Below are 129,124 nucleotides of genomic sequence, written 5' to 3' on the forward strand. Positions count from 1 at the left end.
TTAAGGCTGAAAAATATTGTATGTAGTTACCACATTTTAAAATTATTTATTTATTTGTTTGTTTATTTATTTTTAGAGAGAGGGGAAAGGAGAAAGAGAGGGAGAGAAACATCACTGTGTGGTTGCGTCTCACTTGCGCCCCCTACTGGGGACCTGATGTGCAACCTAGTCATGTGCCCTGACTGGGAATCGAACCAGCGATACTTGGTTCACAGACCGATGCTCAATCCACTGAGCCACAACAGCCAGTTGTTGTATTTACCACATTTTGTGTATTGATTCATCTATCACTGCACATGTGGGTTGCTTACAGCTTTTGGCTATTTTGAAAAATGCTGCAATGAATGGCATGTTTTTTTTTTTTTTTTTTAGTTTTTAAAAAACTTTTATTTATTTTTAGAAAGAGAGGAAGGGAGGAAGAGAAGTAGAAAAACATCAATGTGTGGTTGCCTCTTGCATGCCCCCCAGTTGGAAACCTGACCCGCAATCCATGCATGAGCCCTGACAGGGAATCGAACCAGTGACCCTTTGGTTCATAGGCCAGCACTCAGTTCGGGATTTTGACTGCGTTTATATTGAATCTAGAGATTAATTTGAAGAAATTAGATCTTTTTATCAAATTTGAGTCTTCCGACCTGTGAACATGGTATATTTCTCCCTTTTGGTATGTTTTCTTTAATTTTTCTTGGCAGTCCTTTAAGTTTTCACTGGACATAAGTTCCACATGCTATGTTAAATTTACCCTTAAGTATGTCATGTTTTCATGCTGCTTTGAATTGGTATTGTTTTTTAAATTTTATTTTCCAATTGTTTGTTGCCATCAAAGATTTTAATGCAAGCCCCAAACAGATGACCATCTCTCTCTTCATTCAACTAGAACAGGTGGCACAACTGTGGGAATATGATTTTCTTTCTTTGGCATTTTTGCTGAATTGTCATTTATCCAGAGAGGAGTTTGGAACTCTACTACTGAGCCACCCAACATTTTGTTTCCCTTTGGAGCCTGGCATGGAGCAAAGCAAAGCCATTTCTAAACTGGCATCTTGGTTTCAGTTCCAAACCCTGGCACAAAGTTTCCTAACTACCTAGATTTATTTCAAGACATTAGAGTTCATTTTCTTACGTGAAAAGTTTGGAAACATTGTATGTTGCTTTTTCTCCATAGAGTTTCACAGGATGTCTAAATTTGTTTCTCTTATAATCACCAATTTATGCAGATGCATTATCCACAGTCAGGAATATTTGGAGGTGGAGAAGTTCTTAGAAATCCTTTAACTTGTGGAGCCTCCCACAAAAGTAACTTCTTCAAGATTCACAGCTGAAGGTAAAGACTCCCTTTTTTGCCTTGGTTGGTGAAAGAATGGACAAGAGGAAAGGGAGAAGAAAGAACAACAAACCATGTTCTCTGGTAAAGCACAAAAATTTTACATCATGAAAGGGCTTCTGGAAAACAGCATAAAGCCATGGGAAAGATGTAGTGAAAATTACAAAATATATCATAAGCCCTGGCTGGGTAGCTCAGGTTACAGATTCAATCCCCAGTCAGGGCACATATAAGGATCAACCAATGAATGCATAAATATGTGAAACAACAAAGTGATGTTTTGCTCTCTCTCTCTCCCTTCCTCTCTCTCTAAATATCAATAACTAAATAACATTTAAAATGTATATATAAATAATGTTCCATTTTTCTCCAAGTCAGTTATACATCTGGTAAAATGTCAGTTTTTCTGTTAGGGAGAAAAAGAGTCTGCAAAACCCTAGCAACCCATTAAGATAATTGTTATGGGATGAGGAAAAGAAAACAGTTTCTGGATTACTTGACTTATCACCATAATGTCTCAGAGAAGTTTAGTTAATGGCCCAATGGATGAATAAATGTATGTCTTTGCTTGGAGCTTGGTTCTTTCCGCATGTTTCTGCAAATTAAAACTCCTGTGTGCCTAAAAAGAAAGCTAATAAATTTCAATGGTCCTTGTTCCCTACAGTTTCTCAATGTATTTATTTTTCTTTGACACCAGCTATTCTCCAGCTCCAAACTCCATCCTCAACATTACTTATCTGCCCCCAGACCTTTCAGGACTACCTCCGGCTGTCAAATCAGATTGCTTTGTTTTCTGCTGTTCTCCTATCCATTTAAAGCCAAATTAAACACGAAGAAAATCATGCAATTTTGACACCAAATTTTTTATTTAACAAAATGTTTATTGAGCACTTAGTATGTGCCAGGCCCTCTTCTAAGCACTAGGGATATCAGCAGTGAAGCCCTTTCATTCTCCTGAGAGATATAGATAATAAACCAATAAACATGATATGAGCCTGGGAGATAGGTGTGAAGCACAGGCAGGGGGAGTAGAGGATAAGTTGGAGGGGGTAAAATAGATTGTTAAAGACAGGGAAATAGTCAACTTAATAACACCTCATATAATGATTTGTAAGTCCATGAAGGCTGGCACTGCTGTTATTGTCTTTTTTTTTTTTTTCACCTGGTTAAGGGCTTGACACAAAGTGGATGCTCAGTAAATCCATTGGCAACGGTAATATGCAGAAGACCTAAACTCCACACTTGAATTTGAACGTGGCCCTGGAAGCAGGCTGAGGACATATGGGCAGAAAATTCCAGAGTGTTCTAGAATGGGGAGGTGAGGAAATCCAGGAGTGCATTTGGGGGTCCCCATGGCCACGTGGAGTCCTCAGAAGATGAGAGCCTAAACGGGGCCTTCTTAAATGTGGCAGCCACATCAATGGTATACCCTGTCCATTAGTGAGGTGCTAGGAAGGTCAGCAGAATACTGCTGAGGAATTTGTGCAAAAGGAGGGTGGTTTTACCAGCCCTGGAGCTGAGACCTAGTTGACCATCCACGCCTCCCAATGTAGAACACTTCCTGGGCCCACAAACTCCTGTGATGGGACTGACACAGTTTGCTTCCCCAGCAATGCTTTTTTCTCTGAGGGTCAGGGGCTGCAAAGGTTCGCCACACACTTGGAGAATAGGGGCTGACATCCAGCCCTCCCTCTGCTCGGGGCTGCTTTGGCTCAAACGAGCACCTTTTTCAAATTCACATGTGGTGCCATAAAGGGTAGCTGAGATCTGCTGCGGATCTATTTCTAACTCTGTGGGCCTGTGTGACTAGGCTCCACCACTGACAACTCTCAGAGTTCCAGAGCGCCCCTTATGGTCAGAGGGATCCCCTGAGACCATTTTCATTCCTGAGACACAAAAGAAGACCCCGGAAAACCACCGTTAAGTGTTCAGATAATAGACACCTTCATAATCCAAGGGTAAACGGCTTAATTTATTGACCTGACTAGGTCTGTGATAAGAATACAGTGTGTAATTGTATTGGTGGCCCTGTATCAGTTCTATTTACTTGACTGTCAGAATTAATCAAAACCTATTCTCTCAACTTTCTTGTGCTCATGACAAATAATCGCCCACTCTAAGCAGGAATTAAATGAGGAAATAGATTGGTAGTGGTTCTTCTTTTGAATGTGAGACAGAAGGTTGGAAATATAATCTAATGCACTGTTATTCTAAGAAATGACAACAAGAGGCAATTTCAAAACAAGCCTCTTGTGAACCATTGGGCCTTGATGATACAAGAGTGATTTCCCCATTACTGAGAAGAGCAAACCAGTGCAAATACAGGTGGATGATGTCTTCCTGACAGCCGAGCCAGGCTTCAGTTTAGTTTCAGAGAAACCTGCCATTTGAGTTGATCTGTGCTGCGTCAAGTTAAGGCATCATTTCAATGGATCCAGTGAATGACTCTGGAAGCAATCAAGTGACCAGGACTTGGTTTTTTTCCTCTTATAGTTTACTCTCTGGAACCCACTCCTAGGGTGTGGCTTACCTCTGATGGCCCATCTCAGTCTCTTTGTGGGGATGACCCATAGGGGATAAGAATGAAGATGAGAGAGGTTGTATGTAGGTTCAATCCCCGGCCAGGACACATGCAAGAATCAACCATCAACCAATAAATGCATAAATGAGTGGAACAACAAATCAATGTTCCTCTCTCTCTCTCTCTCTCTCTCTCTCTCTCTCTCTCTCTCTAATCAATAAATTTTAAAAATGTTTTAAAGAATGAGGATGAGTGGAAAGCATAGGAATGAAGAAGGAAGAGGTACCTGCAAAAATGCTTGGATCTGAAAAGAAGTATTGCAGGATGAGAGCTATAAGGAACTGTGGGGAGAGGTCTGATACAAATATAGCATCTATTTTGGGTAGGGGGGGTTCTCTGTCACTTCTAGATACAAGTTGCATGGGATTTTCTTTCTTTTGTCCTCCAAATGCCTCCCATGCTGTGAATCCTCTCCTAACAGTCCTGGTATGGTTTGGAAAAACAAGTGTATGAGTCCTAGTTCAGTCAGGGAAGCAGAACCACTTTGAGCTGTGGAGGGAGGGATTTACTATAGGAAATAGACCTGGCCCATTGTGGGAGGCACTGGGGGAGTGCAGATCTAGAGGGGCATTGGAAGGCAGGCGAAACCACCCACCCGACAGTCAGAAGCCCGGCTGTAGAAGTAGAAGCCTATGGGGGAAGCTGCTCCTACCTCTGTGGGGCTGCACAAATGTCCGATGCTGGGCCTGGGGCTGTTGTCGGTCAACAGAGTCAGCAGTTGGTAAGAAGATCGGGGCACAGAGTGAGGAAAAGTGAGGGCCAGCTGGGACCCTCTGCTCATCACCACACTCAAACCATGACAACGTCAGGAAAGTAATGACTGCTGATTCACTCTCCCCTTTCAAATCTCATGAAAATTCCTCTTTTGGCCAACCCTTGCCCAGAGTCCTAAGGGAAGACAATCATGGGAAATATGGTTCCAGCTCCCCAAGTTGGCATACTACACACTGCCACGCTAGGGAACTGGCAGCAAGCTCACTCACAGGGCTCCCCCAGCAACTGGGACAGCACCCATACAGAGACAGTGCTGGATGGATGGATGGACAGGAAGGCTGAAGGGATCCTTCCACTGATGAGAGAGCAAGTTTTACCACCCTGGAGATTGGAATATGTGAGAAAGCAATGGAGAGTTTCCCTGCTAGCATGGGACACAGGAAATCTTTACATGGCTACGGTGAATTTAGATGGATAGCAGTCTTCCTTCTGAACGGAAGCATGGTACTCACATTAATAGCAGCCAAAGTTCCCATAGCACTTTGCTGCAGCCAGATTTTTTTTTTTTGTTTTGTTTGTTTATTTATTTATTTATTTTTAGAGAGAGGGGAAAGGAGAAAGAGAGGGAGAGAAACATCACTGTGTGGTTGCGTCTCCCTTGCGCCCCCTAGTGGGGACCTGACATGCAACCTAGTCATGTGCCCTGACTGGGAATCGAACCAGTGACACTTGATTCGCAGGCCGATGCAGCCAGATTTTTAATAAATCTTTTTCTTGGAAAGGACCAAGCACATGCATATTTAAAGAGTTCTTTTACCATGCAGCATTATCTGAGGAGAAATGACCTCAACACAAATTGTGAAGATTCTACATGGTTAAAATGTACGAATTCCTTATCAATGGTGCTAAGAGTAGTTCCTTGGAAGAGAAAATGTTTATTAGACTCTAAATATGTGTCAGAGATTTTTTTCCTCTCTTTATTCTCTTATTTAAGTAAAATGCTGAGTTGTGTATTTAATACTTCAAAGTCTTAACCACTTCTTATCTTGAAAAAAAAAAAAGAGAGAGAGAGAGAGAGAAAATGTTTGTTATTCCAGCAGCATAATCAGTTGAGCCGGCACACAATGACATAGCTAATTCGCCAACGGAATTTGTTGCCATAGCTCCAGTGAGAGACAGGGTACATTAATCAATAGCCTTTTTCACAAATCCAGCCTTCACCACAATCTGCCTGTCCCCGCACAACAGGCCATCCTAGCGCCAGTTCAGAGCACGGCGATTGTCAATGAACAACAGCCCAGAGGGGACAAGAGGAGGCTTGTGGTAAATAAAGCAAGGAGCTCCAGCAACCTGGAACTTTGCTTATTCAGTCACTGGGACACAACCAGCTTCTCTGAGCTCATCTTTGAGCTTAACCTTTGGTCAAGTGCTCCAGTAAGTCCAGAGAAAGAAAAAATTCACCCTGTGACTCCCAAGAACTCCAAAGAGAGGACACTAGAAAAGAGAGAAAGCAGGCCAAGAACAGACATGGTGGGCCACCAGGGAAGCACCATGGAAGAGGACATCAGGGACAATTGCGCTCCCAAATTCTGGCACAAGGTACCGTACAAGCTTGCTTCTTGATTTTTGCCTCTGAATATCAACGTGAACCCCTGTGTATCTATGAATGTAACGGACCTGTGCTAATTGACAGAGTCATACTCAAAATGGAAAATGAAAAATGGAAAGAGTACCCTCCCCATCTTAAGGTGATACAAAAGAAAAATTACAGCTAATATTTCTTTATCCCCCTTACTGAGTATGCAAGTTCCCTAATAGACTTAGATGACAGGAGCAAATTCTCTTTCTGAAAAACAACAACAACAACAACAACAACAAAAAAAAAAAACAAGTCAAATAAGGGTGAGGTAATGTAGGTAGTTCAAGGAGAAGAATGATGCTGTGGCAGCCTGGGGGCAGTGGAGAATGTTTTAGCAAAATATTCATTATCCTATACAATTAGAAATTCTCCTATTAGAAAGGTCACAAACTCCTGATTACAGCACCTACTTCTGAATTCTTTGCAATGCAACTAGCACAAAAGTGAGACCAACTTGTGTGGTCTTTTATTTATTTGGGGGGAAGTGTGCATAGGGGAATGCGCATTTTAGTGGAGCCTTGTTAAACCAAATGAGTTCTGGATGAAAACGTTTAGGCAGTGGGCAAAACAGGAAGAAGGATTCCAGGTGATGTGAAGAGATCAGGACCAGAGGAGGCTTCCTAGCAATGATGTAATTTTTCTGCTTCATGGTGAAGCTGGTTTCGTGCCACTTCCTTGAGAAGTGGTTTCTTGGGCTTCGGGACACAGATCCTGTTCTTTTCTGTCCCAGCACTCTTTCAGAACCTTCCCACACCCCTTGGAGTGGCTGTAGATGCATCAAAGAAGTAGTTTGGTCCATATCCACTGGCACTTGAGCTACGATTGGTAGACCATTTACCCCAATCGGTCCCTTTCCTGTTCACCTCCATATTATCTCAGATTGGAGAAGTTTGTGTGTTGAAGGCTCATGAATTTTACCAGCCCCTTTTATTGAGTTAATGGGGGAATCAGTAGGCATTTTAGTCATTCATTCATTCATTCATTCACTCAGGCCTCATTCTAAAAATAGATTTGAAGTGGTATCAAAACAACTAAATTCAGTTTTTGACTGGTGCAGATATATAAAACTGAAATGATCTTTCTAGGTCCAGTCATGTACAATGAAATCTGTGCAAATATCACTCTGTACTCCCATACCTTTTGTGAATTGAAAAATAGCCAATGGCTTCTAATCTCCTGGGTCTCCCAATACCATCACTTGTCACTTATTATCATAATAATGGCTGACATTTTTAGTCCTTAGTAGGTGGCATGCCCTGTACTAAGTACTTTACTGTCTTATTTCATGTGATTACATTCAACGAAAGTGCTCAAGGCTCCTAACCACTAGCCTATTCTGCTAATTCATACCTCAGTTTCTCCCAGTTTAATAGAATGGGTTCATTTAACCCCCTTGGGCAATCAAGATGAATTACATTACTAAATGTAACAATAATAAAGAAGAGATTGCATTAACATTTTAATGATGACTTTCAGTTCTCGGTACACTTTTCATACACACACTGACCGCAACTTCTATAAATTGAACTTTCTGACTGCCAGCCCTTATGTGCATTATTCACTGATACCCCCAAGCTAACACATGACCATTTCTGGCTATTGCTAATGCTGCTGTTTACCAGCCAATGGTTATAAGCATTGTCATTAAATATTGTATCTGAACGCTAAGGATAATTATGAATTTAATCATATTTCTTATCTCTTGAGGAATGCAAACCCCCTTTAAATGAGAGAGCTGGTTATTCACTTCCTACATATTTAGCTTTGGTACTTGGTTGACACTTATTTGGTAATAGGAGAATGCTTGAACATATCTTCATTCCTCTTGCCCCAGTTCCCATGAAGAAGATATTATGTATATTCTCATTTTCAAGTAAGAAAATTAAAGTTCACAGAGGTTAAGTAAACTGTCCAAGGTAGTAAGGGTAGAGTTCAAATTCAGGTAAGGTAGCCACTGACCACTTATGGCTATTTACATTTTAATCAATTAAAATTTAATTTAATTTAAAATTTAGTTCCTCCATTGCACTAGCCATATCTCACACGCTCAGTGGTCACATGGCTACCTTATTTGGACATCGAGACAGCACAGATATAGAAGATTCCATTATCGCTGAAACTTCTATCACATAACAATGCTTTACACTATAGTGTCTCTTTTAGATATATTGACACGTGTTCTCAAAATATATTGCAGTTCTGTTACAAGTAATATGGACTTAAATTTTTACAGTAAAATCACATTCATCTGAAGTCTCATTTGCATAGCACCAAGTTAACTTTGATCTGCAAATTAATAATATATATAAGAGTCAAGGAGACATTAAATGCACTTCAGAGACCAAAGATTTTTAAGCACCATCAAATAATTTCAGAAGCACTCACTTAGATGCAAGCAATTGATATGATAATTACACATCATTTTTATTTATTCATTAAAACAGGGATCCCCTATGGTGCCTTGGTAGAAAATAATGTGGTTAGCCTAGTTCTTTCTAGAAACACTTCTGCTATTTTAAATTATATGTAAGATTATTTTGTACCACTGATTTACCTTCCTCTGTTCCTTTGGATTGTAAATTGGCAGCATAAGATACTTTCACACTGAAATTTTTACTAGCTCAAGATCTAATTCCAAAGCCTTTGCTTCTTTCACTGTCTCCCAGGAAGGAATGTTTCTGTGGGCACCCCAGAGAGCTTGGCTCATAGTAGGGGTTTGATAGTTAACTATTGATTGAATGACAGAGATAGTTCTTTCAAGATGCCGCTTAGTGGAGTGAATTCCAATTTTCTATAGATAATTCATGGATCAAAATGAAAACTCTTCCATTTCTTCTTCTCCCTTTACCAGCCTTTGCTACAAAATGATGAGATAAGGCTTTTATGCCCCTTCAACACCTCCAGTACCAGGCAACCACTAATCTATTTTCTATTATATGGATTTGCCTATTCTGGACATTTCATATAAATGGAATGGTACAATATATAGTCTTTTAGACCTGGCTTCTTTCACTTAGCATATGTTTTCAAAGTTCATTCACACTATAGCATGTATCAGTGCTTCGTTCCTCTTTATGGCCAAATAATATTCCATTGTAGGGATATACTACAATTTGTATCTCCATTCTTCAGTCAATGGATGTTCAGGTTGTTTTCACTTGTTGGTTATCGTGAATAATGCTGCTATGACATTCGTGTACAAGTTGTTTTTTGTGGGGTTTTTTTGACATATGTTTTCAAGTCTCTCAGTTATATACCTAGGAGTGGAGTTGCTAGGTCAAATAGTATCTATTTTTAAATTTTGAGAAACTGCCGAACTGTCTTCCAAAGAGGCTACACCATTTTACATTCTCACCAGCAATGTGTGGTGGTTCCAAATTCTCCATATCTTCACCAACACTTGTTATTTTCCATTTTTAAAAATTACAGCTATTCTAGTGGGTATAAAGTTGTATCTCATTGTGGTTTTGATTTGCATTTCCCTAATGGCTAATGATGTTGAGAATTTTTCATGTGTTTAGTGGCCATTTGTATGTCTTCTTTGGAGAAATGTCCACTCAAATCCTTTGCCCCTTTTAAATTGTGTTATTTGTCTCAAAGATCCATCTTTGCCCTAAAGCAAGTTTTCTCAATGTTGGTTTTATTGACATTTGGGGCCAGGTAATTCTTTGCTGTGGGGTACTTTCCCATGCATTGTTGAATGTTTAACAGCATCCCTTGTCTCTATCTACCAGATGCCAGTAGGAACCCCCTCCCAAATTGTGACAATCAAAACTGTGTCCAGACACTAAAAAATCACCTTTGGGAGTGGGGCACAAAATCTCCCCTTGTCAAGAACCACTGCTCTGGGTTTAGCAGGATGAGCTCAGCCAGCACTGGGTATGACCTGTCAGCCTCTATATTCTCTCCTGGTGGAAAAATTGTCAAGTTGAATATGCTATGAAAGCTGTGGAAAACAGTAGTACAGCTATTGGAATCAGATGTAAAGATCGTGTTGTCTTTGGGGTAGAAAAATTAGTCCTTTCTAAACTTTATGAAGAAGATTCCAACAAATGGCTTTTTAGTGTTGATTGGCATGTTGGAATGGCAGTAGCAGGTTTGTTGGCAGATCCTCATTCTTTAGCAGACATTGCAAGAGAAGAAGCTTCCAACTTTAGATCTAACTATGGCTATAACATCCCACCGAAACATCTTGCAGACAGAGTGGCCATGTCTGTACATGCATACACACCCTACAGTGCCATTAGACCTTTTGGCTTCAGTTTCATGTTAGGGTTTTCCTGTATGAATGATGGTGCACATCTCTACATCACTGACCCATCGGGTGTTTCATATGGTTACCGGGGCTGTGCTATTGGCAAGCCAGGCAAGCTACAAAGACAGAAATAGAAAAGCTTCAAGTGAAAAAGAAAATGACCTGCTGTGATGTTGTTAAAGAAGTTCCAAAAATAATTTATATAGTACACAATGAAGTAAAGGATAAAGCTTTTGAACTGGAGCTCAGCTGGGTTGGTGAAATTAAAGGAAGACATGAAATTGTTCCAAAAGATATAAGGGAAGAGGCAGAGAAATATGCTTGGGAATCTTTGAAGGAAGAAGACGAATCAGATGATGATAATATGTAATACTTCAGCATTTATTTAAAATTTGTAATGCAATCCCCATGTAACTACTTAGCCCCTTGGATTATTACATACCCACTGACAATTTTTCATTACATTTTTGTCTTGTAATCACTGAAATTCGGTTAATATCTGTTCGACAGAATTGGTGGGAGTAATTGAACACATATTTACTTAGCATTAAAATGTAGATTTATGTCTATTTAAAAATTCCTTAGTTAAAATACTGCAAATACAGGCTTTGGAATCAGATTACTTCAAAGTTCCATTCTATCCCTCAACTGGGATCTAAAGATCATGTCCTGCTGGGATGTTGTTTAAAAAGTACCTACCACCCTGGCTGCTGTAGCTCAGTGGATTGAACATCGGCCTTCGAGCCAAGTGTCGCTGGTTCGATTCCCAGTCAGGGCACATGACTAGGTTGCATGCTAGGTCCCCAGTTGGGGGCGTGAGTTAGAGGCAACCACACAGTGATATTTCTCTCCCTCTCTTTCTCCTTTCCCCTCTCTCTAAAAATAAAATAAATAAACAAACAAATTAATTTAAAACATAAATAAATAAAAAGTACCTACCAATGTAGTAAGTAGGCAATTAATTGACACCATTGCCCAGTTTTGTATTGAGTGAAATGATTGCTTGTCATCAGACACTGTTAACCTCTAGGTGTACACATACAAGAAAGTTGTTTCAGGAGAGTCAAGAATGTATTTTTTTTTCTTTTATTGTGGTGAGGGGTGGATTTAAGTATCCACAAAATTGCTACCATGTCACTTAAGAAATTTCTCAAGCTATAAAGTTCAAATAAAAATACCCATAGTCTATGCTAAAGAAAAGAACCACTGCTCTAAAATATCCTCCTGCGTAGCTACGAAATGTTTACATGGAAACATAAGTCAGTTTTAGTGGAGTGTTGGAGGCAGAAGCTGATCTGAGTGGGTTGAGGATGATGTAAGAAAGTGGATGGACCCTGGAGGTGTCAACTACTCTTTCCAGTATTTATTTTATAAGAGATAAATATCAAGTTACAAATGAGACTTCAGTAACATTATGACATAAACAATAATTTGATACAATAACACAAAAGGAGCTGTAAGACTGTATATGAAAGTACTAGAAGTGTGGTATAGTGTATCTAGAACTATATGATTTCTGAGAAGGGGAATTTACTGTGAGCTGGTCTCTTGGGCGGAGTGTCAGCCCTTGACCCTCTTCAGCATGAAGCCCACATGACTGTTAAGTGGTCTTGCCTTGATGTGGTAGGCAGCTCTCAGCCTCACTTCTTAGGCTAGTCTTGTTTCTTGGTGTGGGTGTGTATACATCTGTCTCAGAGATAGACTGTTCGGTTGCAAGGGACAGTACCCACCAAGTTAGCTTTTTCATTAGGGAGGAATGCAAAGGACTGACTATTAGAATCTGGAGAAACCTGAAAAGCAGGCCTCAGCAAGAACAAGACCCAGAGCAGCTTGAGAAGCCCATGGAAGGAGCCATTTCTGGACATATTTACTCTAATGCTCTGCTCACAGCTCAGCTCCCAACCGACCCGGAGTCTATCTCTTCATTCTAATTCCTGAAAGAGGGAAGCTGAGGATCTGAGAAACCACTGCACAGGCTGCTGTGGCCCTCTTAATCAGGTGTCCCAGCCCACCTCCCTGGCTGTAGGCGGTGCAGTTTTAATAGAAGGGCTGGGAAGGGGGAAGGGAGAAATAAAAAATGGTAACACATCATAGATCCTTAAGCCATTCCACCACCCATACAGATTTTCCCCCACTTTTTATCTTCTCATCCATTTTTACTTCACTGCTCCCCAAAATACACATCACATCTCACAGAAATGGCCTTGCTATTGTTTGCCAGTTGAATACACACTTACCACCATTTACCTCACTCTTTTCTTCAGTGCCTATGGTATTGTGGTCTTGACCTCAAGTATCCTGCCTTTAGAAAGGGAGTAGGATGGGTAAGTTCCCCATACTGTTTTCTATTTAATAATGACATGGTAGGCAAATATCATCTAAAGCGAGATGGGCTACTGTAACAGGAGAAATGTATCTGTTTGGGGAGTCCTGTCTGAATTCCCTTCATCCCAGTCCTCCCCATTGGCATAACAGGAATAAAGACGACTGAGATGTTGGGAGATGGTACACCCTTCCCACTAGTTAGTAAAGTGATGCCCCTAGCCTTCACCATGTGTTATAGTTAAGAAGGTAATCAGTGCATGCTTTGAGTTTGCTATTTAAAACTCAAAGGCAATGAAATCAGAACACTACTCAGATATTTTTTTTCTCATAAAGAAGTGAATAACAAAATAGGGCCACAGAGCTAGAGTAATCACATTTTGAATGATTTCTCCTGAGCATTCCTTTAATAACCTGTATGTGTTGGGTAAAAAGAACAGAAAAAGGCAAACTTAATTATTTAGGAAAAGCTTCATCAAGGAGTTTTGGTTACATTAGCCCAGGTTTCTCCACCTTGGTACTACTGATATTTGGAGCCAGATAGTTCTTTGTGGCGGGGAGCAATCCTGTGCATATAGCAGGTTGGTTAGCAGCATCCATGGACTCTAACCAGGAGATGCCAGTAGCACCCCCCCACCCACGTTGTGACAAACAAAAATGTTTCCAGACATTATTAAATGTCCCCTGTGGGGCAAAATCACACTGGATTGAGAACTACTGAATTAACCACATATATTCCTTCTTATTACTTATCACCACCCCACCCACCCCAGGTCTCTCCAGGGTTTGTTGTTTTAAACCCTCAAAACTGAACATTTAATACCAGGACCATCTACATTTTCCAGGGGATTATTTGAAAAGAAATTGACTGGTCAAAGTTACTTGTCCAGATAACAAGAAGAGCTCTTCCTATCTCTGTATTGAAAACTAGCAGACAAAAAGAACAAAGGAAGAGGGTCTAATAAAGGTATTTACTTAAGGCACTCAGCTAAACTGTTTACTTATATTTAAATCCTACACAACCCTCAGGGGCATTATTAGCCTTATTTTGTTGGTGAGGACACTGAGGCTTAAAAAGTCTAAGTCATTTGCTAAAGAAGACACCAGTCATGCCCTGGCTGAATAGCTCAGTTGGTTTAAATGTCATCCCAATACACCAAGGTTGTGGGTTTGATCCCCAGTCAGGGCCCATACAAGAATCAACCAATGGCCCTGGCTGGTGTGGCTCAGTGGATTGAGTGCCGGCCTGTGAACTAAAGGGTCAGTGGTTCGATTCCCAGTCACGGCACATGCCTGGGTTGTGGGCCACATCCCCAGTTGGGGGTGTGTGAGAGGCAACCAAACATTGATGTTTCTCTTCCTCTCTTTCTCTCTCCCTTAACCCTCTCTCTAAAAAATAAATTTAAGAAAGAAGAATCAACAAAGGAATGCATAAGTAAGTGGATCAATAAATCCCTCTCTCTCTCTCTCTCATCAATAAATAAAAAAGAAGAACACAGCCATAGTTCGGCAGTAGAGCTAGAAAGAAGTCTAACTGCAAAGTTTGGGCATTTATTCATGTTGCCTCCATATATGCACTTAAAGTACTTGATATTTAATAAAGCAAGGTGACCGATTTTTCATGGATATCCACATTTAATAGTTAATAACATGATAACCAATTTTTTAAAATAAAACTTTTATTAAGGGAAATTGTAACCATATGCAAAATTAGACAAAACAGTGTCTTCCCGTTTGTGCTGTTCATGTACTCCTCACCTAGCTCAACAGCGACCAATCATGACCAATATCATTTCATCTAAAGTTTCTCCACCTCAGCATTATTGACATTTACGTCTGGATAATTGTGTGTTATGTGTGTCCAGTACACACGCAAGACAAGGCAAGACCAAAGGCAAGGTCAGATGAATTTGCCTGGTACAAATACCTTGTGTCACTTTGGTTTGGGGCAGTTTACTACTTATGTGAACAGTGAAAGAAAAGTAGCCAATGGTGCCAACTTCCTGTAGTCCTTGTCCCACACACCAGAAAGGATAGTATGGAAATAAAGGATGCTGGATGACTTCATCTCTGGTTGCTGAGCAGCCCGTTGTAGATCGCGACTAACTGGTTCCCTATTCTGCAGCTCTATACTGAGGAGGCCAAGGCAGGAAGCCCCGTACCTCCACAGAAGTTAGGAGGCAAAGAGAAACTGCCTCTCCTGTGGCAACTATGAGCATGTCTTAGATTCATCATGAATAGTAGCTATTGCTATTGTATTATTGGCACTACTAATAATATTTCTTTCTCTCCCAGACTGTTAACTCCACTTAAGTAGAAGAATCATATGTTCCATTCTGGCATATAACAGGAGCTCAATAATATTTAATTAACTAATTGGTTGGTTGAGATTTGACACAAAAATTCTTGCCCTCCCACCTGTTTCCCCAATATGTCCCCTTCACCACACCAAATATTTTCATTTCCTCCCAATATATTTGAGTATACTGGACAAAGCCTCTCACTATCACAATAGGTGCCCTGAGGCCCAGTAAAGTCATAACAAAAATGTCCTCATAATGGAGACTTCCCACTTGCTTTCTTTTTCATTTGAAAAACACAGTTGAGGGTGGAAAATCTAAGTACAGGGAAAAAAAAGAAAAAGAAAGAAATACATGAAATGTCGACAGAGGTAGTGATCATTGATTATAAGGACTTTTTGTTCTTTTTACAATTTTGTATTCTCCTAATCTTTTAAAATAATAAAGCAAAGGTAAACTTTTAAAGCCTTCCTGGTGACAGCTTCTCAGGGGACATAGGGAGGTGAGCAGGACGAGATGGCCTTGCATCAGCTCCTAACAGGCCTCCCACCTCTCACATTCCCCGAAGCTCACAGACATTCTGCCAACACACGGATGAGCTGTAGTGCAAGTCTTTGCTGGTATGATCTACGTGGACATGTTCAAGGTCATCAGTGGGCCAGGGAAGAGCCATTCCCTCATACTGGAGGGCTGTTCCTGTGCATTTTAGGATATTTAGCAGCATCCATGGCCTCCACCCATTAGATGCCAGAGCACCATCCCCCAAGACGTGACAACCAAAAATGTCTCCAGACATGCTAAATGTGCCTTGGGGGGCAAAATTTCACCTTGTTGAGAACCACTCATCTAGAGCCCTCTCCATTTCCCACACCGACACAATATATTTCATTTGCAAATACTTCAGTGTATATTTCTAAAGTAAAGTTTTTAAAAACACAACATCATATCTAAAACAAATTAATAATTATTATTTTATATCATCCAGAAATTATTCAAATTTCTATGTCTTTAAGGTCCTGTTTAATCCATAAGTTTCTTGCAATTTTTTGATTGCAGAAACTAGGTTTGTCCTATACAGTTTCTCACAGTCTGAATTTTGCTAATTTCATCCCTGTGACATTAATATATTGTTTTATCCCTGCTGTATTTTCTGTAAATAATACAGAAAATTAAGAGGTGTGATCGTAGCCAGATTCTATTGATATTTACTTGGGATTAAGAGGTGTGATCGTAGCCAGGTTCTATTGATATTTACTTGGCAAACTACTTTATTGATGGTCCAGGTACTTCTAACAGGTGCATGTAACATTTAGGGTTGTCTGTCTTTTTGTCATGTTAGCAATTGTTGATACTCAATGCCTAGATCTAATCATTCATTAGGGGTTATAAAATAGGGATAATTTAAGTTATTACCTTCCTCATTACCTTTACTGTCAGTGCCAGTATTAAGCTAATTGTTGATGGGAAAGGGGAGGAAAGGGACTTAGACGTTGAGCTTAATAAAATGGGGAGCATGAGCCTGCTTACTTAGCTAGGAAGGTAGAGCTTCACACCGCAGGGAATTATGGCATTGCTCCATCAAGGGGCTTAACACTCCTCCCTTCCCCACTCTGGTACTGGGTTGTTGGGGGGCACAGGAGAAGGTGGTTACCGAAGCAGCCTGTCAGTCTAACTAAGGGATATAAACCTATCAAAAGCCTATGAACACTTGGGAAGTTCACTGGCCAATTTGAAAAAGCACCTGGTCTCTCTCAAGCCCAAGCTAATAGAATCCCACAGGAACAAAGAAGCCTTCTTTCTCTCTCTCTCACCCACCCGGTAATATATTTGCCCCATGTACTCGCATATCCTCACTCCATAGCCATGTGACCTTAGCAGCCACGTGGCCAATGGCTACATAGACTGTACATGCAGGTTCCAGGCAGAAGCCTGAGTACCTCAGCACAGCAACAGAGTGTAGCTGGGAACACACGCTAAACTAGCCTGGTGCTAGACTGGACTGGACTTTAACAACGGAGCCCTATTGAAGACAAAATTGGACCTTTTCCATGGCAAGACAGATGGAGGTGGCACATTGGGAAGTCAGGAGAGGAACCTCCTTAATTTTACATCATCAACAAAGTTTACAGTGGGACTCCATCTTCCCGTGCAGGTCTCAGGAAATTCTTTTCCTCATCATACAACAAGAACTCCACTTCCACCAATAACAATACTTTCTTCATTACTCATTCTAAGATAATACACTTCTTACCTACAGTTTGTACGAGAATGGTAAGATAAATGCTTGGTTCTTTTCCTCTAGTTCCCAGTTTTCAAGATAATGCATCTGTTCCCTTGCATTCTCCAATGCAGACAACCTAAGTTTCTAGTTTGTCTGGAATTTCTTTGTAGTATTATGAATTAATGGATTTAAACGTACTTGGTGGATTTCAATCCATTGCAGTCCTTTATGCTTATTGATGCTTAAGCTTTCCATCTTTGGCTGGCAGGACTCTCTCCAAGTTGGCTCCTGAGTCCTTTTGACAGTATCCTTTGCAGAGAAAAGATAAAAGAGCTCTATATTCTCTTGAGTATTTTTACCATCACAGTTTTGCTCTGCAACAGTGTTACTCAACCTGTGGGACTCAGGCAATACCTGTGAGCTTGATAAAACGTCAAGTTGTCCAATCAAAGGGCTCTTCGCTGGCCTAGTTCTCCAGGTGATTTTTATGCAAATTGGAGTTTGAGAATTGTCCTACAAGAAGAATTGACTTCAGAGGATTGCCTTCCTCACTTAAGATATCCCCTTCAGGAATTTCTCACCAGAGTAGGCCACCCCTCTGTTCTCATCAGATGTCCTCAGAGGGCACAGTCATTGTTGATAGTTATTTCTGATATTTTTGAAACAACCAAAAGTCAGTTGATAGTCTAATAAGCGAATGATAAATATGGTTAATACCTCTTTGGATCCAAAAATTCCTATTTGATTGTATAATACCTGATTTCTTAAGCGGCCTTATAAAGTTGCCATGATGAAAATTTCAAAGGATTATGCCAAAATGTTTTGAGCAATATGTGCCAGGGACTGCCATGGTTTAATGCTAACGGTTTTGCTCCTTTTGCCTTCCTACGCTTGAATGGTATGGTGATGTTATCCAGACTATTTTGCAGAAATAAAGAATTATTTCTCTTTGAAAGTGTGCTTTCCCATGCTTGCTTACTTGCTTACTCAAAAGAACTTCTCTCAGCAAGCAGGGGCTTCTGTCGAAGCGCATTCACTGTATATAGTTATTCTTAAGCACCCTTAGTCAGTCATTCAACATAGCCCCTTACCTGACACTTAAGTAAACTAGGTGTTTAAAGTGATTGCTTTTGGACATATTGAAGTTTTTACATAGCTTCTTGGAACACATACACTAATAGGGTGTATTTCTTTCAATGCAAACAAAATAGAGATCCTTGAAAAAAAAAGAGAGTGTAATAGTCTAAGGGTCAAATTGATGTCTTAATAAAGTCTCTCATCATCTCTGCTTTACCATAGTGGTTTGCAACATTTTTTGTTCACCATTTTTAAAAGTCCTGATACTGTGTCCAGGCCAATGAAGCCAGAATCTTTAGGAAGTGAAAACCAGGCCTCAGTTGTTTTGAAAGCTCCCCATGTGATTCTAATGTACAGTGAAGGTTGAGAAACTTGTGAAGATATGCAAACAATGGGAGACTTTAATACATGAACTTAGACCCCTAAAGTGTTGGACTCTATTGTTTTCAAGAATAAGATATTTGATAGACTTGTGGGCCTTTGGAAAGATCATTTCTCACTGGCACCACCTGATATTATTCAGAGAATTACTTTTCACTCACAGTGAACATGACCTAGAGAATCCACTTCTGCTTGTGTTAGGGCGGAAGAACCCATTGGATGCTACTTTGTGGAAGATTTATTAGAGGACGTGGAGACATCATCTTGAATGAGTGTTTCATGATATTGTCCACTGGCACCTATGAGTGAGTCAAATATGGGATTTATAGAGGCTTAATAAAAGGTTTTTATCTAGCTAAGTTGTATCATTAAACATCAAATTAAATGAAAAGCTTTCAACGTGAATGCTATCCAAAGAGAGCAAACGGACCAGAGCACGGGAAATGTTGAGCTTCAGGGGCAGCATACAATGAGCAGGAGCAGGAGCTTTGAGTTGAAACAGACCTGAATTGAAACTCAGCTCTGCCACTGACCGTGAGCAAATTATTTAACCTCTCTAAGCACTGATTCTTCTATGCAAACCTGATGCAGTGCCTGTGCCTGACACAGAATAGGGTTTCATAAATTACTAAGTATTAAAATTATAGACAGTGTGTTGTTCAAATATCTGGAGATGAGATACCAGGTCCAGCTCATGCTAAGGAAAGGATGGTAGGCAAAATAATGCCCCCCCCCAAAGATTTCTACATTCTAATTCTCAGAATCTGGGAGTATGCAATTTTACGTGGTAAAAGAGATTTTACAGATGGGATTAAGTTAAAGAGTTTGAAAAGAGAAAGATTATCTTGGATTATCCAGGTGGACCCAATGTGATCACAAGGGTCCTTTCAAATGAAGAGAGGCAAGGAGGATAGTGAGAGGAAATGTGACTACTGAAGCAGACAGAGGTTGGAGTGATACAATTGCTGGCTTTGAAGATGGAAGGAAGAGGGTCATGAGCCCAGTGATGTGGGTAGCCCTAGAAGCTGGAAAAGGCAAGGAAATGGATTTTCTCCTAGAACCGCCAGAAGAAATGCAGTCTTGCCGATATATTGATTTTAGCCCACTGAGACCCATTTCAGACTTCTGACCCCAGAACTTTAAGATAATAAAATTGTGTTGTTTTAAACCACTACTTTTGTGGTGAATTGTCACAGCAGCAATAGGAAACTAATACAGAAGGTTAAACCAAATCTCTCTTTGAGCATCAGAAGATTCTGAGTACAGATTTTGCAAGATGAAGATTTCACTTTGGACTCCATGCCATTCATAGTCGATTAGTATAAAATCCAAGCATCATAATAATAGTTTACTTGTTAATAAATTTATCCATCCTGGCCCTGGCCATGTAGAGCGTCATCCCGATAAACCAAGGTTGTGGGTTTGACCCCTGGTCAGGGCACATCCAATAAACAAGCAATACATGCATAAATAAGTGGGATAACAAATCCATGTCTCTCTTTCTCCCCCCACTTCCCCACTCTCTATAAAAATCAATTAAAAATTATCCATCCTGGCATCAGGCTCTTGATTACTCACTTGCCAGTCAAGCCCATTTGTATCACATCAAGAAGGTCTCAGGTACACTCCTCAGGACTGTGCAGTATTTGCTGCAGTACCAGGAAACCTCCTGGTGGGAAAGTAACAAGGAAGAGAACTAGTTATAGCAGATCAATAACCAAGAAAGACAACTCTTTAGTATTATCAGATGTGTAAAGGTGTTCAACTCTTCTGAGGACAACTTGATCACAGTATCAGAAAACTGTATATAAAACCCAAAAATTTCAAGTACACTGACTCAGGAATTCTACTTGTAGGAAAATTTGTCCTGGGCGGGGGGGGCGGGGGGGCGGACGGGGGGTGAGGGGATCAGGAAATCTGGATTAGTATGCATATCAGTCACCTGCTTTAAAAAATCCTTTCACGGTTCCCATAATTGCTTATAGAATAACAGTTGGGGAGGCTGAAGGGCGAGAGCAGTTCATCCACTTACATTGGATAATTAAGACTGGCAGGTGTTTGTCCTGGCCATAGCTTGGTCTAGACTTGAACCTCATTATATTAACCTTGAAGGTCCCTGAGCCACCTTTGCTATATTCGATCTTTTTCATGAAAATCACTGAAATGGTGATTGTGACTAACAGTTCCAATGTTAAGTTGGTGCCTGCCCTTGAACATTTATTATAAACTATTATCCAATTTTGTGGCTTAAATAAATTAAAAATATTATATGTCTGTGTAATTGAGCCATTAAGTGTTGAAAATTACCTATATTCTTACCCACTGACATTCAGATAATATATTTGGCATGCAAAAGTTTTGAATCCAAATTATGCTCAAATCCAAGTGAGGGATCTTTATTCATTTTTTTCTCTTGTATTATCTGTTTCAGCTGTATGTCTGGACCGAAACCCCATCAAGGAGGGACCAAAATTTACACAACATTCTTGAGTACGATGATGGCTGCATTTGGAGTTTTGATTATATTGCACTACATGTGTGATTATTACTTGTAAACAGATGATTAGATATTAATTAGACAATAAGTGATTGTAAAGCACTTAGAAAATAAAAGTGTTTATAAATACCAGCAAGTAATGGCAACAATAATTCTTTACTGACTACACAGCTGCTAATGTCAATAAGAATGATTTATTCCAGCTAAGGGCAATTTTAATTTATGCAAACTAAAAAGCTGTTATCATATCTGTTTTGCTACAGCAAAACAAAATATATCATATTTACAACGTATTTTACAATCAGCCTTTAGATAATACATCTGATTTTGATGAAAACCGACTTACCTCTTTTAGGACCTTCTCAAACACAGGCATAACCACTATGGGATGGTGCCTTTGAGTGCTAAGAACTGGAGCTCTCTGCTGCTCATCTCTCTGACTCATGTCAAATATTCGTTTCTTTTCAACGTAAGACGTAAGATGACATTTCATTAGTGGCATTTTCATTCATGTAGTAGGTCTGTCATGTTGGCTCTGTGAAGTTGTTCCCTAGCACCTTACAATTATCCTTAAACTCAGTAAATTTTGGTCAAATAAATGAGTGAAAGTCAGTTCTTTTTTGGTTATTATAGAAGCTGGAAAAAGAAGAAAAATCCATGTGAAGGATAAACTAAAGTACTTTCGTTCTATCTTCTTGATTTTGTTTTTCAAAAAATAAGTTTTGAAACTCTGAGTACTTTTTATGTCTGATGCTATGTTTTCCCCTAAAGGCCCTTACAGGTCATAATGTATCAAGTCTGCCTTTTGATCTACCCGTGAATCTGGTAATGCATCTGTGCTTATTTTTCTGTCATAAGTAAACTCAACCACCAATAATGAGTCCAGGTCCATGAACTGGATAAATACAAGTGAAGAGAACTTCGTGTTACATGAATTCAGTAGAAGAGGAGTCGATGTCGGCAGCCGTCCGTCTCGAGAGACGATGGTGTAGCTTCTTAAGAGTCTATCTGCACCGCCGAGAATGGCTGTGCAGTCCGACTCGGGAGTGACACGGTATCTGTCTCCTCCCGTGTTGAATCGACATCTTGCGATGACGCTGGAGTGTCCTCTCCAGTGAAGCTGAAGCTACAGAGCCTGGGCAGGGTGATATGGAGGGTCTGCTGTTGCCCATGCAGCAGACCCCCCCTCTCTTCGCAGCCGAAGGGTCCAAGGGAAAGACAGACTCAATACAGCTTGGCTTCAGGTGCGCCGCAGGAGTTGCCGGTGTTGACTACAACGTCAAACCGCCTTAGGGACTCCGGCTCCGGATTTTCTGTCGGGGTTTACTCCCTTAGCCTTTCTCCTGAAGAGGTATGCCGCAAGGCAGCGGAGGTTTTTTGGAGTCAGAGTTTTCCTTCTCTGATGTGCCCTGACTGGAAGATCGAACCGGCGACACTCAGCTCGCAGGCTGACGCTCAATCCACTGAGCCAAACCAGCCAGGGAAAGAAGAGGAGTAAAAGGGGTTATTTTGGATGATGAGACACGCATGAGTTAGCAACCTTGTTAACAGAGTAAATCCAGTGTAGTTTGGTGGAAAATAGAGTGAACTTTGATTCAAGAGACCTGGATTCAAGTGACACTTCTGCCATTTACTGTGTGGCCTTGCTCGTGTCACTTAACCTCTCATTTGAAAATTTTCACTAATAGTTGTCAGTCTCAGAGTGCTATTATGATATAATTCAATATGTAAAAGTACCAAGTGAGGGGTGAAAGGCTTGACAATTAAAAAATGTATTAACATAATTTTCCTGGAGTGGGTGAAAAGGATTCATGCATGGGTTTCACTACTTAGTATAGTGAAAACATGTTTTAGACTATGTCAGGTTTTTATATATTTTTTTATTTTTAAAGATTTCATTTGTTTATTTTTATTAATTATTATTATTATTTTTGCTAATGTCCCAATCCTTAAAGCCTCACTATTCTTTTTTTTTTTTAAGATTTTATTTATTCATTTTTAGAGATAGGGGAAGGGAGAAAGACAAAGAGGGGGAGAAACAGCAATGTGTAGTTGCCTCTCGTGTAACCCGAATTGGGGACCTGGCCCACAACCCAGTAATGTGCCCTGACTGGGAATCAAACTGGTGACCCCTCAGTTTGAAGGCTGGTGTTCAATCCACTGAGCCACACCAGTCAGGGCTGGAGTACATCAGTTTTTAGGCCCAAAACATAAGCCACATGTGGCTCACAACAGAACCTTGAAAATAACAAAATTGCATAGAAAGTAATAATGGTTTCCAGGTAACCTGAAATTGTTGAGTCACTTTCACCTTGCTTAAATTTCCTATGCGATGAATCTGAGGCACTGAGGAAAACGAGTAAAGAAGGAAAGGGAGACTTGATCAAAAAGTGGTGCCTGCAGTGATGGTAAGGAGGATGGACTTGCAAGGGAGGAGGTTTTATATATGGCCTTGATAAATATTAAGAGCAGTGTAACATATGTATGGGCATACAAGCTGTAGCTAAATGATCTAAAATTTTCAGTATGATTGACCTAATACTTTTATACAATGGATATACAATTTCTAGTAACGTGACTAGATTAAAGATTGAACAATTAGAGATAAAGGTTGAAGGGTATTTTTAAAGAAAAAGCTTAAATGTGATACCTACTTAAAAACAGGCTTTTATGTACCATGTTATGACTCATTTTTATTCACATGTGATGATATGAAAGGCATTTCACTATAAGAAACAGATCATATTAAAACTTTATGATGGGGCACTGAAATAGTGCCTTAGTTGGAGATCCCCCAGAAGCAGATGCTGAGACAAGGATTCAAGTTCAAGTAGCTTATTTGGGAGGTGAGCCCAGAAAACAGCCACCGGAGGGTGGGTAAGACAAGGAAAGGAAGGCAGCCAATTCAGGGTTCACTGTCAAGGCAGCTACCACAGTGCCGATTAGAAATTAATGCCACTGGGGAACTCTAGAGTCATGTAGAGGACTTGGGTATTTGTACATTTACTCCTCAGTCATTGGTTGAGAGCTCTTGGGGGCTGAGGCTGCTTATTTTCTCACTCCTCAGCCCTGCCTTGGTGGTGGTGCAGGGTGGGGTGGGGTGGGGGTGGCAAAGACTTCCCAGGGCCAGAGAAAGCCTTCAGGCTGAGAGATGAAGGTGCTGGCCAGGTGTTCAGCACAATAAGGCCTGAGGGGATCAAGCAGGGCTCAGACAACCTCTGCTCTGAAGAGGTCCTTTTAGTTCTTCCCTGCAGATCTCTGGGGGTGGTGTTTTCAATAATTTGATGTGGCTGAAATTAATATGGTTTGTGGGAAGCATGATGTCATTTGTAGGTCTCTCTTCTATGCTGAGGGGAAGGGCTCTATGGTTTGATTTCCTCATCTGCAAAGTGGGGCAACTCTATCTGATCAGGTGTTGCGGGCATTACCGGTGCCCGTGGTAAGTCCCTGGCACGGTGCTGAGAAGGTAGGCAGTACTGGGTAAATGATGAGAAAGAGATGGCAGGGCCTGTAAGGGGCAGCAGAGCTAACACGTTCCCACCCCAGCCACGCCCTACTTGCAAAGGTTACAAGGCTCAGGAGCCTTGGCCCCAAGCAGTCTCTGGGGATTATCTGAACAGCTTGCCTCCAATGGGTTTTCTCTGCTTCTGTTAACTGGAGACAGGACACCCCCCCCCACCAAGAGCTTTGTTCCTCGGTTTCAGCTTTCTTGTTCCCTCTCACAGTGTCCTTGCACCTTTCTATTTGCTCTTGTGCAAACTTCTGCGTGCCTCATCCCCACCCCATAGCCAGCCCTCAATGCATTTGGGAGGAGGGGTAATGTTCTTTTTTCCCCAACTATAAGGGCAATATATGCTCTTATTTTTAAATACTTGTTATAGACAGGACGCTGTAAAAAAGAAAACAAAAATCTGCCATAATCCCACAGTTTAAAGATGTCACTGTTAGCATCTTGGTGTATTTACCTCCAGTACTTTTTTTCTAGGCATGTACATAACCATAATTGGCGTCATTTTGGGGCTCACTTTTCTCAGCCTGACATAATGTTAACATCTTTCCATAACATTAGAATTTCTTCAAAAGCATGACTCTTAATGCATGTATAAACTATATTATATGAACATATTTTATTTTTATTTTAACCACTCCTCCTATTGCTGTAAATTATCTTTTTTGACTTTTATAAGGAATTATACATTAAGCATCTTTGTACACAACCCCTAAAGGGTTATGGAATATTTAATTGCATAGTGTGAAAATAACTGGCCATTCTCAGCTAATTATCTCAATATCATTACGAAGCCCCCAAATTAAGATAAGCCATTCAGGTATTATTAAGATGTTCCTGAATTGGGTTGCAATAGCAGCCAAGACTCTGTCCCCGGAGTGACTGGATCTGGTAAGGACCCCTCTTATGACTAGTGCTAGAAGGAGTCTATTTCTACCCAATAGCACCGTGGGACATACTGAGATTCAACCTCTGGGCTGTGGGGTGAGGGGCATGAGGAATCCAAGAGAAGATTGGAATAGGATTAGTGGGACTGGAATTGCTAGTAGTTATAGAGTTGACCTTCAAGACAAGTCTAAATTGCGAGGTTCAAGTGTGACTTGGATTTAACATAGTGGCACTGATAGGTAAAGGTTTGACTTGGGTGACACAATGAATATACTCATCTTAGGCAGAGGCAGAATCCTGGTTTGATGGGACTGGGGAGGATGAGGAAGGGAGAAAGGGATATCTTCCCACTTTGAGACAGAAAAGGCTGGTGGGGTGATAAAGGGATGGTGTATGTTCTTGGGCAAGAGGGGTTCACAAGGACTCCACTAGACATCAAGACTCTGCTAAATAAGCAGGTGAACAAGTGAGCTTCTCATTCTAGAGAGGGAATTAGAGGAACAATTAAGAATCAAGCTGGCAGCTCAGCGGTCCAGAACATAGTGGGGATTAGGTACTTTCCAATGAAATTATGTGGCTCTAGGCAGTGGTTCTCAAATTTAAGGAATTGGCAGAATGCCTCCAAAACCTGGAGGCTTCATTAAAGTACAGATTCCTGGTCTCTACCGCCTAAATTTCTGATTTGGTAGGCCTGAGGTGGGTTGTAAGAATTTCTGACAAGCTTTCAGGGGTGCTGCTGCTGCTCCTTTGAGGACCACACATTAAGCCACTGCTGTATCACTCTGAATGGGTGGGAAAGGGGCTCCTAAATGTATTGAAGGGCTTGCTAGAGCTAAACTCAATGTGTTTTGTGCTTCCAGGAAGGCATACGGGATAGAGAGGAAAGGGTAGGAAGCAGGTAGGAAGACCTTTTTTCAGGTGACCCAAGTGTCACTGAAATTCTTCCATCACTGGACTTCTCTCAAGTATTGGTATAACTGATGTCAAGTGACATCATTCTGATTTAATGTGGCAGGATCTACAACTGTCACCCTCTGCTACAGAACCCATCTTGTTCCTATTTTAAGGCTCTCTTTGCTTATATGAGGAGTAATAAAAATAATGCCCCCTTATATTAGTATAGCACATTCTAATTTATAATGTGCTTTTGCACGTATCTTATTTGATCTCCCAAATTCTGTGAGGGAGGCAGGGCAGTTGTTTTTAATCCCATTGTTTGGACTGCTGGTTCTCAAAGTATGGTCCCTGGACTGGCAGCATCAGTGTCATCTAGGAAGTTATTAGAAATGTGAATCCCAGCTCCTCCCCAGACCTACTGAATCAAGTCTTGGGGAGCCAAATGTTTGCATTTCCAACAAGTGTCCACATGATGCTGATGTTGCTGCTATTGGTACTGGACCACACTTGGGTGAAAACCACTGCTATGGATTAAAATGAAAGATCTAGAAGCCCAGGGACTTTTAATAGTAAGAGGACTCTTACCTAGGTTTTCTTTGTACACCTGCTGCATTCCTGGCTCACACTCAGTCCTTCCAATCCCAGCCCTATTGCTTGAATTAGAGGCCCTGAGCAATGACTCTAAATTGCAATTTCCTCACCTGTAAAATGGGGATGATAAGATCCACTTCTTTGGGTTCTTACGAAGATTAAACAAGATCTAGGTACAGTACGTAGCACTGTGCCTGTGCTGAATACTAGCAACCACCATGCTTTTATTAATGTTATTAAAAGTGTGATATTTCATTAGAATGAATACCTTTGCAAGTTCTTATGAGAGTGTGTCCCTCTTAAAATGGGGAATATTCCTGGCCGACTTAGGTATTAAGTCACTTCCTTTTTAACACCCCATCTGGGATGTTTCTGTGATTGCTATGAGCCTTTGCTGATTGCTGGGTGCTTAGGAAATGAAGCAGAGGAAACCAGCATGGAAGCGCAAACAACAGCAATTTCACCAAGAAAACATAATAGGGGGCCAGGGGGAGTTTGGCTGAGGGAGAAAGCAGTGGGGGGTGAGAGGCAACTTTCCTCAAAGTTTCTTGCAGGGCAGCGTCTCAAGACAAGCACAGGGCTAGACCCCAGGAGGCCAAGCCTCAGGGGGATCTGCCCTGCTCTTGTTGCAGTCAAGGGGGTGAACATTCAGCTGCCCACAATGAATGTCCTGAGAGGTCCTCAGAGGCCAGCTGACAATTGTGGGCACAGGGAATTTGGGCTGAAAAGTGGCTTTGTCTTCAGAGTGACTAGAGCACGTCAAACGCTCAGGCCAGGGACATGGTACTTGTTTTCAGTGGAGGTCTGCAACGTTCTTTCTCGAGGCGGCCTGTGCCGCCTCCGGAAGCGCTTTTATCTTATTTGGGTAGTGCAGCCCCGTCACTTACCCCAAGTGGACGGAAACCTTTCCAACAGAATTACAGACAAGACACAAAAGCAGCAAGTTCGGGCCCCGTGGGCACTGCCGGCCGCCAATGGGGCCCGGCCGCTCCCAGGCGGAGTGGTACTATGATGACAGTAGCCAACCAGCGCGCTCCATGCAAATGAGGTACTGTATCCCGCACCGCGGCTCCAGTGCCGTCCGCTTGTTCTAGTGATAAACTGAGGCCTTGCCGCTCGGCTTCTTCCAGAACGAAAGGGACGGGTCACCCCTTTACCTTCCCCAGGGAAGACAGAAAGAAGGGACGAAGAAGGGGGATGGGTAAGGAAGAGAAAAATACGTGACAAAGAAACGATTCTCTGCCTGGGAGGAGACTGACAGAGGGTGTAGAGCTGGAGGGAGCATTCGCTGGCCATGCCAGTACTTACCACTGATGCTGAGTCAGAAACAGGTATCCCAAAATCCCTTTCCAATGAGCCTCCCTCAGAAACCATGGAGGAAATAGAGCACACATGCCCACAGCCTCGAATGGTAAGTAAAGACAAAGGATGCAAATGTATGCGTGGCTATGGCACAAAAGAGTTCCTTATGCGCCCACAGCCAGCCAGGAAAAAAGATGCTAGAGGATTTTCATGTAAATGAGAATGGAGCTGCCGCCTAATCCTTCTCAGCTGTTTATATTTAGCTTCTCTACCCGGCGCCGCTCTCAGCTTACAAAGCATTATTGTAAGGGCTGGGTAGGAAACGGGCTGCTTGGACTCTGCTGTGTTTTTGTGGCTGGGGAGGAGGGGATGGCCTTTTTCCTTTTAAGTGTGTTCTTGTCTGAAGATGGAAAAAAAAATCCTACAGTGCAATTTAAAAATGGTATTCTCTTTGCAAAGCTTTGGATGAGTCCGTTTAGTTCTCAATTCTAGCTAAGGAATGATTCGGTTCTCAACTAATTTGGGTGCCTGATGCCAGTTTTGGAAAAATGAAACCGGCATTGAAGCAAAACTTCCCCATTCGTTTGAACATTTGGAAATAACTAAGTAAGAGGGTCCCAAAATGATGTATTTTAAAATATTGTGTATCATCTTAAATGAAGCGTAAGCATTTCCGGGTATGCTGTGAGGTTCTCTCTTTAGAGAGAGGCTTAGGGGCTGCGTGCCTTTAATAAAGAGTGCAAATGGGGCGCTCAGAGCTTCCTTCCTTCTCAGTAAGTGGTTCTCAACCATCTCAGCGTGTATCCTCAAGGAGTCAAAATACCAAGTGGGTGGTGGGTTTTCCGTGGTCTGAAGTCTTGTGGAACTTGGGGAGACCTCTTTGAACCCTCAGATCCCAGCGATATACTAGGTAGACCATACACTAGTTAGAGCTGTCCTTTCTGGCGATTTCCCTTAAGTTAAAAGGTGCAATATTTTGATTGGCCGTGGAGTTTGACCCTGGGAAGAGGGTTTGTTTGTTTGTTTGCTTGTTTGTTTATTTTAAGGGTTTTATGATGTAACATTTTCTGTGAACTCCCAAAATGAGGGCTCACAGATTCCGAAGCCAGCCCATCATGGAACTGTTAATTCTTCAAAAGGGTTAATAAGGGTTTAAAGCCAGCCTTAGGACAACTTTCTAATACATGAAAACAAAGGAAGTTATATTAGAGCAATGTGGGCTTTTGTTCACTGTGCTTGTTTTTTAAAATATATTTTCTTAGGGCAATTTGATATCGACTTCTCCCCAGCACTTTAAGCCACTTACTACTGAATGACACACAATGTAGTACCTATGTTCTCATGGGATATAAACCATCCCAATAAGTTTGTTACCAAGGGAATCCTTTGAGCCACTAGATAGCTCATGGTTTAGCACAGAAAAAAAATTGACTACTAAAAACTTGTTACCAGATCACCCAAAAATACTTTTGAAAGTTAAACCCAATGTTCCTGACAGGTAGGTCAAGGGTAGGGGAGAGAAAGGCAGCATCCAGTTCTAGTTTGTGTATCGCTTCAGTGTCTTGTGCCAACTTCCTTTCCTTCCCCTTTTTGCCTTTTAGCTATCCTGCTCCTTGTTTGCTTCTGCCTGAGAGGGTGGGCAGAGGAAATCAAGGGAAGAAAGAAAGTTCAAGTACTTTTCACTTTCACTTGTCACAGCTCATCCTGGGATTAATTCACAAGAACCAGGCAGACAAAGCTGACAATGTTACACTTCCATCTCCCCACCACTTTAGAAATGAGGAAACTGAGGTTCAGAGAGGGTAAGCCAACTTTCCCAAAGTCACTTTGCTTCGAAGGGGTAGATCTGGGATTCGAACCCAGAGCTCTGTTCCTGCAAAGTGGAAGTTCTTTCCCCTACAACACACTCTTAGGTAAGATACATTCCCTTCCCATCTTTTTGGCAGTTCTGGCTTAAAGTGTGTGTGTGTGAAGGATGTACAGAAGTTCCACCGTTAAAGTGATTGTTTTGATCTACTTTTGATAAAAATGTTCCATATTGTCCATCTACTGAAAACTGGCTGTTTAAATAGAGGCCGTGACCAATTTATAAACCGCTACACTAAATTTTCTGAAGCACCTTTTCTCTTATCAAACTTTGATCATTGTAGGGGTATATTCTAAATTTTGATTTACACTTCAGAACCCAACTTTCCTTTGCTAAGTAAGAACTTTAATAGTTAAGGCATATGTTAACTACTTAATAACAAACTTTGTACATGAAAAGACTATCAAGTGAAAATGCTTAAATTCACATTTCTTTTTAAGTTTTTAAATACTTTCTGTTGATTTTTAGCTTTGCTAATATCTTCATATTTCAAATTATATAACTTCGGTGTTTCTCCCAGCACCCAAGCATATTGCCCAAAAATTACACGTGGGTCACTGGTGCCACAACTGTCAGCAGGGTGTGGCTTCTGAGTTGCTTAACTAACGTCGGAAAGTTCATGAAAGGCTTGAGAGGTTCTCCCACAGAGGACAGGTTTCTTCTCCCACTTTTCACCAAACTTGAATTCATACAGTTTAGAGAAAACGGGACTCAATAATAAAACATCTTATATTTTATCTTTTAAAGTATTTTATTTATTTTTAGAAAGAGGGGAAGGGAGGGAGAAAGAGAGGGAGAGAAACATTGATGTGTGGTTGCCCCTCACGCTTCCCCAACTGGGGACCTGGCTCACAACCCAGGCCTGTGCCCTGACTGGGAATCGAACCGGCGACCCTTTGGTTCACAGGCTGGCACTCAATCCACTGAGCCACACCAGCTAGAGCAACATTTTTTTTAAGTAGCAATTGCTAAAGTGGTTCTCATTATTTATCTGAGACACACATTGGCTCCCCAAATTCTAACTTTACCTAGAGATGACGGAAAAGGAAATTTCTGAGCATAAAAGACCTATAAACCTTTACTACAAGCCCCAGAATATTAACTTATGTCACTGGATATTATTGTCTATAAATACAAATTTTATTTAAATGTCAGCAATTGGGTAAAATGCCCTTTTTGTAGTGAACCAGGCTGTTTAGCATGGCACTCGGGAAGGTGTGTACAGTATTCCTGTGTCTACATGTGTGTCTCTGTATTGTTTACAGTGAAGGTTATCTAGTGTGATCCAGTTTAACTCAGCCCTCATTGATTGAGTACGTACTACGTACTTTGTGATCTAGAGATTGGAGAGGAGACTGAAACGTAAACAGATAGTTTCCATACAGGTTGATAAGGGCACAGTGTGCTAAGAATTGTGTTACCAGGTGCAGTGGGGACAGAAAGGAGCATGGTGAACTTCCCGAGAGTGAGTCAAAGTTTGCCACAGGGATGTTGAATAGGAACCTGTCTTGTCATCACTGTATCGCTGGTCTCTAAAACAGAGCTTGGCATAGCTCTTTAAGGGAATGAAGTGGGAAGCTGGCATACCTATGTAAAGAGGACTTTAAAGTAATCTATATTTTAGGTCCTTATAGGTAGTAAATTGATAAGGATATTGAGGATTCAGTGGAATCGTGTTCAAGGGGATTTTTTTCCTGAAAGGTATGCCGGTAGTTTTTTCACCTGCCTTATTTTTTGTTGGAAGAAAATATAAGAAAGGAGAGAAGTTAAGTAGAATAAAATAACACAAATAAAGAAATTAGAAAAGAACAGATTACCTAGGTTTTATGATAGAGCTGATATTTTAGGAATGCTCTCTTATTGCTCTAGCTACTTTACCATGCTGCATGGGTTTGAGATGTCTCTTATTTCCATTGTTACAGTGTTTATTCTTGATCCTTGATTTGTTTTCTGTTATTTTCTTGCTTGAACATGATGCAAGGTGACTCATAACCTTGACTGTCAAGAAGAGAAAATGAGTAGCCTTGGGCAATATGATGTAACAGCCCTTTCTGGAGACCCAACTCCTGAGGGATGAGGACTCTCTGTGGGCAAGGACTGTGTCCTCTTATCTTCCCAACCCACAGATTTTGCCTAGACAAATCCTGTGGGCCCAGCAGGTGTTCCAAAAACCCTTCCTAACAAGGCCCAGCCTCCCTGAAAGCTGTCTGCGTAAGGATTTGGTTAACAACCTTGGTCAAGTTCTTCTAGGAGTACATTCTGCTGTCAGGAAGAAATTGTAATTCTAGACTGCAATAGTCACTTCCATGAAGGTGAATGTGCCATGGATCAACTGAAAAGGCCTTGGAAATAAAAATGGGCTGGTTCAGTATGCTACTTTAGCGGGAGTTCATTTCAGGCTTTCCTTCAAAGGGGAGCACTGCCAAGAGACTGCTGTCTTGCAGAAGGTACATTATGTCAGTTGTGAGGTAGGATGCTCACTGGCTGGTGCTCCAAAAAATGATGGATTTCCAGAGACATTAATGACTTCCTTTACTAGTACCACCATCTATTTAGCCACTCAGAGCAGCATACATTTTAAAAGTGAGACACTTAATGTGCTGTGTTAGTGAAAGTAAACAAACATGGGTTTCCTTGGGCATTTACTGTGGTCAACTGGAATTCTGTCCAACGTTATTATTAGACATTTTCCTGCTGGTCTCTGTCCAAATGCAGCATTCCTTTCTTGCAAATTGATCATAGTCAGGCATATTGAGCATGGAATCAACAAATTTGTTTCTTCTTATTTTATTTCTTAATTTAATCTTTATTGTATTTTTTGCTTTACCTTTTAGTCCCCTTATATCCCCCTTCCCCAGAATCACCACACTATAGTCCATGAGTCCTTTTTCCTTTCTTCCATTCTTTTAATTTTGTTCTTTCACTGCCCCTCCAACCCACCATTTGGTTAATGCTAAACTCCTTATGGAAGAAATGAATCTAAATCAAATATAAGAAGACAGGTAGGCTCTTTGTTTTATTATGGTGTCTGAGCATATAGAAATGAACAAGGTGCATGTGTCCTCATTCAGGCAGCGAGGGGGACTTAAAGTATTTGGTGACAGCAGGGCTTTAGAACATAACTGAGAGAAAACTCAGTCCCCTATCAACAGGATCCACAGTTAGCCAGCTGGTTATCAATTTCCATGCATAAAAATACACCAGGTGCTGTGGGGAGAAATGAAAGAAGTCATCCACAGCCCCTGCCCTCGATGATCGTTTCCACTTAACAGAAGGCAGTAGTTTGGTATGTGAAAGTGTCTGGCATGTGGCAGTGTACTAGGATGCTGAAATCCCATAAGAGAGCTTTTTTTGTAAGTCTGACTATTTAACCTGATATATCCAAAATATTTCAACATGTAATCAATATAAAAATGATTAATTTTATTAGTTAATGTAGAGGTATTTTATATTCTTTTCTTCATACTAAGTTTGAAGTCCGGTGTGTACATTACACTTTCACATTTCAATTCAGGCTAGCCAATTTCAAGTGTGCAGTAGCCACATGTGGCTTTAGAGGGAGCTCAGACACCTGCCCAGGCCTGTGGAGGATGAACTCTGAAAAGCCACAATGATAAATACATTTCATGTTGCATAGTATACACATATATTTACTCATAAATAAAGAATATTACTTTTATCCCTGAGTGGCGTGGCTCAGTTGGTTGGAGCATCATCCTGTCACCGAAAGGTTGCAGGTTTGATCCCTGGTCTGGGTATATGCAGTCCCTGGTCCAGGCGTATATGGGAGGCAACCAATTGATGTTTCTCTCTCACACAGATGTTTCTCTGTCTCCCTTCCTCTCGCTCTCTAAAAAGCAATGAAAAAAATGTCCTTGGGTGAAGTTCTTTTTTTTAAATCACTTTTACTTCGTATTTTTCACTCATTTTCTGTGCAATCCCATTCTGTTTTAGTTAGGAGGCTGTTGCAGTAATCTAGGTGAGAATATTTGAAGTTATTGGATGGGACAGTGGAGGAGAGAACCAGATGGATATGGGACACGTTAGGAAGTAAATGCCCCAGGATTTGATAACTGAGTCTGAGGGTAGGGCAGTATCAAGGAAGGAAGACTCAATTTTCTGGCTCTGGTGAGTGGGTGTCTTCACTGAGATGGGAGTGTCAGGTGACAGCAGTTTGTGAGAGGTATGTTAGGGACATCATGGGAACTTCCCTTTGGAGGTGTATAGTTAATGTTTGGTTTTGGAACTCAGGAGAGAGTTCTGAGCTGGAGATGTAAGTCTGGAAGGCATCAGCATGGAGGAAAGGAAAGGAAAATTGATGTAGTGAAATTGATGGGAGTGAAATTGAGTCAAGATAGTTCCTGGACTTAGAGCAAGTGAATAGAAATGGTTAGCAAGAGTGCCTCAGGGTAATCCTACTACAGGGTAATTCTGGAAAATAACTGACCCTGAGCCATCCTATCAGGGGGAAAATAGAAGAGCTGTAATTAAAGCTATAAGAAGGCTCCTTATATTTGCCTGTCTGTACATGAAATCTAATTAATCTACTTTATCCCAGAATATTTTCAGGATGGAACCCTGAGAAACACCATTTAAAGGGCCAATAGAGAAAGAATCATGAAAAGAAGACAGATATTTCTCAAATATTTGAGGGATTGGGTGGGTGGGGGCAAGGGCAGGATAAACTAAAAAGATTAACAAACAAAATAGAAATAGACTCATGGGTACAGAGAACAGACTGACAGCTGTCAGAGAGGAGGGTTGTTGGAAGGCTGGGTGAAAAAGGTAAAAGGATTAGCAAAGAAAAAAAAAAAAAAGACACAGACAACAGTATGGTGATTACCAGAGAGAAAGGAGGTGGTAAATGGTGATGGAAGGAAACTTGACTTGGTGTGGTGAACACACAATAAAATATATAGATTATGTATTATATGAGGGGGGACCAAAAAAAAAAACCAAAACAAAACGGGATTATCTTCTGGAAGGTGGGTGTAGTACAGGCTTCCCCTGCTAGGTGAGTGTTCTAGGAACCCATCTGTATCAGTGTACCAGCTGGCGTTGTTGTGAGAGGCTGCATTCAGCTTCAGTGAATTTTTTGGAAGACTCAACCCATTTGCCCACTTCAGGATGGGTGATTTACAAGCACACCTGCTCACACCATGCTGAGTGTTCAGCAGTTTGTGACCAAAAACAGCATGACCCCCATGCCCCACCCGCCCTATTCACCTGATCTCACTCTGAGTGACTTTTGTTGTTGTTTCTCTGGATGAAAAAAGTCCTCAAAGGGAAACGTTTTGCCAATGTGGAAGAGGTGAAATAAAAAACGGCAGAAACACTAAAAGGCATCAAAATCAACCAGTTCAAAAACTGTTTTGAGCATTGGAAAAAGGGGTCTTGATAGGTGTCGTGCATCAGATGGAGAGTACTTTGAAGGTAACTGAAGTTTAAACATGTAAGAATAAGTATACAATTTTTATAAATAAATTCCCTTTGGGGCCCCCCCTCATAGAATTGTACACCTGAAGCCTATATAATTTTATTAACCAATGTCACCCCAATACATTCCATAAAATTTAAAAAATAACCAAATGCGGCAGGCAAATCAAATTAGATAATAAAGAAAAGCCTCCTTTGGGTTTAGAAAAAAGTCAATGGTGATGTTTCATTGAAGCAGTGGGAGCAGAAGCCAGAAGGCAATAGGCTGAGGAGCCTTTAGGAGGCAGGCAAGTAGGAGCTGACTGAGAGGGGAATCAGATAGAATGTATAGACCCCAAAGGTAGATATAAATCAGGGTTTAGACTTGAAAGGGGCTAGCTTTTCTCCTTTCTAACTCATTTTCTTCTATTTTTCCCTCCATCTTTCTTTCCTTCCATTAATCCAATATGCCAAAGCTTTTGGTTGGCTCATTCTTTTAAGACGATAGCATCTTGAAGTTAAATATAAATGGGAAAGGGCCAGTGGGAGAGGGTGAAATTGATGGGAAAGGCTGTTGAAGGGGATGACTTTTAAGAGCTGGAGACGCTGGGCTCCAGCACACAAGTGGAAGACTTGGCTTCAGATAGGAAAAAAGACACCTCTCCCACTGTGGTGATGAGAAAGCTGGCAAGGATGTTTTGGGTAAGAAGTAACTTATAAGTAGAAAGGTATTGAAAGTTGAAAGCCTCTCTTATCTGATAAGTCTGTTTTCTCTGTGAAGGTGGAAGGAAAGTCATGGTGGTTTGCCTCTGGCAGGTGCAGAAGTGTAATTATGGGATAGCCTGGGAAGTTGGGTCCAGCCCCAGAGTTATTTCCTCTGTAGAGGCCTTCAGGCTCAGGGGGAGGTAGTGGTTCCTGATGAGAGCAAATGATTCTGTTCCCTTATGGTGTCTGGGGCTCCACACCAATCCCCAAGGTCAAGGCAAATCCAGATCTGCAGTTCCAGGTGACCTGGACTGGCCCACAGTGAAAGGCTTGGGACCTGGCAAGACAACTATGATGTAGCTTGGTCTCTGCTTCCTGGAGCCCACAGTCTCACTTCAACCCCAGTTTTGCCATTGAATTATTGTGTGGGCTTAAGCAACTCACTTCTCTCTGAACCTCAATTCTGTCACCCACAGTCAGTTGAACAGGTGATTTTTTTCTAATTCCAAGACTGTGAATCTAGTTTCCTTAGCCACGGAACATTGTCTACTATAGTGTACTCTGACCTGACTCTCCTATCAAAAAGCATGGCTGGCCCTAGCCAGGTAGATAGTTAGTTGGAGTGTCAACCCAATGCTCCATGGTTGCAGGTTCAGTCCCTCATTGGGTTACATGCAGGAATCAACTATTTAATGCATGGATGGGTAGAGCAACAGATAGATGTGTGTGTGTCTGTCTGTCTCTTTCTAAAAAAAATCAATAAACTTTTCAAAAGGAGAGAAAAAGCAGGGCTACCCCACTCCTCACCTCTTTTTGGTTTTGTCCCTTTGGGGTGAAAACAGGTTGAATGAACTTATGGTAAGACATATTGGCTAAATATGAATAACAAATCATCACAAAATACTTTGGAACTTCACATTATGTTGTATAAACCAGTTCTGGTGTCTTCTGCTTTACTCTTCAGATGCTTCCTCAGCAAGGTTAAAATGTACGTATTCTGAATCATATGTTGACTGTACTAGTTACTGTCTGAAGAAACCTAGGTCAAATCTCTTTTTTATTTTTTAATTAATTTTTAATATGCTTTATTGATTATGCTATTACAGTTGTCCCAATTTCTTTTCCCTTTGTTCCTCTCCACCCAGTGACCCCCCCTCCCTCAAATTGTCCCCCCCTTAGTCCATGCCCATTGGTTGTGCATATAGTTCTTCTCAACCTCTTCCTGTCTACTCCACTCCTTCCTACTATGCTTCTCGATTCCTGTACCATCGCCCTCCCTTTCCCCCGTTTGCCCTCCCAGCTGGCTTCCCCCCAATATGTTCCCCATACCTATAATTCCTTTCCCACTCTCGTTACCTACTTAGTTTGCCTTTGTTTCGGTTGCCTGGCTTCTGTTGTTGGTTCTTGTGATGCAGCTTTCATTTTAATGTTCATAGTTTTGATCCTCTTTCTCCTAAACCAGTCCCTTTAACGTCTCATATAACAGTGGTTTGGATCTGATGAACTCCTTCAGTTTTACTGTGTCCTGGAAGCGCTTTCTCTGCCCTTCTATTCTGAATGACAGCTTTGCTGGATAGAGTAATCGTGGTTGTAGGTTTTTGCTTTTCATTCCTTTGAATATTTCTTGCCAGTCCCTTTTTTCCTGAAGAATTTCTTTGGAGAAATCAGCTGACAGTCTTATTGGGACCCCTTTGTAAGTAATTCTCTTCTCTCTTGCTGTTTTTAAGATTCTCTCTTTATCCTTAATTTTTGACTATAATGTGTCTTGGTGTGGTTCTCCCTGGGTCCAGTTTATTTGGAACTCTCTGTACTTCCTGGACCTGTAAGTCTATTTCCTTCCCCAAGTTAGGGAAGTTCTGCTTCATTATTTTTTCACATAATTTTTCAATTTCTAGTTCTTCTTCTTCACCTTCTGACAACCCTATAATTCAGATGTTCGCTCTCTTATAGTTGTTCCAGAGGTTTCTGAGTTTCTCTTCATTTCCTCACGTCTCATTTCCTCTTTCTGCACTGGTTGACTGTTTGTTCCTTCCCTATGTTCTGATTTGTTAATTTGATCCCTGGTTTTCCTTCCCTCACCACTAGTTTCATATGTGTTTTCATTCATTTCAGCAGGACTAGCCTTCATTCCTTGCCCGTCTTGATTAAGATCTGCTGTTAGGTCTGTAAGCATTCGTATAACCAAAGTTCTGAACTGAGCCTCAGAAAGATTTCCTATCTGCTGATCCGTTACATCAGGTATTTGCTGGCTGGTCAGCTGTGTCACTGGGATCTCTATCATGATCTGTGCCATCCTGACAGTTTTGTGTTTACCTTTGCTTCCTGGGTGAGGCTGTCACACCTCCTACGCTATAGGGGGCAGAACCCCGTGCACTCATCACTACCGAGTGACCCTTCTCACCACACTGTGGCGTTTTGTGTGGGGGCAGGGATCCAAGATGGATTCTTGCCGTTTACTCTCCGCTGAGAGACCGGGAGCTTATTCCTCCGTCCCCACCCCCTCTGGCCTTCACTGTCCGAGGCAATGGGGGTCTGCCTTCCCTGGCATTGGAATTGCGAGCTGACAGGTCTGGTCTGCAGCCAGGGCTGCTCCGCAGGTGTTTCTCACCTGTTTTTAAATACGGGTGTCTGTGCTTACCGCCGTCCCGCCGTTGTCACCACAGCTGCCGCTGCCAGCACAGCTTGACCTCTCCTCCCCAGCTTCACCCTTCCTACCCATCTGGACGAGCACCACTTCTTTTTAACTTCATACGTTGGACTTCCATGTACCTTTATTTTCCGGAACTTCTGGTTATTTCTGGTTTTGCAGTAAATGTATTCCTTCTTAGTTGTGGAGGGAGACGGAGCATGTCCGTCTAGGCCTCCATCTTGGTCAGAAGTCCCAAATCTCTGTTTTAATATGAATAATAGCCTCCTAATTTATCTATTTCCTAATGCTGGAGTTCAAAATACAGGCATACCTTGGAGATATGGCAGGTTTGATTCCAGACCACTGCAATAGAGTACTATATTGCAATAAAGCAATTTATAATCTTTTTGCTGGTGGGGGGGTCTTGCCTTCAATTTGTAAAAAATACAACATCTGTGAAGTGCAATAAAGCAGAGCGCAATAAAACGAGGGACACCTGTATTGGGCTTTCTTTGAGGCATGGCAGTATGGCATTGAACTATAGAGGCCTTGTCTAACTGATGCTATCCATCTAAGCTTGGGGTTCAAGTCCAGCAGTGAGTCAGGCGATAGTCCTGAACTCTGGCATCTTTCACTGGTGCTCACACAAAGCTTCTCAGTGAAAATAAATGTAGAAAAAGATTTATTTCGTCTGATCACTGGGGGCAGGATGAAAAAGAGAAAGCAAGGAAGGTGGGAACAAACTAAGTCATTGCAACCTAGGCCTATTTTCTTCCAATAATCTCCCAGGTAACAGCCTCTACCTTGCTAGGATCTGATTACCCGTTGCTGGCCTCAGACCATAGCATTATTGTTTTAACATTCTTACCTTCCTCTTTATCTCAGCATGAACAAGGTTGTATGGGAGGCTGGGGAAGCGGACCCTGCTTGGGGATAAAGAGACAGTTTAGCTCTCAACAATCTTGAATGCACACTTGAAAATACAGTGATTAGAAAATAAAGCAGTGAGCTCTGGTAGCGTGAGCCTATGTTATAACGTTCAGGGCCACATGGGGCCAGCCCATTGAGCAGGATTCATTTTCATACAACCTCCTCCCTCCCGCCAAAGTCTTTGACTTGGTATTTTTGTTTTCCATTCGGTAATTCATGCCAATTGAACCTGACATCAATGTAAAAGGATGCTGACGGTTATTTAAATTGACATTTAAAGAAAAGTAACAACAATAATAATAGGTTAATAGAAGCATTATGAGTGATGTGTATAGCCTATTGCCAACTAAAAGATGTAGAAAGCCTGTTTCTGGTACACACAGGCTTCTGTGCTTCGTTTCCAGTGTGCCTAATATTGATTAGAGGCACAGTCACATAATACTAAAATCTATTTTATGTACAAGTTTTTTAGTGATAAGGTTAATTGTTCTATACTGGGTTCAAGGCTACAGGTCTCATGCATGTTTTCCCTCTGTGGGCAAATGGAAGCCTGGAACAACTATTTATAGTGCAAACTGTGTTGGGCACTGTGCTGAATACCTTATGTGTGTTATCTCATTAAACCAGGCTACAGACCTGTGAAATAGAAATTATTATTCCCCGTGTTCTCAGTGAGGAAGCTAAGAATTAAGTAATTCCCCAAAGATCAAATATGAATTGATAAAGCCGGAATTTAAAATTAGGTTTGTCTGACTCTAAAGCCCTCTTGTTTCCATTACGCACAGTTCTCCAACATCAATAAACAAAGAATCACCTCAAGCTCCCAGGTGGTTCAGGAGCCAGATGCTCTTTGAGAAATGTATTTAGCTCTCCAACATCACATTTTCTGCTTTCAGGACCAGGGGCGTAAACAAATCAGATGTCTAGGCTCCTTGTAGTGAATTTAGAAATTCAAAATAAATATTTTTGACCTAGCACTTCTACTCCTAGGAAATTTGTATATATAGCAAACAAAAACCAGTGTTAGGATGTTCTAAGCAATTCATAAACCCAAACTGGAAACTACCCAAATGGCTAGCAGAAATAGAATGGATAAATAAATTGTGGTATATTCATCCAAATGTAATGCTACATAGCAACGAGAATGAAGAATCTACAACCAGCTGCAAAAAATATGGATGACTCTCACAACCATAATATTGAATGAAAGAAGACAGATACAAACGAATATACAATACATGATACCATTTGTCAAATATTTTTAAAATAGGTAAAGCTAATCTATGATGTTAGGAGTGAGGGTAGTGGAAGGAGCACAAGATAGAGGCTGGCAGTGGTCTGGCTACTGTATGTGTTTAGCTTTTGCAAGTTCATTGAGCCACATACTTAGAATATGTGCATGTTTCTGTATGTGTATTATGCTTTGTATAAACCTTAAAGATATTCTGACCACAGTAATGGAGAAAGAGTGCACTCTACAATAGATTTCCCATTTCCAAACAATTCTGGTAGGCTGATAGGTAACACTCTGAGGAATGGTGTCAGATCCTACCTGAAATTACAGCTGTTGACCACTAACAGAGCTTTAATGTGCTCAGGCCTTCAGGATTCAGTATATCCAGCCCCAAAGAGAGCATATGTCAGCCCCTGAACTAACCTTTCCTTATTTCTAGGACCAGTCAAGCCCTAGTCAGGCCATCTGGGAATTAAAATCAATGATTCCCAATCTATGTGCTTTTTAAAAAACAATGGCCTAAGGCCCTGGCTGCTGTGGCTCAGTGGATTGAGCATCGGCCTGTGAACCAAGTGTTGCTGGTTCGATTCCCAGTCAGGGCACATGACTAGGTTGCATGTCAGGTCCCCAGTTGGGGGTGCGAGTGAGAGGCAACCACACAGTGATGTTTCTCTCCCTCTCTTTCTCCTTTCCCCTCTCTCTAAAAATAAATAAACAAACAAATAAATTATTTAAGAAGAAAACAATGGCCTAGTCTGCAAGTCAGTTTCTAGACTCAGAAGGAAGTGGATGGAATTGGTCAGCTCGCAAGAGTGCCTCAGGATAATACTGTAGGGCAAAATCTAGAAAACAGCTGGTCCCAACCCATCTTATTGGGTCTTTAAAGGGAAGAAATACAGAAGCTGTAATTAAAGCTATTTATTAGAACTCTCCCTATATTTGCCTATCTCTTTATGAGATCTGGTTAACTTAATTTACAGTCTTCCACAGTCTTCCAGAATGGAAACCCAAGGAACTACACTTAGTCAACAGAGGAAGCGTCATGGAAAAAAGACAGGTATTTCTCAAATAGGTGGGAGATCCAGGTCCAAGAGCAAAGCAATCACCTCATTGGCAGTTAGACTTACAGAGTGTTTCTGTAAAATAGTGTTTTTATTAGAGAAGTCGTCCATTTTGCAGAATCAATCTTTGGACCATCTTTCTTTGGAAAATCTTTTTTCTTTGGAAAATCTTTTCTTTAGTGGCTCAGAAAAAAATGTTTGATTGAAATAGAATCTAGCAAATACCTCAAGCTAATACATGTTTGAAATATCTGTACTTCCATCCAACTCTATAGCAAACCTCCCACACTGCATAATTTATCCTAATGCTTGTTTCTTCCCATCTTCAGCAATGTTTTCTATATATCATATAAATATATTTGCTGACAAAGGAATGCATTTTATTTTGACATCAATTTTTTTCTTCCCATTAGTGCAACCAGTTTTACTGTGGCGTGAAGAGCAGGTTTTTCTCTGTTGAATCATGGAAACTTGAAAAAGGCTTCTAAACATTTATCATTACATGTAACAACAGAATTTTTGCGAACTACGGGACTGAGTATCAGAAGTCTTGAAACCTTGTTGAAAAGGTCATAGAGGCTTGTCTTCATGTTCTGGATGCTTTCTTTTTAAGTATCACAGTAATTACAGTCACTTCATGCCATTATTAGCCAGTATTTCAAGGTCCAATATATGCTCCAGGTGAGGTTTAATGCTAATGGTAGCAGATATTTCAGATAGTCCTCTTTGTGATCATTTTCAACTCAGCTGTCTTCTTGTGAGCCCTGATTAGGTCACCACCTAGTAATGTGGCTGATGTGGAACTCATGCAGGGTGTCAAAGGGTCAGCTCTGCCACTTTCCTGCTGTTTGCTTGTTCCTGGGTTATCTTTCCTTTCTTATTTCATTGCAGGAAATGTTTTAGGCCACCTGCTGATCTTGTGAGTGCTGATTTGGTAGATAATGTAAGTAGATAATATAATCTACAAATTGACTTATTCAGGCCCAGGTGAGCTGCATTATATTGCAATGAGCTAAAAATAAATGAAAATGTCAGGGAGCCAGGCCCTTCTTCTCTATTGTACATCCTGCCTTCTTCCTTGAGGACACCCTGTAGACTTTATGTTGACAGAGATGGGGCACCAATGTGAATCTGTACGTTAGAATTAGATAGTAGTAATGCTGCTTTTCTTGTTTTGTAACATGAAAAATATATCTAAGCATTGCTCTCTAACAGATTGTCTTGATATCCCACATTAGAAAACCCTGGTCTTGGTATTCTAGTCTTGCCCTTGGATCCAACTATGAGGGAGACAATTTCATTTTCAGGCTACATGTCTGGCCCCTTGTGGAAATGTTTTTCTGAACTGCTTTTTTGGTTCTGGGGTCCAGTCTTGCATGGAGGGTGCTATAGAAACGAACATAAAAAACGGGATTGTCTGTATCAAGGGCTGTTCTGGAGATATCATGTCACTACACATCACTCGGTCTGCCCCTTATGGAGGCATCATGGGAAGAATTTCTATAAAATTCAGCATCAGGAAATGCTGTGCTTCTCCTTAATAGCAGTTTTGTTTTTGTCCTCAAGGACAATATTAACTTTGTCTTCCTCTTTGCTTTGACTGCTGGGAGCCTAAAGCCATTCTGTGGCCCACCTTTCTGAATGTTATAGGACTGTGGTAGGTGTTCTGTGTGCTTATTTCCCCCCTGTTCCCCATATCTTGTAACTATTATTTGAAACTTTCAAGTTGTATTTTTGAAAGTCACCTCAAGTATTTTACATAAAGAGATAGGATCTGAATAAGATAGAACATTGTTATTGATACTCATTTTAAATTCCTTATGTTCAATTGCTGAAGAAAAATTTATTTAGGGTATGGAATTTTTATCTCTAGGTAAAGATGATTATTTTCTATTGTTAGTAGCATCTGTTCATTTCATTAATCTAAGATGCCATTAATTAAAAGATGAACTTTCATTTTAGAGGTGTTAAAATGTCAGAAAATTGCCAGCACTGACTTTAAGACATTTCTTTAAGACCCCCCTCCTAATCTCACATATTTTAAAGTGTGGGGGGAGAATGTACCTTTTAGAATCAATGAATTGTGGGGTATTATCTATAGTACTGAGAATCTTCCTGCTACTTGAAATCCACTGCTATGGTATTTTGAAGTTGGCCACATTGTGGGGATTATGGATTATGGGGGGTGGTCACTGTTTTAAGAAGGCTTGTACTTCTAAGATCTAATAAAAAATCTGATCCCTGATCACTGGAAGGGCAGTACTTACTAGTCTGACCTAGATATGGGTGTTCACACATTGGTTTTAAAAAATGAACTTCTTATGAAGGGACTCCAGGTAAAGTTGGAAAATGCACTTTAAAACAGCTACTTAAGATCATTTTCATTGTTTTGCTTTTAATGAACTTCAAAATACTTGTTCTCAACAGTAGAAAAATGAACAAAAGACAGCTTAATCTCAGAAGAAAACACAAATGACTAATAAACATTTGGAACATGTTCAATCTTTCTTGTAATCAAAATAATGCAAATTGAAACAGCATGATACCATTTTTTGGTCTATACAATTGACAACAACAGTACTCAGTGAGATGGCAGCCAGAAAGGTGCTTTTATACTTTGTAATGTTAGCAAAAATGATGCAGCTTTTGTAGAAGGTACTTTCCCAATATATGGTGAATGTTCTTCAAATAACTTATATTTAAAATGTTCACACTCCTAATCTAAGTAATTCAGCTCCTGGGCATCTATCCTAAGGAACTAATCAGGTTTAGAATTATATTTAGAATGTTAGTTATATTAGTAAAATACAAACAAATTAATATTCAACAACAGAGATGTTTAAATAAATTAAGGTTTTCCATTCAGTGGACTGTTTACAGCTATCAAAATTAGTGGGAGTTATATGGAACTATTCGGACCTTCTGCTCATTTTGCTGTGAGCCTAAAAGTGCTCCAAAAAAATAGTCTGTCCATTAGAAAAAGTAGTGAGGCTGAAGAGACTATTTAAATGACATGATAAAATAATCATGATATAGTGAGTAAACAGAAAAAAAAAAAGAAACACCCTGTCTATGCAGTAGTAAGATTCCAAAGTTGTTAATATGTATATATAACATATTAGAAAGCCTGAAAAAATACAGAAAGTGTTAATAATGGTTGTGTTTGGGAAGTAGAATTCTTGATTAATTTTGCTATATTTTCTTTATTTTCCCTAGTTTTTATAATATGTATTATGATGATAAGAAAAATTAATAGGTGTATTTATTTGAGTTCAATTTTTATCAACAATCATTCTCCCTCCATTGACTTTGGCCAGAGAGAAGGGGGGGGTGAGGGCTGGGTGGAGGTGGGCAAAAGGGGGGGAAATGGGCACATCTGTAATAGTGTCAACAATAAAAATAAACAAAAAGCTCTGTCAGGAAAAAATAAGTAAAATAAAGAAATCCCCCCCTATTCAACAAATGCTTATTGAGGAACTTCTATATGCCAGGCACTGCCCTAGGAAGTGGGGACATAGCAATGAATAGGACAGATCAAGTACCTGTTTCCTTGGTGCTTCTCTAGTCATTGGGGGAGACTGTAATATAAATATTACAATGTCCAAGGATCCAGTAATTCACTGTTGGGCCTGTGGTCAACTATAAGACCTGCTTTTTCTTTCCTCTCTCTTCAAAAGAGTAATATTCTAATCTCAAATAAAATCAGGCTTTAAAAAATATTTTTGGAGGTGGGTAAATACAAACATAACAGCACAAGATTGATAGATGAGATTTTGTAATGTCGTTTTGTAATTTCTGAATTTGCCGTTCTGAAGCTGGTGAGTACTAAGACAAAGGGCCTACCTGGGAGAAGTAAGGTCTTTCTGAGGTCCTGCTCATGTCTCTTTTGCATCTCCTGATTAAAATCTTTTGTCATTGTAAAATTCTGTTCTACTGGAAGGCGTTCTTGAGATGGTTATGACTATGAACTATGGGTAATTCACTTTTCAGTTATCTCTGCACTTCTAACATGCCTTGTCAACATTTGCTAGTTAACATTTATTGAGCTTGGCATCATACTGTTACTTACGTACACCGTGTAAGTCAAGGCTCTGTCAAGACACAGACAACTCGCTGTAAAGAGGAAATTTGAAGAAAGGCTAATAAAGGGACTATTTACAAAGGCGTGGGCAGGGTTTAAGGGAACCTCAGGGGATAGGATGTACCCTTGGCCTAGAAACATTGAGGATTTACCACTCTTAGGTGTGAAAAGGCAAGGGGAAACTGTGATTACCCGAACTTCACAGAGTGCTCTAGGAGGACGGCCTCCTCACAGAAGCTGTGGATTTCAGTAAAAGGACAGAACCAACATACCTCCTGGCAGCAGGTAGGAAGCCAAGGAGTCAATACCCTGAGCTCACTCTTGTCTGCCCTCCAACGTTTTGCATGCTTCTCACGGACCCAGTCAAGCTGGAAGCAGGAAGGCAAATGGAGCGCATTGGTGAATTCCATGCAGGAAGCCATACAGAGAAGAGTAGAGAAGGGTAGGAAGAGAGTGGATTCTAGAGAGGCAAAAGGAAGATATTAATCACACATACATCATTTAATTTACTTGTCACAGCAGCTTTATTAGATAGCTCATGTTATTATCCCCCTTTTATAGATGAGGATATTGAAGATTACAGGGGCTGAGAACCAGCAATTTTCTAAAAATCCAGTTTAAAATATCAAATGGGTATTAAATAGTGAAGCTAGGATTTGAACTCGGTCCTGTCTGACTGGGTTGCCTCACTGTAGTTAAGAATAGCTTAGCTTAAAAAAGCAATTCTGTGGTTGGCCATCACTATCAGCAGTACTCTGCTAAGTTCTGATTGGATGATTAGCTTGCTGTCTGATTGGTCCAGTTGTCAGTCAGTGATGCATATTGCATAAGTACAGATTCTACTGACCATTTTTTGTGCTTAAGTAACATTTGCATTGTACATTTTATATAGTGCCTAATAGCTTTTGTTCTAATATTTGACGATGTCCAGTTAAACACATTCTGCCAATGAAATGCCCAATATTTAATATCTTCACCTTTAAAAAGCCTAATGGGAATATGGCTTTGGTATGTTACCATGGTACAGTTAACATAACCAGAACTTGCATGACAAATAGGCAACATATTCACATGCAGTGATTGGGTATCCATCCCAGCTGTGGCGAATGGTGAGGAACAGATTGGGGCCTGGGTCCCCTGCAGGATGATGTAGAGCCTGTAGGCCAGGATGGACCAGTCCCTGCCCCTCTCTGAAGCCCATGGTTGTCTTAACCCCATTCTCCTGAGGTTGGTCTGCCTCTTGTAGGTGGAGGAGATAGAGCCTGAGTAGTATAGAATTCCTTGTAAATCAAATTATTTGTTCTGGCTCAGAGGACTAGTTCTAGGGTGTTCAGACTAAAAAAAAATACTTCCTCAGCTCACAGGGCTGGTTGGTGGTAGCTGGGCATTAACCAAGGCCTTCCTGAATGCAGAGTTTGACTTTCAGCCCAGGGAGTATTCTGCCTCATTTTGGAAGGCAATGTTCTGGAGAACAAGGCTGTGGCTCATTTATTTTTGCATTCTCCCCATTCCAACTATGGTGCCTTGTACATAACAAGAAATACCCCTTGTCCATGTCAGCTGCTGTTAAACACATTCAGGTGCTCATAAGCACACACGACTATGTGCACACATGCACATACAAGCACACTTATGAACTCTTTCTGCCTTCCATCTCTTTGCTTCTCCCTTTTTCCTACTTCTAGATCACAATAATTAAGAACAAAATGCACAAAAAAGGGACAAAATGCACAGCACATATAAACCTTTTCTTCATCTTTGAGTAACTATTGTTGCATTACGACTTTCTCTATCTCTGCTTTAATTACCATATCTCACACCCTCTGGAGTACACCTTTCTTGGAAAATGACAACACCCTATCTTTAAATAAGCTTTGTGACTAGCACATAAAGTATCCCCAAATAATAATTTATTTTAGATCATGTGAAAAAGATTCACTGTTCACATATATTAAAGGTTAATGATTGTGCACTGAAACCTGTATAAATTTGTCAACCGATATCACCCTACTAATTCAATAAAAAGGAAAAAAGTGTTAATGAATCATTAATATAAGAACTCCATTGGCTAATTCATTTATCTGTTTGGGCTGTGTCCTAGAAGTTCATTCAGAATCAATTTGCTTGTTTTTATGGGGAATTACATGATCTATTATGTCATATTATAAGGTATTATGTATAATAATGAATACTAATAACAGTAGTAATAATTGCTACAATTTATTGAGTACCAGGTAGTTGACATCATTATCTCTCTTTTTCATATCAACACTGGAAGATTGGTGTCCATTTTACAGGTGAAACTGAGATTCAACTAAATTAAGGAGCATCCTTTTAAGAGTACACAAAGTCAAATACATTTCTTGCCCCAATAACAGTGCCTGCTAAAGGGGCAATGACAGGCCACCCATGACCTCCCTTAACATTCCTCCTCCACTCACCAGCCACAGCTGGTGGGCACCTGATTCCATGCAGGCCATGTGGTTGTGGCCTGGTTTGAACAGATGAGCTTGGCTAATTTGATTCTCCCTTAAGAATTTGAATTGGGAAACATGGAAAGAAGCAGTAAATTGGTAAGAGCAGGAGCTGGGCTGAAAGGCTCAATCTGAAACTGATGAATGAGTCTTAGGAAGGGAGGCCAAGGAAGTCATGGTGGGTCCCATTCAAATCGAAGTTAATGGGGGAGTAGAAGGCAAGCAGAGACTTTGACAAGGTGGAAGGATATAGGATAAATGGGTGGGACAGAAAGAATCACAGGCCGAGAGCAGCCAGGTCAGTGCAGAGCTCTCTGGGGCCTGGCGCTGTAGCCCCTCACACACAGTTTCTGTGCCAGGGTAGCTCTAAAAGAACCCGTCATCTCTTGCGCTAACTTTAGTGTGTGTCAGGTCCTTTCAGTCAGGAGAGCCAAATGAGAATACACAGCCTGTAAGTGCTAGAAAGGGGATTGGAATCCCAGTTTTGTAGCCATGGAGCCTCTGTTCTTGTCTCTTGTATTAGAAATGCTGCCTTGGACCACCATAGCCCTCAAGGTCACCTTAATGTATCTGAAAAAGAACCAATAATGGACTCAAGTTTCCTAAACCCATGTCCCAAGTCTTGGTCTGCTTTCAGAGGCCTGAATGGGATGGTGGATGGTGGGGGTTAAGAATCTCAGGCAATTGGGAGGTCTTCAAACAACTCGGGGGCAGGACTCTGGCTTCCAGGGAGGAAGGCGCTACAATGGGGGTGGGTAGGTAGGAGAACAGGATGGGTTCTTGGCAGTAAAGAGGAGATAGACTCCTGCAGGATGGGGACTGGTCTTATCGCTATTTGCATCCCCAGTTCTAAGATTTGGCCTGATATATATTTGAATGAGCATGTGAATTTTAAGTGAATGAATGAGTGAATAAATAAATGAATGGCTGAAGTGGGTCATAGCCCTTCTTCAAATGTATGGATCATTCTTCAGTTGAGTTTTACCAGGTTGAGGAACACCTGTGTCTATGTCTAAGACTCAATCTATGCAACAATGAGTAATGTTTACAGTGACTTCGGCTTAAAAAAATACCAAAGCAGATGTAGTGATCATCATGGTAATGACATAGTTCAAAGACTACACATGGACAACTCTGGATTGCATTTGCCCTGTTTACAAAAACACTGCTCGCTTTGTCTTCCTCTGTCTGGAGACAGTGAGGTTTTCATTTTAAGAAGCTGACTAAAAAATGCAGAGCCACTTCCTGGGCATGCTTCCAAGTGACTACATCTCTCTCACAGCGCTCCCCGGAGCCTCAGCCCCAGCTGCCTGGGGCGGGGCCTCCAGCCGTTGGTGGCTGTTGGAGCTACCACAGGAGCAGTTATCTGCAGCCCGCCAGAAATACTGTGCTTTCAGGCCCTCCCAGGGAACAGATAATGTCTTTGGCCTTCGCACTGAAGAGACATCAGGGCTTGTGATTGGCCAGGCTGATGTGTGTTAAATACAGATGTCTGCCACATTGCTGAGTATGGCATTCCTTCCAGCTGAGTACCCCAGGGTGTGGGTAAGTCTTACTGCTTGAAGCCTGCCCTTGCTGGGTGTGAAATATTCAAAACTGAGCACTGTGACTTTCCAAGAGCATGACTTAGCATACTTCTTAATACTGCTCAGCCTCAGTTTCCTTTTCTATGAAATAGAGATATTATGCTACACGATAGAAGGATCTTGCCATTACAGGGTGTTGTGAGGCCTAAAAAAATTAACATATCCAGAGTACCTCATCTGGTACCTGGCATATAGTAGACACAAGAGAACTCTTTATTATTTCTGAAGCAGCAGTTTAAGAAAAAGGTTTTAGTGCCAATGTCCCTGTTTTTATTTCTAACAGTACAAAATTCGCCTAAAAGACTCAGCTGATATATTATACTTCTTGATCAGACCTGTGGTGTAGCCATCAGAAATAAAACTTCAGGGGAAGTTAGAGCCTAAGGCAAGTCTGTCAGACTATATTCCCTTTCTCTTTTTCCCTTCTAGACGCTGACTGCTCCTGCTCCATTTGCAGATGAAGTCAGCTGCCAGTGCCGAGCACCCCATGAAAAACTGACCATTGCTCAAGCCCGCCTAGGAACGCCAGGTGAGGCTGGACTTCTCCTCCAAATGGGCCCTGTCTTGACATCCAAAGTAGCAGAAAGGCCCATGATTATTTGAGTAGCACTCACTTTCCATCAGAGTTAAATTTAGAGATTATAGCACAGTGCAAGGATAACACCAACGGTGATAAACTTGACAAACCAAAGTAGTGAGATATCGGTGTCGGAGCCCCAGCTCTGCCATTTACTAGTTCTACAGCCATGGGCAAGTCACAAGACCGATCGACATCTGTTTCGTCCCGTGTGAACAGGGACAACGATACCTGCTTCACATTCACAAGGTTTTTGTGACAACTAGGCTCGGTTAAAAATTCCCAAGCATTTTGTAAATTGTGAAGGCTTATACAAACCTAAGTTGCATAATTATTACCATTCTTAAAAGTGTGTGTTTTAAAAAAGTTTTTTTGAGTGTGCCTTAAATTAAAGAGCCTTGGCTCAGCTCTAGGAGTTGGTTCATTCATTCACTCCTTTAGCGTACACCAGAGCTGAATAGGGAAGAGATTTAAAAAGAACTATAAGGTACTGTCTCTATTTCCCAAGAGCTTCATTATAAAGAGACAAGACAACTAGATACGAAGTAAAACCCACCAGTAGCGTGCATGAATGTGTTAAGGGCAGCGATTTTCAACCGGTGTGCTGCAAGAATGTTTAAAACATGCAATACCTGACTATTTAATCACGGCACTGACCTCTTTTCCCTTAGATCGTCAAATTTAAAATGACAACAGGCAACACAACGATAGCCGGCAAAACATTTATTTTTGTGTCAGGTCGGCAAAAATATATATAATCGTATATTTTGGTGTGCTGCAGAATTTTAGTAATTAGTTTATGTGCACCACGAGATGAAAAAGGTTGAAAATTGCTGGCTTAGGGGTTAAATCCTGCAACACAGATGAAAACTGACGGTTTTAAGGAAGGCAGATTCACTTGGCCTGGAGCAATCAGGCAAGACCTGGGAGCCCACCTCAGCTGATCTTTTTGGGAGAAGTAAGATTTGGACAATGTAGGCAGAAAATGGAAGGGTATTCTGGGCAACTGGAACAAGAATAGTGAAGGAATGGAGGGTAGAGAGCTGCGTAGCAGTAAATGAATGGCATTCCATTGGGTTGGGATGGAGTAGAAAATCAGACTAGCTAGCCATGTAACATGGCTCAGGAAACAAATATCCCAAGTTTAATAGAATCCATGGGACAAAGGACAGTTTTCTTAATAACAATGGCTATTTTTTAACTGTTTACTATGAAGTTCTTTATGTGTATCATGTCATTTCACTGTCACAACTCTTATGTGGTTAGTACTTTTAGCATGTCACAGATAAGGAAATGAAGGCTTTAGAGAAGCTGTGAATATGTACAGGGTTATTCAGCTAGTTACTGGCAGTGGTTCTTACACTTGAGCGTGCATCAGAATCACTTGGAGGGCTTGTGAAAACACACAGGATGGCTGTGCTTCACCCCCAGTGTTTCTGATTCAGTCCAACTCGGGTGGGGCCTAAGAACTTGCCTCTGTAGCAAGTTCCCAGGTGATGCTGCTGCTGAGGGACCACACTTTGAGTACCGCTGATGAGTAGTGAAGCTGACATTTGATCTCAAACCTCTTTGTGTCTGAGCTTGATCTCTCAACCACAACACTGTCTCCTCTCTAAGAGTAAAGCAGGTCCTCTAATAAAGTCATTTTGCTCAATGTCGTTTCGTTATAATATTAGTAGGATGCCATAGGAACCTAACTCTTGTTTATATCAATTAGCCCATGGTAAAACTGGTTTCATTGTGCACTGTTTCATTTAAAGTTGCAGAACCTTCTCAACTACCCAAGATTGGGATCTGCCCAGACAGAACACTAGCTGACTGCCATCTGGGTTTAGGAGCAATGGGAGCAGGTTGGGGATAGGGGAGGAGGTATTTGTGGAACTGTTAAATCAGCACCCCAACAGAAATACTTCTAAGTTTTCTAAAAATGGCATGGTTGTAGTCATCTTGAAAGTGGCTTTCCTTCCAAGTCCAGTCAGGCATCCTTTGGCCCTTTTCTTCGTGACTCTGCCCAGAGTCCCACTCTGCTCTGAAGGCCTCAGTGCTAACCGTGGACCTTCACTCTCTTGAGAAGCCATTCCGAGCAGGGTGACACGTCCCGCCAGCCTCCCTGGCCTTCTCCCCTGGATAATCCAGCTAGAGTCCCCGAGGTACACATGGGCTGTCCTCGACAGCCAGCTCGCATTGTACGTTCCCTCTTTGGAAAACAATGTGTGGGTGTTCAGTTCCATGTCTGGTGACTGTGGACAGACAGTGACTCTCCTGTGACCTGTGGTAGCTGTGAGGCAGCTCTGCAATGTGGCAAGCTGTTTGCTTTGAACTGTGAAGAAAATTGTGTTTTGAGTTTAGCTGAGATTTAAAAAAAATTCATCACGTGACTGTTCATGTAAACCTGGTTATTAAAATAACTATAAAATCACAAATGTCGTTCAGTCTTTCTCTGTGTGTGACATGCCATTTTACCTAATTATCAATATTGGACAATAAAACTGAAATGGTTAGAAAGGGGGGCAGATCTGATGAAAACAGACATCTGGAGAAAATGTTGGGGTGTTCCTATCTTTTTAGTTGAGGTTGAGATTTTGGTCAGCTACAGAGTTTGAAAACGAGTATTGAAACTTTGGGGAAAGACTGAAGTATTTTTTTCTCCTATAGATCATCCAGTTAAATATTAGTGTAAAAAGCATTGCCTTTTGGGGTAAATCTGAGTCCAGAACAGAGCTAGAAAGGTTTGGTTTAATTGTTTTTTGTTTTTTCCTCCCTTTAGAGCATTGCTTCTTCATAAAAACCTGGACTTTTAGAAAAAAAATTGAGAATGTTTCAAAGAATTGTATATTCTTTAGCAAACTGGCCCCAAGGAGTCTCATGAGTGTTGGGAAGGATTATTTGCTATGTCTGCTTCTCAGAGAGATTTTACATGCGTATCATCAAAGCGCTAAGAAAAATAAAAAATAAAAAAATAAAGTTGAAGAACCTATTGACACTGTTAAGTGAGGGCTTACTATAGCTTGGAGAAAGTGAAGTGAGGAAGAGAGGGACCAAATTAGTAAGCTTTTTTTTACTTCTTTTGAGAAAGGCAACAGGTGGCTTGGGGCAATAGTTCAAGCAGCTAAACCAGTTCCCCAGTCTTCAGTGTGCAAGGAATCTCCTGGTAAGTTTGTTAAGAAAATTTCCTGCTCTCTCTTCACCACCCCTAAATCTGGGATGAGGCCTGGGCATCCGCATTTTTAACAAACAGCCCATGTAAATCCAAACGATGAAATAAAAGTCCAGGTAGTTGTGAAGAGAACAGATCTGACCTAAAGTTAAAGGATGAGCTTTGGGCCAACAGAGAAAAGGACCCTGCTTTTCCAGGGCAAGGGAAGGGAAGTCTAACTTACTCTAAATCTGCCAGGTGCTCCTTCCTGTACTCTTGTCTCATTTAGTCTTTGCAAAAACTGTGTGATGAGTATTAGTGCGTCCTTTCTACAGATGAGGCTAATGAGATTTGGAGAATGGAAAAGTTATTTGTCACATTTCCTAGCTGAATGGGTAGAGCTTCACATTTCCTAGCTGAATGGGTAGAGCTAGGACTTGATCCCAAGTATCTTTTACCTCAAAACCCTGCTTTGTCCTCCACATCAGGCTGCCCTGTGAGACATGGGCCACATCAGACCACGGAGCTCAGAGAAAACATGCTCAGGCATTGAACTGGAGGTTGGAAGGTGTATTAACAAGGCAGACAAGACAGTCGTGGTGATCTTCTGCAATGGCTGAGCTGTCTGTCATGCTCACTGCTGTCTCACCAGTACCTGGAGGTGCACTTGTCAAGTACTGTGTGCTCAGTAAATATTTCATGAGTGAATGAATGGAGGGAAGTTTGGGACAAGAGAAGGAGCTTGTTTTCTAGAAACAGAATTAGAGAGAGCTGGTTTGATGCTTTGAGCCAGCATCAAGCTAACTGGGTGAGATCCAGTGCCTGCACATTGCCTAACTGCCAAGCAGTTTAAACCCAGAGAATAAAGCTAACATAGAAGATGGTGGTACATTTTGAAAAAGCTGTGTGGTGATCTCTGTTGAACATGGGTCACTACAGGAGGAGTGAGATGGAGGAAAGCCGAACTCCTAGTCTTAAAACAGAAATTCTCCCCTCTTATCTCAGGCAATGACCATGGGAAGTTATCCAAGAGAATCTGTGGTGTTGATGGGCATCCGGCTGGGAAACTTCGAAATTCCTTTATTTAGAACTTGTAACATCAGTGGTAAAATGTGACAAAACATTAGTTGTTCGATTACCTGGAATGCTCTGATAACCATTGTTTTATTAGAGCAGTGGTCCTCAAATTTCAGCGTACTTAGAATCCCCTGGAGGGCTTGTTAAAACAGACCCTGGGATCCATCCTCAGAGTTTCTGATGAGGTAGGTCTGGGGTGGGGCTCAAGAATTTGCATCTCTAACAAGCTCCCAGATGATGCTGATGCTGCCTGTCCTGGGACCACACTGCAAGAACCTCTGCTTAACTCTGCACTGGTCGCGCTTTCGAATTGAGCGTGAGCGGTTGCATAAATGATGTATGTCATCCAACTTTCTATGTCGCAGAATTCTGGGTAAACTGCACAGTTTAGGTTCTTGGCCAGAACTGAGGTGATGCAACACCTTTCGGAGATTATTAATCTGAGCACATGCGGCGTTGCCATGTCGACACTGGGCTAAAACTGAGTATTATTTTGCATGGATGACTACTGTCATCCATGCAACTACTCAGAGGGTTAAGAGTAACTGTTGATAGTGGTTGGAGGGAGTGACAGGGAGATTATCCTAAATAATTGTTGAAGCATTGTACTGTTACTAGAAAAGCTCAGAGTGTTTTTTAAAAATCTTTCTATTGTGCTGCTTTTTAAAGAAAACAAGAAAAACGTTACTTTTTGAAGTGTTTGGTAATTTTCAAGAATAGTAAGCAATTACCTTTTTGTAGCACTGTCATCAAAAAAGACAAAAGAGACCCACACTAGGAGTTTGTAAAGTGCTTCAAGAGTATAGTTATAACTGAAATCTTTCACTATCTTTTTCACTAGCCCTATTTTATGACTTAATACAATTGCCTACAAATATGTTTCACAATCTTAGGTCTGCCCAAACAGGGGCTAGCATATAAATTCTAAAAGAGGTAATAACAAACTCTGGTCATAGCTCTTAACTTCTGGGGCTCATCAGTGAGGTCACAAGAATGATGAAACATCATGAAAAATAGTAGGGCAGACAGAGTCAGCACCTTTGGCCTTAGCTTAACTAGTCCAGCTGTGGATCTATGAATCTACAGGGTTTAGTATGTGTCCTGAGACAGAATCAGTCCTCTGTCTTGTGGTAAAGGAAAAGTCCAGGTGATCATTTCATAGGTTCCTTTTCATCAAAGGGAAACTCAGTTCCAATTTCCTATTTTTCTTCTCAGAAAGAGGATTTATATTATTCTGTTTCCAAAGTGTGTAGAGTTTCCAAATTCCTTTTTCAAAAGTTACCTTAATGAATTTTGTTTCATTTGTGTGCCATCTGTATTATTATTTTATTTTTCTTTAGTGTTCTTTTTTTTTTAACTTTAATGTATTTAAAAAGCAAACATCAGTCATTATCATTTATTGAAAATAACATTGCTGGCTTTAGAGGGAAAGAATAAAGTTTATATAAAACTATGTAAACTTCATAAAATATGTAACTATTAGATTTTAAAAGGTTAATTTCTGTGCCACTTTTTTGCACATCAATTATACACAGAAACAATACTAGTTACCATAATTACTGGGTGTTGGGAAGTCATAGTTTGGTTGTATGACATTGAGTAAGCTGCTTAACTTTGCTTAACTTTTGCCTCTCTGAAATGAGAATAGTAGGCCCACTCTTCCCTACCTACCTCACAGAGTTGATATGAAGATCAAGTAAAATATATTGGCTTTGTAAATCATATATACTTTTAAGGCATTATTTAAATGTAGGTTGCTAATACCATAATAAAAAATGAATAACCACACTTTTTTGTTGCTGCCTGAATCTGAAGTAATACCAAGAAACACCATAAGCTGTAGGTGTAGGCTTAACTTTTTAACCAACTGCCAAACTGATTTCCAAAAACAGTTGTACCATTTTACATTTCCACCAGCAATGTATAAGAATTCCATTACTCTGTATCCTCACCAATACTTGGTAGGTCTGGTCAATATATATTTTTTTAATTTTAGCTATTCTAGGGGTATGAAGTGGTATAACATTCTGCCTTTAATTTGTATCTCCCTGATGACTAATGATAGTAAGCATCTTTTCATGAGCTTTGCTATCCATATATTTATTTTCTTCAGTGGAGTGTCTGTTCATTTTTTGCCCTTTTTAAAATGAGTTATTGATATTAAGTTTTAGGAGTTCTTTATATATTCTAGATACAAATCATATATCTCACATATTTTGCAAATATTTTCTCCCTATGACTTGCCTTTTCATTTTTGAAGAGCATAAGTTTTAAATGAGGTCCAATTTATTTACTTATTTTTAGTTATATAGTGTACCATTTTTGGGTCGTATTTAATAAATTTTTGCCAAATTCACTGAGATTTTTTTCCTGTTTCCTCCTAGAGATTTTATAGTGAATAGCTCTTACGTTTAGGTCTGTAACCCATTTTGAATTATTTTTTGTATATGGTGTGAGATGTGAGGTAAGCATAGCCCCTTTCATCATTTCATTTACCTCAAAGTGGTGAATAACTTAGAAAAATTTGGAATGTAAGATCCAGCAAGTTAAAATAGATTTTCCCAATAGTACTGTACCGTGGTCATTATTTGTACCCATGATCCTCAAGCAAATATTCAGCATCATTTTGGTGTTATGCTTAGTTTCATTATATTTAAGTTATTTAAAATATGGCTATCAGTATGTGGTATGTACACATGCATTTTACCAGAACATCACATTTATCTAATATATTTATTGTAACCATCCAGGATAAAGAGGAATTTACTTGAGATGCTTTAGAAATTTTGTAATCTGTGGGCAGACAGTATATAATGCCATTGCATTCATTTTCTATGATTTATAACATTGCCACTGACCTAGTATCGTAAAACAACGCACATTCGAGCCACAGACCTAGTGGTGTAAAATAGCGCACATTTGAGCCACAGACGTAGTGGCGTATAATAATAGTGCCCGTTGGAGCCACAGATCTAGTGGCGTATAATAATGCACGTTTGAGCCACAGACGTAGTGGCGTATAATAGTGCCCGTTTGAGCGACAGACGTAGTGGCGTATAATAGTGCACGTTTGATCCACAGACGTAGTGGCGTATAATAGTGCACGTTTGATCCACAGACGTAGTGGCGTATAATAGTGCACGTTTGAGCCACAGACCTAGTGGCGTATAATAGTGCACGTTTGAGCCACAGACGTAATGGCGTATAATAGTGCACGTTTGAGCGACAGACGTAGTGGCGTATAATAGCGCACGTTTGAGCCACAGATGTAGTGGCGTATAATAGTGCACGTTTGAGCCACAGACGTAGTGGCGTATAATAGCGCACGTTTGAGCCACAGATGTAGTGGCGTATAATAGTGCACGTTTGAGCCACAGACCTAGTGGCGTAACGCACGTTTGGTCCGCCCCCGATCCCATGAGCGGGACCCGACGTGTGAAGTCTGCCCCCTGTCTAGAGAGCTGACTGCTCTTGCGTGAGCTGGCCCCGGTCCCGTGGCTTTGCACACTTGGCACCAAGGCAACGTAAGGTTTCCCGTGCAGACTGTGCGTTGTCGCTGAGGTGGTAGCATCGGCAAAGGCAGCTGTGTTGTACAATGGCGGCTGTGAGTTTTCGGCTCGGCGATTTGGTGTGGGGGAAACTCGGCCCGTACCCTCCTTGGCCAGCAAAGATTATTAATCCGCCCAACGATTTGCCGAAACCGTGTGGAAAGGAATGCTTCTTTGTGAAGTTTTTCAGAGTGGAAGACCATGCCTGGTTGGAAGCGGAAGAGCTAAAGCCATATCATGAGCATAAGGAGGAAATAATGAAGAGTTACAAAGGAAAACTGTTCCGGCAAGCTGTGCGTGAGGTAGAGGAGTTCCTCAGAACAACCACAGAGGAAGACCAGACATTGTTCCACAATTCTGCTGATGACAAGAATCCGGGTAATTCCCTTGAGGAGAAAAACAGACCAGATTCATGTGGTAAAAAGCGCAAGCTTAGTCTGTCTGAGGGAACGCCGAAGAAGAACACGGGCGAAGGAGAGAAGACGGGGTCTTCCGGCTCTTTAGAGACAGGCTCCAAGTCCCCTCAGAAAAGGTCCCGAAAGCTGAGTCCCCCGAAGCACGGTTGGCCTCCAAAGGATAACAAGGACTTCCCCACTCCTGAGTCTAGTGCCATGAAGGAGACCATGGCTAGACCCATGGCCGCATTTAAAGGGCAGCAGACTGTGAGCTGGTCTGTTAAAGACGCAGACCTTCATTTATGTCCCTTCCTGCCCAGCCAAACCAAGAATCCAGCTACGTTGAAAATATGCAAAGAGAACACTGGGTTCATCTACATCCTGGCAGCAGACAGCGGGACCGTGAGGGGCAGCAAAACAAGCAGAGACAAAACGATAGGATTTTTGGACCTGAGCCTCATGGGAAGTGGCATGGTCTCCAACTTGCTAAAAACAGGCCATGTAATAACTGTTTGGAACCCGACTACAGAGGAAGAGGGGGCCCGCCTAGGAAGAACCCCTGCTGAAGTTGTTTCAGCTTGTGACATCACTTTTGCCTGCACATCGGATCCAAAGGCTGCCAAGAATCTGGTGCTGCGCCCTGATGGTGTGCTGCAAGGGATGCGCCCTGGGAAGTGCTACGTGGTCATGTCAACAGAAAATGCTGACACAGCCACTGAGCTGGCCCAGGTGATCGTCTCTAGAGGGGGGCGCTTTCTGGAAGCCCTCATCTCAGGGAACCAGCAGCTGTCTAATGATGGGATGTTGGTGATCTTAGCAGCTGGAGACAGGGGCTTATATGAGGACTGCAGCAGCTGCTTCCAGGCAATGGGTAAGGCCTCCTTCTTTCTAGGCGAGGCTTGCAGTGCAGCCAAGATGATGCAGATTGTGAACATGGTCCAGGGGGGCCTCATGGCCACCATCACTGAGGGGCCATTCTTGAACATCCTCATTCTGGACCAGAAGTGGCAAAATATTCTTCAAGGAAACTTTAAGCCTGGTTTATCCCTGAAATACATTCAAAAGGGTCTTCGCTTAGCCGTTGCACTGGGCAATGCAGTCAACCACCCAACTCCAATGGCAGCTGCAGCCAATGAGGTGTATAAAACAACCAAGGCATGGGACCAGTTTGTCAACGGTATGTATGCCGTGGGCCAGGCCTGCACACACTAAGCCCCTACTCCCCCAATCTTCCCTCTGACCCCTCTTCCTCGCAAGGGGTTGGGGTACTGGTACTTTACTCTGGACCAGTGTGGGTCCCTCCCCCTCATAACCACCAGAACCCAGGTTATGGGATCTCAGAAGACATGGGGGCGCGTTGGCAGGGAAGATGCCTGTGGTTTTTTGGCACAGGCGATTTCACTTGGATTTTGGATTCTTTTGTCTCAACACAAAGCCTGTTATAGTACTAACTAGACGCTAGGGGGTAGGAGTGGGAGCAGATGCTGTAATGAAAGTGGTTACTCAATGTTGTCTTTTTTAAGTGTTTTTCTTTTTTAAGAAACTCTTACTGATTGACTTTAGAGAGAGAGGAAGAGGGAGAGAGAGAAACATTGATTTGTTGTTCCACTCAGTGATGCATTCATTGGTTGATTCTTGTATGTGCCCTGACCGGGGATCAAACCCACAACCTTGTTATATCGGGATGATGCTCTACCTGGCCAGGGCTCAATGTTGTCTTAATATTGTTGACAAGTCTGTAAAGTTTCTTTTTGTGAATATTTCTGTTTAAGCTATTTCACCTTTGTTTTGAAGTCCTTACCTTTTGATTTGAGAGTCCTTAAGAGTAGATGAGATTTCTAAACATTTATTTTATTATTTCCACTCTGAGTTTTCTGATGTATGGGGTTTTTAGAAGTGTACTATTTCTAAACCCCTGGCTGGTTTAGCTCAGTGGATTGAGCGTCGGCCTGCGAGCTGAGTGTCGCTGGTTCGATCTTCCAGTCAGGGTACATCAGAGAAGGAAAACTCTGACTCCAAAAAACCTCCGCTGCCTTGCGGCATACCTCTTCAGGGGAAAGGCTAAGGGAGTAAACCCCGACAGAAAATCCGGAGCCGGAGTCCCTAAGGCGGTTTGACGTTGTAGTCAACACCGGCAACTCCTGCGGCGCACCTGAACCCAAGCTGTATCGACTCCGTCTTTCCCTTGGACCCTTCAGCTGCGAAGAGAGGGGGGGTCTGCTGCATGGGCAACAGCAGACCCTCCATATTACCCTGCCCAGGCTCTGTAGCTTCAGCGTCATCGCAAGATGTCGATTCAACACGGGAGGAGACAGATACCATGTCACTCCCGAGTCGGACTGCACAGCCATCCTCGGCGGTGCAGATAGACTCTTGAGAAGCTACACCATTGTCTCTCGAGACGGACGGCTGCCGACGACTATTTCTAAACATCTGGAAATTCATTATCTTTCTGTTGTTGATTTCTATTTTAATTTCCTTGAATTAGAGCATATACTCCATAATTTCAGTTGTTTGAAATATTAAAAATTGTTTATGGCTACTTTACAGTATTTTGATAACTATTCCGTGTGCATTTGTAAAGACTGTATTCTGTAGCATGTGCTTGCAGTGTTTTATAAATGTAGCCTAGATCAAGTTGTCAAGTTGGTTAATCATGCTTTTTCAATCTTCTGTGTTCTTCTTCTTATTTATCTGCTTATTCTATTAGTTGTTGAGGAGGGTATTACATTTCCAGCTATGTTTCATTACTATTAAAAAGGTTATACATATTAAAATATGAAAATTGCAAGAAAAAGAAATCCTTCCCTTTTAAGAAGAAAATGTGACACTTGTGAAAAAGCTTGTGAGAACGCCCCTCATCTTTTCCCCCTTTTAAATGACACTCTTTTTCTTTTAAATGACAAATCTTCTAGGTAACTAAGGTGGTGAATTTTTATTTTTGCTTTGTTTTTAATGAACATGTCTTTTAGAATAGGATTGTGTGATAATGTTTAAATGGCAAAAGCAAAACATGATTTTGTGCAATTAACAAACGGCTAATGCAAGCAGGATAAAATGTTCCTTGGTAAAAAAAAAACTTTTTAACTGCACATTTGTTACATCATAATTTTTATGGCTCAGGGGTCCATTGGGCCTGGCGTAGCTGAGGCCTCTTCTCAGGGTTTTACAAGGCTGCATTCAAGAGCTCAGTTCTTATCTGGAGGCTGAACTGGTGATAGGTCTACTTTCAAGCTCACTCGGGTTGTTGAAAGAATTTATTTTCTCACAACTGTGGGACCAAGTACCTAGCTTTTTGCTTGTTGTTAGGCAGAGGTCACCCTCAGCTCCTAGAGGAACCTGCAGTTCCTTGCCATATGGCCTTCTCTATAGGCCCTTTCACAACATGGCAGCTTGCTTCTTCAAAGCCACCAAGGGAGAGTGAGTCTGCTAGCAATATGGAGTTTTATATATTTACTGTAACGTAATCATGGGAGTGCCATCTATCATCTTTGCCAGATTCTACTCATTAGATACAAGTCACAGGTCCCACACTTCAAAGGGAGAGGGTCACACAAAGGTGTGAACACCAGGGGGTGAAGATCATTGGGAGCCACCTTAAGGTCTCTAAACCATCGCCCTGGAATAGCCATGCTCCTACTTGTGATAATTGTCAAACCCCAGCTTCACAAGCCAGTGCTTCCCAATATAGATGCTCTGGGGAGCTCAAAGGTTTAAAACAAATAAACATACAAACTAACTTTAAAAAGCCACATTCTATTAAAAATTTTACCATGGAGAATTTCAAACATACACAAAAATAAAACATGATAAGCCCTCATGAATCTATGTCATCCATACCTAACAGCCAGCCACCACACCATGGTCAGTCTTGCCCTATGCACAAGCCCAAGCCCATCTATTCTTCCCTCTTGAATTATTTGAATAATAGGGATTCCTATTATTTCATCTATATATTTGTGTGTCTGTATATAAAATACAGTGGTACCTTGGTACTCATCATTAATTCGTTCCAGAACTCATGATTAGGGCCGAAACTGATGAGTTCCAAGCAAGCACCACATACTGAAACATTTTTTTGTACAGAGTTTGATGACTTCTGAAGCCAGTGATGACTGAGGTATGACTGCAACTGTTTTTAAAGCATTATCACTAAACCATTATCTCCCCTAAAAAATTACCAGTAATTCTTTAATATCATCAAATATTCGGTGTTACAATTTCTAGTTGTCTTGTGTCATCGTTTACTTACAGTTTGTTTGAACCCAAATCCAAATAATGTTTATACATTACAATATGTTTATATGCCTTTTAAATCTCTTTTATTTAATCTGCAGGTCCCCCTTCTATCTCTCTTCCTCTTTTCTTTTTTCTTGAAGTTTATTTGTTGAAGAGGCAGAGTTTCTTCCCTTTTTTCCTTTCTTTTGGTCCTGTAGTTTCCCAATCTGGAAATTGCTGACACATTACAGTTGTAAAAGTGAGCTTATTGCAAAATCAGCTCCACAAATACTCTTAAAAGATTTACTAAATGGCCTTTTTCTCAATAATTATGTCATCTTTCTTTACTTACCTTTCCTCTATGCTTTTTGAACCCATTTATTTATCTTGATCACCTTCTGAATCAATAAGAAAAAGTTATATAAAACTGCCACCTGGTTTTCCCTGGGCTTTATAATTTAAAACAAATTTTCCTCAATTGAATTCAAATTGAATAAGAGCATTGAAACCAAGGATCTCTCATTAGGCAGTTTGTTATTTCAAAGCATTTTCTATTTACTGTGCTTTATTTGGAATACAGGATAATCCTGTGAAGGCAATTCTGTTTGTTCGAAATGGTGTATAATTGGAAATAAGTGCAATCCCCTGCCTGACATAAAGGCTCAAGTTTCTTTATCTGAGAAATTTAATTTGTTAGAAACATTTTACCATCTGAATCTATTAATGTAATATTTCTTTTAATTTATATTCCAAATTAATGAGGTTGTACTACATCAAGAAATAATCACAGTTTTAAATCTAAGTCTTAAAGATCACTCAACTGGTTTGTATTGATTTATTTTCTAAAATTTTACTTTATAGCATCAACATAATATATGCATTTAGTTTTAAAAATCAGCAAGACTCTTAGGTTTATAAAAAATAAACCAGCGATCCCTTTCCCTCCCTGCCCCATCTCGGAGTCTTGCTCCCTGTAGACAGTCAGCACTTGACAATCAGCTTTCCAAAATGTTGTGGATATCTCTCTTCCATTGTCATTGCCATTTTCCTTTCTTATACTTTTTTAATATTTTTCTCTGTAATTCTTGTGGTATTTGGGAGTAAGTGGAGGTGTGTGTATATATGTTCGGTTCATCATATTTAGCTTGTAGTTTGCCATATTTTCACTTCGTTGTTCCTTCGGCGAGAGTCCAGAATGCTGTAAAACTTGCCACCCAACCCCTGTGTCCCTCAATGTCTCCCTCTGATTTGAGGGGGGATAGGTCTTTGGGCTGGCTCAGCAAAAGTGTTATCCTGTATTTTCTAGCACAGTCTCTCCTAGCTTCCGGAGGGCTGTGGTGAAGTGTGTCCCTCTTCCTCATCGAAAGGCACTTCCCAGAGCTCCATGTGCCATTGTGAGAGTGTCTGCCCTGGCCTCTTCACTCTTGAACTTTTTCCTTAGGAAGAACTGTAGTATTGGTTGCTTGCCTCCAACCCTGAGCTCCATCCACCTCACCATATGTGACTTTTGTACTCTGATTTTCCTCTCTTTGGGGACATGTGTTTCCCCTCCCCCATCTCTCATGATACCAAAAAGGTTAGGGAATGATCCTTGTGCAGTAGTATGCTGGGTAAATATTTAATAATTGGCTCTCTGGGAGGACATAAGCCCTGATTTGTAGCATTCACCAATTTTTGTGGTGTAAATATTCCTACCAAGACTGATTTCAGGCTACCAGTGTGACTTAAGAGTTGGGAATAAAGGCGTATATAACTGTCTCTTTGAGCGGTATGAGCATCTCCTGCACAACACTGCCTTTGGGAACAGGACTCGGGGTCTTCATTCAGGACTTCCAGACTCCAGGATAGTCATTTTTCCTTTTCATTGAGCTCCTCAGTTACTCCTGCCTTGATATTCCCTGGCTGACTCTGCCAACCCTTTGGTTATGCCTACTCTGACATGTAAGACTCCACTCTGAGTCAAGAGAACTCCCCAGTGCTCTGTATTTCTCTTTCCTATAAGCTAAAAACATGTGTTCTTAATGTGGGTGAGTCTAATTTTGTCACGTTTTTACTCTGTTTTGATGTCCTCAGAAGAACCTCTTTGTAAAATTAATTTCCTGCACTAATATGAAATTGATGGTCCATAGACCTTGTGTTTTATCCAGGTAAGCTTTCCTATGATGCTATACTGATGGAAGAATCAGGTAACTGGGATTTCTTATTCTGCAGTTCTGTTGACGATGTTTTCTTTCTCCTACAGTTGACAGGCCCGTCAGAGTGTATGCAGATGGAATATTCGACCTCTTCCACTCAGGCCATGCAAGGGCCCTTATGCAAGCAAAAACACTGTTCCCCAACACCTACTTGTTGGTAGGAGGTAAGAAGTACATTTCCTCTTTGTCTAGAAAACTCCTTTATGATCTGCTTCCTAAAAAGAATCCTTTACAGAATCTCATCATTAAAATCTTACATGGTTAACACTCCCAATTTATCCCATATCGACTCACATGTATTCTGCTTGAAATTTAAAACGGTAAAAAAAAAAAAACGTAGGGGAAATTACGTCATGTGGTTTATACATCACTGACCTCCAGAGACAGATAGGGTAACTGCTTCATGATTTCCATTAATGCCTTTCTTTTTGTGTTTGAGGCATGATCCAATTTATGTTTTTAACGTTTTCTAGAGGGTTAGGAGAAAAGCAATATTATTTGGATGTCAAATCTTGGAGAGTTGAAAGGGGTTCAGAATGATTAAGGGTAAACAAGGTCATTGTTTATTTCCTTGGTGTGACCCACAGCACTTAGGATGATGTTGTGCTAACATTAGTGGCTTACAACAGCCCTAATTAGTTGAATTTATGCACAGTGTGTCAAAGAAATGTAGATTTATATACCCAAGTAATCTTAGTTCACAGTGAAGAGACTGACTGACTTCATAAACATGTGAAGAGAGAAGGGAAATTATATGTGGAATGAGATGTTGCCTCCCCAGCAGGCCTACATATTTCAACTTGGGTAAAAGGGATAGTACCTGACTAGGGAGACCTGTATCTCACCTCTGTCACTTCTGAAAGCAGTATATCCTTTCACTGTGACCAGTTTTTGTGGCATTACATGAACCAGATACCATCAACTCTTAGGTTCACTACTGTGCAAATAAAGATGCTGATATGAGACGGTGTATCTGGGTTTCTTTTTGAGCATTTCATTATCTCCTGAAAGTTATAGCTACTTTTTGAATGTTTAAGAGGAACCCATCTGCAGATTTTGCTGAAAATGGTGACCATGTGCTTATTGAATGGAATTCTTTCCTGCAGGAAGAGATGGTAAAAGGAAATGGTTACTGGACAAGTCATGCAGAGAGAACCTAGGGCAGGCAGAGAACCCATCCCTAGTTCATTTCCCTTTATCTTGAACGCAAGACCATTTCTTGAGTGAGCACTGCCACCTGGAGTCTGGTCCTAAGCTGCTGGGACTCTAGGGAGACCCTTGCAGTATTTGTGCTTTGGTCATTTTGGTGACTCAGATTTGGAGGTGGTTAGGTGTTGGTCACACTTAACAGGAACACTAGCCATTGGGCCCTGAGTTATCACACCAAAGGTAAGGGCAAAGGAAACATGCAGCTTCTAGTACACTCTTGTAAGCTGGAGAAAGCAGTGAATTATTAGCAGTTTGCTAGGTCATTAGGCAACAGTGATTTCACTGATTCATTGATCCCTTCATTTAACAACTATTTACTGAGATCCTATTATGTGCCAAGCATCTTCTGTACACTGAGGATGGAGCCATGAACAACAACACAGACTGTGTCCTCAGAGAACTCAGAGTTTGAGGACATATTATAGAATTGTACACCTGAAACCTATATAATTTTATTAACCAATGTTACCCCAATAAATTCAACTTTAAAAAAGATTCATTATGAGTATTGAGATGAGCTGGAAAAATGCTTACCCTTAACTACATTAAGAAGTAATTTTTAGTATTCATTATTTCTTTCCAAGCTCCTTTTGCTTTGAATTCCTGAGTTGTATCCCTCGAGATCCTTTGACAGTAGTTAGGAGAAGGAAGAGGCAAAGTTGTTAGGCAAAAATTTGCCTATTCTGCATGCTACCATATTCAGTTTCTAAGACCCAGCTTCACCTGTTTCAGAAATGTGTTCAAGACAGGAAGCTTTTATAGGTTCAAGGTTTCCATTTGGTTTGGACTGAAGTCTTAACTCCCCTCCCCTTGTAATGCAACACAGTAAGGTTTGCATGATGCCTTTCTTTTGTAAAGTGAATAAATGTGATTTTGGACATAGAGGCTTTTTTGGGGCCCATTAACTTTAGGAAAGCGTACCCTTGGAAGTTCATCTGGAAATTAATTCCTTTAAAGCTACCTATGCTTTAAAAGTCTTTGTGTATCCTCGGGGCGGGGGGGGGGGTCGTGCCCTAGTTTGAAGACCATTCATTGCCTTAGGCTGTGTTTCTTGATTATCACAAACTAACTTAATGGCAGACAATTCTATATCGAGTAAAGTTAGGGAGCCCTTTACGAATAGCTATTCTGTGTTGTTGGTTGAAAGGCTGGCTATTGATCATATGTGTGTAGTTAGCAAATAAAACACTATGGTGAGTTGAAAGAACCTGCTGTATTAATTGTGGACCCCCTTACACCTGCAGGTAGGTTTGTTGTAGGAATTCCCCTGAGTGGAGCAAGGACTTAGCCAATGAAACCACTTGGGTCTGAGCAAGGGCATGGACAAACACTTACTTGAAATACTTGGTATTTGGCAGAAATAATTGATTCAGTGACCAGAAAGTGTGATCACTGGAAGTACTACAACCTACTTCTCAACCTTAGGCAGTAACATACACCACAAGCTGCTATGATTTTGCACTGATTATAATACCTGCCTTTCTAATTTCAAAATTTTTAATTGATTTCAGAGAGAGAGGAAGGGAGAGAGAAATATCAGTTTGTTGTTCTACTTATTTATGCATTCATTGGTTATTAACTTATATGTGCCCTGAGTGGGGATTGAACCCACAACCTTGATGTATCAGGATGATGGTCTAAAAACTGAGCTACCCTACCAGGGTGCATTTCTAATTTTTAAGCATGTAACCAGTAATAATTTGAAAATGCTTTTATGCAAGCTTACCTTGTTGGTATTATTTTAGTGAATTAAAACTATCCAGTTGTAAAGCTTTTTTTCTCCATTTTAATTTAAAAGTTCAGTCATTTAAAAACAAGTTAAGAAATTAAAATTAATATTAGAGGGTTTTTTTCCTTTAAAAAATTGTTTAAGTACTTAAGTCACCTAATACCCATTTCTGCCTCACAGGGGAAATAAAAAAATTAATAATAAACCTAATACTACTCTTACTAAAGTAGACATAAATATTACTCCATAAATGAGGGTTTATGCTCTACTGTATTTTAATTGAAATTGTCTTCCTCTAAGACTCCATTTTGCCTGACTAGTAGGAAATCCAGTTTCAGTCCTTGTTTGACTTCAGCTCCTCAGAGTTGAACAAAATGTCAACATATTTACTGAAACAGGAGAGGGCCCTCCAGTCTTTAGCTCAGCACTATTTTTGCACTGCCCTCATCATCTGAGCCCACAAAATTACTAGAAGGGAGCAGGCCCACTGTGCAAGGTGAGGTACCTGTGGTCTGTGCCCCAGTGCTCAGGGTAGCATGTCTCTTATCCCCAGAGGCTCTGCTGCTGGCACCTGCTACTTGTGGGCTCCTCAGACCTTTGGTCTCTTCCTCATTTGGAGGAGTCTTTTCTCTGTGTCTTCCTCCTACAGAATTTCCCCAAGGATCTCTGGCTTAGGGGAAACAGTAGCCAGAACCGCAGGCTGTCTGCCAGCAACTTGAACTTCACAGCTTCTGTGGGGGAGTTTGTAGTAAGAGGCTGGGCACCTGCTTGGAGTGGGGGCAGGGAAAAGACATAGCCGCAAACACAAATGAGTATTGCCATCAATGGGCCTATATTTCTACTACTATTAATAAATGATAAACATTACTGAGCATTGCTCTCTGCTTGAACTGATGATCAGATTTAATTCTGAAAACTTTGCCATGTTTTAAAGACCGACAACTGAGGCTTAGAGCGTTTGAGTGCTTTTCCAGTAATAAATAGCAGAACTGGGATTAGAACCCAAACCAAATCCAAGTACCCCAGATAAGTCTAGGGGTACTGATAACATTTTATTTTGAATGCAGTGAGCTGCCAGGATAGGTTAGCTGCAGCATGAGCTCCCAGATAGCTCAGTGAATTCATCCATGGAACACCATTGCTTAGAGTTCTCCATCTGGTTGTCAGAGTGCATTTGCCAAGACTCAAGAACAACAGTGCTGCTCTGGGTGTAATTAATGTTTAGACAATACCCTGTCAGCATGTTCAGCTGCTTTTTGAGGTCACTCCTGGGATATGAAAATAGGACCCTGTATTGACATAAACAGGATGTTTGTTTTCTCTGTGCTGTGAAGAGGCCATTATCTTGGTCATCAAGAAGTTAAACCAAATTGCTAAGGTGCAGGTTCCAAATTGGGGGGGACACAAATATAATCTGGCCTAGTTCTGTGTTGTTTAAAATAGAAAATTGATGGATCTGAAATTCATTTGTGCTCAGTATGATTCTTGAGGTGGTATTTTAGTAAAGTCCTAAAAGAACATTTAAAGTCTTAGATCAATTTTTAAATTGTATAGCTTAGCCCATAAATGATTCCTGTTTATGGAGTCAAAAGCTGACACAGCCAGTAAATCAATACATAACATAGTCATTATGGCCTTACTCCCTGCCTCCTGCCACCTCCTGACAGCTGGCATGGTGGCTGATTCAACACAGGCTGGGCTCTTTACTCAAGATATTCATAATATGCTTCGGGGCTTTCAAATGCTGCATGCATCAGAATCTTCCCTGAAGCCTGTCAAAAACAGAGCTGCCTGGGTCCCACTCCAGACCCACTCTCTTAGTCCACTGGGGCTGCTATAACAACACACCATAGACTGGGTAGCTTAAAAACAACAGTTTATTTCTCACACTTCTGCTGAGGGCCCTCTTCCCGATTCATAGCTGGTGCCTTCTTGCTGTTTTCTTCTATGGTGGAAGGTTCTAGGGAGCCCTCTGGAGCCTCTTTTATAAGCTTCTAATCCACCCTCATGAACTATGTACCTTTGAAGGATCCATCTCCAATCTCACTACCTTTGGAAGTTAACATTTCAACATATGAATTTGGAGGGGACACGTTCAGACCATAGCACTCACTGAGTCAAAATCTTGGGGGGCGGGGTGGATCCCAGTCATCTTTATATTTAACAACACCATAGGTGGCTCTGATACTCATCATGGTTTTCAAGCTAGCCATGTGGCTGATGGTATTTCAGTAATGTACACCACCACTATACTATTTTCTCTATTGTACTGTATTCTATATATGACTATATAGCATCTCAGGAAGTATTTATAGGAGATATACAGGCATACATATGTGTATCTAGAGACATAGTAGCCTCTTATTTACATTTATGGTATTGAAATGTGCCGGATGATAAATGCATATCTATTATTATAAATCATACTAAACATTTACTGAGCATCTATATGTATCAGGCAGTGTTAATTCATTTAACAAATATTTGTTAAGAGCCTACTATGGGCCATCAGAATGGGAAGCAGACAAAAGCCCCTGTCCTCAGAGACCTTATAAAATTTCAGTAGAGGAACACCAATCATAAAATTAAGTAAGGCAATTATATGATGGCAAGAGCCATGGCATGGAGTCCAGTGCCAGGGGATGGGGACTGCCAGTAGTGGTGGCAGGATTACAATTTAGAATAGGGTGGTCAGGGAAGACTTGAGGGAGGACAGGGCATGAACCCTGTGGGTATTTGGAACACAACTGTTCCAGGTTTGGGGAACAGAAAATGCGAAGCTCTGACCTATGGAAGAGTATTTCTGGTGGCTTCAGGAAACAAGAAGGAAGTCGGGCTGGGACAAAATAAAACATGCAGTCAAGGAGGCAAGGAGTTGGTGGAGGCGTGGATTTTGTAGGAGGAGCCAGGAGGCATCTGGAGGAGTTCAGCTTTTACTCTGGGGTAGATGGGAATAGCACAGCCTGGGGATGACATAGTCTGACAGGTCTGAAGGGGGGTCATTCTGGCTGATGAGAACAGGAGGTACGTTAAGGCCAGAATCAGGAGACCGGTTAGGAGGCCACTGCGGTAATCCATGGGAGAGACAATGGATGGACCTGGAAGGGAGCAGTGAGTGTGGCAAGAAGAACATGGCTTCTAGCTGCACTGTGAAGGCACAGCCAGCAGTTTTGCTGATGGTTTGGTTGTGGAGTGTGTGAGGGCTGCAACAGGAGCTTTTCCAAGGATCCTGGGCATGAACATGGGCTGCACTAGCTCTGAGGTCAGATTTGGTACCGGATGTGGGTCATGATTTGATTCTAAGAAAATGATCACATTTTTGTTTTAAAATCCTATCTTATACACTTAAAAATTTGTAAATGTATTGTCTGGACATAATACCTTAAAGAAAGCAACTCATCTGAAGAAGCAGTCAGGGTAGTCTGACCCTTCCTGGGATACTGGTAAATAGGGACTGCACCCACACTGACATGTTTTCCTGACGTAGTAAAACTCCGAAAAGCTGCCTTTGCCAACAAAAAATATATATTCTGGATAGGGTAATAAATAGCATTTATTGTTGCATTTGCTTCAAAGCACTTTTATGTAAATCCTCAAAAACTCTGTTCTAAGGCTGACAGTGGACATTATTACTGTCCCCATTTGAGGGTTCAGAATCAACCAGAGATCTAGAGAGGATAAAAGATGTGGGAAGGATGAATTCTGCTGAGCAGACTTTGTATTTCATGGCCTTCTTCTCTTGATTCTGTGCCTGGATGCATAGTGACTGGTCCTTGGTCCAGGGAACAGAAGTATGCTTGTGCACATGCGCACGTGTATGTGCACATGAGTCACACTTGGGTTACTAAGTACAATGATCTAGTAAAGAAATTGGAACTGATTGTTCAAACCTTCTGTTATTCAAGCCTCTTGGCTCCTCTCCTTCTCTTTCTCCCTTCTCTATCTCTTTGATCATTTTATTTCTACATAGTCACTTTCACTGAAAGGTGGGACAGGGAAATAAAAAGATAATGAAAGTCGTATTAGTACTGTGGAGAATAATTTTAATAAAAGCCACATTGGAGAATGCAATTGTAATTAGCACTAAAATGAAATTCTGATTGCTAGTGGATTTCAGCTTGCTTCACTTTTCCTGATCCTTTGTTCCTGTTAAAAACTGAGTTTGATTATGCAAAGCACCTAGTGAGAATGAACTCCTTTTGTCTTGCTAAAGAAGCCATGTCTGTACGGGATGGCTGGGAGCAGGGCCTGGGTTAGCTAACAGCATTTAATGTGCTTGCTTGTTTCAGTTTGCAGCGACGACCTTACTCACAAATACAAAGGTTTCACCGTGATGAACGAAGCAGAGCGCTATGAAGCTCTAAGACACTGCCGCTATGTAGATGAGGTTATTAAAGATGCTCCGTGGACACTCACACCTGAGTTTTTGAAAAAACACAAGGTACTTATTCTTTCTTGCTAAGTAACAGAATTGGGAGTCTGGCTCTGCAGCCAATATCCTGAAAGCCCAAAGACACTTCCAATTTCTAAAAAAGGAACTGTCATTTGGTGTCACTTGATGTAGCACCTCTCTCCTGCCCAATACTGGGAACTGACATCCTCTCACTTCTTCAGTGTGGTCTCTGAAGGTAGACCCCACCACCACCACCAGGTCCAACTGCGGCCTCTATTTATCTCTAACCTTGAGCAAAATATTGAACTCACTTACCTAAACTGTAAAATGGGGCAATACTGATGCTTTACTCATGTGCTGTTTTGAGGATCTAATGAGTTCATAAGTGAAACCCTTGGAACACTGGCTGGCTCATAGCAAGAGCTCCAAAAACATCATCATCATCACCACCACCATCACCACTGTCATTATTCGTGCTTATAGATTCATAGGCATCATTTTTCATGGAATAAATGAACACATGTCTTATCCACAAGGGCAGGGGTCAGCCTTTAAGGAAAGAACTTTATATCTATGATTTTGTGACCCTGAGGCTCCTACTTATATAAGATTTATATTAGCTGAAAACACGAGAAATTCTTTTGATTTGCATCAAATTATGTGCTTTGTATCTCCCTACCAGCCCCACATTAGGAGCTATTCTTTCCTTTTATAAGCAGCACAAAAAAATAAGATTAAGCTGTTCTAAGAGTTTTCTTGTCTATTTTTAAATTCACGATGCAGAAGAGAATAGAGAACACTGATAAATGTGCATCGGTAATAGCAGAGGAGACAATTTCCCAGCGAGAATAAAAAGAAAAAGGAAGAACTACAATATGATTTACTTCCAGCAATCACTAACACATTTTTACTAAGCATCTATTGTATATTCAACTTGTGCTAGGCATTCTGGGGAGACTCATGATGGTGATGATGGCTGCCACTTACTGAGTATTCACCATGGGCCCAGCTCTGTGCTAAGTACTTTGCTCTTGCACAAATCATATTCAATTTCACAGCTACCCTGAAAAGTTGTTGTTATTGTTATTATTATAGATTGAACAGGAGGAGGAACTAAGTTTGAGTATTAAAAATAGAATAACAACAACATTTATTGAGTACTTACTGTCTACCAGTTATTATTTTTAAATACTTTTACATAATTACTGGTATATCGTTTAATCCAGTGATTCTCAAGTTGGGGCAAGTTTTCCCCTAAGGGACATTGGGCAATGTATAGAAACATTTTTGGCTGTCAGAACTAGAGGGGTGATACTGGCATCTAGTGGGTAAATGCCAGGGGTGCTACTAAGCATCCTGTAGTGCTCAGGACAGAACGCCTCAATGAATTATCAGCTCAACATGTCACTAGTGCTGAGGTTGGGAAATCCTGATTTAATCGTTACCACCAATTTATAAGCTATATAGCTAGTAGGTGGTAGGGCAGGAATCCTATCCAGGCAAATTAAACTGCTACTCCAAACCACCTCTCAAGGTGGAGTGTAGCTGTGTTATAAAGAGCTTTGAAAGCTAGGCAGGGATGTTTTCACTTGATGTAGTAGGAAGCAGGGAACTAGTGGAGATCAGCAGGCATAAGGATGACAAAGAAAATTCTGTTTAAGGATGATCCTGCATGTGACAGAGGAATGGCTTGGAGAGGAGCCTGCAGTGAGGAAGCTCAGCTACAAGTAGGTATCAATAATCTTGGATTAGTGTAGTAGCAATAAATGGGAAATGAGGCCAGTTCCGAGGTGTTTGGGGCATAGGTGAACTGGGAAAATGGAGGTGTCACTGGAAGGGGACACCAGCTTTTAGGATGAATTAAATTCCAGACAGGTGGATTTTAAAGTGACAGTGAGGGGTAGCAAAGAAGAAAAGGGTGACTTGGGGCAAAGCCGACAAGTTTTCCAGATTCAGCAGCCTTATGTCCCAGCTGAAATAATAATATGCACCCTGCCTACATCACAAAGTGGTTATGAAAATCAAATGAGAAGAGAGACTTCATTCATCAGATTAAGCTCATTTCCATAAGATATGACTTAAGTGTGAGGGCCTGTTGTCATCAGTGGGACAGGAAATGGAGACTTGGGTTCCTCATCATAGCAGGGGTGACTAAAATCTGAAGAATGAGTGAATTCTCTTAAAGATAAAGTTTACAGGCGGAAAAATGGAAGGCCAAGAAAACCTGTCAGGGGTAGGAGAACGAGGGACCAGCAAAGGAGAGAAACCAGTCTAGTTCCCATTATCTCACGGAAATGGCAATAGTTGGAAATACCCTTTAGTCAAGGATTCAAATCTCCATTATAAACTGGTTATTTCAACTGCTTTATCACAAAAAGGCATTTTTCAAATTGCAGACATGTACATCCCTCCCCAGTGGTGATATCACTCTTCTGTCTTCCCAACAGATTGACTTTGTGGCCCATGATGACATTCCGTACTCTTCTGCTGGTTCTGATGATATTTACAAGCACATAAAGGAAGCAGGTGAGGAGTTCTGGGCTCCCCTGTCCACTGCGGCACAATAAGCAGGTTTAATGAGACATCTGCCCTAGGCCTGCAGTCTAGACATATAAGGTATTGGAATTTCAGAGGTCTCCCTAGTAGCCTTTACAAGACTCTGTTCAGGTGGGCTAAATGGTGCAGATACATACCAGTTCATTTATACAGGAATTAACCTGAGCCCCAGAGTACTCAAGTTCTGGTTTGAGGCTCGACTTTAGAGTTCATCAGACTAAAATCACAGGACCCTATGGAAGGGCAGTCATTTCCCTTATTCACAATGAAGTACTCACAATGAAATTATTTTATACTCCCAAGAAAGTTCCTTCTAGATGAAGACAGATAACTGGCTAATCAATGACCTGGACTCGTTATCTGCAAAGTAGTCCTGCCATATGCCATCTTGCCACTTGATAATAATAACCTCAGGTACCACGTGCAGAGGCCAAAAACAAAGGAATAAGTATTTGTAGGTTTAGGTAATGTATTTTCTTCCTGTAACTGTTAAGTGTTTCATGGAGGGCAGATATGGTGCCTGAGCTTTGGAAGTTGTCCCATTTGTCACTAAGCATTTCTGTTAAGGTCTGAGGCTGGTCAATTCGAGGGAGTTATTTGGGCAGGGGGCGGGGGCGTGGGGACAGAGAGGTGTGCTTCCTCCTGTTGCAGACTCCCTGGAGTTAATTTCTTCATCAAGTTCTCTGTTCCTGTTCCTGTGCTGCTGGGTCACTGCTGGAGCTTTGTAACAGCTCTGTGCTTTCTAGTGTCAGTGGGATCCTTGGGGCTCTTTGGTGCCATTTACCCCTTCCGCTCCCCCACCCCTCTCACCAGTTTATTTGTAACTCACGCATTCTTGCTTCCTCTCCTGCATCCCAAGGAAGAGGGGTATGCTTTCTGTTCCAGGCTGACCCTTCTCCCTTCCCTAGAGCCTGTTTTCTCTCATTCTTCTTCCTCTCTTTGCTACCCAAGATTCTCACGTTCTAGTAGTGTATTCTCAGCTTGCAATCATGTGGAGGTCTACAAAACAAATGAACAAACCCAAGTCCTTCCTCTACTCTCCCTCTTCCCTCCTTCTCCAGCCACATCCTTGCTCAGGGCTCCTCTTCTAGGCAAGTTGCGGGTACACGTCCCTGTCATTCCTCGGCCACCTGCACTCTGACTTCTGTCCATCTTTCCGCAGTGACCATCAAACCACCAAATCCAGCGGCTTCATTTCAGTCCCCCTCCAGGCATAATGACCATGCTAGCCGTTCTCCTTTCTTAGATGCTCTTGTCCACCACTTCTGGGACCTTCTAATCTCCCTTTGGCCTTTGACTGCTCCTGAGTTTTGTTACCAGTTTCTCTCCCTCAGCCCAGTGCAGCCTCTCCATCTCACCAGTCTGGGCTCTGTGCACCGCCTTCCACAGGCGCTGTGGTCCAGGCACACCCTATTGAGCTGCTTTGCTCTGCTGTTCTCTGGGCTAGGAACACCCTTCCTCTGAGCGTCTATGCCTGTTCCAGGCCCAACTGAGGAGCCAGCGTAGGCATACCTGCGCCCCCCCATCTTCCTTAGACACTCATTGCACTTGGACCTCCCTTTCAGCTCCCTTGTCATGTCATCGTCATGGTTTCTTGGTATGTGCCCCTAGCTGGACTGAAGTACTACAGGCCATGGCCATATCTCCTCCATTTTTGTATGCCCAGCACAGTGCCTACTACATGTGTAGGGTGCATTAATGCTGGTGGGACAAGAGTACTTTTATGGAGTATGATGGGGAGTTAGCTTAAGATGGAAGCCTGCTATCTGCAAGAGCTCTTACCAACACATGGAGAATGGAGCCATTTAGGTAATTTGCCACAGTTCTATTGTGCGGGATTGTTCATATTATTTATATATAAGGGTGATATTTTGACCTGAATTATATAGACCTTTGCATCCAATTTGTTTGCTTCTCTTTGGTGTCTTGGCTCTGAGTCCCTCACACACCCCTTTACGGAAGGAGATGCCGATGACAAAGTTACAGGCATGCCTCGGAGATATTTCAGGTTTGGTCCCAGACCACTGCAGTAGAGCGAGTACAGTACTCCAACCTGCTAGAGCCTCATAGCCCAGCAGAGTCTCAGTGAGGGATGTGAGGGTTTGCCATTTGGTTTGTTTCAAAAGTGACTATGATGTGAATGAAAGATCTTTGAAATCATATCTATAAATTTGAATTTTTCTTGCTCTAATTATAACAGGCAAGAGAATATAAATCACAACTTGTAGGTGCCTTTGGGGGGCAAATGTATAATGGAAAAATAGTCTCCACTGTAACACTAACTATCCAATACTTGTCGTTTTCTGAGCTGAGGTTTTTAGTCAATGTCACAGTTTAAAATAATCACCTAAGAATTAAAATAGTCATGCTGGGATTTTTAAAACATTGTGTCTCCCCAGATCATATCCATTTGGATTACTTAAAAAGACAGATGGGGAAAAGGTAATTACTTTTATCCTCTCCTAGGGTCAGATGGCTTTTCTGACCTTAAAAATGGAGATGTCCGAGATGGAGTTCACAGCATAGTAACCTGAACTACTCAGCTTCCCCATCCCCTTTCCATTATCAGACCGCCTTCCATAAACCTCTCATCAGCCTACTGCTGTATGAGAGTCTTGGAGAAGGGAAGAATAAGGAAGAGGCAGGCTGGAACTAGTATTTTAGCTAGAGGTAGGTGCAGAAGGAGATCTTTAATGCCTTGGTTTATTTTTTGCTATTTTGCTTAATCATACATCTCATCTATAGATAGGCACTGTAGGTGCATCCACGTGTGCCTTCCTACATACATTAAACCACGATCTGGCATGATACAGACACTCTAGTGAATTACCATATGCTTTACTTAGGGATTTCAAGAAGTCTAATACAGCCTACATTATACTTGAATGACCCCCATTGCTCACATTTGCCATCAGAGCCACCTTCCCTGTTAATGGGGACCATTGGAACCCAACCCATGTTGGTCCCCCCACCCCTGCACCCTCAGCTTCCTGTCACTCCTGCCTTTTCCTGGTACTCATAGACCTTCAGATTCTTGAGGTAGGATGGGCTCCTCAGAGTCACTAGTGTAGCCTCCTGTCCCTTCCTTGGCATCACTGTCAGCTCCTGGTAGACCTGCGGCTTGTCCCTCTCCTGTGATGGGGCAGGGAGCTCCCTGCCTCCACAGCCTGTTTCACCTGTGGATGGTTCTGACTCTCACTGGTTAACCCATGAATCCCAAGTGCATCGCTAAGCCAGGAGTTGTTGGAGGGGAAATGGAATGCAAATAGGAGTAAAACATATCCTAACCCTTTAGAGCAGAAACAGATATAAATAATTCATTATACCAAAGTATTATAAGCCTATAATGGCATATAGATAGCAGGCTGGGAAGGCATGCCCAATAGTGGAGGTATATGAAGAAATGCAGCATATTTGGAGAAAATCAACAGTGTTTATGTAGTATAGGGTGTGTTGAGGCAAGAGCAGAGACGGAGACTGGTGGGACAGCTGGTTTAGGCTTAATTCTGTATGTCACATGAAGCTAGCTGCCACTGTGACATGAGGGAGTACCATGAGCAAGTCTCTTGTGAGGAAGTGACCAACCAGCTAAGAAAACAAAAGTAATTTCTGTAACTGAACTTACTTAGAAGCCCCCATTTCCAGGAAAAACAAAACAAAACTGCCTAACATGTGAAGTAACTCAGACTTTTCTAGGTTTCTGCTTACATTGTGTGGAATCAACTTTGAGACTTTTTCTTCTGGTGTGTTTTGGGTCACAGGGTGGGGACCTGGTTCTGGCTGACATTATATTTTGGGGTGTCAAGTCCTGCTCAGCCATCACCTGTGGCTGCCAAAACCCCATTGCAATCCTCTGACACTCAGTCACCCCCATCTGTTCCCCGGCTGCCTTCATTCCCTGTGCTACTAGTGTGCCACCCAGCACTCATGCTGATCTTAAATCTCAGCTACCTTTAGTGTTCCTAGAGCGGGTCACTGGGAACTGGGAAAATATCCTCCATAATCTCCTGGAGGGTAAGGGAAACACAGGTAGTGGGAGGGAGCCATGTCAGGCCCTGTCTGACATGCCCGTCAGGCAGAATGCTCTACTGAGGCCTCACCTCCCCACATTAGTGCAGGGCCTCCCAAAAGTTCCTGGAGGTAAACAGCATGCTAGCTCCTGTGCCCTGGGCTTTCTCAAGGGGTCCCTTCCCTACTCCTGCGATTTAAATCTGAGTGGGCAGGCCCTGCTCACGTTCTCTGGCTTCAATGCTTGTCTCCTGATCCCTCTCTGGCTCTTTCCTACAACCCCAGAAGGGGCTTTTCTTCTTCCTGGAGGCAGGAAACTGCCCCCTTGTCAATTTCATGTCTCCCCAACTCCAGGGCTTATGGTAAAACATTCTGTACCCTGATTCCACTCAGTCTTTGGTTCTTAACAATTAGGGGGACACTTGTGGGGTTTAGAAAATGCTTTTTGTACTCCTCAAAGCCTGGCTCTTTCAGGTAAAGGCCTTACCTTTCATAACTATTCTTTATGAAATGAATCTTCACAAGAGCCTATTTAAGAAGTCAAAAGCTGAACACAATCTCTTGGATTCTTAGTTCCATCTACCTTCCCTTGACATGGGGAAGCTCCATGCAGCCCCCATGTCAGTTCTGTCCCCATGCTCTTAGAAAGGTCTGCCTCAGTGGTCTTGAGCATTGGGTAAGAATGGGAGGCCTGACATTCTCAAACCCCGATCTTGTTTGAAAAGACTTCCAAGAAAGTAACCCCATACAATTCAGACTTGCAAGGTGGCTGAGGAACATGTCCAGAAGGGGGAGGAACTGGCTGATACATCAGTTACATCAGTTTAAGTCTTTGTAAGATCTGAGTTGTGAGCCAGCTGCTGCTTCTCTAAAACTGTCATGGCGACATGGTAGAGACCAGTGCTTGTCAAAGGGAAATGTACCTACAGGTCCCTGCAGGATCTTTTTAAATTGCAGATTTGGATTCAGTGGGCCTGGTGGGACCCAAGATCCCCATTTCTGACGCGTTCCCAGGTTGTTAGAAACTGCGAGTCTATAGATCTCACCTAGAGTAGCGAGAATCTAGACCAGGGATTCTGGTTCACCCAGGGTTACCCCCAGGGTTAACTGAATCAGCATTTCCTGGGGTGACCGTTCCTGCGCTACTATGTAGAATAGGAACAAGCATTTGGTGGTGGTTTTACTTCTGGGTGAACGGTCTCTAGTGAGCTAAGAGAAAGTTACTTTCCTGATTTTGGAGAGTCAGACCTCAAGTCTGGTTGTTCAAATGTAGGAACAGGTCCAACATTTTTCTAACTCTAAGCAATCTAGCACCCTATTTTTGCATAAGAAATTACTGCCACAGCTCGTGACTTAAAAGAGCCACTTTATTTTGCTCATGATTTTGTGGGACTGGGTTTTACCAAGAGTTTGGCTGGGTGGTTCTTGCCTGGTGTGTCTCAAATGGTTGTTGTCAGCTGTTGGCTGGGGCTGCAGTCATCTGAAGGCCCAACTGGACTGGACTGGAGGCCCCAAATGGGGGCACTTAGGTGGTTGGCAACAGATGCTGGCTGCCCACAGGGAGCTCAGTTGGGCTTGACACTGGAGCACCTGCACATGGCTGCTCCGTGTTGTGTGGGCTTCTCACAGCATGGTGGCTGGGTTCCAAGGGTATGCGTCCTAAGAGGAGGCATCTGGAGGGCTGGAAATCTCAAGAGAAGGCACAAACTTCTTCTGACCTAGCCTTGGAAGTCACCCAGTGTCACTTATACCACATTTGATTTGTTGCAAGCAAGTCACTAAGGCCAGCCCAGATTCCAGGGGGTGGGAATTGTGCCCATGTAAATTAACCACAATTCCCATCTCCACATTGAATAGTCAGGTGGTATTTCACTTGCCCTGGGAGCACAGGCATAAGACTATGTGTGACTTTTCATATGCACAGGGACCCTTTCTTGTGGTCCATTGAGCTGCTCTGCTGAGTCCTCACCAAGGGAGAGCCCCAGCAGAGATCTGTTTGGGGTCCAAGTAGAGGAGGCCAAAGTATTATTCATTTTGGGAGAAAGATGCTCAGAAATGGCCTAAGCATCCACATTTGGCTTTTATACTCAAGGTGTGTTTTGAAAGTCAGAAATCACTTTAAATGAAGCCAGAGATATCAAGGACATGAATTAAACTGTATAGCACTCGGCTCTGCTTGTCAGAGCTACATGTCAAAATCCTGCAGCAAATGTGGATGAAAAGATGGAGCTTAAATGAAGTAGACTGTAAGGTCCACATTACTCATCATCATTCTAATATTGCCTACTACTGTTGAAAGTTACCTTCATTAACATGTGCTTTGCTGCTGCTTAAAATAGCTCCATAACCAAATGCTGCAATTCTGAAAAGCACGATAAGAAAGGTTCTCTGATCATGCTCATTACCGAATATTTTTAGCAGAGCAATAATTAGGATGTGGAGGAAGCTGGGTGCCTCATTATATCAGCAGAGGGCTTGGCTTCTTTCAGAGACCCACCTCCCAACCAGCCAAAGCAAATCTCTCCCCAACACCAACTTTCAGTTCCTCAGCTACAGAGACCTCACCGTGGGGTTTCAAAGCAAGGGTGAGCTCACATCACCAGTGTCTAAGTGATTTGCTAAAGTCCATTAACAGCTAGAGAATCTTCTTAACATTTCGGCAGGCAGGGGTGCGGTGAAATATCTGCTAAAAGATGGGACCTACTTTTCACCAGAAAGCTCCCTGCTGCTCCTACCATGGTGAGGCTGTTATCTGACTGTCCGCCCACCCTAGCAGGCTTGGGACCACTCAAGAGTTCCCCACCCACCAAAGCACCCTGTACAGCTGGGTCACTTGGGTGCTATTTATATCCATGCATTTGGACGTTTGCATCCTCTGCCTTCCCTTTGGTTTTCTGGAGTACACCTTTTTAGAAGATGATAAAAGAGGTTTTTGGTCTAGTGGCAACCTCAGCTATGTCCTCTGAGCCACAGAATATTACAAACTGGATGCTTTCTAACATCAGCAGTGCCACCCTGCTGCTGATACTGTGATATCAAAAGAAAGCTCCAAAGAGGCACCCTAGGAGGGTCCAGAAGACTAAAAATGTCACCCATGTTGATAGAATCAGAGAAAACTGGATTTGGAAAGGCACTTAGAGATCAACATTCATCTAGTCATTCATTCAACAGATGTTCCTTTAGTGCCTACTTGTCTGTCACCTGCTGCTGAGAATGAGACATGAGCAGTTCCTTCCCTCGTGTTAAGTGTATAGTCAAATGGGGAAGGCAGTTATTGTACAAGTTGTTTTATAAATACCTTGAAATATTTGAAGGGCAAGGGCAGTTGGACCTTGGTAGGGAAACAGCAACAGGAATACCCAGTCAGAGGTTGAGAGATTTCCTTGAGGAAGTGACACTACAGGTGCAACCCAATGGATGACCAAGAGTTAACCAAGTAGAGTGTGTTTGTGGCAGAGTAACGGATGGGTCTCAGTCTGTTACCCAGTGCCATAGAATACAATGAGAATGGGGCTCCCTGAAGCTGTGTAGCACGGGGACTTGGCTTAGGGAGTGAGGCAGGTGGAGAGGGTTTGAGATGAGACTGGAGAGAAGCATAGGAGAGAGATAATACAAGCTGCTGCAGAGCCAGGTTAAGGATTTGAATATAAATACAGAGGACAGTGGAAAGCCAACGAAGGATGTTAGGCAGATATATGGCTTGCATTTTGAAAGACTGCTCTGTGATCTTGCTATGTGGAGAGAAAACTGAGGAGACAAAAATCGTGGCGTCTCTGGAGACTGGTGTTGAGGCTCTTTGCAAAAGATGATGTTAGATTGGTTTAGATGAGGAATGGAGAAAAGTGGGTCAATGGAGAGACATTTACAAAGTAGATTGCTGATTGGAAGGAAATTGGGTGTAAAGACAGAGAAAGGGAAGTGACATGGATGAGGTCGAGGTCATCTTGTCTATCCATCTCATTTCTGAGCTTTGGAGACTGAGATTAAGTAACTTGTCTTCTGAAGCTTGAGAAACTGCCCAGCTCTACAAACCAAAAACCCAGCGCCCTCGTCTCCAGGCTCCATCTATCATGCCATCCCATGCCTGATGTCTCTCACTGAGTAGCCATAATCAAACTGGGCAGAAATATTTCAGTTGCCAACACATCATTTCAATTCACTGTAAGGAAGTTCTAGTGGAATTTGACATCCTCTGCTTTTTGTTTTTTCACTCAGTCCCATGTATTCCAGATGAAAGGGCCTTTGAGTGGCAAAATCGCTATCCAGAGTAGAACAATCTTAGGGAAATAAAATTGTCTAACACCCCACGAGCATGTCTTTAGATCAAAGACAACAAAACTAGTACACTCTTTCTTTTTCTTCAGTATAATGTGACACAGGCCTCCTTGGGGAAGAAGGGAGGTTGCCGTGATCTAGTCATTGACTCAATTGTTAGTCTCCATTCATTTCCTTAGTTTGCATTTACTGAGCACCTTCCATGTGCTGAGTATAGGGGCACTGAGCCTGGTGCTAGGCAAAGCAAAGACAGTCAAGGCATAATCTGTGCTTTCAGAATATTCTCTTTCTACAAGGAGACAGACATTTAAAATACTTTTGTTAATGGAAGATGTGCTACCTAGCTACATGGGGCATCATTGTCACTGTATGTCCTAAATATTGTGGATTCTGCCTGGTGGTGTCAGGAAAGACTTTCCAGAGGCTTAACCTCAGAGCTGGATGCTGCTGGATGAGGAGACATGATGTGGCTGATGTGAGCAGGGAAGGAGGATTCAAGGCAGAAAGGAAGGGCTGGGTCTGAGCAAATGCCAGGAGCTGGGTGAGTGCGTGGTGCATCCAGGGAACAGGTCCAGAATAATGAACAGTATTTACGACAGAAAAGGAGCACACAGAACTGAGCCTGGAAAGAGTCAGCTGGGGCCACATGTGAAAGCCTTACTGACACTCCCAGCATCTGCAACTTTGCCCTGGAAAGGATTAAAGAAGATGGGTCAACCAAGTCCATCATAATTTTTTCTCTTTATCTCCTCTTTCCTATTTGAGTAGGAATGTTCATTCCAACTCAGAGAACGGAAGGGATCTCCACATCGGACCTCATCACCAGAATTGTCCGGGACTATGATGTTTACGCTCGTCGTAACCTCCAGAGAGGGTACACAGCCAAGGAACTGAATGTCAGCTTTATAAATGTAAGTGTGCCACCTTGTGCCCTCTGAGGACCACATCACACCACTGCTACCATTTATTGAGCACTTACTATATGCCACGCAATGTTCTTGGTGTTTTACATGTATTGTCTCATTCAAGCCATGTAGCAACCCAACAGTTTACTATTATCCCCATTTTATAGATGGAGAAACCACTGTCAAAAGGGGGAACATAAGTCAACCAAGGCACACAGGTAGTGAGTTTCACATTTTACAAAGGAGCTTCCCTCCCCTTACCCCAATGTCCCTCTTTAGAGCTCTCAGGCTTGGATCAAGGGTTTCTGGGAGATCTGCCCTCATGAAAGGCAAGAGTTCTCTTCTGCTCAAAGGGATGGAAGGAGGCTCAGAGAGAAGATGGGAAGCTAAACCCAGAGAAAATGCTTCCTTGTTCTAACACTTTTAAATGTTCATTTTATTAAGGCCTTACAGATGCTCACTAGACACCTTAACAACTATTTTTTATTGTCCAGAGAAATTACAGCTGTTTAAATAAAGCCTAAAGTCTTTGGTTTCCTCGGATATATCTGCCATATTGTTCCCACAGAGCTGCTCTTAGTTTAATAATAGAGCAACTGTTAAAACAACCTTTAAAGCAAGCAAAAGATGCTATTAAAAAGCAAAGAGAGCAGCCCAGTTACTGGAGGTGATGTTAGCGAGTCTGGACAACTGTGTTTGCCTAGACTCTGAGGAGCCCATGTCATTGATTAAAAATGAGAACTCTCCATCCCTATATAAGTTCAACTACCCAAAATAGATACAGTATTTTTTGAACAGGATTTTTCTACAAAACTAGATACTTATAATTATGCACAGCCATAATTATCCAGCAGTTTACACAAATCAATCACTAGTCCCTTCACAAGGAGGAGGGGCTCATTAATTGTAAATCAGGAATTATTAGTTGTCACTCATGAGGTGGGAGGGGTGTTGGAAGTCTAGGCTCTGTGGTTTCATGCAAGTCAGACAACAAAGTGGAAAATGTGGGGTTCAACTGGCACCTGAATAAGTGGCTGAAAAGAATTCAGTCAAAGTGATTATTCAGTATTCTCATAGAGAATAAATCCCTGCTTATTTCAATAAATTAAACTGTTCTTTTAAACTAAATTCTTCAGTCAGCCATTCAAGGATCTCGAGCCATTTCCAAAAGTTCTTGCTCATTCTCTTTAAGAGGCTTTGGACAAGCCACTTAGCTCAGGGAACCGTGTAGACAGCATGGACACTCTCATGGCCTTTCTGTGACAATAAACCTGGCTACAGCCCAGAGATGGGAGTCAAATATGTGTTAGATGGACATGTGGACCAATCACAGAACCTCACAGGTAACAGGAACCTGCCAAGAGTCAGTCACCCAGTCCAAGCCCCTGTATTTAGATATGAGGAAAGCTGAGCTCAGAAGGGCTGTAATCAACTCCCGCAAGCAAAGTAGAGCTGGAGGCTGCAGCAGCCTCCCCGCCTCATGACTCCCAGTACAGTGCTCATTCTACTACTCCGTGCTGCCTCTGAGAGCTGTGTCTAATAACCATATATTAAAAATAGCTGAGTGGCAGCACATACAGCTCATACCCACCCTAAGGCTGCAGTGAAGTTTGGAAAGTCTAATTAAGGGAATCCTGACCCAGTTTTGAAATATTCCAGTTGCCTCGAAAACTTCTGAAATAGGACATGAACTTCAGTCCTATGTAGAGAAGAAAAACTATAAACCTTATTACCTATTTAGGAGAAAATGTATCATGATTTCATGGAGAAGAAGACCTTCTATCTCATGTTATTTTCATGGTTTTGATACCACTCTCATCAGGTAACAGGATTAAATGCATATGCTGCTTACAGTATTCCCTCACTTATCGTGGGGATTACGTTCTAGACCCCTCCGCGATAGGTGAAAATCCGCGAAGTAGGCACCTTACATTTATTTTAGTATTTATATATATATTTAAGGCTTTATAAACCCTTCCCACACACTTATAAACCATTCCTAGTCCCTTAGTAACCTTTCCCACTCCCTTATTAACCTTTTCCACTTTTATAAACACTACTTATGTCCTTAAACATATTCTACACTCTTTTTTTTTTTTTATTTTGGTTTTTCAATTACAGTTGTCCCCTTTTCCCCTAATTTCTCTCCCCCACCCAACCCACCCCCTCTCCCACAATCATATCCCTCCCCGTTGTCCATGTCTATGAGTCCTTCACGCAGGTTCTTTGACTAAACCCTTCCCTTACTTATCCCCCTTCTCTCCCTCTCCCCTCCCCCCTATTGACTGCTATTCTGCTCTTTGTTCTATTTAGTTCCTTTGTTTGTGTTGTTCTTTAGTTTCCTGTATTAGGTGATATCATATGGTATTTTTCTTTCTTTGCCTGGCTTATTTCACTAAGCATAATTCTCTCTAGTTACATCCATGTTGTCGCAAATGGCAGGAGTTCCTTCTTTCTTTCTGCTGCATAGTATTCCATTGTGTAAATGTACCACAGTTTTTTGATCCACTCATCTACAGAGGGGCACTTAGGTTGTTTCCAGCACTTAGCTATTGTAAACAGGGCTGCTATGAACATAGGGGTGCATAAGTTCTTTTGAATTGGTGTTTCAAGATTCTTCGGGTATAATCCTAGTAGTGGAGTCGCTGGTTCAAAAGGCAGTTCCATTTTTAATCTTTTGAGGTAATTCCATACTGTTCTCCATAGTGGCTGCACCAGTCTGCATTCCCACCAACAGTGCAGTAAGGTTCCCGTTTCTCCACATCCTCGCCAGCACTTGTTGCTTGTTGATTTGTTGATGATGGCCATTCTGACTGGTGTAAAGTGGTATCTCATTGTGGTTTTTACTTGCATCTCTCTGATGGCTAATGATGTTGAGCATTTTTTCATATGCCTATGGACCTTCTGTATGTCCTCTTTGGAGAAGTGTTTGTTCAGGTCCTTTGCCCATTTTTTAATTGGGTTGTTTGTTTTCTTGATGTTGAGTCGTATCAGCTCTTTATATATTTTGGAAATCAGTCCCCTGTCTGTGATGTCATTGGCAAATATGTTTTCCCATATGGTTGGTTTCCTTTTCATCTTGCTGATATTTTCTTTTGCTGAGCAGAAACTCTTTAGTTTGATGTAATCCCATTTATTTATTTTTTCCTTTATTTCTCTTGCTTTAGGAGATGTATCCGTGAAGAGATTGTTACGTGAGATATCTGATATTTTCTTGCCTATGTTTTCCTCTAGGACTTTTATGGTGTCACGGCTTACATTTAAGTCGTTGATCCATCTTGAGTTTATTCTTGTGTGTGGTGTAAGTTGGTGGTCTAGTTTCATTTTTTTGCAGGTCCCCATCCAGTTCTTCCAGCACCATTTGTTAAAGAGGCTCTTCTCACTCCATTTTATGTTCCTTCCTCCTTTATCAAAGATTAGTTGACCATAGAGGCCTGGGTTTATTTCTGGGCTCTCTATTCTGTTCCACTGATCTATATGTCTGTTCTTATGCCAGTACCAGACTGTTTTGATTACAGTGGCTTTGTAGTATTGTTTGATGTCTGGTATTGTGATTCCTCCTGCTGTGTTCTTCTGTCTCAAGATTGCTTTTGCTATTCGGGGTCTTTTTTGGTTCCATATGAATTTATGGAGTATTTGTTCTAGGTCTGTGAAATATGTCATTGGTATTTTAATAGGGATTGCATTGAATCTGTAAATTGCTTTGGGTAGTATGGCCATTTTGATGATGTTGATTCTTCCCATCCAAGAACATGGTATTTGCTTCCATTTATTTGTATCTTCCTTAATTTCTTTCTTCAATGTTATGTAATTTTCAGAGTACAGGTCTTTTATCTCTTTGGTTAAGTTTACTCCTAGGTACTTTATTTTTCTTGTTGCTATAGTAAATGGTATTTTTTTTGTCTCTGTCTCTGCTATTTTATTGTTGGTGTACAGAAATGCCTTAGATTTCTGTATATTTATTTTGTACCCTGCGATTTTGCCAAATTCACTTATTATATCGAGTAGTCTTTTAGTGGAGTTTATAGGATTTTCTAGGTATACTATCATGTCATCTGCATATAATGAAAGTTTTACTTCCTCTTTCCCAATTTGGATGCCTTTTATTTCTTTTTCTTGTCTGATTGCTGTGGCTAGGACTTCCAACACTATGTTGAAAAGGAGTGGAGAGAGTGGACAACCTTGTCTAGTTCCTGAGTTCAGGGGGAATGCTTTCAGTTTTTGTCCATTGAGTATGATGTTGGCCTCAGGCTTCTCATATATAGCCTTAATTATGTTAAGGTATGCTCCCTCTATTCCCATTTTGCTGAGTGTTTTCATCATAAATGGGTGTTGTACTTTATCAAATGCTTTTTCTGCATCTATTGATATGATCATGTGATTTTTGTCTTTCATTCTGTTTAGGTGATGTATTATATTTATTGATTTGCGAATATTAAGCCATCCTTGCATCCCTGGAATGAAGCCCACTTGATCATGATGTATGATCTTTTTGATGTATTGCTGGATCCTGTTTGCCAATATTTTATTGAGGATTTTAGCATCGATGTTCATCAGTGATATTGGCCTGTAGTTTTCTTTCTTTGTTGTGTCTTGACCTGGTTTGGGGATTAGGATAATACTGGCTTCAGAGAAAGAGTTTGGGATTTTCCCCTCTTCTTGGAATTTTCGGAACAGTTTGAGGAGGATAGGAGTTAGTTCTTCCCTGAATGTTTTGTAGAATTCGCCTGTGAAATCATCTGGTCCAGGGCTTTTGTGTGCAGGGAGATTTTGGATTACTGTTTCAATTTCCTTTTTTTGTTACTGGTCTGTTGAGACTTTCCACTTCTTCTTGATTCAGTTTTGGAAGGTTGTATGTTTCTAGAAATTTGTCCATTTGTTCTAGATTGTCAAATTTCTTGTCATACAGTTGTCTGTACTAATTTCTAACTATCATTTGTATTTCTGAGGTATCAGTTGTGATTTCTCCTCTTTCATTTCTGATTTTGTTTATTTGGGACTTCTCTCTTTTTTTCTTGATTAGACTCGCTAGAGGCTTGTCGATTTTGTTTATTTTTTTGAAGAACCAGCTCCTAGTTTTGTTGATCTTTTGGATTGTTTGTTTAGTCTCTATGCCATTTAGTTCTGCTCTGATCTTGATGATTTCGTTCCTTCTTCTTGCCCTAGGCTTTGTTTGTTGTTGTTGTTCTAGTTCTTGTAGTTTTATGGTTAGGTTTTTTATTTGAGATTCTTCTATCCTTTTCAGATATGCCTGTATTGCTATGAATTTCCCTCTCAGGACTGCTTTTGCTGTGTCCCACAGGTTTTGGGCTGTTGTGTGCTCATTATCATTAGTTTCTAGAAATTTCTTGATTTCTTCTTTGATGTCATTGTTAACCCATTCATTATTTAATAGCATGTTATTCAATCTCCATGAGTTTGGGTGTCTTTGATTTTTTTCTCTGAGGTTAATTTCTAGTTTCAAGGCATTGTGATCTGAAAAGATGCTTGATATGATTTCAGTTTTCTTGAATTTGTTGAGGCTTGTTTTGTGACCTATCATGTGGTCTATCTTTGAAAATGTCCCATGTGCACTTGAAAAGAATGTATATTTTGCTTCTTTGGGGTGAAAAGTTCTATATATATATCAGTTAGATCCATGTGGTTTAGTGTGTTGTTCAATGCCTGTATATCCTTGGTGTTTCTTTGCTTGGATGATCTGTCTATTGTTGATAATGGAGTGTTGAAGTCCCCTACTATGAGTGTGTTGTTGTTGATATCCTTTTTGTGGTCTTCTAGTATTTGCTTTATGTATTTGGGTGCTCCTATGTTGGGTGCATATATGTTTATCAAAGTCATATCTTCTTGATGGATTGTTCCTTTAAGTATTATGAAATGTCCTTCTTTGTCTCTTTTTATTGCCCTTGCTTTGAAATCCGTTTTGTCTGATATGAGGACTGCTACCCCGGCTTTTTTTTCCGGTCCGTTTGCTTGGAATATTTTTTTATATCATATTCTACACTCTTAAACCTACGTCACTTTAACAACATATGTATACAGTACTGCAAAATCCCGCGATAGAGCAAAAAATCCCGCGATACAGTGAGGCTGCGATAAGTCAATTGCGATAGTGACTACTGTAGTAATGAAGCAGACAACGCACACTGAGTTTCTACTAAATGCCAGGCTGTGCCAAAGCCCGTTCCATGCATTATCTTATCTAATTGTTACAGCAACCCTATAGGGTAGGGATGATAATTATCCCATTTTACAGATGAGGAAACTGAAGTTTAGAGGTGGCACATGACTTGCCTAATATACGATGCCTTCCAGGCACATAGATATTAGCACTGCCACATAAAGGCTATAGGAAAAACAAAAGTCCCAGTCAAGAGAAGCTATTGGGATAAAAGCTTTCTTCATCATCAAGAAATCAATGCAGTTCAGTTAGCTTAATGGAAAATATCATTACACATGGATTTCAAGGCCCAGATAATGACCCACTTTTTGAACCAATATTGGTTTTAACAATGTCCCAGTAAAACAGAAGACTCGGGCAGACTCTGAGTGGCTGTCCTATGAACAATATATACTTTTGTCTAAGTCTTCAGCAGAATTGGGGGGGTATTTGTCCATTAGGAGGAAGTAGATATTTTTGGTTTTTCTCTTATATGAGTGAATTCAGCTAAGACGTTTACAAGAAAAAGAATATTAAAACCACTTGTACTTCACTTTACATATCCAACAAGACTAATGACAAGTGACTTTTCTTATAAGAGATGTGCTTTCCCATCAATCTGGCCCTTGGTAAACAGTAACATCCTGACTCTTCAGATTAAGAACAAACACAAGTTGAAATAAAATATAATCATCAGTGTGAATGCTGATCTCTCTCATGCCCTCTCAGATAAATCCATTTTTCTCTCCTTTACTTTTTGACCAGGAGAAGAAATACCGCTTTCAAAATCAGGTAGACAAGATGAAAGAAAAGGTTAAGACTGTGGAGGAAAGGTCAAAAGAATTTGTTAACAGAGTGGAAGAAAAGAGTCATGATCTAATCCAAAAGTGGGAAGAAAAATCAAGGGAATTCATTGGCAACTTCCTAGAACTGTTTGGGCCTGACGGAACATGGGTATGTAATTATTTCCCTTGTTGCCACAGTAGCAGGGTTTTTAGTAACCACTTTTCATGTAACCACTCAAGGGTGTCTCTTACCTCAGTCCAATATGTGGCCTCCACTTTGAGCATCAATCAGCCTGGGTCACTTCAAGTTCATATTACTTCCTTATTTAGTTCCTGCTTTACCCCTCAATACACTACCTGATAGTACCCAAAGCCAGCTCTGGCCTCTTTCAATTTCTTGTTCAAAGCTTGAAGCTATGTGGTAATTGTTGAATGTTATTACTGCAGAAGTTGGTTCTGTAGCTCATCCCAGGCTCCCGGTTGGAGATGATGCAAAGCTTGGGAATAAGGGTGAACTGGGTCAGTGGCATCATGGAACTTGTGTTATAAAAGACTAACCAGCTCTTGGATCAACCAGGGGAGGAGAAGGCAAAAAGAAACGTAAGTGCCTTGGTCAGCTTTTGTTGGAACTCTCCTCTCTCATTGGTTGGGAGAGAGAGAAGAGGTAGGATTTTTCCTGCATCTGTGCCCATCATGCCCTGATTGCCCCCTTTTTTCCATGGCATGTATACATTGGCACTAAAGTCTTTGGGGGCTGAGACTACAATTTGAATCTTAAACCTGAAAGAGAACATGTTGAGGGGTCTCTTGCCTAGATTCCACGGAAAATTCTGAATGAAAACTATGAGAAGGGAAAAGAAAATTCTGGAAACCACCTTGTACTCCATTGGTATTTTCTATTGTGCATGCACTTCCAGAGTAAATAACCAGTATTGTCAGCAGAGTTAATGAGGGTTCTATGAAAGAAATACTTTTACAGCTAAGTTTCCTTTTCAAACAAAAAGAAATGATTCCATTTTATTTCCCTGATTTTAAGTAGCCTAGATTTCCTATTATGACATGAGAAGTCTCTAACAAAATCCACTTCGGCTTAATTATTTTATTGATGGGTTGTCACTCCTGCCTCTCTGCTCATTTGAGCTGGTTCATTATAGGATTATCTAAAAGTAAAACACTCAATTAGTAAAAGAAAAAGAACAATGTTTGAGAAGTTTGAAGAGATATTTTGCTTAAAGCCTAGCAGCCTATAAGTGATTGTAGAGGTGGATATTGTAGGCCAACCATCTCCTATTGGCTGAGTCTGCAAGGGACTGCTTGAACCCTTGTTGACTTCCGGGAAGAGACGGCAAGAATGGAGGAGCCACAGGCTGGAACCCTTTTCATTTTCCCTGGGCATGTTAAAGTGTTCACTCGGGCCAGTGTAATGCATAGGACATTATTAAGGGGAGAGCATAAAGATGAGGTGCAGACCTCGTTGTCTGGTATTCCATGATCTCTGTAACATAAAGCCTGAAGTTTCCCATTAATCTAATAAGTAATTGAATAGCTCACATTTTTTCACAACTAATTTTCAGGCTCTGAAGAAACAACTAGTAGTTTTTTAATGAAACCATGTAGTTTTTAATTTGCTTATAGGGATTCCGAAATGTGTCTCTGCTGAGAAGCTCTGCTGTTGTAACTCAAGGCGGTGGGGGTTTTCTCCATCTGCAGTGAGCAAAGGCAGGGAAGGAATAAAATTTCATAGAAATTTTCTGTACACTCCAGTCATTTCAGGCTCCCAGTGAAGATGAAATAGTAGTTGGAATTGTCCTAGGAGGATCTGGTGACAGTGAGCTGAGGTGATTTTTAAGAAGTGAAACCCAGCTTAGAGACTAGAGGTTTTTCTTTTTAAAACTTGCTATTAGTGTCAAAACCGTTATTAACATTAATTTACTGTATCAGCCAGACTTAGACATTCCTTTTTCCTGTTGACATTAAAAGTACAGGAATAGTTACAAGGATGTTAAACGCCAAGATAAGTAATTTGCTTTTCATGAATATGCTATTATTATAATAATTCCTTATTTGTGGATTTGGGACTGGAACTTATTTCTTAAAATAGAGGATTTGCATTATCTAAAATACAGTACTGGTACAAATAACTCAAACTTTAAAAGGCAAAAAATAGAAGGATTTAAGGCACAAAATTTGGTACAACAGGATTGGTAGGAGGCATAATATGTAGCTTATAGTGGGTATTCCATAAATGTCTCTAGACTGAATGAATGGATGAATGGATGTGTAATGAAGACCTATTTGTAGAACCTCCCAACATCTGCAAAGTACATGGTGAGGCCTGAATCTTCCATCGATCTGTATTGATCTATATAGAGAGCAGTATATACAAATAGATATGGTGCTGGAGACAAAGCTTGGTTCCAACTTGGTGTTTGGTGGATCAAACTGAGCAGGCAGACTTTGCTTGGCCCTCAACAAGGCTTCAAACTTTCTTTCAGGGAGGGCTCAAACTCTCTAGCTGTGGTGTCCACAGCACTCCCCACTGTTCCTTCCTGCTCCGTCCTCTAGCCTGGCCCACACAGTTAAGCTGCACACCTATCTTTAGGGAATATTTGTGTTTATTCCTCATGGCATAGAGTCTCCCCAGGTGACTTCATGTTTTTTCAGAACCACGATATAATATTCAAACCCTTACATTTCCATCTGAGTGGAAATTGGTAGTGGTGGTGGTAGTGGTCGTGGTGATGATGATGATGATGATAATGATGTTACATTCTGGAGGTTGTATGGCAGGTTAAACTCTTTTTCCAAAGTCCTTTATATCTATTCTACCCATTTGTAACCACACAAGAACGTAATATTACAACTGTGTTATAGATAAAGGAACAAAGGGCTAGAAAAATTGTGAAGCTTTCCTGTGGTCTCACAGAGTTTGGATCTACTGGGAGAGAGTCTAGGGCCAAGCTCTTTCTCCCAGCCAGCACCCTGTCCTTTGTGATAGGAATGTCCACAGGATGCAGTCACTTTGCTTCACTTCAGAGTATGGCATTGTGGAGAAACTGAGGTCTCCGAAAAACCTCCAAGATTTTGTGAGAAAGCCGTTTGCCAAAATGGTACTTTAGGCCAGGTCATCTAGATTCAGGAAATGTTCTGTCAGCATTCTTCCTAAGCAAGCCAAGATCGTGGTGCCCATGGCTCTATTCATCATCTGTTGGTGTGTAATAAATTACACCAAACACTTAGTGACTCAGAAACAACAAACATTTTTTATCTTACACATTCTGTGAAGGTCAGGAATCAGGAAGCAGTTTAGCTGGATGGTTATGATTTAGGGCTTCTCACGAAGCTGTAGTCAAGATGTCAGCTGGAACTGCAGCCATCAAGGGCTGGAGTGTTCTCTTCAGCACTTACTCACATGACTGTTGACTGGATACCTCACCACATGGGCCTTTGCACAAGACTGCCCAAGTACCCTCATGGCATGACAGCTTCCTTCTCTCAGAATGGGTGACAGAGGAAGAGTGATCCAGACAAAGCTACAGTCTTTTAAAAATGGTTTTAGAAATTTTTAAATAACAGTTGCTATACAATATTATATTACTTCCAGGTGTACAACAGTGATGAGACGTTTATATACCTTACAAAGTGATCACCCCAATAAGTCTAGTACCCACTTGACACCACAGAGTTTTTACAATAGTATTGACTATATTCTGTATGCTGTAACTCTACATCCCCATGACTATTTTTATAACTGGCAATTTGTACTTCCTAATCCCTTCACTTTTTTCACCTGTCCCTCCTCTGGCAGCCATCAATTTGTTCTCTGAATCTATGACTTTGTTTCTGTTGTATTTTCTGGCTGGGTTGGGGGAGGGTGCAACAAAGGAGACAACCGTCTTGACCCTTGCCCTGAAACTAGTCAATCCAGTTCCTCCCTGTATGTCCCTGTCACTTTTTGAGCTGCTGCGCCTGCACTGGAGCCCAAAAAGCAAGTGAGTTTGTGAGCAAATGAGTCTGTGTGGAGGCCCCTCAAGAGGACGCCTCAGTCTCCAGCAGCCCTCCTTCTCATTCGGACACAACCTCCACTGTCTTTCACAGCCAGATGTTATGGGGGCTCTTCTCCCCAGCACTGGCGCCCTGAGCTGGGGAGCCCTTGCTCCTCAAGGGGGACCCCTGCAGCTGAGATATCATTCTTCCTCCCAATTCTTAATAACCACACTGAGTGTGGGACCTGCCCATTCCAAATCTCCACCCCTCCTACTAGTCTCGGTGTGGCTCCTTAGTTATAGGACTTCTATTCAGCTAGGCTTCAGGTAGTTCTCAAAGATGGTTGTTCTGTAATATAGCTGTAATTGTGATGTGGTCATGGGAGGGAGCGAGCACAGTATTTACCTACTCTGCCCTCTTGACTCGAAGTCCAAAAGCTATAGTCTTTTATGACTTAATAACACAGGCGAGAAACATCATCTCTGCCATATGCTCTTGGTCACGGAGACTAATCTTGGTATATTTTGGGAGGACAATATACAAGGACATGAATACCAGGAGGTGGTAGGGCCATCTTGGCAGCTGGCTAGCATAATTGCTTTTGAGAATCTGAAGCAAGTAATCTAGTTCTCAGTCACTATAATGCATTATCTGTTCCCATTTATTTAGTCTGATTCATGGATGATCAGAGCACAACATATTTTTCAATCTCATGACCTACCACTCTACTTATTTAGCTACAGTCATGCACCGTGTAGACATTTCAGTCAATGATGGACTACATATATGATGGTGGTCTCTTAAGGTTATAACACAGATGAAAAATTGCTATCACCTGGTGACATCATAGCCATTGTAGCACAGTGCATGACTCATGAGTTTGTGGTGATGCTGATGTAAACAGACCTACTGTGCTGCCAGTTATATAAAAGTATAGCGGAAGCCCTGGCTGCTGTGGCTTAGTGGATTGAGTGTCGGCCTGTGAGCCAGGTGTCGCTGGTTTGATTCCCAGTGAGGGCACATGACTAGGTTGCACGTCAGGTCCCCAGTTAGGGGCATGAGTAAGAGGCAACCACACAGTGATGTTTCTCTCCCTCTCTTTCTCCTTTCCCCTCTCTCTAAAAATAAAATAAACAAACAAATAAATAAATTATTAAAAAAAAAAAAGTATAGCGGACTTCCAGCCAAGATGGCAGCATAAGCAGACATGCTGCACCTCCCTCACAACGAAGAAGGAATTTCCAACCACTTCAAAACCAAAAAAAAAAAAAAAAAAAAAAACAACAGAAGATCCAGAAAAATCATACTGCATGGAAGTTCAACAAACAAAGAAATAAAGAAGAAATACCCAGCCAGATAGGTTAGGAGGGGGTGGATACGGGATGGAGAGAGCGAGGTGCTGTGCCACGGCAGCACCTGCAGGGGTGGTGCTTGGCGGCAGCAGCAGTGTCTGGTGGCGGCGGCAGCGGGACTGTACTGCAGTCATACATTTTAAACCTGGGAAGCAATCCCAGCCCCAGCCTGTAACCCAAGCAGAGCTGCAGAGAGCAGCCTTCGCAACAGAGATCTGGTATTACCTCTCTTCGGAGGGGGTGTTTCTTTGAAAGACTACATCAAGGGAGGGGCTTTACAGAAGTTAAATTTTGAAGCTTCATTGCTGTGTTGGAGGCAAATGTTTACTTCCAAGGTATTAAGTGGCAAGGAGCCAGGATCAAGGGAGCTGAATCAGCTTTCAGGGATAGGTTTTGGGGTCGTGCCTTTGTAGAGAAGGTTTGTTGTTTTTGTTTGAAGTGTCTGAATTTTCAGAGCAGACACATTCTATTTATCAACATTAGTACCCCGGCCACATATGCTGTTCTTAAAAAAAAAAGAAAAACCATTATGTATCATTTTGAATGATCTGCCACTATATCCCTTCATTGATTGAACACAGAGAATCATTTCCTATTTGAATTGAAAGTGGGTCTATTCTGTTTTACCACGTGAGCATAGACCCTTTCCTTGGAGCACCAGGAGAGATGACCGTAAGTCAGGTGCAGGTTTCTAGTTCATCCTGGACCACAAACTCCCTCTGCCTCAATCCAATCAGTCTGGTGGGTCCCTATGCCAACCAAACAGGCCTTTGCCATCTGATTTTTAAGATTACCTTAAAAAAAAAAAGACTGATGGCGTGTTTGTTTATTTGGAAAGAACATATTTACGTGATATGAGGTCCACTGTTGATTGTCAGATGCAGGGGGTAGAGGGGTGTGTAAAATGAGCAAAGGGTATCAAAAGGTACAAACTTCCATTTATAAAATAAAAAAGCCTTGGGGATGTAATGTACAGCATGATGACTACATTTAATACTGTATTACATATTTGGAAGTTGCTAAGAGAGTAGATTTTAAAACCTCTCATCATACAAAATTTTGTAACTATGTATGGTGCCAGATGTTAACTAGCCTCATTGTGGTGACCATTTCATAATATATACAAATAGTGAATCATGTTATACACCTGAAAGTAATATATGTCAGTTATACCTCAATTAAAAAATAAATGTGAGCATAGACTTTTTCCTCTGTTGTTTACTCGTGTAGCCTTAAGGTTTAGATTAATGCCTGAATCATACATAGCGTGCTATCAGTAAATATTTGTTCAAAGAATGAATCTTTGGTCAATTTTCAGACTCTTCATGCCAGGAAAATCTTCCATGATAATTTGTAATAAACAAAATGTTCTTTTTAACTTCTATCATGGAAATACTCTACACCATGCTAGAAAAAGAATCCCACTTTGTGTGATGTATATACAGACATGCATATATAATGGGATATTATTTCTATCTGCCACATTTTGTTTGTCTATTCACCCACTGTTGGATATTTGGATTGTGTCCGCCTATTGGCTCTTGTGAATAGGGCTGATATAAACATGGATGTACAAATATCTGCTTAAGTACGTACCTACTTCCAATTCTTCAGGGTCTATACCCAAAAGTGTGATTGCTGAATCATATGACGATTGTAGGTTTTGTTTTGTTTTTTGAGGACGTGCCCTACTCTTCCCACAGTGGTTGCGCCATTTTACATTCTCACCATAATGCACGAGGGTTCTAATTTCTCTATATCTTCTCTAGTACTCTTGTTTTTTTTTTTTTTTGTATTTTTGTAATAGCCATCCCAATGGTACTGTTCATTTTAAAGAATGTTTTGATTTTGAGACAATACACAATTCAGTTTGTAGATTTGAATTAGATTTCCCACTTGAGCCTTTTGACAGTGGTTTCAAAAATTTGTCTTCCAACAAATGCACAAGTAAAACATGAATAAACATGGAAAGCTTCTTATTATGAGAGTCTAATTACAGAGAGTTGGTCAGGAGAAGGGGCTCATTTCCTGGCTGGTAGCCTGGGGTAAGTTCCTTTGCCTCTCAGCCACCTGCTATGGTTATTGGGAAGATGAAATTGTTTTATACTTAAAATCCTTCACCAATGCCCCTGGCAGGCACATGCCAGGCACTGTAAGTGTTAGTTGTTTGTTGACTTGACCACAACTGAAACTCTTTGCTTGAGTTTGAGTTCCGTTGTTTACCAGAGGTCCAAGCCAGATATAACTAGGATATTTTTCATTTCTTGTTTGGCAGCTTTGATGGGATATATCTGATATACTGAAACCTTTAAAGGTATTTGTCATGCCATTTACTGCCTCAGTAAATGTTAAGAACTTCTTAAAAGGAAAAACTTCGTAGGAGGGGGGGAAATACTTTCATATGGACAGGACTGTAAATGGGACTATTTTCTTGAGAGAAAACTTTATAAATGGAAACCTCTTAATACAGTAAAAGTCTGAATTTAAATACCTTTTCTCTTTGAAAATGCCATGCCAGGGTCTTCATTATTTGTTATATTTTAAAGTGCTTTTCTTCCCAGGAAGCTCGTTGCAAACTGTCTCCTGACCCGATTCAATTCAGCTTCTTTGTAGGGGAACTGCCCTTCACAATGCATCAGTAACAGATCAGAGAGCTTGCAAATCAAGACCCAGAGTTATTATGCACAGATATCACATTTTATGAAGTGTGACACCATTGTTTATCATTAAAGATTCAAATGATTTCATCCCCTTAGGCAGAACGTTCTCAGTTATGAGCTTGAGTCAAATACAGTAGACAAGTTGCAGATTCCTTAGAAAGTGGGCTTCTAATGGAAATGCTGACAATCCATTAACAGCAGGAGGGCTAATGGGTGCCACTAAAATTATACTTAAAGATTACAGTAATAAAATACATATTTTAAAGTGCATGCTCGAAGTTCAAGGATATTTTTTTATGTTGCTGTTAATAATAGGCCACCCTATCCTTTTGGCATTTGATTTTGTGTCATAAATGTGCTTAATCTATAGCAGTTTTTTTTTGTTTGATTCTGAGAGAAGTTGGGTCTTTTGGCAGAGTTATCAATACTTTTAACGGAAGGTGAATAATTGGTGTACTTGTAAAATTGTGGAATTTTAAATCTGGAAAGAATCTTGGTGATCAGCAAGTCATCACTATTACATCTGCTAGAGGAGACTTGAAATTCTAAAGAGTAATGAGCTTGAGTTTATAAAGGGAAAGTGAATGCTGGGGGGGACTGAGGCTGTGCCTGAGGCCTTAATATTTTCTCACGTTATTATAGCAATGCCCTTTAGCCTAATCTTGCCTCAGTCTTTTCTTTTTCTCCCTATTACTGTTTTATGATGATAAAAGTAATATATGTTCATTACAGAACTATTAGAAAATGGAGAATAAAAAGAGACTAAAAGTCACCTGCAGACTCAGCACCCCCAGAGTCGTCCCTGTTAATATTTTGGGGGTAATGCCCCAATCTACTTCCCATCTACATGTACAGGGTAGGGCAAACGTAGCTTTACAGATGTGAGTACATGAGACACAGTTTATTCTTGAATTATTATTAATTAATTATTGTAGTATTTTTAAATAAGAAAGCCTGGCCATAATGCCTATAAAAACAACTGTAAACCTACTTTTGCCCCATCACTGTATATATTACCTTTTACAAAATTGGGATCGTGCAGAACATACTGTTCTAAAATAATTTTTACTTTGTAATAGCTCATGAACATTTTCTCACATTATTAAATATTCTTTAAGGACTTGGTTTTCATCGGCCACTTAGTATATCCTTTCAGTTATGCAAGAATTTCTGTCACCTATTTAGGGAGTTTGCAGTTTTGTGTGTTAAGACACTGCACTGAATATCCATGGACAGAAGAAATATTTACTTCCATCTCTGATGATCTCCCCAGGGAAAGAGTTTCTACTTCCATCTCTGATGATCTCCCCAGGAAAGTTTCTGCACCTATTTCCAAGTTGCCCCTCAGAAAAACACTATTTTACCCTTTCACTGGCAGGAACATAAGTGTGGTCTTTTTCCTGAACTCTCACCAACACTGGCCATTGCAATTTTTAAAAAAATCTTGGGAGAGTGATATCAATAAGATGGTGACATAGGTCGTTACTGACATTGTTCCCCCTCACAAGAACTAACACAACTATTCAAGGACAAGACACCTCTGGGAGAATCCTAGAACACATGGGTGAGGCTGAAGCACCCCCTGCACCACTGAGACCAAGACTGACCACATTAGAAAGGTTAGGGGAGCAGCTGCTTGCTAACCAATTGCCCCACCCCCACCCCCAGGCTAGCATGGCACCATGCCAAGAGGTCTCCCCTGAGTCTATGATTTTTTCAGTGGAAGTAGAGCCCAGGGTGGACATCCAGCTCCCCCGTCATTGCAGGTCACTTCTTGGGAGCCCCCACTCCAGTCTCACCCCACAGGGGAATCTTCAGGGCTTGACCAGCAGATTTACTGGTTCGGACTAGTACTTGAGTGCTGTAGGCAGGGATTTGGTCTGCCAAGATCAGAGTGTTGATTGTTTCAAGCCTCTTCTCTGTCACAATCTTTAAGATCTCCAAAAATAAAAATGAAATGGAAAAAAACTTAAATTATAACCCTGAATCCTCCTTCATCTCCCTCAATGTCCCCCTTCCCACCAAATCCAACCAAAAGAAGGTAGAATAAAACTGACTGGTAATGGTAAATATATAGTCAAATTTGGATTCTGTAATGTGGTAAGGGTGATGTGTAAATCACTTACAACTCAATTTTAAAAGTTAGAAAACAAACGTAGTAAAAATAACCAGAATTACAACAATCTGTTATTGTTTACATAATAAAAACATATGTTAACTGTAACATCAATAGCCTAAAATGTGAGGGGGAGGAGAAGTGAAAGCCTAAAGTTTAGGAATTTCATTGAAGTTATCAGTTTAAAATAGGGTGTTATAATGTTAACCTGTTCTATGTAGGCCTTGAGGTAGCCCCATGGGAACAATATGTAGCAATTACACAAAAGAACATCAAAACACAGAACTATATACCTCAAACTTAAGAGTGCCATATGTCAACTATACCTGGAAAAAAAATTTAAGTTGGGAGGATTAAAAAATCTTTAACAATCTGATATATAAAAAAATCTCACTTCAGTCATTTTGCATTTGTTTGTTCACTGATGCCAAACAATTTCTATGTTCATTTTTAAGGCTTGTGAATTGCATATATATGTCATATGCTCCTTTTTCTATGAAGTCTTTTTACCTTCTTTTTTAAAGTTTTTAAGCTTTGTTTATATACTAAAATCCACAATTTGAAGTTAAATGTCTCAAATTTTTTCCATGTTTTTCTTTTTACATGTGTCATAATGGCTTTTTTTAGGTTCAGAACTTTTTATTTTAATTTTTTTATGCGCACCCCCAGGACATACTTACTGATTTTAGAGAGACAGAAAGGGAGGGAGAGAGGGAAAGAAACATCGATGTAAGAGAAACATGGATCAGTTGCCTCTTGTACATGCCCAGACCGGGACCAAAACCGCGACCTTTCAGTTTACGGCATGATGCCCCAACCAACGGAGCCACACTGGCCAGTGCAAGGTTCAGAAATTCTTAGATAGCCAAACATTAGTTTTTTTCCTGTATGGTTTCTTTCCTTGCTTTTATGCTCACACCCAAAGATGTTTCTAAAACACCAATCTGATTATAACCCTCCCTTGACCAAAATCTTCCAGGGGCTTCTGGGGAAAAAAAATCCAACCTCCTCTTGGTGGTCCAGTCTCAGGCTGTGCCTCCTAACAGGCGTTCGTGCTGAGTATTCTCTACTCAGCTCCCTCTACCCGCACACGGCTCCCTCTCCACCTAACCCCTCTCCCTGTGCATAACTGAAGCCCTGGCTCAGACATGACCACCTCCTGTTCAGCACCTGCTCCCAAGAGGATTTAGTAGGGTTTATACAATGAGTAACTCAAACAATGAGCAAAGTCTAAAATCACTAATAGGAGAATTGGTTCTTGGAGTCCGTTTAGGATCAAAAGATTGGACAGAGCTGCTGGGAGCTGCGTCTTGGTGAGGAGCAAAGGAGAGGGATGAGGGAAGAGAGCATGTGCAAGGTGCTCAGAAGCGGATGCAACAGAACTGGGGGAGGGGCATGCCACAGGCAAAGAGCAGGAGGTTAGATCTGCTGGTGGCTCTGGGAGGCCTGACACGCAGGGGCTTGGGGCCAGGACTGGGCTGCTCAGAAGGGCAGTGTCGTGGAAGGGCTTGGTCCCCAAAGCACCAGGCAACAGTCACCTGAGGTCCCAGACTGGCGAATCCATTTTAACACCCAAATCTCCTGCACCCCCACAGTCCCCCACACCAGCAAATGGCGGCACCAGCTTTCTAGTTTCACAGACTACGAGCTGGAGTCACTTGATTCCCCTTCCTCCCACATCCCACATCCCACATCCCATCTGTCAGCAGTCCTGTTGGCTCTGCCCTCGACATGTAGCCAGACCACAAACTGCATGACTCCATTTAGATTTTTCAACACAATAGAACAGAAACCAGGTCTGTTGCCAGAGGCACTGATGGAACGTTCTTATAATGTCTTTGTGGTGGTAATCACACAACTGTAGGCATGTATCAAAACTCACAGAACTGCGTGCTAAAAAGTTTTACTTTAAATAAATGGTATGTTAATAAAATTATGGGAAAAGTACATACCGGGACTCCCAGCATTTCTCAGCATCCTCGTGGCCATCACCCTGGCACAAGGCACCGCCCGGTCTTGGATTTCTGTTGCCAAGGGCTCCCTGCTGTTCTCCCCACCCTGCCCTCGCTCCGCTGTAATCTGCTCCCAGCACAATAGCCACATGGTCCTTCAAAGCAAAAGTCAGTTGTTACTCTTTTGCCCAGAACTCCAGAGGTTTCTCTTCTCAGACTAAAGGCCAACATTCTCCCATGGCCACCGAGACCCTACATGACACAGTTCTCTGTGACTTTCTGGTGACTTCCCTCTAACTGCATCCCCCCATGCCCCTCCTCACCCAGGTGACTCCACCAAAGTCCCCATAGCCTCCTTGTTCGTCCTTGCACATGAACTGTATGCTCCCTTCTTGGGGTTCTCTGTCTGGAATGCACTCCCTCCTAACGGTCCTTCATGTGGCCTCCTCCCTCATATCTTTCAGGTCTTTGCTCAGATAGCACCTTCTCAGTGTAGCCTCCCTTGAGCCCCCTATTTACAGTCGCAGCCCACTTGTCCCCAGGCTCACATCTCTCTCTCATTGTTTTACTTGCTCTCCTGTGTCATTTTTATTTTTCTCAGACTGTAGTTCCATGTGACATCCTCCATATTTTGTGGAGCTGGTTTGTGAGATTCCTCCTTATATACTTCCGGTACCTAGAACGTTGCTATGTGCCCGGCAAGTACCAGACACCTGCTTAGATTTCGTAGATGGAGGAGAAGGCAGCATGAAGGAAAGCATGCTGGGCAGCAGCAGTGATGTGCTCTGACATGTCAGCAGCTCGCTGGGCCTGAATTTCACGCAGTTCCTCCCTAGAGAGTGTCTTGGCCCACATGGGCTGTAGAACGAGTTTGCGTGGGAGTACAGGCATTTGGGGTGGTGGCTCCCCTTCTCGTTTTTCCTTTCTATTTTTCTGCCATCTCAAATGGTTTGACTAACAGATGTCTTTTCTAAATTCCCCTCCAGAAGCAGATGTTCCAGGAGAAGAGTAGCCGGATGCTGCAGGTCCTGTCCCCGAAGCAGAGTCCTGTGAACAGCCCGACCAGGAGCCGGTCTCCTTCCCGCTCCCCATCGCCCACCTTATCATGGCTCCCGAACAAAAGCTCACCCCCCTCCTCACCCAAAGCTGCCTCAGCCTCCATCAGCAGCCTGAGTGAGGGGGATGAGGATGAGAAGTAAAGGCTGAGGGCAAAAGGGCCACACCACACAGGCTGGGGAGGACGGTAGGGACACTGGGGATGCCTGGGTGGTGTTGGAAGAGCAGTAGTCACAGGAGCTTCAGCTCAGGAGGAAGACCCTGAACTCTGCTAACGGAAGGCCTTAGGACCAGCTCTCCCTCATTCTCCACCTAGCCCAGCACCTGGGCTCTGCCAGGAGGTTTCCAGGCAGACCACCTATACAAACCTTCTTAGCGTCATTTAGAATCACTCTACTTTAACTAAGGAAAGACACAGAGCACCCCTGGGAGGCTTGCAGCAAGGGGGGTGCCTTGTGCTTTGGTCCTTACACCTACCCCCACCACATGCACCACCTGTGGAAGTGGCTGTTCCCTCAACCCACTACTTCTGGCTCCTAAGGGCCTTGCACGTTGCCTCCTGCCACCCAAGCTCTGTCAGAAAAAAACCTGTCCCCAGTAGAAACAGTTGAGTCAAAGGCAAATACCAACCTTCTCAGTTTAGCTACTGAGACCTGACATTGCAATGTATCACTTCTTTCCAGCTCCCGAAGTGTGGCGCATAGATGAAGCCTTATTTAGGCCAGATATATAAAAGGTCATCTACTGTGACCCTTAATTTCTTATTCAAAGGACAATTTTGTCAAGGAAAGGGGCCATGTAAAGCCTCATGTGCTCCTGATTGTACTCTTTCATTGTTTTGATTTGTTTTCTTGAGTTACTTTAATGTGTGGGGAACGCATCAAAGAAAAACATCCCACATAAGAAAGGAAAGAGGAGCTGCTTTGCTTTGGCTCCAAGTTTAGCAGATGGTAGACATCTCCTAAAGCTTTTCCTTGAAGGATGCTATTATGGAATGGCTTTCCCCATTTCTGACCAGTTAAGGTTCATAGACCTCAAGTAACAGTTTGATGTACCAAACTACGTAGCATACCAATAGGGGGTGCTACCTGCACGTATATGTTCTATTACATGCCATCCAGGGTGCAGACCATTTGCAACCTGAAAATAGAGTTGGTGGCATTTTACAATATACTCTTTTCCTGCTCTCCCTCTAATAACCGTGCTGAAATCCTTGATCTTAAGGACTGTCTGGTTCCCTTGTGACTTCGGCACTTTTTTCAAAAAGCTCATCCTGGATTCCTGTAGAACTGGCTTACACCAACGAGGAAATGAGATATGTTGTTCCCATGGCCTACCATGATATTTTTGAGCAAAGGCAGGGCTCTGAAGAGTTTCAGGGAGCACTGTGGGAGCCCCGGTTCTGAGCTCAGCATCTGAATGGAGTAGGGAGGATTGTAGTTATCCCTGGCCCTAGTTTTGTTAAATGAGATGCAGACCCCAAGCGTTCCTGCTGCGTTGTTGAAGTTACTGTCCCCTCATCACAGGAAGGAAGTGAGCAGGTAGATTGAAGGTGTAGAACCACACTCTTGGGCAGAAGAGGCACTGCCTGGCTGTCCCAGTAAAGCCAGAAACAGAGGCCTGGACCAGCAACTTGTAGGCAGAGCCCAGCATCTCTTGTGACAGAAACACCCCTTTTCAGAGGCCTTGGGAACCAGCCTTCTGGGTGACAAGTGGGGCAAGCAGTGAAGGAAGGTGTGGTGTGTCTTGCCCCCTTGTGTTGGGGTTGAACTACCTCTTTGCCCCCCTGGAGATGAGTGGTGTTTATTGGGAAATGAAACCATGCCTATTCCTGGCACTTCCTTCAGAATTCTGTCAAGTACTCATGTGGGACAGAGAGCTGGCAGGAACATGGCATTGTGAGAAGAAAATCTGTTTTTGCAGTCAAGGCCTAGAGCATTGCTGTGCAGAGAGAGCAAGGCCCGTTTAGTCTTTCTCTTCAGTCATGTACTCAGGGGAAAGTGGGCACATATGGCTGCCACTTCAGCTGGGTGACACATAGGAGTGAAAGGATGAGGAGATCAGCTGGGCAAAGCAAGGTGGCAAGAATAAAGGAAGAGAAAAGAGGTGACTGAAGAGAGGCCCAGGGCAATTTTATCTAAATGCTGCTCTGGGGCAAATAGTGTGGGGTTGATTTATGAGGCTCATTATAACTTTGCAGGGCTTATACCCCATACTGACAGGTGCCACTAATATGACGCAGATTCAGTGCCATCACAGCTGCCAATTATGGGAAATGTCAATGTCTGGGATAGTCCAGAGATAGGCCAAAACAACCCACATGCAGGTTCTAAATCTCACCTCTGTCCTCCTGATCTCTAACAATACCTACTAAGGCTACAAGACTACTGAGAAGGAATTGGGAGGGTGAATTCTGTGACCCAACATTTGATGCTTCCTGGCTACCAATTTCTCTGAGCTACCCTCCATTCCTAGGAGGAGATGGGGTTGCTCTATTTGGGCCAGCCAGTCAACAGTAATGGCCCAGACTGAGTGAGGCTGCAGTGAGAGATAGACAACGTATGATGCAAGCTTGGGGAGGGAAGCCAGCAGGAATGATAAAAAAGCAAGGAACAATTCTTTTGCTCCAGAAAGGGAGGGAAACTTTAAACTGAGGACAGGAGAGCATGCTACTTAGGGTTCTGGAAGGGGGCAGGTTAAATGATGATGGGCAACAACAGGGCAGAAAGAAGGTAGGGGTGGAAGAATAGGTACTCTCCACTCATTTTCAAGTGTCACACACCACCCCCCAACAAGTGAAGAAGGCAAGCTTCCTTTCATGAAGCCCAAAGTCAGCGGGTACCCATGTGGGATGTGGGTCCCCTGCCCCTGGCTTCCAGATTTCAGCACTTCATTAGCTGCCATACACCCTTCTCCTGGGAACCCTGAAAACAAATGTTCACCCTTCCACCAGCTGAGAACGCGGGGGACTTGTAATGTCATGGTCACATTGAATGGCTCGTTTGTGGGAAGCCAGCTCCCATGTGCCAGGACTTTACAAAGGTAAAGGGAACCAACCTCAAGAAGAGTGACCCCAAGACAACGCGGCCTTCTGACCTGCTCTGAAGGGAAGAGACACAGCTGCAGGATTGCAATCTTGCTCCACGCCTTAGGCAGTAGTTCCTGTAAGTCCATCCTTGGAGGGAGGAGCAGGAAGAGTGCGCATTTGTTTTCTCTCCATCTTCAGGCCTCACTTGAGCACCCAGCCGCACCCCAGGACAAGATGCAAGATGGCGGCATAGATGAAACCGAGTCTGAGGAGCCCAAATGCACCAGAGTTGTTCCTGTGTCTGAGGCATTCACTCAGTACCAGTTTTGGCTGTTCTGTTTTTTTAGAAGATCCAGTTTGGGCTGTTCTGTTTTTTTTAGAAGATAAGTTCATAACGCATTCGCAACTTCTCTTCTTTTAGACTTTACAATTTGTTGTGTCACTACAATGTGTTCCGAGACAAGCCATAAGAAGAGCATACCTACTGTGCATATGAGGCAAGATGACGATGACTCACCTAAGTTCAAGTACCACCTTAAGCCCAAGCATTTGCTCTGGTGCTGAAATCGGTCCTCAATCCCACCCCAACGCAACCCTTATGCTCCATACCCACCCCTGCTCTCAAACGGAACACAGAGTTTCCAACTTCTTTGTAAATAAAAGAGAAGCAGAATTGCACTTTCGCTTGTTGTGTTAGGTTTGTGAAAATGCATGTGTAGCAGCTTTCTCGGCTCTGACCAGCTGTGTCCCCAGCACTTAAGAATCGCACTGCACTGTGCACCACGGGGCAGATTCTTGCAGTTTTGCCGAAGAGCCCATGACTTAAGAGCTAGTTAAGGACAGACCCACCTGGAGGGGAGGCCATCTGAGCAGTCCACCCAGGACCCTGGTTTGTAGGGTCCCCCGCCAACTTGCTTTGCGACCTTGGCCAAACCACTTCTCTGACTTAAGTGTCTGCTTTTTTTAGAATGAGGGGTTGGAGGGAATTATTTCTGAGGTCTCCTTTGCCTGGAAAGGTCTCTTAAATTTATGAGGCAGCCTGAATTGTCTCTGAGAAACCATGAGAAGAAAGTGCTTACCTCTCACTAAGTGGGAAGCTGGAGTGGTTGCTCTCCAGTCCCCCAGAGCCTCCACTGCAAACATCATGGCTGGTTTCACTCCTCAGATGCTACAGGATCTCAGGCCCCACCTACCTTTCTTATACCCGATGGACTATACTTTTCACCTGTGCCGAAACATGAGGCAGTAGCCGTTTTGAACTCTTCCATCTTTGGGGGAAAGCTCCTTTGATTAGCTGGAGGCTGATAGATGGGGGTGGGACACTAAATCAGGATCCCAAATATCAACAATTAAGGCAGACCCCACACACACACATAAACACAAATCACGCCCATGTTCTAACAGCTGCGCTCATGCCCTCTACTAGCCAAATTTAGGAGCTTCTATTAACTTCATCTGGTGAGGTTTAGCTCTTTGAAATAACAATTGTTCTAATGTTAACCCAGACTCTAGAGGAAATAAAACCAGGCCTGTAGACAGCAAAGAAATTCATTTAAAAGCAAAACACCTGTTATTACTTGGCTTTACCACACAGATCAAAAACATTCTTGACAGGCTGTATTTAGAGTAACAGTTACAGTTTTTTTCTTGATTTCCATGATACCTCAGAAATGTTTTAAAGGGCAAAACAATCAGTTGTAAGACATAACAAAACTAATGTTTAAGAACTGACATTTGCCCCAAAGAGAAGTGGCCTTTGTTAATAAATACAACACCTGCGATAAAAAAGGTACACTATCAAAAATGTTCACACACATACACACAGAGACCTCTTGTATTGGAGTTCTCATTGGCTATTCAAGTTGAATGTTTAAGCCACTTCTCTAGGTATTCAGCAGGAGCCATTAGATTTAAAAAGACCGCTCCCTCAGAGATGCTTTTTAAACAAAATGTGACAGTTCATAAGCACCAAAGTGTATCCTGTGATCAAATTCTTTAAGAAACCATCAAGTAAAAACCAATTAATAACCAGTAAAATTTGAAAATATCATTAAAGGCACAAATATCTGTAGGTGCTAACTGATCTTTATGTTAGGCCCTCCTGAACTGCCATAATTTATATCCTAGAAAACCCACTGTATTAGCCGATTCTCAGCTGCAGTTGACCAAGTGTGAGAAATGTGAGGGAAAAAAGGTTCAGAGTAGGGTTGGCTTGTATTGTCTCCTATAAGCAATTTTTATTCTCGTTCCCTTCAATGTCTTGGGGGGGGGGAGGGTTTGATTTGCACAGTTACTATGTTAATAAAAGCAGAGTTTAGACATTACTAAAATATTTGGTATATAACCTCCTATTCTTAAAAAATCAGCGAATCCATACCTGAAAGAATTGGGATACTTTACCATTTCCACGGGCCTTTTCAACTTAGGAACTTCGTCGTCCTAAAATTTCCAAGTTCAAAGAAAACCTGTCATCTTTTGCCATGCACGTGGCAGGAGCTGACTCATTTCATAGCTTGAGGAGATAACCAGTCTTTCTCATCTGGAATCACGTTTCCACTGGATAGATGTTGACAAGATAATATATACTAGCCTGACCACACAAATCAACATTAACACAACTGAGCCGTTGATTCTTTTTCTGCTTGTTTCTGTATTAGGTACCCAGGGATTAAGGACAGATGGAAGAAGCTGAATAGGTGTGTATTACTTTCCTATTGCTGTAACAAGTTTAGTGGCTTAAAACGACACCCATTATTTTATAGTTCTGGAAGTCGGAAGTCCAAAATAGATCTTACTGGGCTGAAATTAAGGTGTAGGCAGAGCTGAATTCCTATCTGAAGGCTCTAGGGAAGAATCCATTTTCTTGCATTTTCCACATTCTAGAAGCCACCTGCATTCCTTGGCTTGTGGCACCTTCCATTTTCAGAGCCAGAAATGGCCAGTCCAGTGGTTCTCACATCATATGACTCTGACATTTCTGCCTCTCTCCTCTACATATAAAGACCCTTGTACTTACATTAGGTCCATCTGGATAATTCAGGAAAATAGCCCTATTTTAAATTCAGCAACATTAATTCCTTCTTGCCATGGAATACAACATATTCACAGATTCTGAGGATTAGGTTGTGAACATCTTGGGGGGGTGATACATTACTCTGTGTACCATGAGATGACTGAAGACAGTGAGCCTTCGAAGCCAGGTTCTGACAGAGTTGAGGAACAGTGACCCTCATGCAGATGAAGATTTATATTTTTCATTTAAACATTCCTACTTCTACTTGTGATGAACCTGCTTAAATGTTTTTCTCCAGTCTTAATAAGATAAGCACAGAATAGGTATAATGGGAGATGTCTGACCCAAATATACATGGGAATTGATCTATTAGAAGAAGTGTTGTGTCCTCATTTCATGAACATGGAATATCTGGTAGAGAAGGGAGTTTAAGAACTCCCCTCTCTGTTCTCTGTACATATCCTCCAATTCATATTTGGCTATACCAACAGGACAAGTGAAAGGGTAGCTAACCAAAGTCTTTGATCATTGTATGTGTTCCTTCTGAAACAAGCTGTGGAATAAAGTTTCTGGCTATCAGGCAGAATCTGTTTCCTGCCTACTCTCTCTGTTGTTTGGTTGATTGGCTTTGGTTTCGTTTTCATCCTTTCGTGTTGACCACAGCCAATTTAAGCTATGATTTACTTCTAGCTATCCAGTATCAAGGTACTCCATGCTCCTTTCTAGAGTAACTTATTTTTGCATTGTGGCCTTTTAGCTGCATTTTAACTTAAGGTCTAGCATACATTCCTGTCTTAAGCATTCAGTAAACATTTGAGTGAGCTACTAGGTGCTGGGGATCCAAAGAATAAAGAGGACTCAATACCTGCCATCCACCCCAAGTTCAGTTCAGTAGCTTGAATCTCAACTCTGGCCTCTCCTGACCTTTGAATTTACTGAGCTCTTGATGAATGGTCTGTGTTTCACAGTCTGCCTACTAGAATATTCTGAAGACTTATTAACCTAGTAATTTCACATTATTTTATAAACTTTTGGGTAGGATACTCTAACTTCCAAAGCGCAAACATTGCCAACTCTTACCCACAGTGGGAGAAAATTGGAAAAGCAGATTTTTAAAAATAGATTTTCTATTAGAAACCACTCATTGAGAACGCTGAATGGAGGAGGCCAGCAATGTCACCCTTTAGCAAGGTCCATGAATAAGGCTCTGGGGGAGCTACAAAAGTCATAAGGCATCAGCACACACTTCCCTTGAAGGCCTTAACAGGCGTGGGGCCTTGACTGCAATAGTTGAAACTTCCATTTGGACAGAGCTGTTTCGCAGGCGAAATGGCCATTCGTCTCATCCTGGATTCTTTGATTGCACAGTAGGTAGCTGGTGGGCCTCTCTCACCTGAATAATGGCACATTACTTGCCCTTATGAACTGTTATTTTGTTACCAGTTGAATGCCTAGGAAAAGAGTAGTTTTCCTATAGGAAGTTTTGTTCCAGTTATTGTGCTAAGGTGACAACAATCATCTTTAACATCAGAAATAATGACACTATTATATTAAGCGGTTACTAAGGAACTGTGAAAAGCTTCTGCACCCATCACTGTTGTTGAAATCATTAACGTTTATTTTGTTTGAGGACTGGCAAATTCTGTTTGGACAGGAATGCCAGCAAACAATACAAGTAGCATTAGCTTAGCTCAGAGTTTCCTGCACAGAAGGAAACAGCAAGGCTGCTTAGTTGCCTCAAATCCAAATCGACAAGACCTTTCGTCTCGTCTGCAGCCGTCCGTCTCGAGAGACGATGGTGTAGCTTCTTAAGAGTCTATCTGCACCGCTGAGAATGGCTGTGCAGTCCAACTCGGGAGTGACACGGTATCTGTCTCCTCCCATGTTGAATCGACATCTTGCGATGACGCTGGAGTGTCCTCTCCAGTGAAGCTGAAGCTACAGAGCCTGGGCAGGGTGATATGGAGGGTCTGCTGTTGCCCATGCAGCAGACCCCCCCTCTCTTCGCAGCTGAAGGGTCCAAGGGAAAGACGGAGTCAATACAGCTTGGCTTCAGGTGCGCCGCAGGAGTTGCCGGTGTTGACTACAACGTCAAACCGCCTTAGGGACTCCGGCTCCGGATTTTCTGTCGGGGTTTACTCCCTTAGCCTTTCCCCTGAAGAGGTATGCCGCAAGGCAGCGGAGGTTTTTTGGAGTCAGAGTTTTCCTTCTCTGATGTGCCCTGACTGGAAGATCGAACCAGCGACACTTAGCTCGCAGGCCGACGCTCAATCCACTGAGCCAAACCAGCCAGGGGCAACAAGACCTTTACTCTTAAGTATTTTTCAATTATTTGATAAACCGAACATCAATGAAATGGCAAGTACCTAAGCCTGATCTGTGCCAGGAAGACGGTATTTCCTGCTGCCAGCATTTTAGCTATTCTCAAAGGCTGGTCTGTAGTTTGGACTTAATCAGTAGTTTTCAACCCTGTCACACATTAGAAGCTCCTAGGGAACTCCTTTTTTAAAAAATGCTTCCCAAAGACAGTCTGATGGAATGGTTCTAAAATGGAGCCAGGACTCAAGAGATTCCAACATGGCAAGGTTGAGACCCTCTGATATTTCAAATCATGGAACAAAGTAAGCATCCAAGAGAACTGGTTTCAAACATATTGACCATCAGTGCCTTTTATAGCAAAGGAAAGAATTGATCTGCCATGCAACTGTGACAGGAAAAGGTCTAAATATCATTTTGTTATTTTCTTATCCCAAGAGAGTATTATGTTGATGAAAGTGTCATCAATGGGCAGAGGGCAAAGGATTCATTTAGGACCAACATCTAGAAATGATAACGGCACTGTTAAGCAGCCAGCCCAGTGGCAGGTAAAAATGGATGCTCAATGTTAACTTAAAAAGCTTCAACAGAATGTAATGGCTGTGTATAGCCACACTGTCCAGTATGGCAGCCATTAGCCACAAGTGGCTATTTATCAATACATTTTAATCAATACATCAAATTGAAAATCAGTTCTTTAGTTGAACTAGCCATATTTTAAGTGTTCTGGTGATTAGTGGCAACCATATTATATAGCAGAGAACATTCTCATCATCACAGAGTTCTAGTGATGGACAATAATGGTCTACAGAAACCCCTCCTACATTATGCCTTATGATTTACTCTTATGATCAAAGAATACATCTATGTGTAATTATGAGGTGAACAACTAACAAGACCAGCAGATAATCATTTGTAAATACGCATTGTTAAGTCATTGGAAAGAATTTGAAGTGAAGGACAAGGAAGTAAAAACATACTAAAGTGCAATGCTTTGCGGCAGCTTCATGGAACTGCAGGCTCTGAGTTGGAGAATCTCTTTATGAGGCTAAACCATGCTTACTTTTTGAATTTCAAATCAGGGCAGGAGTGGCTGCTACAAGAATACTATTCCCCAGTTGTGAATACTGTGTTAGCACAGCAGTGACTTTTGGTAAAATATAGGTGGATAATTTAAAAATTCTAACTAAAACCATTGTCACTTTCAAGGGTCATTGGTTTTGTATTCTTTGGGCAAAAATATATCACAACATGAAGGCAGTTGATTAGTAATTGCTTTCCATTTTACATTTTATTTTTTTAATTTTTTATATTTTTTCTAATTACTAAGAGAAACTTTATTTAGAAAGTCATAGAGGTACAAAAGGTTAGCCAGCTGGGCTGCATGGGCTCAGGAAATAAGGTATAGTGTCAAAAGAAGGGCCCTTGAAGCTTAGGAGAAAGGCCAAGGTAATGTGCCTGGCGGAAGAAGAGTGGGTAGGGGAAGATACAGGCTTGCTCCAGAGAAAGTGTGCCTAAAGAATGCTATAAAACATCAGACCTGGAAAGAACCTAGAATCATGTAGTCAACTCCCTCACTTTGTTTTTATTTTTATTTTTTTATCCTCACCTGAGGACATTTTTTCATTGCTTTTAGAGCTACATGAAGGGAGAGAAACATTGATGCAAGAGGGATGCATTGATTTGTTGCCTCCCATACACACCTGGATTGGGGATCATACGTACCCAGACTGAGGATCAAACCCACAATCTAGGTATGTGCCCTGACCAGGAATCAAACGCGCAACCTTTCGGTCATGGGAGCAACACTCCAACCAACTGAGCCACACTGGCCAGGGCTCAGCTCCCTCATTTTATCAATGAGGAAACTGAGGCACAGTTAAAAGCTAGCTGGTAGCAGAACCAAGGCAAAGGTGCTGATTTCCTGACATTCACACCCCCCCAAGAATTATATAAACCCAAGTTTCTTGCCACAAATTTGCTCAAAAATTGTTTTTAGTGATAAACACACAAGATGGTAGTTATGTAGGTCTCAGATTTTAAAAAGACACCCATCCACCACTGAATGTTTAGTAAGAGAATAACAACAGTAACACATTGGAAGATAACATTAACACTACATCTCTTACTCAGGAAGCACATAGCTGCAGCCAAGTGTATTTGAAAGTACTGGGTTCTGGGGATGGTGTGGCACCAGTTCCTCAGAAGAGACCACGGAACCAACAGCCCCTTCATTGAAGATTTCAAGTTATCTTCTGCCTATTCCATATAGCAGCAGTTCACAACTTTTAAAAGCATGCCCCAGTAGCATTCGTTACAATATCAATTCCTAGGCCTCCACCTCAGAGAATTAGATTCAGCATGTAACCAGCATTTCAAGTAATTCTGGTCTACGTGTCAATGACCAGTCAAGGCCAATTTGCCCAGGACAGTTTGGTTTACACCTGTTTACATTATCAAGTGCTCTTTCTCACTGTCAAAGGTGTCCTTGCTTGTACAATATATTATATGGTCACTTTCCCCTGATCCATGGACCATATTTTGAAAAATATCACTGTAATAGTGTACCATTAAGCAACTCCTTTACTTTGCCCATAGGACATTTCCCCAAAAAGGTCAGCTCAATGTTCCTTGTTACAGAGAATCCAAATAACCTTATTTTCCGTTTGACTGATCATAAGAATTTCAGTATCCTTTGTCTATTCCCAGCAACTTGCAAAGGTGCTTGTTCATGTGTTGAATTCCAGAAACTGAGTGAGCAGAAGGCGAAGCTTACAGTTGAGAGGGATGAGATTACTGACGAGAGCTCAGGAAAAGACCACACTGAAGCACAATGAATCACAACTGCCGTTTTATTGTTCGATGATTGTGATACAGAATTGTCCATGTGCTCCAGGACTAGTTTGGCAATGACACACACCACAGATGGCTCCGCAACTGATGGGAGAACATTATCTGAGCCACACACTTCCCTGGTTATTTTTCCAACAATCACAGCAACAGAACACTTTCCTCCACAGAACATGGAGCAACAAATTGACTCAAACCAAAGTCATCCCTCACTCATGACAGTGTGGACCAGCCAGGCCACAAGACACACAAAGCACAGGGGGCAGGAGGGTGGCCAGGCTTCATTGTACAAACCACAAGATAGCTTGTGAGCACTGGACATGTGTGTATATTCATTACTATAACTAAGCTGACAAGTGCACAAAGTGAACCAGGTCAGAGTGGGACTTATGGGTACAAACATTGTAATGAACTTCTCTTTCATATATGAGTTAATATTCTTCTCTTGTCAAATCCATTCTTGTTCCCAGTTTAGACACTGCTTTTGAGTTCAGGAGTTATGAAAAATCGGTCAGGCAAGTAACTTTACATTTAAACACAGGATTAGATATGTTCACAATGGTGTATTTTACTCCACGTTGACTTTTCTTATTTGGTTCAAGCATTTCTCAAGTATCCCCAACTTGTATTCTGAATCTGGGAAATATTTAAGTTTCCAGCACTTGTGCACTTTTCTGAGGATGTGAACTTAGAGCAACAGATGGTGTGATGTGCAATATAAACCTGAAGCAGCAATCACAGCCTCAAATGACTCCAAGAGCAAGAACTCTGCAGAGATTAGGGTTAGCCGGGATGCCACAGTGGTGTGTTCCATTCTTCAGAAACCTGTGCCATGTCATGCAGAATGGACTCGACACAGCTCCGGGTTTTAATCAGAGTGTAGCCCTCGGTGCTGGCGGGGCACAGCATGAGAAGACAGCATGCTAACTGTAACACCAAACATTCGCAGAAACAAATGCAGGCGCGATATAACTCTATTCCTCCAACACTGAATCAAGTTCACCTACATTTTTAAAATACCAAATACTTGACGCGTTCTAGGTAAGCCTTGCCTTGGCTCTCTATTGAGTCAAAATACATTTAGTCTGGTCTAGTCTGAAAGAGAATTTTAAGTATATGCACAATTGATTGGGCAAATTCACATGCCAGCTCTAACAGGGACTTTTAGAAGTGAGAGGCAAGAAATTGAAGGATTTTATGGGATGCTTCTCCCAGGATGAGTTGCACAGGCAGGTAGAGAGAAGGGGAGGAGAGACAGGATCTTGGCAAGCACTTTCTATTGTACGTTCTATGCTGGTTACGACAGCCAGGCAAAATCTGCCCCCTGCCTGTGCTCGGCAAGCAGGGCCTCGAAGCCTGTGATTCAGCCTGGTCCTTCCTCACTGGCAGGCAGTCTCCAGTGGTTTCAGATCCCTACAGTCACAGGCTTTTGCTGTAATTATTCTAAAACATTTGCCCTAATTAAACATGTGGAATAGTAACTTCAGCAGTTTTTTTTAAGATAAAGGCATTAACCAGTTCTTAATGTAAATATAGTGCCTTTTAAAACACACTTTGAGGTCTCCCATGATTATAAATGTTCCAATGACAAAAATAAAATGGAATTTATAAGAAAGGGGTACTATGATATATTATAAACAACAAGAGTATAACAATTTATACTCATCCTACCTGTTTTTGCAAACTTCTCTACACTACATTTAGCATGGACGGCTAAATAGCCAATGGCTTTGACTTCCAAATGGATTGAACTTTCCTAATAGCCTTTTTGATGCCCAGTATACACGAAGAGCCATAAGAGAGTTACAACTTGAATGTTAAACAAGTGTTTTTAATTTCTCTCAAAAAGAATCTCAAGGTAAGAATATTTTAAAACATGAATTAGTTCTTCATATGCATTTCGTTCTGAGGTGACCATTTTCAACCAATTTGGAAGGCAAAGATGAACTGAGGAGCTATAAAACCATTCATAAATGCCAGAGTTAGACATTCCTTTACTTTGCTAACATAGAGCTTAGAGGACATGATCTTTGACATTTGTGGTGGTTTAACCCATTTGCAAAAGTTATGTATGGAACTCAAATTAGCAGGGCACTTTTAGGTTGGCAAAAGTTAGAATTATTTAATATAACGTTCTTTAAAGTGATGTGTTATTATTCTGAAAGGATTCAATTGCAATGGAAAACAGAATCCTCACTGGAAAGCCAAGAAGCAAAATTACCAAAGAAAATCAAATTGCAGGGTTTTTCTATGAAAATCTCAGATACCCGTGAGACAGAGAGATCTTTTATATCTACTAAACAAAGGATATTTAGATGTCATTTATCATGAAAAGAGCCTAAAGCCCATAGAAGCTGAGTGATGATAAAGGCGAGGCTCAAATTTTCGGGTAATCTTGTATTCCTGAGATGACAATACTTTTGAAACTCTAGCTCTACAAATGTAGACAAGAACTATCAAATCTGAACACATCATGATAGAGTTTTAGAAATTTCTATGGGGATTCTTATCAAAAGCTATTCCCTGAGACATAGAAGGGCAGTGAAAATGTAATTCTTTGAGTACAAAAAAATATAACATATAAAACCAATTGGGCCTCTTTACTTCTCCATTTAAAGAAATTGCTAAAAATAAAAAGATTTATGATTGTAGTCTAAACTGTTATGTTTTACCTTTTTAAAAAATTTTTTTATTATTGAAAAGCCAGGCATGGAGGGATACTCTGTCTTTTATATACATTCTCTCTCCTAACAGTTCTCTTAAAAAATCACTTCTTTAAAGGTACAGAAGTAAAAATACAGTTCTTTCTACCGAAACAAACAGTGGAATCCTAAAATGATTACTAGCAATTCAAAGAATACAACTGTAATTCCTCACTTTTGGAATATATAACATGAGAAAGTTAAGCAACCCTGATGAAATCTTAAAATGATTAGAACTTTTAAAGACTACAGTTGCAATTTTGTACTTTTGGAAAATATGATGTGAAAAAAATCCAAAATACCTCTCTATGTAAATTAAAGCTCAAGCCATGGTATTCAAAATTTAAATGATTTACATAATCTACTATATTTTGTGGGTTTTTTTAGTAATTAACCTTCCTGAGACTGATTTTGTTTTCCTTAGTGTTTGCTTAACTAAAGTGCTTAATAAAATTTCTACAGAATATATTAGCCTCTCCAAAGATGAATATTATTCTGAACTACAATATGACAAAAATCTAACTACATTTAATTATGCTTGATTAATCCAAATGTCACTGAGATTTATAGAACAGAGAAATATTTTTTAGGTGAAGTTCATACTCTTATCACTGTAAGCTTCCTGGATCCAATATTAGCACAAATCTACTACTCAGGTCTCTAATATTTAAGAAAAAAAAATCCCACCAAAAAAAAAAAATTCTCAACAGTTCAAATTGGATGGACTACAAGACTCCAGACATCAAGCTCTGATGCTTATCAATTTCAAGATATATGCAGACTCCACCCAAGACTGTAGCCACCACTTCACAATGGCGAGTGTGTTGCCCCTGGGGAATCACCAGTGCTGGTGGAAAAAGGGGCAGTCGGGAAGTCATACACTGTTAGGTATTTAACAACACTGGGAGGACATTAATTTGAGAAAGGGGCGGGCTTTCTTTTAATGCCGGCACTAAACTGTATCAGATATTGGAGTCTTTCAGTAGTGATGCCCTAAGGTGTTTTTATTTAAATGCAGGTAAGTCAATTTAAAGGTGACAAATTGGCCCTGCCTAAAGAAAGAATTAAAGGCACCCTGGCAGCCTATCTTTCTCCATCACTTAGCTGTACCCTCCTCAGGCGACCAGACCTGCAGGTGTTAGAGAACTGGGAGTGTCCACCATGGCTTTGCTGTTCTCTCCCAGGGAGCAGGACCACCACGGAGAGCCATCTGTGTCACAACACAAGTAGCAACCCATGTCCCTATCACTGTTCTAAGAGACAGATGAAAAGGCAGGAACAGAGGTTTCTCAAGGATTCTATGACCACAACACTGTTATTTTATTTTCTTCATTTTCTTCATTTTGGGGCGTGAACACAGCTAAAACCCGACTTGCAGACTTCAGAGGGAAGCCTTCTGAATGAATCCTTCCCTCCAACTCTACCACGGGTGTGAAGTGTTAGAGGGTCTCCTCCTAAGCATCTATTTTCACTGCAGCAGTAGCATCCAGATGCTATAAGTGGGAAGCCTGTATTTAACCCTTTGAGTGCCATGCGTAATTCGAAATTTGGATCAACACGAGAAAAAATTATATCAATATATAACCCGAGGTACAAAAAAAAAAAAAAAAAAAGAACAAAACATAAAATACGAATTATTCCATTGTTACTTACATTTATATCAGAGAAGGAAAACTCTGACTCCAAAAAACCTCCGCTGCCTTGCGGCATACCTCTTCAGGGGAAAGGCTAAGGGAGTAAACCCCGACAGAAAATCCGGAGCCAGAGTCCCTAAGGCGGTTTGACGTTGTAGTCAACACCGGCAACTCCTGCGGCGCACCTGAAGCCAAGCTGTATTGACTCTGTCTTTCCCTTGGATCCCTCAGCTGCGAAGAGAGGGGGGGTCTGCTGCATGGGCAACAGCAGACCCTCCATATCACCCTGCCCAGGCTCTGTAGCTTCAGCTTCACTGGAGAGGACACTCCAGCGTCATCGCAAGATGTCGATTCAACACGGGAGGAGACAGATACCGTGTCACTCCCGAGTCGGACTGCACAGCCATTCTCGGCGGTGCAGATAGACTCTTAAGAAGCTACACCATCGTCTCTCGAGACGGACGGCTGCCGACGACGATGACAACGACGACGACTTACATTTATAGCCATCGAAAAAAGAGTTGCTGGGAGTGACACTAGCACTTTTGGGAAAATTTGTCAGTGTCGCTCACAGCGACGTTGGCACTCAAAGGGTTAAACAATGATTTCTGAAGCCCTAGAAACACACATGCGGAACCTGCTGTAACTGCATTTCTGTTATGAGCTGGATTCCAGTAGAGAGCTCATGTTCCTGATGAAATGGGATAAACTCTGATGAGGGTCACTTGGTCCCAGCCAAGAAAGCCAAAGTCAAGTGCCTACAGGTTGTCATATCCTTCAGTGAGGAAGGGCTGACATGGCATTCCTACCCCTGGGAGGAGGATGACAAAAAAGATGACAAGAATGAACTCTCTTGACTGTCACATCTGACTGTGAGTTTCAAGTGGGGAGGGGGAGGAGTTCTACTTGTCTTGATACCATAGAGATGACTTGAGAAGATGCCCGTTGAAGAGCCAGTATAGTTTCGGTGCCCCACAGCAGCCCAAGTGCTTTAAAGCCATTTCATGCTGTATAGTTTGCATACTCATCCAATTGGAGGGGAAGATACATGTTTCAAGGCAGCCCATTCTGCACTTGGCTGAAGAAAGCAAATGGCCTTCTATAAAGAACAAAATTTGCAGAATGGGAGTGTAGGGGAGCAAAAAGTTACTGCAGATCTTCAAAGAGCCTCTCCACAACCCACAGCCTTCTTCCCAAAAGTGTTCACTCTGCATTTTTACAGCATAGCATGGCTGTAGTTTCGGGTTATTACTGGTGTATTATTTGAGAGTGGGTGGGAAGGGAGAGGGGTAGAATTGTCTTTGTTGAAATTTGGAGCCCAGTTGGAGAAATGGTAAAACAATGGAAAGAAAACTAATGGTTCAGTTCTGTGTCCAGAATACTTCATCTTTTCCAAAAAAGTCTTTGGCAATCTAAATGAGGACTGTGAGAGACTATTAAAAAGCTGTGAATGCCTGACAGGTGAATTTTACCAAACATTCCGAGAACTAACACCTCTCCTCCTCAAACTATTCCAAAAAATTCAAGCTCATTTTACGAGGCCAGCATTACTCTGATTCCAAAACCAGATACTCTACAAAGAAAGAAAATTATAGGCAAATATCCCTGATGAACACAGATGCTAAAATACTCAACAAAATATTAGCAAACTGAATCCTGCAATACATTAAAAAGATCATACACCATGACCAAGTGGGATTTGTGCCTGGGATACAAGGTTGGTACAATATCTACAAGAATAAATGTGATACACCACAAAAACAAAATAAAGGATAAAAATCACATAATAATATCAACAGATGCAGAAGAAGCATTTGATATATTCCAGCACCCATTTATGATACAAACTCTCAGCAAATGGTGAACAGAGGGAACATACTTCAATGTAATAAAGGCAATATATAAAAAACCTACAGCCAACATCATCATACTCAATGGGCAAAAACTATAAGCATTTCCCTTAAGATTGGGAACAAGACAGGATGTCTGCTTTCACCTCTCTCATTCAACATAGTACTGGAAGACCTAGCCACAGCAATCAGACAAGAGAAAGAAATAGAAGGCATCCAAATTGGAAAGAAGTAAAATTGTCATTATTTGCAGATAACATATACTGCATATAGTGAATCCTAAAGACTCCCAAAAAGCTATTAGAACTGATAAATTCATTTAAGTAGCAGAATACAAAATTAATATTCAGAAATTGATTGCATTTTTATACACCAATAATGAAGTATCCAAAAGAGAAACTAAGAAAACAATCTCACTTATAATTGCATCAAAAAATAAAATAAAATACTTTGCAATAAATTTAAACAAGGTGGTAAAAGACCTATACTCAGAAAATTATAAGATACTGAAGAAAGAAACCGAGGAAGATACAAATAAATGGAAGCATATACTGTGTTCATAGATAGAAAGAACTAACATCATTAAAATGTGCATACTAATCAAAGCAATGTACAGAGTCAACACGATCCCTATCAAAATACCAATGGCATATTTCACAAAACTAGAATAATCGAAAAATTCATATGGAACCACCAAAAAATCCTGAATAGCTTCACCAATCTTGAGAAAGAAGGACAAAGTTGAAGGAATCATGCTACCTGATATCAAACTATACTACAAGGCCATAGTCACCAAAACAGTCTGGTACTGGCATAAAAACAGACACACAGATCAATGGAACAGAATGGAGAGCCCATAAATAAACCCACACCTATATATTCAACTACTATTTGACAAAGGAGGCAAGAACATAAATGGGGTAAAGACAATCTATTCAATAAATGGTGTTGGGAAAGTTGGACAAACACATGCAAAAAAAAAAAAAAAATGAAACTAGACCACCTCCTTGTACCACATACCAGAATAAACTCAAAATGGATTGAAGACTTAAATGTAAGACTCAAAACCATAAAATCCTAGAAGAAAACATAGGCAGTAAAATCTCAGACATTTCTCATAGCAATGTTTTTTCTGATATATTGCCTTGGGCAAGAGAAACAAAAGAAAAAAAATAAACAAATGGGACTACATCAAACTAAGAAGTTTTTGTACAGCAAAGGAAACCATCAACAAAATGAAAAGACAAACCACTGAATGGGAGAACATATTCGCCAATGATACATGTGGCAAGAGGTTAATACCCAAAATTTATAAAGAACTCACTGCTCAACACCAAACAACAAACAATCCAATTAAAAAATGGACAAAGGACCTGAATAGACACTTCTCCAAAGAGGACATACAGATGGCCAACAGTCATATGAAAAGATGCTCAATGTCATTAATCGTCAGAGAAATACAAGTTAAAACCACAATGAGATATCAGTTTATACCTGTCAGAATGCCTATTATCAATAAATCCACAAATGGCAAGTGTTGACAAGGATGTGAAGAAAAGGGAACCCTCGTGCACTGTTGGTGGGAATGCAGATTGGTGCAGTCACTGTGGAAAACGGTATGGAGGATCCTCAAAAATTAAAACTGGATCTGCCTTATGACCCAGTAACCCCAATTCTGGGACTATATCCAAAGAAACCCAGAACACTAATTCGCAAGACTATATGAACTACTATGTTCATCGCAGTGTTATTTACAATAGCCGAGATTTGGGAGCAGCCCAAGTGCCCATGAGTAGATAAGTAGATGAGTGGATTAAAAAAAGATGTGGTACATTTACACAATGAAATATTGCTCAGCCATAAAAAAATGAAATCTTAACATTTGTGATAGCATGGATGGACTTAAAGGGTATTATGCTAAGTGAAATAAGTCAGGCAGAGAAGACAAATACCATATGATTTCCCTCATATGTGAAATCTAAAGAACAAAATAAATGAACAAAAAATTGAAACAGATTTATAAGCACAGAGAGAGAACTGGTGGTTGTTAGATGGGAGGGGGGTTGGGGATCTGGGATTTCAAAAGACGGGGGGTTTGGGGGGATGGGTGAAAAAGGTGAAGAGATTAAGAAGTACAAGTTGGTAGTTACTGAATAGTCAGGGAATGTAAGGTACAGCATAGAGAATATAGTCAATAACATTGTAATAACTACGCTGTCTGATGGTTACTTGAAATATAAGGATGATCCTTAGTAAGCAATATAATGTCCAATAACTGGGTTATGCACCTGAAACTAATAAAATGTTGCATGTCAACTGTAATTGAAAAATATATGGTTACATCAGAAAACACTGAGACAAAATTATGGTTTTTCTTTTCAAATATTTAGGTATAATTTCAACTATTAATTATTAGATTAAGCAAATCATCAAGTTTACAAGTTTTGAAAAAAAGTTCTGAATGCCTGAAACTTACAGGCCAAGCTTAATACTCTTCCCAGCACAGTAGGCAACAGGCTGAGTGTTCCGTTCACCCAAAGTTGCAGGACTGGGCACTGACCAGGTCCACTGGAGAGCCATGCACAGAGTGAGGCACAGCAGACAGACTCCATGTTCAGATAAAAAGATACAAAGGTGAAAGACTCAGGAATCACCAGTGCTTCCTCATCTAAGGAGCACATCTGTCCCTAATGAGGCAGGGATTTCCGTCTGCTTTGATCACTGCCACATACCCAGCACTTAGCACAGCTTCCAGCATACTATACACGTTATTATTTAGATGCAAGAATGAACAGGACTTGCCTTGACATTCTTCCTCTGTCTACCACTTTAATTTCCTTCGTCCCTTACATGTGGGCATGTATTTAAATCTTCATTTCACACCAGGACAGGACCAGGCCAACGACTGTAACCTTAGGGGGAGGCACTGCATAGAGTGGAGTTTGATTAGCCCCCAACTAAAGAGAGCCAGGCTGTCATTCACAGTCCTTGGTCGTTGTGCTAGGTAGGCCCTGAAGGTAAGGAAAGTTTGCTTGGCCACCGAGGAAGGGAGATGCCGCAAACAGGCCAAATAAAACCCCCAACCCATGATCCACCTGTCCTTTCGAAACATGATCATGTTTCTACGGTAGGCCCCAGACCTACAAACCATCAACATGCACATGCATGAATAACAGAAATAATGCTGATGAAAACTTGAACGTTTCTGTTTTGTAATGAACCAAATTATAAAATGGGTTGATTGAAAGAGAGGGAAAACAACAACCAACCAACCCTGTGTCACAGTAAAGCACTCATAGAGGTAACTACCCTCAGTGGGGCAGCTCGACTAGTAAACTGTTAATAAAAAATAGTATATACTTTTTCTTGATAACTGATTATGTGCTAGTATGAACTATTCTGCTATATTTAATTAACTCATAAATCACTGTCAGTGGCTGATAACATCTTATATTCATTAAAATGACACATGTCTTACTTTCAAGCCAGAAGGTGCTGATATCTCTAATTGATGGAACAGGAAGCTGAGTTAAAAGTTATCTTTCCACTATGAACAATAAACAAAAATCCTGTATTGATCAAGTTAGTAATGGTTCCCTCCTGCTAGCGATACTGAGTCCTGCTGCTTACTAACATAGATTATGAAGTACATTACCTTCAAAGTTAATGTTTAAGCACCTGGGCCCCTGGGAAAGATGGCAGAATAAATGCATGCTTATCTCAGTACTCCTGCCCTTCAATACACACAACCAAAAACTGAATAAGCCATCTGTAATGAAACTAATAAAAGCTACCACCCCATACCAAAGACTCCAGGGGAGCATCTGACAGACACAATGAAGTTGGGGGCTCATGTAGGAGGATTCTGGAATTTTCCAAGTAGGCCATTCATGAGAGCAATCGAAGGACTCTACCAATCACTGCTTCTTAACTTGTGGAAACCAGGAGTGGGGGCAGTGCGGAGAAGCAGGGGACATACCACCTGGGCACATTTCCAGGAGCAAACCTAAGAGGGCAGGCTGAGAGCTCAGGTGCACCATTTGTGTGCAGCAAACAGACACAGTAACTCAGGAGCCAATCACACAAATGCTGACTATGGGAAGTCCTCACTTAATGTTGCTGATAGGGTCTTTGACTTGAAGTGAAACAATGTATAACAAAACCAGTTTTACCACAGGCTGATATAGACAAGGGTTAAGCTCCTACGGCATATATAATGAAATGACGTTATTCAAGGACGTGCTGTACATATAATCCAGCAGAGCGTAAGTACTGACTCATCACACATCCGCCACCATGACATCTAGTGGAAATAGGAAAAATCCAGGGGAATCCCTCTTCCCCAATGGGACCTGGCCACCCCAGGGCAGAAGATCCCACGCTATCCATGGAAGGCATTCACAGACAAGATGGCCCAAGGAGACTTTGCTTCATTTCCTATTTCCCCATATCTAGAGAGCAGAATGAAAAACAAAACAACAGCCTCACCATTACAACCCATCAAGATCTAGCCTTACAGTTCAAGTGCTAACGTGATCGTTCAAACACTTCTCACTTGAGAAAGGAGTTAAGAAGGCTTTATCCATCTTTTTCTTGGGTAGATGGAATTGGTCCCATGCAAAGACAAATAATAAGCAGAAAATGCCATCGTGGTGGTTGTGCAACAATAACAGAGCAAAACAACACAGAAGGAAAGAAATGAAAGAAACCAAAGACAGATAAGCACACTCTGGAAACAATGATTTCAGAAATCACAAAACTGTACACCACACAGTTCAGCCTCCAAAGAAACAAACTAAGGAGCCAAAGAGGACAATATGATGAGAGAAGAAAGCTGGCAGAGCTAAGGAAGAAACAGATGAAAATAAAGCCAGGACAGAAGCAAAAGCCACATTGCAAGCATCAAGGCCTAGAATCAACATGATGGAAAACAGAGTCAGTGAGCTGGAAGGTTAAGAGGTGAGGAAGAAATCACATAGCAGGAAGAAAGACAAGGAGGTGACCGTGATTGGACAAAAGATAAATGTGAAGGACAGATAACCACGAGGCAATACTGGGACAAGCTGTTAAAGAAGAAAACAAATAAAGCAGTAAGAAATGAGGTAAGGCCAAATGTCAATATCGAATGTCACTGAGAACCAGAAAAAGCCAACCGCTACCTGTCAACTCTGAGATATACTTGAATGATTTACTGAATTCAAGGATAAACAAGAAATCACAAACAAAGCAGGGTAAACAAGCAGTTATCTACCAACGGGGAAGAAAGTTCTCTCTGGATTCAGCCCCCTCAGCATCACCAGACATCAGAAGACAATAAAGTGAGGTGTCCAAAGGATCAAGGGACAGAGGATGTGAGCCAAGAAGCTGAGAGCCAACCAAGTTACTGAACATAAGGAACAGCAACAGCTGTACATCTGTAAATATGCAGGAAAATCCAACTGAAGCTGCAACCAGTCCACCAAAAGATAAAAGCATCAACTTTCGAATGAGGAGTCTTTGCATGACGGGCTGGCAGTGAGCACTGAGTTCATTCGAACATAAAATTAAATCTAAATAACTCTAGCAATTACCTACTGCTATGCACTTTAAGTTGCCTGTCTTCCTCAGTAAAATTTGCCAAATCCATTTGATTATCTCCTCTAACTAACCATGCCAAAATGAAAACACACAAAAGAAAACCTCTCTTGAATGGAATTCTCTTGTATTATAGAAACACTGTGGTTTATATCTTACCCTTGAGGGTTGGTACACCCTGGAATTTCCTCAGAAGAGATAATGCTAATTACCTGGTGCATTGTTGAGAATACAGGCCTAGGAACAAGAAGACCCAACTACTCACTTTGGTTCTTCCATTCATTTACCATGTCACCTTGGCAAACACTGTGCTGCTTTGGGACTCATGAAAAACAGAAATAATGCCAACATGGCCCACCTCATGGCATGGTAAGGATCAAGGGATGCTGTACATGAAAGCTCTTTGGGATCCGCAAGGCTATAAAACCACACCACGTGGCCGGATGGAAAGAACCAACTGTATTAAGGAGTCAAAATCAATATTCAAAGACCAAGAAAGGATCAGAATCCTCATGTGGATCCATCACTACTTCTTTCCTTTCGTTTCTCTACATTTTAAAGTTACTGCTTAGCACCACAAAGAGGACATTCAGCACTTCCAGAGTTCCTGACTGGATTGGTTTTCAATTTGGGAACAAAGATAGTTTAAGAACTTAGGAAGATGTACCCTCCACCTGAGGTGAATGTCTCAGTTTTCATTCCTTCATTCAGCTAATATTTATTAAGCACCTACTATGTGTCAGGCACTGTTCCAAATAGTAGACACAGTCTCTAAATACTTAAAATCAAGTCAATGAAAGGCAAGGAGAGGAACTGGTCGAACTAAATGAATTTCGCAGAAAAGGGGTGAATGTCTATTTATATCACAACTTATATGTAGACCTTTGACCATTTGCTTAGAGACAAACCCATCAAACAGCAAGAGAAATGTACCTAAGTTCAAAGAATCATACACAACCAACAAAAGGAATAAATGAATACTTGGGGGCACTAAACTATGAGGATGCCAGATGTTCCTGAAACTCTTCTTATGGTTACTTTGGGAGCAAACTTAAACTCTTAACGCAGAAAACAAAGAGGAGGCAAGATTGTACTGGGGTCAGATGGATAGGAGTAAACCAGAAAGCATATTAGTAAAGGACTACCAATTAAGTCACTAAAACACTGAAAGAAATCTTTACTTTTGAAAAAGACACTAGAAGACAATAAAGTGAGGTGTCCAAAGAATCAAGGGACAAAGGATGTGGCCCACTGGAGGAATACGATAGGATTATCCCACACTGTATTTCCCCTCTTCAGCCTCTACATGGAGCTTGCTGTAAGGGCATAACAATCAATGGGTGTTCCTCAAGCTCAGTGAAACATAACAAGGTAGGAAGGACCACTTCCAGA

General features: G+C 41.4%; 1 protein-coding gene and 2 pseudogenes across 3 annotated transcripts; all 3 read left to right on the forward strand.

Moving 5' to 3' along the window:
• The first annotated feature begins 5,911 nt into the window (after nucleotides 1-5,911).
• On the forward strand, nucleotides 5,912-108,471 carry PCYT1B (phosphate cytidylyltransferase 1B, choline). Of its 3 annotated transcripts, none has more exons than XM_090264961.1 (8): nucleotides 5,912-6,218; nucleotides 50,909-51,008; nucleotides 65,673-65,789; nucleotides 72,853-73,004; nucleotides 75,404-75,482; nucleotides 84,564-84,706; nucleotides 91,623-91,811; nucleotides 104,696-108,471. In XM_090264961.1, exons 1-8 carry the CDS (start codon nucleotides 6,147-6,149, stop codon nucleotides 104,906-104,908), a joined length of 1,065 nt encoding a protein of 354 aa, XP_090121087.1. In that variant the 5' UTR covers nucleotides 5,912-6,146; the 3' UTR covers nucleotides 104,909-108,471. The 3 variants fall into 3 exon arrangements, with proteins under 3 accessions (XP_090121087.1, XP_090121085.1, XP_090121086.1); XM_090264959.1 differs by lacking the exon at nucleotides 5,912-6,218 and adding an exon at nucleotides 28,285-28,606; XM_090264960.1 differs by lacking the exons at nucleotides 5,912-6,218; nucleotides 91,623-91,811 and adding an exon at nucleotides 28,285-28,606.
• LOC149991744 (proteasome subunit alpha type-3 pseudogene) lies at nucleotides 10,118-10,883 on the forward strand (annotated as a pseudogene).
• Nucleotides 58,865-60,424, forward strand: LOC149991745 (cytokine-like nuclear factor N-PAC pseudogene; annotated as a pseudogene).
• Nucleotides 108,472-129,124: the final 20,653 nt, after the last annotated feature.

The sequence above is a fragment of the Furipterus horrens genome, unplaced genomic scaffold (assembly GCF_987537825.1).
Source record: "Furipterus horrens unplaced genomic scaffold, mFurHor1.1.pri manual_scaffold_17, whole genome shotgun sequence".
In the NCBI taxonomy this organism is placed as follows: Eukaryota; Metazoa; Chordata; class Mammalia; order Chiroptera; family Furipteridae; genus Furipterus; species Furipterus horrens.

Coding starts and splice junctions, on each gene's coding strand:
- PCYT1B (XM_090264959.1), top strand. CDS start 28,490: ATGCCAGTACTTACCACTGATGCTGAGTCAGAAACAGGTATCCCAAAA. Junction 28,607..50,908: donor CATGCCCACAGCCTCGAATG/GTAAGTAAAGAC, acceptor TTTCCCTTCTAG/ACGCTGACTGCTCCTGCTCC. Junction 91,812..104,695: donor TTGGGCCTGACGGAACATGG/GTATGTAATTAT, acceptor ATTCCCCTCCAG/AAGCAGATGTTCCAGGAGAA.